Source organism: Eumetopias jubatus, unplaced genomic scaffold (assembly GCF_037043125.1).
Source record: "Eumetopias jubatus isolate StellerSeaLion01/CBP00866 unplaced genomic scaffold, mEumJub1_p1.0 scaffold_2, whole genome shotgun sequence".
Classification (NCBI taxonomy): Eukaryota; Metazoa; Chordata; class Mammalia; order Carnivora; family Otariidae; genus Eumetopias; species Eumetopias jubatus.
The window spans coordinates 157,807,037-157,928,932 of NW_028274808.1; the positions used below are offsets into that span (position 1 = coordinate 157,807,037).

Sequence of the window (121,896 nt, forward strand, 5' to 3'; positions counted from 1 at the left end):
TCTGGAGTCACATGCTGAGTCCACCCTGTGGCCTTGGAGGTGGAGGGGAGGAGGCAGGAAGGAAAAGGTCTGAAGCTGTTAACCAACACTGTTCTCTCCCTTCAGCTGATCCACAATTTTAGCCCAAAGTATGTTCAACCCTTTGCCCACAGTATCAAGCATACATTTTTTGTTGTTGTTTTTTGGTTTGTCTGCAAGCTTTATATTTTTGTTAGCTCCCCTTTTTTCCTTTCTTCTTCTGCTGTGTTTCCAGGCAAAATCACTCACAGAAGAAGTCAAGTATCTTAAATAGAGGGAGCTTGGGAGAGCGTACCCCTGGGGAGGAGGTGGAAACTGCTCTTACTCTCCTCCTTGGGGCTCCAGTGAGTCACCCTGACAAGTGGCCACAAAGGTCATGCTGTGTGGTGATTGGTAGCATGGACTAGGCCTGGGTTTGACACCCAGTCAGGCAAGTTTTTACCAAAGGATTTTCGTTTTCTTCACTCCAGCTCCCCACCCGCTGCTTTCTAAAAGCACAGGGCCCATCCCTGAAATTTCATGGGTGTGGGGACTCTCTTTCCTCACCCTGTGTATTAGGGGATGACAATCAAGCTGAGGTGGCCCCAACCTGCAATACCTTCCTGTCACTCATGGAAGGTCAGCCTCTTAGGTGAGGCTCCACCCCTCTTGGGAATGTTACCCCACAGCTCCTGCTGCCATCCGTGAGTCCTAATGCTGAGGGAGAGGAGTGGACGCTTTTGGAGGTGTTCGTGGGTGAAGACAGATGCCCCCTCCCCCTCCCTCCTTCCGCAGGTGGCTGATGCTCCCCATTACCAAGGGTCTTCCCCTCCTCTGATCAAGAGCATGAATGGGGTTTCTAGGGAAAATGATGCTTTGTGACCTCCCCGTTCATTAGACTCTGGATGAAACAAAATGGAATGAGAGGAGACTATGACTTTTAAGTCAAAGAGCAAAGGCAACACGGACCACACCCAGTCAGAACAGCCTTCCCCAGGCACCTTCCGCAGTGGGCGCTGGGCATGGGCCACAGCATCCTAACTCCTAGTCATCCACTGACTCAGGAATCCACCAGGACAGCGGATGAATTAGGTAAGATGATGGAATCCACACTTGGAAATAAATACCTGCAGTTCACAGAAAGAATGACCTAATCACTACCAGTTCACAACAAGCTAGAGTGTGGTTCTGTTATAACTCTCAGTCGCTCCTCCCCAGGGAGTGTGTGAAACCCTCTGCCAGGAGCAGCCAAGGGAAACATCTCCAACCCAGGTTAGCTGACATCCTTTTCTGCATCCAGGTTCTCTGTCATTGCTGATCCTCTGCTACTGGCCACGCTGGTTTGCCTCCCAGCCAGGCTGGGCCCAGGAAAGGCCCGCTGGGAGTCAGCACTTCCACACTATCTCCGCAAGTTCACACCTTGGGGGGTAGAACTTTCAGATGGTATATGCTTCTATACTCTGGTCACCCTTCTTCCTAATTTGCTTCTGTCCAAGTCAGATTTTGGCCCTGGGGAGGTTTATATCACTCATGATAACTTTTCTTAAATGTCTTTGGCAGTTTTCTGCTCCCCAGGGAATGGCTTTTCTCTCCCTCCACCATTGCATGCTCCTCATACATAAAGTGGCCTCCTGCACTTCAGTGATCTCTGGCTTGGAGCAGGAAAGAAACTGCTGCCCACGGTGCAGATATCACCGCCTTCTATGTAGCTCTTCCAAACACTCCCATTTGCTGTAGCACACGGGGCTTTAGGTTCACTATTTTGTGCCCACCATGTGTGGGCTCCACAAAGATGACTAAGGAAAATTGGGCTTATTGTTGTAACTATTAGCAGCAACTACCATTTATTGAGCATATACTATGTTCTAGGCATTATGCTAAGTGCTTTACATATATTATCTCTAGTCCTTTTGGCAAACCTATTTTATAGATGAGGAAACTGGGTCTGAGAGAAGTTGTATAACTTGCCTTGGCTCACATCGAAGGGAAGTGGCAGAGGTGGGACTTGAATGCAAGCCTGCATGATTCAGAAGTCCATACTCTTTCCTTTCCACCATTCTTTCAGTCACTCAACACACACTTATTGAGCACCCAGATACTGTTCTTTTTTTTTTTTTTTCTTAGAGAGAGAAACATGAGCAGAGGGAGAGGTGGATGGAGAGGGAGAACCAGACTCCCCACTGAGCAGGGAGCCGGATGTGGGACTCAATCCCAGGACCCTAGGATCACGACCCGAGCCGAAGGCAGATGCCTAACTGACTGAGCCACCCAGGTGTCCCCCAGATACTGTTCTTTTCACCACATCTTTCATCCTAATTCTCTTGATCTGTGACAATGGAGAGGAGAGTTCTTGAAGCCCACCACAAGGAAAAGGTCTAGAACAGTGAAGAGAAGGAAAACAAAATTGCCTATCTGCGTGTTAATTTGAAATTTGCTCATCACCAGGAGAAAATACAAACTAGGTGAGAATTGTTGTATCAACCATCTGTTTCCAGTTTATAAATCCGAAGCAGTAGCTGGAGCTCCCAGATGCAAACGTGGGAATATGGGATTCCAGTGAAATATAAGAGACAAGGAGAAGGGCAGGAAAATGAGTCTTAAACCCTTAGAGACTGTTTGGCAACCTTTTTATGCTTAGTTGCAGTATTAGGCTTGATGTTTCTGAGAACTAATAGCATCACCAATCCCATCAGACATAGGAGAAGATAAGAGGCTGCTAGATTATATGCTATTCCTTGGATATGCCGAAAATCCGTGGTGATACAGACTTATAATCTAAGCCCATAGACAAAGAAATCACTGTAGCCAGCTACTTCCCTTATTTGTGGGTTGTTGAAATAGTTTTAATTTTGCTGAGAGTCGAAGTAAGCTTTTTTTCATTAAAAAAAAAAGTGCCATAGCCAAAGAGAGCTACTAGAGTGAAGCAAAATTCTCATGGCCTGGAGTGGTCATGATGGATTTAGCCAGTGTGGTGGCCATTTGACCCCGTTCTCTGCAAAGAGACATCACTGGAAGTCTGCTGATGGCTTCTGGAAAGACTTTTCTAACATAGAGGTATACTAAGGAGAAAGCCCATCTCCCCTCCTACTTGTCTTTGATTTTTTTCATTTAAGGATGGGATATACCAAGCTACCACATCAACATTGCCACCATGACAGGAGGCAATGCTATCACACTGAAGACTTCAAAATGGAACACAAAATGCCTGTGTTCTTGGTAACTTTATTGCACCACTGAGCAACCTGAAACCACATACCTGCAGAGTTCTTAAGTGATATCAAACTGCCCTGTGATTTCTGCCTCTTTCAGTTTCATCTCCATGATACACTGGATAAAGAGGAATCACTTGAAGCCAACGCATTATACAAGAGGGAAAGAAACATGTGTGAACCAAGAGGAGACGACTGATTCCAGAACTTCTGTCTGTTGGGTTGCACATGCTTCAAAGGAATTTAGAAACGAAGCAAACAGCACGTATCTGTTGAGCACCTACTATGGGCCAGACACTGTGCTGGGTGTTGGGGTTACAAGAGTGGGCAAGGTGGGCAAGGTCACTGAGGTCATGGAAGTCATATTCCAGAAGACAGATGATAAACAAACAAATAAGGATAGTTGAAAACATTCTGAAGCAACTTTCTAAATATTGATTCCAATCAGTCCTGAGTGTAAACCCAGACATCATCATCACCATCATCATTGTCATTGTCCTCATCATTTGTGCCAGGCTCTGTAGGTGTCAAATGATAAACAAGATATAGACCCTGCATTCAAGAAATCTGGGAGGCAAGAATACAGATTTGGCCATAGAACAGTCAAAAGTTAGGCAATGAATTAGGCAACAAAAGAATTCTTCTGGTAACCAAGGTTGGGATAGGCCAGGCCCCCTGTCTCTGCTATTCTCCCACACATGTTTTATAACCATTCCCCCCCTTTCCCAAGAGAGAAAGAAATATTCTTAATGATTGCTGTTCTTCTTTCATATATAGCCGCTGTTCCTGAGAGAATCAAGCGGGCTTTTTCTTTGTCCAGTGAAGTGAAGAATATAGGCTTTGTAATCCGGGTGCAACTTACCAGTCTGCGCTACGTACCAGCAAATACTCACAGATACTCCCATAAATGATCTCACCAAACCCTGTCTCTCTTCCTTCATCCTCTCAAAATCATACCCACCTAATGTGTTTAGCAATGCTGCAATTGACTATTAACTGCCATATCTAGCTATAAAAAACAGATAAACATCGGCTAACTGGGTCCCCACACCCACACACATACCCTCACCCTCAGAAACGTTTCCACTGACGATCACAGGAACCACGGAACACTTCTCACGTTTAGAGTGCATCTTCCCACAGCCTGGCTCACACACTGGCTTTTTATTTGAGCTTTCATGGGGAATGTTTCAACTCTTAGATAGGAATTTCATTAACAAAGGAAGGGGAGGGGAAGTCAGGAGGAAAGTACAGACGCAGAAGAAAGAAACTAAAATCGTTTTTGAAGGGGACCTAAAATTGTATCATCCTAGCCTGGACCTCCCCTATAACTGTTCTTTATTTGTCCGTTCTGTGCCTGGAAAAAAAAAAAACCCACACACACATCCACCACAGCTTTTCATTGATTGGGCAACTGTCCAGGCGCTTAACTTGGCATCCAGCCCACAGAGCTGTGAAATCAACCTCACCAAGCCTAGGGTTTAAAATACGGCAACATCTAGCTGGAAGCTCATTCAAAATAAGGAACTTGGTGCAACAGTCAGGGTCCTTTGTTTCTTCCTTCCTCTCTCAGCTGCATCTCTCATGTAATCTTGGTGAAGAGTCTTGCCTGGCAAAGAAAGAGATCAGGGACAAGGAGGTGGTGCCGAGAAAGTTCCACGAAACTCAGAAGTCGCCACCTGCCTATCAGACTCGAAGAACCAGGAGAGATGTAACCTGGGCATACTTTCAGCTCTTCCCCTGCTGCCCACACTGCAGGTTTTTCAGGTCCTTGCTTGAGCGTGCACTCACAGGCGTAAATAAACGTGCTATCAACAACGCGCGTCAGCCAACCCAGCTATTTAAGTGGGCTGGCATCAGCAGACTCGGCTTCCAAATCCAGAGCCTGCCTTTGCCACTTCCACGTAAGTAACTTTCAGAGGTTTGCCTTTATTGCAGAAGAATGAAATCGTGTAGACACTGGCCTGCAGTGCTGTAGTTGCCGTATGTGCTAGTCTGCTGGGGAAAAGGCAGGGCTGAAGGGCAGAATAAAAGTGAAGAGCTGCTCCCAAGCAGGGAGCCAGACAGCCCGGCCGGGTGGAAGATAGCAGACCCTTGCAGACATGCAAGGGGTTAGGGGAACTGGAGGCAAGGTGGAGCCCATTTTGGCCTTTTGGCCAGCAGGTGAGATGTCTTTCTTGCTCTCTCCTCTCTCTGGAAGACACTTTGAAACCCGTGTTTGTGTGACTGTGCCAGATGCGTATGAATCTATCATTTAGAAGCTGATGTTGCTATTACTCATCTCGGTCTCAAATCAGACATTGTATTATTTTTTTAAAATATTTTTTTGTGTTTGGTAGAAGGGAGTAAGAGGAGGTATCTCTGGATGAAGCAGAGGCGGCTTAGTGGAGGATCTGTAGTGCTATTTCTTGTTATGTCTGGTTCTTCTAATACTTATTTACAACAATGCAAACATTGATCTTGTTTAAGATAAAAAGGAATCTCATGCTCTGGCGTTTTGAGGCAATGGAACACAGTGGTATCCAGGTATTTAGGTGAAGTGTTAGGTATGGTGGGATAAGAAACGTTGAATAAAGAGGCACAGCCCTCCACATAACTTAGGTGAGAAGGTCTTGAAGAGGAGAGGAATGTGAAAAGTTCCCAGGGGACAGGGCAGCACTGCCAACTCCACAGGCCTTTTAGTGGAGCAGGGAGAGAACAACATAAAGGTACTGAGGAGAGGGGGAGGGAGGAGGAGAGGGAGCAGACAGTAGAGGAGTTACAATTGGGCATCATATTAATAAAATACATGTAGGATATAATAGGAATAAAGCATGACATAAATTCCATAGTTCCTCCTTTGGGGTCAAGAACCTGGTTTTTAAGAATCTGGCGAAAGCCAAGGACCTTTCCCAGGTAGTTCGCCCTGCCCCCAACATATACCTTGACACTCATTTTCTGGAGCCCTAGAACTCCACGGACCCCCAATGGATGCATTTAAGCTAATGTATTATTTTTAACTGAGCTAAAACTGCTGGCTAGGAACCTGCAGAGAAGGAGTGGGGAGTTGGCCACCCAGCTGAAGCTCACTTGTAAGTAAGGTCTGTTTCCCATCAAGCCAGGGATGAGAACCAGAACCAGTGAAACCCCAACCTCTCCCTTGACACATGAGGCTAGGGAAGCCCAGAGAGGGGGTGGGTCTGCCCCTGACCATACAACCACCATGTCCCATGGCCCAAGGAAGACAGCAGCAGGATCTCAGAGGAAGAGGAACCCCTGAGACCACACTACTGGGTCCTCCAAACCACACTTGCGGCTCTAGCTAAGACAAGGTATCTGGTGCATTTCAAGCAAATTCTCGGAACCCAGACACACTCGGGGCAGCCAGCGGGAAGAATTACTCAGAACCTCAAAAGTGCATTATTGACGGATTGTGCTAACACGTGAGAAGGGATGTTTCAAAATGAAGGCTTCCTTTTGTTCCCTCCAAAAATATCTGGGATAAGCCAGAGGATTATATGCCTTGGGAGAGTGGCAGCCGACACACCAGGCTCTCTGCTGAGATGCCGGGGGCGGCCAAGTTGTTCTTGCAGGATTGAGCTCGAGTTCTCAGCCCTGGAATGAGTCGATTTGGCACCGCGGGGGCTTTTCATTATGAATTCTAGGTCGGTCCTGGGCACCAGCATGACAGGGTGACGTTTGTCTCTGTGGCTACTGCTGTTCTCGTCTGCCCCTCACCATGGCCCCTGTGTGGGGGCAGGGGTGCCCACGGGACCACCCACCTCCCCTGCTCTGCCTGTGCCGGCTCCACGTGTTAGGTGGTTTCTCAGCTCCCTTCCAGTCTAAACGCATCTGATTTCCAGGGTCTCATCCCCTCGGGGCTTTGCTTCTCTGTCTCTGGAAAACTTATTAAAGTTATGATGTTAATAGACGATAATTGTTTAATGAGTTATGTCCCAGGATATTAAATAGGTTCCAGCAAGATAACGTATCTGGGAATTCTTTGAAATGTTATCTAAATAGGAATTACCATTTGGGGCAATCAGGAGGATCAAAGTTTTAGGCCAAATGTATAATCCCAACTGGTAAAAATTCCAAGCAACTTGCTGGGGGAAAATATACCAGGATTGGGGGTTTGGAGTAGAATTCCTCAAATCCCATCCCTCAGGGAATTCCCTATGGACTGTGGGGCCTGACAGAATGCTTTGTCTGAATTGGTCTATTTTGTGTTAAATGCATTCGTACTTATTGGAGACCGCTGCATTTATCTTTGTGAAAAACGGAGCGCCACCTTAAGAACACTACGGTGGAGATAAAAACGTCAAGAAATTCTGCTCACAGGGCTTTAGAGAAATTACCTGGTTCCCCCTCCTGTGTGGACGTTGCACTGGCAGGGCAGCCGGCCTAGCCTCCGTGACAAGGAGCCTCCTTCCTCGGGGACCCAGGCCTGCAGCCGGGGACAAGGGGCCCCCTCAGTTCCTGGGACTCCGGGCCTTTGACAGCCCTGTCTTCGGGTGGAAGGCTGAGATTGCTGCAGCGGTCGTTGGCAAGTGGCAGTTGGGTGTGGGCGTCCTGCCTGTGAAGAGGGGTGTGGCCAGGTGTGTGATTAACCCCACCCCCACCCCCATTAGGGAAGCAGTCTGCAGGCGGCGGGAGCCCAGAGCAGCTGGGCAGCCCGAGGGCACAGAGTCTTCCCTGGTGAGCATAGCATTGAGGAGAGGAGGGAGAAGGTAAGCACCGTCCTGGCTCCGAGGAGACGGGGCCCTTAAGTCCCCCAAGTTCCGAGGAAAGGATTAGGCTATTGGCATCAGGCGGCCAGCCCACACTGGTTTAAAGCTGCTGTCGGCAAGCCTGATGTTTCTTCCTCTGGCCGTTCAGAGCGTCACCACAAATAATTTTTTGAAAAATGAGTGGCATGATTGCACAGCTGATAAAATAGATTTGTAGAACAGTGACAGAATTTCTGCCTTCTTTGGATGGCTTTTCTTTGAACATGTGCCCGGCCCGTTTGTTTTCTTTTTTTTTTTTGACAGAGAGGGATGGGGAGGGAGAGAACACAAGCAGGGGGAGTGGGAGAGGGAGAAGCAGGCCTCCCGCTGAGCAGGGAGCCCGATGTGGGGCTCGATCCCAGGACCCCGGGATCATGGCCTGAGCTGAAGGCAGAGCTTAACTGACTGAGCTATTCAGGCGCCCCATGTTTTCAAATTCTCTTAGTATGGAATGGTTTAGTTCACTTGGATATTTTTTTAAGACTGTGTCATGACCTAACCTAGATTAATTTTTAGATGTTGTCAATGGCTCCCTCAAACTTTTGAAAAGCCAAGTGAATGGGGATGGTCAACAGAACTATGCAAAGATGAAACTGTTGGCAGAAGGATGGTGTATGGCCCACAGTAATTTATAAAGTACTTACCTGCCCATTTAAAAGCCAGCACCTGAGGATCCCAAGGCAGCCAGCCCCTGGACCACAGCCATCCTGTCTGCTCACCCTTGGGCAGGCTGGTGGAGAACTGGCTTGAGGCTGTGAATATAGGGGATTCTCCTGATGCAGGGGGTGTGTGCACCTGCCCTCTTACTGGCCCTGGCTCCCTTGACCGCCCCACCTTTCAATGACTCCGATGTGGATTTGGCATTCCAGTGCTGTTGATTCTGAACACACATGGGGTTTGGGTGTGTGGATACGTGACCAAACAGGTACAGGTCCTGCTGTCCTTTCTATTTGCTGGGAAACTCCCTTCAGCGATCTTCAAGTGATATGTTAAACACTCTTCCACAGAATCCCAGTGTAGATAAGTCCCAGCAGACAGCAGTCTAGCCTAGGGAGCAGAATACGGGTCTAATGTTCAGGAACCTGGGTCCTATTTTCAGTTCTCCTTCAGCTGTAATGGAATTTTAAAGCAGAGGAAGCCTGAAATATGAGTTGTCCCAGTGGATTATTGATAGCACCCCCTTTCATTTTAAAAAATACTTGGCCTGAGCCATAAGCTACAAGGTTTATGAATACCATACAATACATAAAGGTTCAAGAGTAAAGTGAATTGTCTTGCATCTTAGGATTAGTTGGTGGCTGAGCTGGCTCTGGAACTGAGGCCTCCCCACGCTTTATTCCGGTCTCTCTGCCAAGTCACTCACTCCCTCTGTGACTCAGGTTCCCAGTGGGAAGCATTGTATCCGTATAGCCCAGTTGGGGAGCTGGTATATTTATATTGGCTTGCCAAACAGAAGTTCAACGTGAATGCTAGGGGTTCAAGGAATTGTTCATCACAAGGTCAAATTACTCTATTTGCTTCAGGTTCTAATGTTAGCTTATGACCATGTTTGGATAATGATAGAAGCTCTTTTAAAAGTAGAGAAGTGGGGTGCCTTCGTGGCTCAGTTGGTTGGGCGTCTACCTTTGGCTCAGGTCATGATCCCCCAGTCCTGGGATTGAGCCCCACATTGGGCTCCCTGGTTGGTGGGGAGTCTGCTTCTCCCTCTGCCCCTCACCCAACTCATGCTCTCTCTCTCACTCAGGTGAATAAATAAAAATCTTTAAAGAAAAAAAGTAGAGAAGTTAATTTTTGCCCATCCTCATTTAATTTCTTGTAATTTGCTTCTGGTAGTTTTGATAAAATGTGGCCAAACATGAAAACCCTCCAGATCTTTCAGAACTACTCTGTTCTTTGATGTTGAAAACAAAACCAGAAACAATCTAAGGCAGACATTGATCAGTTCTAATCTCTTAATGTGTCCTGGGCAGTAAACTAACGGCTGCCATTGTAGCCGCTAGATCTAGAGGATCACAATGGAAGTTTCCTGGAATTCTTGAGGACATGACGGATCTGCTTGGATAGTCTAGTCTTCACTGCTGTATTTTCGTGTCCTTCTTATGTGGTTTCTCCCTAAGAAAATTTATATAAACAATGTCCCTAGCTCTTATGCCCCTCACTCCTTTCCAAATTTCTAGTCTACTGGTGCCCAGGAGTGAAATCTATTTTAGAAAATACTCTAATTCGATAACTTGTGCTTGGAAGTGTCTGTCCCTTTATTATGTGTTCTTCATGCTCTTCCTGGGGAGTGGAATGGCATCCTTTGGAGGTGGCTGGCATTGGGGTGAATGAAGCAGGACTAAAGAAAGGGGGAGGTCATCTCCTCTTTCATTAGTATTATACCTGGTTCGGGTTCCACAATTTAAAAGAGAGTCTTCTAGTCCTTGGAACTAGCTCAGAAGAGCTTCTAGATGACTGAATAATAATAAAACCAAATCTATGAGCAAAAGGATAATTGGATAAGAGCCACTTGATATTGGAGTTGAAAAGCTTGGAGGTTGATCACAGAGGTCAACCATCAGCGATTCACCTTGCCAGCTGAGAGGAAACAGACCAAGCCCAGGGACTAGTGTAGGCTGCAGCATGAAGGGTACTGAGTGAGCCAGGAAGTTGTCCCTCATTATGCAGAAAAAAAAAACACCTTAGAAATTATACAGGTAAGCTCTGAAAGGTGGGGCAGCCCAACAGTCCTTTAATTTTTAGTCTTTGTTTTATTTTGAGGCTCAGATTATCATATTCCTTAATTTGTGGTACACACAAGACCCTTCTTAGGTTTTACTTCTCATTCTATTTCTTCTGCTCTCCCACTCACCCTTTATCTTGCTCTCTCTCTTAACAACATATTCTTAAGATCTTCTTATGTTGCCAATTATATTTCAAATATTTCTAATACATTGTTTCTAACTGCTTTTTATTGGTTTCCTATTTCTATGCACTCTTTGCTTATTGAATTCTGTAGTATTGGACATTTCTGCTGCTTCCAGTTCTCACAAATGATGCCATAATGAATATACTCATATATATTGTTGAGCACCCGTTAGATCTGGTTGATGGGAAAAAGGGGAAGGGAAAGGGGTGGGCTAGGTGGCTCATGTTTTCTCTAAGCAATGAGGAATATTGAATTGTCCATGAGAAATGGAGACACATGATATCAAAAGTCCTAGCCTAACATTTCAGACATTTAGAAGTTCTTCTGAGTTCCTTAGTACTTTACTAAGACTTGAATAAGAGACTGAAATAATATTCTGGAACGTAAAGAGTGTGACCTTCAGTGATCTTCCCTTCTCAACGTCATTTCCTTCAACTTGAGCTGGTCGGTTCTGGAAGCATTTCAATTCTCCATATTGGCCATTGATTACCTAGACAAAGCAAATGAAATGTTCTAAGAAATCTTATTAGTCACAGGGGTTGAGTGAAGTTTCTAAAATGTTTTGCTATTTTAATGTTTGCAAAACCTGATGACATTCAGTTGCCCAACATTAGATCCTGAGTCACCAAGAAAGGGATAGGAACCTTAATAGGGATACCTTGTATTTATATAGTGTTTATAATTTATAGTGCTATTCATAAACATAATCCATCTTATCAAATCCTACAACAACCCTGTGAGATAGTGGGGGTAGGATTACTGTAGCAGGTGGGGGTAGCTTCAATGGTAGATGAAGAAATGGAGGTTCAAAGCAATTAAGTTGTTCAAGGTCACTTGGAGATTTAAGTGACATCGCTAGAAGCAAAGTGAGGGTCTTCTGAGGCTCCATCCAGCCTTTCTTTTCTTTTCTTTTTTAAGACTTTTTTGAGAGAGAGAGAGAGAGAGAGTGCACCAGCGAAAGAGCATGAGTCAGGGGGAGGGGCAGAAGCAGACTCCCCGGCTGAGCGGGGAGCCCTCCGAGGGGCTGGATCCCAGGACCCTGGGATCATGCCCTGAGCCAAAGGCACACGCTTAACTGACTGAGCCAGCCAGGTGGCCCCCCATCCAGCCTTTCTGCAACACCTCTCTAATGCTCAGAGAAACGACCTACAGTAAGTTCAGAGTTATCCCCTGAGCTGGGCTTTGTAAAGTATCTGTCCTTTTCAATTATTGTGTGATGTTAATAAGAAGGCTCCAGCTGCACACCATTAGTTGAACACCTGTTCATAAAAATAACTGGGTAAAAAAATAAGGCCCATATAACTGAGTCTCATGGCAACAAGCATCATGCCTGGTTGGACTTTGGCATAATTTGGAGTCCTACAAAGTACCAGGTGCTTGTCATTTTATTCATTACCTAATTACAGTCATAAAATAAGAATGGTGGCTGGACCATAAAAAGTAATAATTGATTCAAGTATATTTGTGTAGAGATAATTCCATTCTTCAAAGAGTCTTTTCTAGACATTTCAAAATGCACTAACAGCCTGAGGAGGTCATGCCTGCTTGCATTAGGTTACAACGGCCTACAAACAGGCAGCCTAACCATCTACCCGTCACACATGCACAGTACCAGGGAAGTCCCTAACTCCTGTTCCGTACTGTGTAATTAGGGCTCAGACAAAAATATCATAGAACCCACTATACAGTTTTTAAAAAATAAATCCTGATGAAATGTCCCCAGAATGACAAATGAACAGCCTTTTTCAGAGCCAGGCACTGAGAATACGAACCTCTTCAGAAAAAAACTCTAATTTTTTTTTGACATCCTTTTAAAGTGAGTAAATGGCTACAGAGCACTATGACAATTCTAGTTGACTCTCAGTTATCTGTGTGTGGCTTCACTGGATTAGATTTTTAAAATACCATACTGATTTCTATCATCAATGTTTAAGTTATGAAGCTCCCCTTCTCTTCTAAGAAAGAAACCTATTTCTCCCTACCCTGCAGCCTATTGATCTAACTAATTTAATTAATGTTCTCCTAAGTCAAGCAGAATTAGGACACTAAATGGGTTACCCAAAATGAATAACTTAAAACATAGGATATTTACAGGGGTGCCTGGGTGGCTCAGTCGGTTAAGCACCTGACTCTTGATTTTGGCTCAGGTCATGATCTCAGGGTCCTGGGATTAAGCCTGGAGTTGTGCTCCTCAATCAGCTGGAGATTCTCTCTCCCTCTTCCTCTGCCCCTCCCCCCTACCCTTCTCTCTCTAAAATAAATGAATAAATCTCTTTTTAAAAAAGGATATTGGGGCACCTCGGTGGCTCAGTGGGTTAAGCGTCTGCCTTCAGCTCAGGTCATGATCCCAGGCTCCTGGGATGGAATCCCGAAACCGGCTCCTTGCTCAGCAGGGAGCCTGCTTCTCCCTCCACCTCCTGCTCCCCCTGCTTGTGCTCTCTCTCTGACAAATAAATAAATAAAGGGGCGCCTGGGTGGCTCAGTCGGTTAAGCGTCTGCCTTCGGCTCAGGTCATGATCCCAGACTCCTGGGATCGAGCCCCACGTCGGCAGGGAGCCTTCTTCTCCCTTTCCTCTCTGCTTGTGCTCTCTTTCACTATCTCTCTCTCTCTCAAATAAATAAATAAAATCTTTTTTAAAAATTTAAAAAATAAAAAAGGGTATTTATAACCTGCCCTTTTGACTTGTGCCATTTTTCCTCTCCATAAACTATTTAGAAAGTTGGTCTTTATGTTATTTGCTTCTAGCTTTAGTAGTGCAAATTTCTCTGTGTTCAATGGTTTTCTTTAGAAAATATTGTGATTTTTCCCCCATAGCAGAAATCGGCTTGTCTGATTTCTTGGTGTATTAGGGCGTGAGACATTGTCAAAGAGATTTGATAATTCAATTTACTTCACAAGTCTCACCCCTCCTGGATTATCTGGTTTGAAAGGCCCTGAGCACATGGCTGTGCCCGTGGAAATCTCTAGGACAAGCCGTTTTTGTTCCTTTGTTTGTATTTGATCATAGGACCAAACTCTGTTTGAGATGTAATGAATATTCACAGTTACTAAGCATTAGCACAACCATACTAACAATACCCAAAGTAGGCAGAGACCCAAGCATATTCACCCCATCAGACATATTTCTATCCTACCTATTCAAAGTGGAATAAAAAATGAAAGGTCAGGAAATTTGAAGCTATAGTGTATTCTCTGATCTGTAATCACAAAGCTGCAACTATATGATTTCTTAAGAGCAAAAAGCAGCCTCCTGTTCACTACCAAGGTTAGGAGTATGAGTTTCTGTCCTCCAAGATTCTAACAGAACTGTGTCTTGCTAATCTGTAACAGCAGTACGGATACCTAAATTCAACAGGAATATTTTTACTATCCCACATGTAAGTGAGAAATTGAATGTTTTACCTATAATAAGGGGACCAGATATCCAGGTTTGCCTGGGATGCTTCTGATGTATGCTGTTGTCTTGGTGTAATTAATCATAGCACCCCGTTTACACATAGATGTTCCAGGATAGATGGCAAATTATTTGGTCACGTTAATTTAACAGACAGGCTGAAAGTAAAAAGCACCGTGGTTCAAAATGTTTCATGGGTGCTTCAGGGGTCCTTTGAAGTAGAAGCTAGGAACAAAATGTTCAGCAAACCAGGGACATAGGCTGGAATAGGCCACTGTGTTTCCCTTTCTCAGGCCAGTGACATTAGTAAGCTGTTGTCGAGGAATAGCACGATCATTTAAACCCAGGCCAAGCTGAGCGTTAGAATTTTAGAGGAGAAATGATCTCAGAGGTCATCTGGCCCAACATCTTCACTTTTCTGGATGAATAAATTATTACACTCCTGGAAATGCGAATGTCATTTTATAGTTTTCTAAGTTATTTCCTGAGCAAAATCTCACTGGATCACAATTGAAGTAGGCAAGGAAGGAAGTTTTTAGCCACATTTTATAGAGAAGAAAACTCAGTTTCAAATAAGTTAAAACAAACAAACAAACAAAAAACTAAACACCTCAGCCAAGGTCCTGTGACTATTAAGTAGAGGAGCTAAAACTGAAATGCAGGTCTGACTCTTTTCCCAGTGCTCTTTCTAATATCCCATACCAGTTTGATATTTTCATTCATGAATGAGGATTTAAAATATGTCCCTTCCATATAATCCAATAAAGATACACAACACTCCCTCTGTAACTAATGCTGTACACTCAAAATAATTTTATTTCTGCTTCTCTTTCTCCTCCCACCTGCAAAGAGCTCTGGCCAACAACTGAACTGTTCTGGCCTGACAGTGCCTCTTGGTGGCTGGCCCAGGAAATGCAAGGCCCCAAACCTTCCCTATCCCCTTCTTCCTTGGCCCTTGGGTAGAAGAATGAGGAGGTGAGGACTGTGCCCAGTAATTCTGGCTTTTTCTTTATCGTTCATTAATTACGTCTCAGACAACTTGCTTCTCACATCAGTGCTTCTCAGCATTACCCTTCTCCCTCCTTCCCCCTCTTTATTTCATCTCTGACCCAAATACAGTTCTAATGATTATGCCTTTATACGATATGGCAAAGTCCTACTTTTTGAAGTGAAAATGAAGTTCAATCACCCTGCATCCAATATATATTCACTGCACATCCCACAATGTGTCAGGGACTGTTCCTGACTCTTGGGATACATTAGACTTGGGCTTTAAACCTTTAGCCTCCTCCAAGTTTCCTGAACCCCCTTCAATATCTGCACCAGAACCTCATTTCCCTGAGCCAAGGCTTAATTAAAACTGCTGTTTCTTAAGCATTTGCCTTCAAAGTGAAATGATAGCTTATTAAATTTCCCTAGGATACTTCAACAGGATGATTTTCTACTTCTTTTTGTTCTGTAACAAATACATAGCAGTTTAGATACACTCCCTCCTGTGGGTTAGCTTAGTGTTCTATCTACAATGTATAATGTTCTGTCTAGAGAAAACTTTTTCTGAATTCGTAACAATCATTATAGAGACAGCTTTTTGGAAAAGCAACCTGAACAATAGGCAGATCTCCCATGAGGAGATTATGGAAGTGGGGTTGCCTTCTTTCATTTGCCCATTTATTTCTAAGGAGTTTGACTAAATCCTCCACTTATTTCAGAGCACAAAGAAACCCAAGGTTTTATTATTGTCTTTAATCATTTCCCCCATGTTTCTACATACAAAGTTTTGACTTCGAGCATGAGTTGGGCTACCAATGAAAAGAACTCAGCCAGTATACCAAGAATTTTATGTCCAGGGTTAATTAATGATTAATTCACTCCTGGAAGTCCTTCCCAGACAGTGCCCCCTCCCTTTTCATATCTTGCTATTTTCTGTAAGTAGCCGTAGAAAGTCTAGACCACTGAGGGACCTGGTTCAACACCTGTCTCAGGAGATTCCTTAATCAATTCGACAAAACTCTGTAAATCTAGGGAGTAAGTAGCAGCCATAATCACTAAGATCCAGCTGATCTGGTTGAAGCCAACCTTTCTGTTCCATTCTGTCAGATGCTGACACTTTTTCTCATTTGTCCACTATATTATTCACATAATGTCATCATTCAATTATGTTTGTACCAATTAAAGAAGAGGATGTGGGGAAAAGAAAGCCAGCCCGGCTGATGGTGTTGGTAGTATTCACTGAAATCACTAGCTGATCCATTTCGCTGGGTCAGAGCTATGCCTGGTCACCATGTTTCTGTTTTGAAACATGCTACAGGGAGGGAGACATTGCTGCCAGACTGGCTCCGCCCCACAGGGGAGCCGGCACAGACGCAGGACATTGCCTTCCTTTTGTCCCAGGAGGCACCACCTGACTTTACTTCTCCTCTTTCCACAACCAACCTTCAAGGCTCTTGGTCTACATGGCTACTTCATGCGAAGAGGAAATCTAGTGTAGTGGCTAAGAACATGGATGCAGAAGCTAGACTTTCTGGGTTTGAATCCCTGCTCTACCACTCACTAGGTTTGTGTTTGGGGAAAGTTATATACATCTCCTGGGGAAAGGTATATAGGTTTCCATTTGCATCATTTACTATGTGTGTAAAATGGAGTCAATAAGAGTGCCTGTCCCATAATGCTGCTTCCTCTGATGGTTACATGAGCTAACTCATCTAAGACGAAGAACTGGGCCAGGCACAGAGTAATTGCTCAATAAATATGTTGTTATTGTGCTAACAGGGATGAGATTTCTGTATGCAATTCAAAAATAGGAATCAGCTCTGTGCTGTTTCAGACAGTGGGGACTAAAACATATTAGAAGGCTGGAAAGTTATTTTTTCCAATGTAATGTTTTGGTTTTGAACTTGGTCAGTCCTGGTTGTTGAAAACAATGTCTTTCCAACTTATGTCCTAAATCCAGTCATGCCAGATGCCATTGGTTAATTTCAGTTCAGCACATTAGTTATGAGCACCTACCTATTCAGTGCCAGATACTCCTAATGAATGCTGGTGAGATACAAATGTATAAGACTTATCCCCCACAGAAGAGCATATCACTTAGTAGGGAAGACAGGCCGGGGAACAAATTATTTTAAAACAATTTCAATTTGGTTATTATTCTCATAGGCCAAGACTACCTGGAAAAATCTACTCACCAACTCATAGAGTATCTGTTCCTGCTTATTTTTAACTCCTCATTACTCATCTTCTGCCCTATTAATGCTTCCTCATTAATAGATGCAAGGATAAATTGAGAAGTGTCAGTAAGAAATGAGAAAAAAAATACCAACAACTAAATTCAAATCAACACACAGTGTAGAAGTGCTAATGAGAAAACATGCTAAAGATAGGACATCCTCACCCCCACCCATCCCTACCTCATTAGTTTTGAGAAATTCCATCCAGGGATACATCTTATGACAAAGCAATACAGGCAGCATTTGATTTTTTTAAAAAAGGTTCTGATTTAAACCCTCATACTTTACCATTCCAGAAAAAAAATTTTTTTAAATAAATTGCAGCCCAGAAAGACTGAAACTATAAACTGTTCTTACCAGTTTGCCACCCAGGAGACGCCCCACTGAATGCCTAGCTCACAGTCATTGAAAGAACAATAATATCGGGGCACCTGGGTGGCTCAGTTAGTTAAGCGACTGCCTTCGGCTCAGGTCATGATCCTGGAGTCCCAGGATCGAGTCCCACATCGGGCTCCCTGCTCAGCGGGGAGTCTGCTTCTCCCTCTGACCCTCTTCTCTCTCGTGCTCTCTATCTCTCATTCTCTCTCTGTCAAATAAATAAATAAAATCTTAAAAAAAGATTTTTTTAAAAAAAAGAACAATAATATCTTCTGTTAGCAAGCACTTTACAGTTTAGAAATACTTCCCTACAATAATATCATATGAACTTTACCACAAAGCTGTGAGCCAGGTGAAGGTGTGTATTGTATCCCTTCTTCCCATTGAGAGAAATGGAGGCTTGGCAAAGTGATGTTTTCTGTTGTTGTTTTTTTAAATTTTTAAAAAGATTTTATTATATTTCGGGGCACCTGAGTGGCTCAGATGGTTAAGTGTCTGCCTTTGGCTCAGATCATGATCCCAGGGTCCTGGGGTCGAGCCCCACATCCGGCTCCTGGCTCAGCGGGGAGCCTGCTTCTCCCTCTCCCTCTGCTTCTTCCTCTGCTCATGCTCTCTCTCTCTCTCTGTCTGTATCTCTATGTCTTAAATGAATAAGTAAAATCTTTAAAAAAAGATTTTATTATATTTATTTGACTGAGAGAGAGAGAGAGAGAGAGCACAAGCAGGGGAAGAGGCAGGGAGAGGGACAAGCAACCTCCCTGCCGAGCAGGAAGCCTGATGTGGGGCTCAGTCCCAGGACCCTGAGATCATGATCCAAGTCGAAGGCAGACACTTAACCAACTGAACCACCCAGGTGCCCCCAAAGTGATGTCTTGAATAATCAGTACCTGGGACATCTAATTGTTTGTACTCAGGACTATATTAACTCAAATCTTATTTTGCTTTTAATTCTGCTGGGTTTCCTGGAATAGAGGGGCTTCTAAGGCAAGACGAAAGCAAATTGAAAGAGGAATGCCTGGGAAGCAGTGCGCTGAATTAGCAACTCCACACAGCACACCTAACAGTGCACATCAGATATGCAGAACGTAAAAGAAGGCAGCACTTCATATTTTTAAGCCTTGGATTTCCAACGACCAAGAGAGATGCCATCCCAGAGCAGGGCTGAAGCCTCGAAAACCAAACCTGATGACACCTGTGCCTGACAAAACCCCGGGGGCACAAAAGGTCCTTGGGATGGCGTGGGCACTGGCAGCCGGCTGAGCTGGCACGTATTCAAGGACAAGTTGGCCTCTCAGTCTTCCCACCTCATTGAGTCAAGTGCAGCATGTTATGGGAGGACAGGTGCTTGTCGTTGTGTGAGTTGGCAGGGGTTCTGCATGCACCTGAAGCTATTACATTGAGTCCAAAATTAAGAGCTCAGATCTTACTGGACAAACTTGAACAAATCTCCCCAATTTATCAGTACCTCGAACAATGGAGTCAGAACAAAACTTTAGAGGGGCAAGTCCATTATCCCTGTGACCTTGGTGTCAAGCAGATACCAGGCTTTTCCAGGAGACATGGGGAGGTCTGCAAGAAGACTGCAGAAGCAGCTAAGGGAATGAGGCTGGAGAGGTCAGCAATGCATGCCCCACACGGGGAAAGACTGGCTGCCACCAGTGCCAGCCCTTCACTAAAATAATGGACAACTCCAATTAGAGCTCAACAATCCAAACTGGTGATCCAGTGATATCTTAGAATCTCTGACATCAGTAGAGCCTCAGGAGAATATATATTTGTTAAAGATTTTATTTATTTGAGAGAGAGAATGAACAAGCCCAAGCAAGTGGGGGGAAAAGCAGAGGGAGAGGGACAAGCAGACTCCATTCTGAGCTTGGAGCCTGATGCAGGGCTTGATCTCATGACCCTGAGATCATGACCTGAGCCCAAATCGAGTCAGATGCTTAACTGGCTGAGCCACCCAGGTGCCCTGAGGACAATATATTTTAAAGGTATAAATCAATCTTGTTGCTCAAGATACCACAAACTGCCTTTACTGCTAATGCCAGAATAAAAGGTAGGATTCTGAGTCTTCCTCTGATGCTACAGACAAGTTAGTAAACCTTTCTCAACCGTAAAACAGGACCAATTCCATTCTGATTACTTTGAGAGGATTGTGAGAGACCTAAAGAACCAATAGCAACCTGATATGAGGAAATCTTAATCTCAGGAACAAACTGAGTGTTACTGGAGTGGTGGGGGGTGGGAGGGATGGGGTGGCTGGGTGATAGACATTGGGGAGGGTATGTGCTACGGTGAGCGCTGTGAATTGTGCAAGACTGTTGAATCACAGATCTGTACTTCTGAAACAAATAACGCAACATATTTTAAGAAAAAAGAAAAAGAAGAAGATAGCAGGAGAGGAAGAATGAAGGGGAGTAAGTCAGAGGGGGAGACGAACCAGGAGAGATGATGGACTCTGAAAAACAAACTGAGGGTTCCAGAGGGGAGGGGGGTGGGGGGATGGGTTGGCCTGGTGATGGGTATTAAAGAGGGCACATTCTGCATGGAGCACTGGGTGTTATGAACAAACAGTGGATCATGGAACACTACACCAAAACAAATGATGTAATCTATGGTGATTAACATAACAATAAAAAAATTAAAAAAAAAGAACCAATAGCAACCTGCTTCTGAACTGGAGTTCAGCACCCCGTGCTCATGTGCAAACACTTGAGCACATTATTTGGTTTTACATGTTTATACCGTTTTAAACCCACAACCAAATAGTCTCTTTTACACTTCCTGTCTATCCCTACATCCTTTCTTCTTCGTTTACTCAGTCATTTTAAATCCATACCTGTTGTTTTCATTCAGAGACTTTGATATTCACTTTGCAGGGGTGGGGATGAGAGGGTAGGAAATTGATATGGTTAACATGTTATTTTTTTTTAACTTTTTTTTTTTTTTTGAGTGCAGAATCAAGTCCTGACTTCCAGGAACTCTGTAAAAGGGAAAATAGGAACATTTTTAGCATCAGACAGACAAAAGATCTACTAAAATTGGTTTTCCATACATCTTTTGTATTGTTTTTGGTGACCCATGGAAAGAACAAGCTAGCCTAGAGACAGACCCTAAACTCTCAAAAAATACCTCAAATCTCCTGCTGGGCTGAAACAGGAAATACTTTCATACAGTAAATAGTAAACATATGGAATTTTTTAGCCCCCAAAACTTATGCAAGCTGAATACATAAATAGCTGAAAGAGGTTTAGGTATTACTCATGAATGAAAAGAATACATAACAATTTTGGCAAAAATTAAAAAGTTTGACAGTATTGATGAGGATGTGGGGCAAAGGAAATGATATACATTGTTTGTAGAGTATAGTTTTGTTCAACAACTTTGGAAAAGAAGTTGATATTATGTTGTAAAGTTAAAAGCGGCATATCTTGGGGCACCTGGGTGACTCAGTCGGTTAAGCAGCTGACTCTTGATTTTTGGCTCAGGTCATGATCTCAGGGTTTGAGATCGAGCCCCAAGTAGGTCTTCTTGCTCAGCAGGGATTCTGCTTGAGATTCTCTCTCCCTCTGCCCCTTTTCCCACTCACACACACTCTCTCTATAAAATAAATAAATCTTAAAAAAAAAAAGCGCCACATATCTTATGACCTGTTCCACTCGTGTATACCCTAGAGAAACCCTCCTAGATGCACTTCAGAAAGCAAAATGTTCCAGGACACCTGGGTGGCTTAGTTGGTTAACCATCTGTCTTCGGCTCAGGTCATGATCCCAGGGTCCTGGGATCGAGCCCCGTGGCAGGCTCTCTGCTCAGCAGGAAGCCTGCTTCTCCCTCTCTTTCTGCCCCTGTTCATGCTCTCTCTCTCTCAAATAAATAAAATCTTTAAAAAAAAAATGTTCCAAGAGGCAATGTTCATAATAGCAAAAAACTGAAAACAATCCAAATATCCACCAGCAGGAAAAGACATAAATAAATTATAGTATATTCACAAAATGGAAACAGCACTGAATATGAATGAACTTCTGTATATGCAGAAATATGGTTGAATCTTGGAAACATGTTGATAGAAAAAAAGCAATTTACAGAATAATTACATATAATACTACTTTTACACAATTCAAAAATATACAAAGCTAAAATAATGTTCTTTTAGGGATCCATACATATGTGATAGAACTAATTTAAAAATCAAAGGAATGATTAATACGAAAGTCAGAATCTTGATTTCTTCTGGGAGCAAATAAGCTGTAAGGGTGGGATTGGGAAAGAAATACAAGTAGCTTCCATAGTCTTGGTAATGATTTAATTTTTAAACTGGGTGGGGTTCACTAGTGTTAATTTATTCTTCATAACTTACATGTATATTACAAATATCCTTTTAATACCTAATGATCTTTGAAAATGAAAGTGCTTGGGGCGCCTGGGTGGCTCAGTTGTTAAGTGTCTGCCTTCGGCTCAGGTCATGATCCCAGGGTCCTGGGATCGAGCCCCACATCGGGCTCCCTGCTCAGCAGGAGACCTGCTTCTCCCTCCCCCACTCCCGCTCTCACTCCCTGTTTCCTCTCTCCCTGTGTCTCTGTCAAATAAATAAATAAAATCTTTAAAAAGAAAAAAAATGAAAGTGCGTACTTCCCTAATCTTCTAGGTGGACTTGATGGAAAATAACTTCCATGCTTTCCCTGAAAATGTAATTTGGTCCCAATAATCAGATGAAATTCTGGGCAAGATGGATCATTGGTCTGATCAGGGATATCTTTTTAAGAAAAAATAGACTTCCTAATTTCAAAATAATAAATGCTCATTATAGAAAATGGAGAAAACCAGAAAAAAATATAAAGAAAAAATATTACATCATCTGTAGTCCCCTAATTTAGATATAATCACTGTTAGCATTTTGTTGTATTTTTCTCTAGTTTTTTAAATATGTAAAGCTAGAATTGATAATAGCATTTAAAAATATATTTTTCTATTTCTATTTGGAATTCTCTTTCCCTGAAGACAGTAATGATACTATGTGTATATGGTGTATTCATAGTCTAAGGTTCAGTTTTAAGTTCTATTATACAAGTTGCCCATATAAATGATAGCTTAAATTTTAGCAGTTCTCTCACTGGAAACTTTAAGAAATAAGAGAAGGACAATCATTTGTCAAGTTTGCCAAATATTTTCCACTATAATTTTTGGCTTCTAAATCAATTACAGGTATTTGTACAAAGAAATGGAATTTTTCTTTTGATGACCTGCTTTCTTAAACTCTGATTTAAATATAAAAATACATTTTTCTGGGGCACCTGGGTGGCTCAATCGTTAAGCGTCTGCCTTCAGCTCAGGTCATGATCCCAGGGTCCTGGGATCGAGCCCCGCATCGGGCTCCCTGCTTGGCGGGAAGCCTGCTTCTCCCTCTCCCACTCCCCCTGCTTGTGTTCCCTCTCTCACTGTGTTTCTCTCTGTCAAATAAATAAATAAAACATTAAAAAACATTTTTCTGAAAGATTTTTAAAGGGTTTTATATTATTTCTAAATTTTTGAAAGCAGAGGGAAATTTCTCTTAATAATTCATAATTTTATTAAGCTTTTATTTATTTGCGTGAGAGAGACAGAGAGAGCACAAGCAGGGGAAGGGGCAGAGGGAGAGACAGAGGGACAAGCAGACTTCCCGCTGAGCATGGAGCCCAAGGTGGGGCTTGATCCCAGGACCCTGAGATCACAACCTGAGCCAAAGTCAGAAACTTAACCGACTGAGCCACCTAGGTGCCCCAATAATTCATAATTTTAAAGGCAATTTCCCCATTTGTGACTATACATACAAAAAGATTAATAACATGGTGTCTAAATGGATTTTTTTTTCTGGTGCGTATTTGTATATTTTAAAAACTTTATTCCTTTAAGTGCGCCTGGGTGGCTCAGTTGGTTAAGCATCTGACTTGGTTTTGGCTCAGGTCATGATCTCAGGGTTGTGGGATTGAGCCTGGCATCAGGCTCCGTGCTCAGCAAGGAGTCTGCTTGGGATTCTCCCTCTCCCTCTGCCCCTGCCCCCAATCTCTCTCTCTCAAGTAAATAAAATCTTTAAAAAAAAAAAACACCTTTATTCCTTTAAAGCCTCCTCAACCTATCATCTACTCAACGTTGAGAGGATATACAGCATCAGAGGTAGAAGATATTTTAATGCATTTTTACAGGTATAAAGTATAAGAAGTTCTAAACATTTATCATTGATTTTAATGATTAAATTACAAAATCTTGTAAGAGCTGAGATACTTTTTATATCCCTTCCCCACTGGATTCCTAAAGTGGATTCTGATTCAGGGGGACTGTGGGGGGCCTGGACATTTCTACAGGTGATTCTGAGGCCCAGCCAGGCGTGAGAGCTACTGCTCTAAGCTTAAGGACATTAATCAAACAAAAAAACAAAAACCAAACACATAAATAAAAAACACATACGAACAAAGCTCTCTTTTGAAAGCAGACCTCCTGTTAGCCTAGAGAGGCAGATCAATATTCCACTCCTGGTGGTTAATTTTTTTTAAGATTTATTCATTTTTTTTTAAAGATTTATTTATGTATTTTGAGAGAGTGAGAATGAGAGAGAGAGAGGACATGAGAGGGGGGAGGGCCAGAGGGAGGAGCAGGTTCCTCGCTGAGCAGGGAGCCTGATGCGGGGCTCGATCCCAGGACTCCAGGATCATGACCTGAGCCGAAGGCAGTCGCTTAACCAACTGAGCCACGCAGGTGCCCCAAGATTTATTCATTTTTTTTTTTGAGAGAGAGAAAGAGAGGGTGGGGCAGAGGCAGAGGGAAAGGGAAAGAGAGAATCCCAAGCAGACTCTGCGCTGAGTGTGGAGCCAGATCCCAGGATCCTAAGATCATGACCGGAGGGGAAATCAAGAGTCAGACGTTCAACCCACTGAGCCATCCAGGTGCCCCCTATTTGTCAATTCTGAGACACACTGACAGCTTGGGTGATGCCCCCTGCACCCTGTCCAGAGTAGTTCAGTAAGTGATGAATGAAGAGCCTCCACTTCTCTTGGGGATAAGGAAGCACAGTATTGTCCTCACTTAAGAAAATACAATGCTTCAAGAGCCCATTGCTTCGTGGAAGTCCAGAATGAACATGAAGGAAATTTGGGCTAAAGAAAATTGGGAGATGGCCCTAAAAAATGATTCCACTGCTTTTTTCTCTTTTGGCCAGCTCACCATGGGACTGTTTTTGTTTTGTTTTTTAAAGATTTTATTTATTTATTTATTTGACAGAGACAGCGAGAGCAGGAACACAAGCAGGGGGAGAGGGAGAAGCAGGCTTCCCGCCGAGCAGGGAGCCTGAATGCGGGGCTCGATCCCAGGACCCTGGGATTATGACCTGAGCGGAAGGCAGACGCTTAACGACTGAGCCACCCAGGCACCCTCACCATGGGACTGTTGATAAGGAGTATCTACCACTGATAACCATTTTGTTTGATACTAGAGGTCAGATGCCTGGGAGAGGAAGAAGATAGTAAATGTGAGCTCATAGCAATCTCTGCAGGTTACTAGTTTGTAGCTAGTTCATTCAGGGAAATACCTTTAAAATAACTCTAGGGTTAGGGGACAAGGGTAAAACTGCCTAACCAGGTGTTGGGTTTAATTTAGGAAAAAGATAGCTGTTTTCATTTAACCTCTTGAAAAGGTTTATGCATTGTCTTCCCCCAACCACAAGAGAAAACACAACCACAGGACAAATTACTCTTTGAATGTTCCGTAAGTGATGAATATAACTGCAGGAACAACAGAACTTGCGTTGAGATTAAAGTTTAAGGAGCTTTAAAATATTTTTAGTTCTTTTCATCTAAAAGTGTTTAGATTACCTTCAGAGAGGCTTTTCAACAGTTTCCTTACTGGAAAGGGTTGAGAAGCTTTATAAGGCCAAGGTTACCAGGGTGATTTGGTTTTTAAATTTCCTTGAAAAGAGAGCGAAGGAGAGAAGAAATGAAGCAACAGCTGTAAACACTTGTCAACCGAAGAGGGCTGAAAGAACAGAAACTGAGTTTTGTGAAGAAACAACAGATAGTTCTCACTCTAGAGGTCAGATCTTTCATCCTCATGTCTAGAAATCAAGCTTGTTTGTTTGGTGTACCTTGGAGAAGTAGGTACTTTCGAATGGACCTCCCACAAGTCTCCTTAGCAGCCAAATGAGTCCAGTGGCCGTCAGCCAACTAACCCAAGGAGGACTTTAAAGGCAACCGGAAGCTACCCGTGAAACCTCAAAGTCCTGTAACAGGAAGCCACACAAATAGAAGAGAAAACGCACCTGATTAAATGTAAGGACAGTAGTAGCCGTTGAGTTATGTAATAGTAAGTATGTAACAAAAAGAGATAAAGAAGTACATGCAGAACAGTCCTTGAATCTGAGTCCAGTTTAGAAATCTACACACTTGGTTAATATTTCTGAAGGACTGAGAATTCTACAAAGCAAAAATTTTCACTGAAAAGAGGCAGCATAACTGTGTCCATGGAATTAGATGGAAACTTTCCAAGAAATAAAATCAGCGGTAGTAGTGTCCCCTCTCCTATATTCTTTCAGGCAAAATGAGCAGTGGTGGGTGGTTCCAGGGGGCAGCTTTGGCTAGAGTTCGTATCCTATGAGGACAATCAGTGCTCATTCAAAAGCCCCTGCCTTTATAAACTGTTGCCCTCCTGATCTTTTCTGCCAAACTAAAGACAGAAAGGCCTGCTGAGAAGGGTCTGGCTGAGCACAGGACTGAAACCAAAGCTAAGGCTTTCCCTTCTAGGGTGCTGGTCATTAACTGGGCAACGCTGGGATAGTAAGTCTTCCTGTGCCTCATTCTCCTGGGCTGTTCCAGGAGAGGACTGAAAACGTTAATCTCCAAGGTTCTTTCCGGCTCTGAACTTCTGGGTCAAAGAAAAGGGGAGAGAGGTGTCAAGAGGAGAGGAGGCGTTTCTGACCTGGCTCGATCTTGTGAGCACCGCGATAGGAATCACTGGTACAGATTTTTAAATGGGGGAGGGGGCATATAACTCACCTAAAAACAGAGATTTCCTGATGACCTGACAAGTGCCTTGAGCCCAAGACTCCCTCACAGTAGAATGGCTTCTTGGCCTCCCTGCAAGCCTCTTCAAGTGACTCAGAGAGGTAAAGACATTTGTTAGGGAGCACAGGAGGCAGGTCACGGTAGAGAAGGTCGTAACAGCATCAGGGACATTATGCAGGCTCATGGGCAGAGTGTGGCTCCTCCCCAGGCACAAACCACATCAAAACCTACTCAGGATTGTACTGGATGATTTTGCAATTGTTTGTTTCAACAACAAACCAACCTGATTCCCACACTTGTGCTTCTCTTTTCCTGTCGGCAAAGTCGAGTCCTGACCTGTCTATGCCAAACCCTCCGCCAAGATCTTCAAGACTGTAACTTCGGATACCTCAATACATCTTAAATTGGAGGAGGGATGCACATCTGCTTTTTTTTTTTTTTTTTTTTAGATTTTATTGATTTGACAGAGACAGCGAGAGAGGGAACACAAGCAGGGGGAGTGGGAGAGGGAGAAGCAGGCTTCCCGCGGAGCAGGGAGCCCGATGCGGGACTCGATCCCAGGATCCTGGGATCATGACCTGAGCCGAAGGCAGCCGCTTAACGATTGAGCCACCCAGGCGCCCCTGACTTTTTTTTTTTTTTTGGCCCAGTTCCGAGGCTTTTTAGATATGGAGAGGATGAAGCAGGAAGTCATGTTGCCCAAAATCTGCTAGAGCGATGTTCGGTTCTGAAGTAAGGAAATACAAGAGACCTTGAAGCTGGTAGTGAAGTGGGCTCTCTGCCGTAGCTACGCAACGATGTCCAGACAACGCAGGGCGGCGACGAGCCGCGCTGACTGGAGGCTGTGGATTCTGGGCTTCGGAAAAATGGGGGTGGCGGGGCGGGAGGGATGGCAGAGGAGCTTGCAGATTGCAGAGTGACTCGCACAAGCCCTCCGGTGGACCCTTCTCCTGATGCTCGGTTCCCGGTTTTAGCAACTCCAGGAGTATCCGACAGCTCGGTGGACGCTATCTCCACCTCTGTAAGAGGGAGAGATAAAAAGTGCCGCTGCTGTTCCCCAACTTTAAGAAGTAACTTCCGTCCTTGGGGTCATTTCTTTGAAGTGGGGGTGGGGTGTACTGCCCTCCTTGGCTATACACCACTTTAGAGGCAGAACGACGCACGGACCGGTGAGGTGTGTCCCCCACCCCCGCGACCTATCGGGACTGTCCCAGGACAGCTCCCTCTCCCGGGTGTGGGGGGAAGCTTTGAAGGCGATTTTCCAAAATCGCCGCCGCGCTTCCTGCACTCCTTCCTTAGAGCCTCGGGGCCAGGAGGGCGCGGCGCGTCATCTTCCTCCCGCCGCCGCCCCGGGCCCGGGCCCGGGGGTGGGGGGAAGTTGCCTAGAGAACCGGCCCCGGGCAGGCCCGGAGGCCCGAAGACGCGCGGCTCAGCCGTGAGACCCTCGGGAGTGCTCGGTCGGGAGCCCGGGGAGGCGCCCGCGGCCGCCTGCAGCCGCCGGGGACTCACGCGACCGTGCGCCCGCGGGAGGGACGGCCCCGCGCACGGAGGTGCCCGGCCGGCCGCGCCCCGGATCTCCGTCCCTCCCTGCCTGCCGCCGCGCTCACCGCCGCCGCTGCTTTCTTCCCCGCAGCCGCGCCAAGACCATGTCGGCGGAGAGCGCGAGCGGCCCCACCGAGGACCAGGTGGAGATCCTGGAGTACAACTTCAACAAGGTCAACAAGCACCCGGACCCCACCACGCTGTGCCTCATCGCGGCCGAGGCCGGCCTGTCGGAGGAGGAGACCCAGGTGAGCCCGGCACGCCACCCCACCCCGACCCCTGCCCGCCGGGGACGTCTCCAGCTCGCGGAGTCCCGCTCGCCCTCCCGCGATCTTCCATCGCTTCTGCCCGCACCCCGGGAGCCCGGACGCCGCGGCGCTCCCACCGCCGCCTCCCAGCGTCCCGGCTCCGCGCCCCTCGTCTGTCCCTCCAGCCGCAGCCCGCGGCCTCCCCCAGGAACCATTCAGAACCCTCACGATCACCCTTTCTTCTCCGCGCTAAGCTGCTCTCCCCGTGGGCCGGGAGAAGCGCTCTATTTTCCCTCCGTCTCCGGAGCTGCGTCCCTGGTCCACTCTCGCCTCTCTGCCTCCTTCTCCCCACACCCCCCCCCCCCCCCCGCTCAATTTCTCCCCTGGGCTGTGAGCGAAACCTTCGGAAGAGGTGCCTTGTGCGCTCTCTGAGCCTCCCGCTCTCAAATCTTTTCTCGAGTGAGAATGTCAGGGCTGGAAGGGACTTTAGCGATCAGTTATAAATTCAGTCCTCGGTTTGGCAAACAAGGAGCCTGAGGCCAAGAGGGAGAGAGTTGTCAGGATGGCAAGAGTGTAGCTTGCTCCTTGATAGCTTGCTTTTCCCACCGTATCACGCTGCAGCTTCGCCTTAGCTGCAGATAGCCAGGGAGATTTCACATTTTAAAAAATTCCCGGGCTCTAAGATGTAGTCTTTTTTCTGGAGTTTTCCAAGAAGGAAATCATCTGACATCACAACTGAGGGGAGTGGAAGCAGATGTCCCCTTAAGTGCGCTGATTGATTTATCTATTTTTAAAAGCTATGTTATTCCGAATATTGTTTAGGGTAGAGAATGCAACACTGCCCATGATTATTAACCTCCAGGTGCAATGTTGGCTCCTTCACCTGACTTCAAACAAACAAACAAACCCTATCCAGAGTTTACTCTGACTTCTATTTTCCCCTTGGTCGTTGAAAGACAGTTATGCATGATAATACCATTTGGAACTGCCCTGGCGTCTCTCCCACGGGAGCCCAAAGCGCTTCCACTCCTCTAGTCTCAGCTTTAAAGCAGACATGTTCTTATTTTTCCCATTTTACAGACCAGAGGCACTTTGACCTCTCCTCACCTTGAACCCTACTCAGCTGAGGCTTAAGAGCTTGTAATGGGTGCTCCAGGATATCCTAGAACCAAGACCCTGGACCCCAAGCCTAAAATGATTTTTACTAATTCAGCCAGATGCACTTTGGAGAATTTGCCCATAGAAAATCCTCTCATTCCTAGGTCAAACAGAAAGTCAAGCATATCTGTTTTTAGCAAAGGGAACAGCTGTCAGACTAACCAGAACCAGAACTTAATGGAAGGTGATTTAATGTAACCCAAGTCCAGCAGTTCATGTTTCTTGGAACTCCCTGAGGAGGCAGCTTGCTGAAGCTTTCTCACTTAAAATCCCACACTATATTTAGAAAAGAGGAGTGATCAGAGAGATAATAATAACTTGTCATTTAAAAAGGCTGTGGGTTTACTGTGGGCACGGTACCAGCTAGGGGTCTAAGCTCCTCTCAGCCTCTGCTTTTCCCACGGTAAATCACCCTTACCTGTGAGGCAGAATAATTATGTTGCCCTCTGTGATGGCTGATACTTGCCATGTATTGTGTAGGGAACCCTCCAAGTAGTAAATCATTTGTCTGTCACAACAGGGCCGGCGGTAGGTAGCATTAGCCCAGTTGGACAGATAAGAGAACCAAGGCCCAGAAAGGTTGAATAACTGGCCCAAGGCCACAACTAGGAAGTAAGAGCGAGGATGTGAACCTTGGCAGTCTGCATCACAATCCGAACTCCTCTCACTGCCCTGGTGTCTTCATAGAGAGAAAGAATGGGAACAACTAGGGGATGGAGGGGACGATTGAACATTCCATTTCTGTTGTATTTTTTCCCAGAAAAAAAATATGTATTACATGACAGGCATCCCAGCTACGTTCAGTCTTTTCTTGAGATTCACCTTCTATTAAAGCACTGGAGTGAAATCAGGTGAGGGGCAGGAAGAAAGGGCGCCTGATTCTTTTTGTGATTGAGGTCCACCAATTCAGACTTCTGACAGCAGGTTCACCTGCGCCCCCTCCCCCTGGCAGGCTCTCCCCATTGCCCTTCTGCCACTGTCCTCAGGTGAACAAATGATAGATGCAACCCTGAAACGAGTGGGTGTAGGGGTGAGTCAGTCTCAGAGCAGGGCCCCTGGCTTCCTTTTCCTGCCATGGGGCCAACACCTTCTTCCTCTCTGAGGCTGCCACAGTTCTGCTTGCCCCTCTGCCTTCCTGTGTAGACCTGCAGGGAAGCGTCAGAGACCCCAGAGCTCAGAGGGAGGCCAGGTTTAGCAAGTTCAGGGGAAGAGGCTGCCTCAGGGTGTCACTCCTTACTTGGTTGGGTCCCATTTTCCAACTTCCCATCCTTTCCACCCAAACTCTTTTCCAGCTCACCCCACCCCCATGTGCACTGCTTGGTAAGAATGGTTTCTTCTTTAATCTTCTCAAGCAACATATATCTATTTTAGAGAGGGGGAGGGGCAGAAGAACAGGGAAAGGGAGAGAATCTTAAGCAGACTCCATGCCCAGCGAGGAGCCCAACATGGGACTTGATCTCACCACCCTGAGATCAGGACCTGAACTGAGATCAAGAGTTGGATGCTTACTCGACTGAGCCACCCAGGTGCCCCCTCAAATAACATTTATATTTTTAGAAGTGTCTTCCACAAACAATGAATCATGGAACACTACATCAAAAACTAATGATGTAGTGTATGGTGATTAACATAACAATAAAAACATTTTTAAACAAGTGTCTTCTGGAGATCTAATGCCCAATGTTGAACTTTCAGGCATAAATAAAATTATTTTAATTTATAGCAGGCTTTGCAGGGAGTCTTCAAATAACTCCATGAAGGCCAGGGTCTGCTGGACCTGCATATAAGCTGTGCCTGGTATCAGCATATCCCCTGTTTCTAGTCTCTATCTGTGTTGCCCCTTTTTCACAGGGAGAGATCTCCAAAGCCGAAATAATATTTATTTCTTATGCCTGATCCCTCACCCCTAACACCACCCACCTCCAGGATTGGAGTGATATTCTTCTTTGTCCTAGAACAAGTAATACTTTAGTAGAAAAAAATAAGCACGAGATGCTCCTTTGAGCTAATGAACAAGAGCTGATTCACACTGCTGATACTTTGGCAGGGGCAGGAGGGACTGGAAGTTTGAAACATTCTCTGGGGGCTTTGATGACCTCTTCATGACTGTCCCACAGTAGGACAGTGTTCTCTGCTATTGGGGGGACACCTGTAGGAACCAGGAGTGAGGGGAACGGAGCTTTAATGTTAAGAACTTTCTAAGTTGCATTTGCTGGGATCCTAGAATGAGTTGTTTTTTTTTTTTCTCATGACAGTAATAAGCTATCTCCTACATTTGCATTAGATAACCCTTACAGAATCCCAACCCCTGTGTCTTTTATTATTTTGAAGTCAGTGTTAGAAGGGGCTGGGAAAGGTCTTTTATCAATCCCTGGGGAGGTCGGGCAGATCTGGCATTTTCTAGAATCACAAACTCAAGCCCTGTGTAGCCAGTGTTGGTTCCCAGTATCTTTATCTCTTCTTAATGCCCTGGGACTATTCCCAGAACTCCGTGGTTTTAGTTGTTGGACATTTTATCAGTGGAATAAAGACCTCTAAAGGTCTCCCCCTGAAAAGAATGAAATGTTAGCTACTAGCGAAAAGGACAAGAACAATGTTATTTTGCCTCCAGCCCTCCCCATCACAGTGTCTAATTATCATCCGTTCACTCGGAGTAAATAAATCTCCATCAATGGGGTGAGGTAATGAGGGCATTCATTTATAAGCCAGTGGGGGATGAATGTCTTTCTCGGGGGATGACTGGAACAAGGAAGAGAACAAAGCCAGGTGGAAAATTCGTATTGATGTGAGTGAGGTGTGGTAAGATTCAGCTCTGGAGGGGAAAAGAAGCAAGCAAGGTGTTTAATGGTTTTTGTTGGACAGCACCTGGTTTGCCAAAATGTTATATATACATACCTGATTTAAAATATGTATCTTTAGAAAATCGTTCTGTTTTTCTTGAATCTCGCCCCACCCCCCAGCACTAGGGCTCACCGTGTTAGGCATTTGGACACCAACTCTCCAGTTCACAAATGTGGTCCTCGCTGAAGTTATTTTTGGTAACTGTACATTAATATTCATTACTAGTATAAAGATATGGGTGGCTCTTCTGAATGAGGCCAGCTCAAGCATTTTGTCTTAAATGAATCCTGGTAGAAAATGAGACTTTCCTCCTCCAAGTTTTAATTAGTCAGTCTTTAAAACTTTGCCATGTATTCAGCTCTAGTAACTGGAAGTCCTATTGAATCAGACCTTGTCGTCTCAAAACCCCCTTGGAGCTACCTCATTAGTGAAACTGGAACCACGCTGCTCTCACACCAGACTCCAGAGTTACCGAGACACACGCGGATTACAGAAGAAAACGCACCTACCTTTAGCAGTGGAACTTTGGTTAAAGCCACCGAAGTTAGCGTGAGCTCTCTTCTCCTTAGGGCTAGTGATTTCCAGGAGTAGAATATGGCACCTGGAGAGCCACTGCCCCAAACAGGTAGTCTGCTGCCCTTGGCTTTAGGTTACTTATCTCTGTTGCCACCTCACAGTACAAGACAACTGACCTTGACGGCCACGTAAGGCATTTCAATGTGGAAACTCTGTTACAGTTACGGCGAGTTCTAAGTATGGTCCCATGCTCTTCAGCCAGCTTGGCATTGGTGCAGAGCCCTAAATGGCCCTTTGGCCCCACTCCCTCTGGCTCTACAGACCTCGATCCCTAGAAGCACTCCTTCCCTGTGGTTCTCACCCTTTCTTCTGATCTTGGGCTTAGGCTGCACTGCCTGTCATCTCCCTAGATCTCTGCAGAAAGGAGACCTTCCCCAGGAGGACCCTAGAGTCTACCCTCTTTGTCCCCAGGTTGAATCTGCAGCTGGCCATACTAAGTCAGAGCCCTCTGGATGTTTCTAACCATCTCCATCAGCACATCCCAGGTCTGGGGTCCATCCCATAGCTGTGTTCTTTCTGCTTCTTTTCTGCCCCCATCATGTGCTTAGCTCTGGAATAGGTGAATTATAAAAACCCCAGAAGGGACAGTAAAGACCCCCTAAGCTTTCCTCTTCAGGTACAGTTGAGCTGACTGGTGCTGTAATTTAAGGGGTTTCTTCAAGTTCCTGTAGCCAGCTATCACCATAGAGCTTCCTACTGGCAGGGCCCAGGCCTGCAGAGTCCCCGGTGGTCACCTACCCAAGCAACTTGCCTGTTTGTCCCAGTGTGACATGAAAATATCATCATTCCCAATGTTTGCCATGATGTGTGAAAGGCTGGGAAACACAGGAGAATAAAGCCTGAGGTCTGACTTCCCACAGGGCCCTCTGACTCATCTTCTCCCATGAGGATCAGTGCCTGCCTCTTCTGTTTCCTCACTAGTCCCTCTTTAACATTGTTTTTTAAAATCCCCAGTTTCCTCCTGGCCAACCTGATCCACACCCCAGCCTCTTCACCAGCATGGGTCTCCTTGTCTCCTGTGTGCAGAATCCCCCATCCCTCGTGGCATAGTAAAGACAGCCCCACAACATAGAAAAGTGTTTTAGCCCTCACAAGGTACGATGTCTAGAAGCATCCCATCTGGGGCCTTCCCTAAATCCATGGTCTCTTTTGTGGGATGTGACTATTCGGGGCATACAGAGCTAGAAGATTCTGAGTAAGCTGGAAGGCCCACTGTTTCTTCTCTCACTGCTCAGCAGCCCTGCAGCAGGAGAGTTTGGGCGAGCCTGCCCCATAGATCTCCAAGAAGGAGTGCCTGGAGCTTGTCCAGGCTCAGTTTTCCATCCATTTTACTTAACAAATATTTACTAAGCACTACCAAATGACCAAGGCCCTTGATGAGATCAGCACACATTGGTGAGACATAGTAGCCATAGAGATTTATCTGGGGGCATCAAGGAGATGCTTCAATTTCTTTCATTCATTCAACAAACACTGATTAATCTATGTTATCCCTTGTGCGAGGGGCAAAGGATGCAATCAGTGATGATAAGATGAATAGAGTCTCTGCTTTCATGGATTTACATTCTAGAAAGATGTGTAGACTAAAAGCAAGTGAATAAACATAGTAATTACAGATAGTAAAAGTTCTGTGAAGGTAACAAAGTATTAAAATAGAGAATAATGAGTTGGATGGAGAACCTACTTTATGTTCTCACAAAGTGTCTAGGGAAGACTTCATTGAGAAAGTTCTGTTTAAGCTGCGACCTGAGCATGAGAGGGAGATCATCAGATAAAGAATGAAGACAGAACATGCTAAGCATCGGAAATAACATGTGCAAAGGTCCCGGGGCAGGGAAGGTAAGTGTCGCAGTGAGAAAAACCATCCCTGTGGACACATTCCTTTCTGGTTGGGCCATAGGGGCTACCTTTTAGAAAAGGAAGGGATGTTCCAGTTTGCCAGTATGTGACAGGTAATTTTGCACATTTCCCTCCTCCAGAAATGGTTTAAGCAGCGTCTGGCTCAGTGGCGGCAGTCAGAAGGCCTACCCTCAGAGTGCAGATCCGTGACAGACTGAGGAGATGGTGGACGCTGGCAGCTTCCCTCCATGAAGACCATCCGCCATTTCTCTCCTCGGCTTAACCAAGCTTTTTGGTTTTTCAGTGTAGTGCTGTGTGTTTAATTGTTAGCTGTCCTGCTATTTAACACAATGTTGTATTTTTTTAATGTACATAACCAGAAAAGAAAGTAACCCTAGGAAGCTATATGTAGCTTCTGTATAAAGCAGTGGCTTGGCTGGGAAGTCTTGGGGCTTGCCTTTCCTTTTGGGTCTTGATAATAGATGGTGTGAAAATCATCTAAGTTTGCTTTTGATCATCACCTCCCAGTACCAGTTTATTTTTACCATCCATTTCAGAGTGGCCAAGGCCTCTGTTGAAAAGATAACATGAGGGGGAAGCATTTCCTTCTGACTCTACTTCCCTAAGTTGTTTTCCTTATGTTGCAGTAATACACTGAGATTGAGGGAGAACACAGAGGTATATTTGAGTCCGATTTCATAAAGCAGTTCCTTGGATTATTAGCTGCATTCACTTGGAAAGAACCCAGTTAGGCTGGGAGACAGAAACTCCAACTGGCAGAAAACCAAGTAACTAAGAAAAAGATCCACAAAAGTCTTCAATTTACCTTATTTAAATGTATTTGTTAAATTTATTTTACCAAACAAAATGAACTGCTTTTTGTCTCTGAAATGATATGCTAAATAAAAACCTTTTTTGTTGAAAATGCACTGGGCCCTGTGCAGATTTTTAACTGAATAATATATGTACCAAAGAAAAACAGAATAGCTCCAACATAGGAGCAGACTGACAAAAGAGCTGTCATTTTTCAAATCCTTGCTACTCAAAATGTGGTCCTGGACTGCCATCTGAGAAAGGCAGAATCTCAGAATCCAATCCAGACCGACTGAATCAGAATCTGCATTTTAAACAAGGTCCCCAAGTGTTATATATGGAAGTGTGAGCAGCATTGTTGTCTTACCCGACAGGCAGTTTGCATCCATCTTCTATTACAGCACATTATTTTTTTAAAAAGATTTTATTTATTTATTTGACAGAGAGAGACACAGCGCGAGAGGGAACACAAGCAGGGGGAGTGGGAGAGGGAGAAGCAGGCTTCCCGCTGAGCAGGGAGCCCGATGCGGGGCTCGATCCCAGGACCCTGGGATCATGACCTGAGCCGAAGGCAGATGCTTAACCGACTGAGCTACCCAGGCGCCCCCTATTATAGCACATTAAATGTCTTAATGGTCTTATTAGTTAAGAGCCAAACCGCGTTTGGGGTGGCTGGGTGGCTCGGTCAGTTAAGCATCTGACTCTGGGTTTTGGCTCAGGTCATGGTCTCACAGGTCAGAGTTGGAGCCCAAGTCAGGCTCTGCACTCAGGGGGGAAGTCTGCTGGATGATTCTCCCTCTACCCCTCGTGCCCCCCCAATAAATAAATAAATCTTTCCTTAAAAATTGTGTTTCGCTGCATGGGACAATAACTTGATCATAATGGATTAACCAAATAGGCTTTTTGTTTCTTTAATTGACTAATTGACTGTTTTTACTTGAGACATCAGCAGGTAAGTGTCTCTCGAATGTTGTCAAGGACCTATGGTCATTCTGTCTCCTACTTTGCTATCTTTAACTTGTAGCTTTTGTGTTCATGGATACAAGGTGGATGATTGGCCATTGAGTCTACATTTCAAGCAAAAAAAAAAGGGGGGTAGGGGAAAATGCCAGCAAAGTCTCTGACCTTTAAAAAAAGTTTCCTGGAGTCCCTCACCTGGCAACTGTCACCTACATCTCATTGGCCAGAACTGAGTCCCATGACTATTCCTAACTGCAAGGGAGCCTAGGAAAATGAACATTTTTAATTGGGCATATTGCTGTCTTGAGCAAAATCAGGGTTCTGTTGGTAAGAAAGAAGGGGAGAGGAGCACCTGGATGGCTCAGTTGCTTAAGTGTCTGCCTTTGGCTCAGGTCATGATCCCGGGGTCCTGGGATCGAGCCCCACGTTGGGCTCCCCACTCAGTGGGGAGTCTGTTTCTCCCTCTCCCTCTGTCCCTCCCCCACCCTCCATGCCCCACTCATGCTCTCTCTCTGGCACTCTCTCTCAAATAAATAAGTAAAATTTAAAAAAAAGGGGGGGGAGGATGGGTATTAGAAAGGCCACTAGCAGTGTCTGTCAACCCAGCCTGGAATGACACTGTCTACACTTTTTTTTTTTTAAGTGGTCTCCACACCCAGCATGGAGCCCAACATGGAGCCCAACATGGAACCCAGCACGGAGCCCAATGTGGGGCTTGAACTCAGGACCCTGAGATCAAGACGTGAGTTGAGATCAAGAGTCCGACGCTTAACTGACTGAGCCATCCAGGCACCCCATCACTGGTCTACAGTTCTGAACTCTGACCTACAATGCAGGCACAAGTTTTTTTAGATCTTTAAAATAAAGAGTCCAGAATAAGAAACACTAACAGTTTCAGAATACAAATGTTTACAAGAGGCCATTAAACATCATTGGCAAGCTTCCTCTCCCTATACCTTAAAACATTTCTTCTGTAAACAACACACAGTGACCCAGGGTCTGAAAGAAAAACCTCGTCTGGCATGCTCCCCTGCAACCTAATTAGTGGTGCCCTGAGCATCTCTCAGCACCCAGGCTGGATGCTGACCTCACTTTCTGGAAAGAAAGAAGGAAAAAGGTGAGACGAGGAAGGAATGTGTGCACATAATAGATACCTGCATAGAGAGAACATTCTTTACCTTTCAAAGCACTTTCATAGACACCGGCTAACAGGGAGAAAATAACTGTGGGCAAGGCAGATGGCAGAGCACAGTGATTTACCCATATCAGGCCCTGAGAGAGATGGTAAACCAGGTCTAAGACCCACGTCAGATGTCTTGCTGGCACACCAGAGACATGTTTCAGGAACAATCCATCCAGGATAAGAAGAGTTAACCAGCTGGGCAGAGAGTCTGCCTTGGGACCAAGAAGCACCGTTTGTGACAGAAGGATCACTTCCTGAGCTCGTCAGACCCAAGAGTCAAGAGTCCTTGAATGGCACACGCTGGGAGAAAATGAGATTCTGTGTCCTTTTAATTAATTAACTGGTTTGTTTAAACAAGTGCCAAGTTTTGTATTTATTCATTTCTTGCATTTGAAGTACTCCTTAATAAAGTCCTTGGCTTGGGAGTCTTTGCTGTCGTCCTTAACTACCACCCAACCACAACCCCCCATTTTCCGGTTTTCCCTAACAGTTTACAGAAGCCTAGCTATTCTCCTAGTGTGGTGTTGTCATCAGCCTTAATTAGGTGCAAAGGGCCTCCACCAACCTGACACACACAGGCTCATCACAGTCGGATGCCAGCACACAAAGATGGATGGGCGCGGCGCTTGCCTCGGACTTTGGCAGCTCGGGCGTCCCCGTGCTAGGCCTTCGCAGATGGGGCGGGTCTTCAGCGCTCCTGATACAGGGGACTTAGCCGCGGTTACACGGCCAGCTGCAGGGCCCTCCTTGACCCTGGGGGCGGGGGCCGGGGTGGAGGCGAATCTCGAAGGCTCAGCAATGGCAAGGAAGGAGTCGGTGGCCTTTTCAGTGTGGATTTGTTCACAATACTAACCTTCCTGAGTTGACTTTTTCAACTGTAATATTAACCAGGATGGCAATACTCCACCTCGAAAAAAGTTCTTTGTAAATAGGAATAATAATTACTACTGCTCAAAGTACTAATGAGAATGGGACAAGGATCATTGTGACGCCTGAGAGAAGTCTTAATGAGAACCCAGAGCCCTCCGTTTTGTGATCAGGAGTCTCTTCTGGACACCCAGGGTCACACACCAGAATAGTAACCTCCAGCCAGACCGACAACAACTGCCCAATCACTCTCTCCTCCCTTGTGTCCCAGTTGTGCTGTTGCAGATGGTACAGATGTTGCTGCTTGGATTGATCACTATGCCCAGCCCCTTTGTCTGTTGCCACCTGTCTCTAGCAAGGCTGTAGAGGCTAAAAACCGGAAATACTCCCTTTTCCATCCTCACTGGAAACTGTGGTGGTCTGGTGACATGGTTCCACCACAGAGGCTTAGGATGAAGACCTGGGCGGGGGTTGGGAGGTGGGAGGCTTTGGGAAGGGGGTTCGTATTTCTTGGTAAAGAGGATGAGGGCAGCAGGCTCTGTCTGTTTTTCCTTGCTTACCTTGAACCAGTTTCATTTGTTAATTGTAGAACTAGAGATAAGCAAAAAAGGGAAACAATAGAACCAACAAAATACATACCAATTACCCATGATCCCACTACCCAGAGGTAACCAGCATAATATATTGAGGGGATGCACGTTTTTGATGTTTTATATCAAAAGTTCCCAGGACCCCCTCCTTGGGTATGATTAATTGGCTAGAACAGTTCACAGAATTCAGGAAAACAGTTCACTCACAGGATGACCAGTCTATTATAAAGGATATAGCTCATGGAAGATATGAGGGTAGGGGTGCCGAGCTTCCACGCCCATTGTGGGCACACCGCACTTCCCAGCACCTCCCAGGAGCTCTGTGAATCGTGTACTTTGGGGCTTTTATGGAGGCTTCCTTATGTAGGCACAATTGATGAAATCTTCAACCTTCAGGAAAGCTTTAGTCCACAATGGCCTTGCCTTGGTGATCCTTCAGGGGATGGGGAAGGAACTGTTGGAGCCATGTTTGTGGCACATAGCGGACTGAAGAAATGTTTGTTTCTGTCTGCTCTCTTCTTGTAAAGGGGTGAGAGCACCCCTTTACGTTTGGGGAGCTCCTCCCACTTCGTGTGATCCTGGTAGAACAGTTACAACACCACACATTCTCCACCCTGCTCGGAATGAGACCAGGACCCAGGCTGGCTGATCACAATGCCACACTGCACACACTGGGACTGAAACAGGGTATGGGCTCTTGACCTCATGTGGGCCAAAGTCCTTCACCAGCGTTTTCCCAGTTGGAACTGGAAGGGTATTGTGCGCTTGCATGGAGAGTTAGGAGGATAGAGGCCTGGGGGTGCAGGCAGCCATCTACCCAAACACATAGAGAAGGGCTCTCTGTCGTGGAAGAGAATGAAGCCAGGCAGAGATGGGAGTTTCAAAGAGAAGAGAAAAGAGAGGTCAGGTCCTAGGCTCCGGTTCCCACTCTATCCCTGGGCTAGCCCAGCCTTCCTGGCTCTGTGAACTAAGGCATTCTCTTCTTGCTGTATATCTGTCATTTGCAGCAAAAGGAGCCCTGACTACTGTCAAAGTAAAGAAAGGAAGAGAGGAATGCATGGAAGGAGGAGTTTCGGCTACTAGAGTAATTAAGAATCCAGGAGAAGCAGGGAATCCAAGCAAAAAAAAAAAAAAAAAAAAAAAAAAAACCAACCAGGAATTTACAGGCCAACAAACCTTGGAAATAGTTGGGCAGAGTACCAGATTTTTCTCAATTGATGGAGACTCGAGAAAAAAATTATTTTTACACATTAAAGGACAAGATGACAAGTAGATAATTTATGGACATCAAGGACATACTTCTTTGAACTGACAGAATGTCGTGGGTGACATTTTGCTACTCTCTCTTAACCCGTGCCACCTCCACGTAGAATTCTGCTCCACAGAGTCCACTGTCCACTAAAAGGTCATTTTAAAACCTGATGCCAACTCTTTCAAATGTATCCCTGCCCAAATTCAATGCCAAAGTATCTAGCCATAACAATGGAAATAAAAAAATAATTTGAACCTTCACATTCTTTTCCCATGATGGAAGTACTGAGAGGTAGCGAAGTGGACATAAGTCAGGCAAAGATCTGGGGCATGAGCCACTGCTTCTGTTGGCAGGAAAGCAGAATAAGATTTGGGGCTTTGATGAAGCCCAGTGTTATGTTGCTGTGCTCTGCATAAACAATTACAGGCATGAAGAAGTGGAGGCTTCTGGAGATTTTCTCCCTTCTCCTTCACCGTCATTTGTACACTTTAAAGTATTTAAGTGCTGTCACACTGGGGAAATGCTCCTGTAAATATAGATTTCGATGTGGTTTCTTATAAGAGTTTTCCACCTTAACTTAGAAAAACATAAGAAACATTAGATTTGAATCTAAACTTATGTAATTCATCCAACTACTTACAAACAATGGTAAACTGACTCATAGTTCATATGACTCATCCTTGGAGTTCCAGATTAGCAATGTAGAAGGATTTTTCTTCTTTTTTTTAATAGACACAGAGAGAGAAAGAACATGAGCAGGGAGAAGGAGAGAGAGAATCCCAAGCAGACTCCCTGCTGAGTGGGGAGTCCAACATGGGGCTCTATCTCACGACCCTGAGATCATGACCTGAGCGGAAATCAAGAGTCTGTTACTTTAACCGACTGAACCACCCAGGTGCCCTGAGAAGGATTTTCTTATTCTTTCTTCCAGTTGGAAGCTCCCTCTCCCTACTCCTTTTTTTTATTTTATTTTATTTATTTATTTCAGAGAGAGAGAGAATGAGAGATAGAGAGCAGGAGAGGGAAGAGGGTCAGAGGGAGAAGCAGACTCCCTGCTGAGCAGGGAACCCGATGCGGGACTCGATCCCGGGACTCCAGGATCATGACCTGAGCCGAAGGCAGTCACTTAACCAACTGAGCCACCCAGGCACCCTCCCCACTCCTTTCTTAAAAAGCTTTTTATGTGGGAATTTGGCATTGTCTGGGAGGGAAGAAGGCAAGTTTCTGGGGATAGTGACCCTAAGGATGAGAATCTTCGGACACAGCTGTGAACTACAATTCAGAAGCCTAGAATCTTTTTAGGATATAGAATGTATATTCATGTATGAGAAGGAGAGTGCCCAAGTATATGTGTGTGGCTAGATGCCAGAGCAGAGAATTCTGTGTCTCCTTGGCCCTTCTCCCCTTTTCCTATAGTTTTATCTGAGGAGATGGCTGCCCAGCTAAAGACTAGCTTTTCTCACCTCTCTTCTAGTTAGGTTTTTTAGCCAGCCTCCAGGATGCCTCTAATGATCTCTGCCTCCTGGTATTCATATCTTTGCATAGTCCCTTCCCACATTGTACCAGGGTTGGTCTGTGTGACTAGTAAAGAAACAGAAATGATGATGTGTCACTTCTGAGATTAGGTTAAAAGACACTGCAGCTTCTCGGTGTCTGTCTCTCTTTGGGGTTGTCTTCCCTCTGGGGGAAGCCAGCTGCCATGTGGAGCAGCCCTATGGAGACGACCACACTGCAAGCAACCAAGGCCCGCTGATGGCAGCTAGTTGGGACAGAGGTCTGCCAGCAACCATGTGAGCTCGGAAGTGCATCCACCAGCCCCCGTCAAGCCTTCAGCTAACAGCAGCCCTTGAGATATAACCTACCCAGCTAAGCTGTTTGTTGTTCTAATCGGCTGAGCTTTGGGACAATTGGTCTTGGAGCAACAGATAACTGAAGCACTAGGTGTGGCTAAGGAAGTGATGTGTGCTACTTGTGGGTCATGCCTCTAAAAAGAATAATGCGCCCTCTTGTTTCTCTTCCCACTTCCTCTGAACTAGAATATGACTATGTGAACGAGCTGTCTCAGATCATGTAGATCATGTAGATGACAGTAATACCTTAGGGTTTGGAGGGCAACAAAACGGAAAGGGCCTGGGTCTCTGTATTATTCAGAAATACCAGGTTTAGCTGCATTAACAACCAACCTCCAATCAGTGGCTTAAAAGCAATGCTTTATTTCTCCCACAGATCTGCTGCAGCTCTGAGAAGTTTTTCAGGATGGCTATCCTTCATATTCATAGTGCTTCCACGCAAATATCAGTGAAGGAAAATGTGGGCAACTAAATGCTTCTGACATTTCACTGACCAAAGCAAATTGCATGACCCTGTCTAACCCCAACAGGGTAGAGACGTACAATCCTCCCTTATTTCCAGAGAAAGAAGACTGGAGATATTTTTTTCAACAGAACTAATATCTACCAAAGCACTGAACACCATCAAGTCATCACATCAGCCCTGGACTCCTATCCAGGAAGGAGCCTAATAGAGAAATAAACTTTTATTTTGGTGAAGTCACAGCATTTGGGGATCTCATTATAGAGCCTAGTCTGTTTCCTAAACAATAAAAGCATGTAGCTATTAAAGAATGGATCTAGGACCTGCCTATCTATTAACTGGTTTTAAAGTTATCGACAAGGAAAGTGAAGGCACACAAATGGATAATCCTATTTGCTCTTCCAGATCCACTCTCCATCCTTTTCTACCCTGTTCTGTGGCCAAGGAGGGTGACATTTACAGCCTCAACCAAGCTCCCTTCCCTCTGACTGCTGGTTGAGTTTACCCAGTGATACTCACTAGCAGGAAGATCAGAGGGTAAGAGTAGAGTAATGTCAGTGTTTTTTTGCCCTGTCTATGTCTATCCAGAGTCATGATTCGACAGTGACAATATTCTTCTAGACAAGGCCATAGCTTCTGCCAGGAGGACCTCCCCAAAGCTATCAATCTTTCCAGTTTCCAATAACATCCCCCTTCCCTTGGCCCATTCCAAGCCTAGAAGTAGTATTTGGTATTAGCCTTAATGTTTCACCATCCCTCATTGGTTTCCCATAATACTCTCATGTCTGTGTAGAGCCCTTTCATTAATCATCTGCAATGACCTCTGCCATCTATTTCCTGTCAGTACCCTACCAATACAATACTTCTCCCTCAAATTATAGCTATTAGTTAAAACAACCAATGACATAAAAGAATGGGCAGACATGAAAGTCTCAAAACGATGATGATGATCTTTTGGATCGACAACGTAATAATCAAAGCAAACAGGCATTAGCACCCAAATCTCGTGGTGCATGGGAAAGCTATCCCCATTATTGGCATCACAACATGGTGAGAAGCCAAGTGACATCTTAAATATTTGTGACTATATCCCAAGTCATTCTAGCAAAAAGCTATCTGACATACTTATTCCAAAATTAATGCTGATCCCCAAATATCTCCATTATTCATTTCAAATATCACTGGCTTACCAACTTAATTCTTTAGCTGGAGTTCCACTCAGTTCAACCAGGAAGCTCTGAGTTAGGATGGAATTTGCCAGGTTTCTATTTGAACAAGATTCAGGGAGACTCCAAAAATCCCACAGGCCACAAAGAATACTGTTTGCAGCCCAACTCATTCCATGGTGAGAGAAGAAAGAGAGAGAGAGAGAAGGGGAGGGAGGGAGGGAGGGAGGAAGAGAAAGAGGGAGAGGAAAAAGGAAGGAGGGAAGGAAGGAAAGAAAGAAAGGAAAAAAAGAAAGAGGGACACCTGGGTGGCTCAGTTGGTTAAGCGTTTGGCTCAGGTCATGATCCCGGGGTCCTGGATGGAGCCTCACATCGGGCTCCCTGCTTGGCGGGAAGCCTGCTTCTCTCTCTCCCTCTGCCTGCTGCTCCCCGTTTGTGCGCGCGTGCACTCTCTCTCTCTGACAAATAAATGAATAAAATCTTTAGAAAGAGAATAAAGAGGCAAAGAGGAAGGGAGGAAGAAATCTGCCTATCAAATTCATCATCATCAAACGAGGAGCTGCCTCTTCTACATTAAAAAAACAAACCAAACACACACACACAAAACAGAAACAAAAAACCCTCTCACTTGGGAGTTGCTCCCCAAAGGGCACAAAGTAGGGGACCTAGAATAAAATGTGGTTTGCTTCCAAACACATCTGCTTCTGATGGGGTATCTGCAGTGGCCGAAGAAGAGGCCAATTAAATCATGGAAGGTGATTTTTCTTTTCTTTCTTTCTTTTTTTTTTTTTTTTAGAAAGAGAGAGTACAAGGTGGAGGGGTAAGCAAAGGGAAAGGGAGAAAGAGAATCCTAAGCAGGCTCCATACGCAGCACGGAGCCCGAATTGGGGCTCGATTCTCAATCCTGAGATCAAGACCTGAGCCGAGATCAAGACCTGAGCCGAGATCAAGGGTCAGACGCTTAAGCGACTGAACCACCCAGGCACCCCTATCAAATAAGATGATTTTTATCCAGAAAGACATCTGGGATAGAAACATCTCTATGATCAAATAACACAGCTGAGAAGAAAATGAAAAATATCAAATTCTTCATTCATTTATTAAAATATTTCCCCATTCTAACCCAAAACAAACAAGGCAGACAAAACCACACGTATCTGTTTAAATGCTTCTGGCTGTAAGTGACCAAATATCCAGTGAAAAGTAGCTTATCAGGCTTTCTATTGTCTCATATAAAAAAGGTAGGTGATTCCAGGTTTGCCTAATTCAGCCGCCTAACTAGGCCAGATCTCTAGGTTATCCTCTCTGGGATCTCTTCTCCATCTCCTCCTGGTCTCAAGATACCACTCCAGTTCCAAGCATCACATCCCACATAATATCTTCCAAATGCAAGAAGGAAAAATCTTGGTTTTCTCTTTAGACCACTCTCATTTTACTTTATCAGGGAGGAAAGCCTTTTCCCAGAGCACCCAGGAGTCTTCCCTCTTCCCCTCATTATCTAGAATTGGGTCCCAAGCTCCATCCACCCCATGCTTGTAATTGGTGAAAATAGTCAGCACTTAGAACAGAATAACACATAGCAAGAGCTCATTAAACATTTGTTGAATGAATGAAAGGTGAATTGGATTACCATGGTTACCTTAGACTAATTACAGTCCATCTCCTGGAATCCATGTTCCTAGCACACATTGTCTCTTGATGGATCAGGAAAATAGGCATTTTCTTATCAAGGAAGATGGAATGAGTGGCTCTTGGGCAGTCAGCCAATAGCAAATGCCACATTAGGCTATTTCTTCTTAAAGCAAGAATGAGAGCAACCCAGGAAAGGGCTTATTATTTTCTAATATTTTGGGGGAAAATGTTTTGGGATTTAAACAAATCATTCATGCAAAGAGGTATCTCATTAGCAGACAAGTTACCATATTCTAAAAAGAAATTCATCTTCTATTTTTTTGCCCCAGCTTAGGCATCATTCCCTTCAGGATGTTCTCTTTGCCCAAACCCCGGCTGGGTTATTATTATTATCAAAGCACTGTCTACCTCCCCATGGTACAGCACTCACCACACTGCATTATACTTCCTATTTCTTCTTCACCCCTTCAGTAGCAGCTGTTATGGGTTCACCAAACTCGGTTTCCTTTTCTTTTCTTTTCCACCCAGCTACATTTCTCAACCTCCCTTGCAGCTGGGTGTGACCATTGCCTCAGTCAGGTTGATGTGATGTAGGTAAAGTGGTGCGTGCCACTTGCAGGCTTGGTCATAAAAACTAGCCATGCGATCTCCTGGCTCTCTCCTTCCCACCTGCTGGCTGAACTGAGAGGGCTCTGTGGGCACAGGGGATTGTGGAAGGAGCCCAGGACCTGGAATGGCTGCCTGGAGCAGAGTACCTCTCCTCTTACCAACCTGAATTGGACTGAGATGAGATGCTGAACAGTATGGTTTTTTACTGTGCTAAGCTACTGAGAATCAGGTGTTTGAGTGTGTGTGCGCACACGTGCACTTTTGTTATACGTTAACCCCCTGCCCCCCACCTCCACCCCCTAATACAATTCCCTATTAGAATGAAAATCTCTTGAAAATAGGTCTCTTCCATCTTGTTTTTGTTTGTTTGTTTGTTTGTTTGGCTTCAGAGATGGGTGAAGTGGGCTGGGGTCCACGGAGAGGGGTCAGGGGCAGAGAGTCAGGTGGCTGAAGAGGGGCCTTGGCCCGAAGGGCCTCCGGTGGCCTTGGGAGCAGAAGGTCAACCTGAGGTGGAAGGAGGAAGAAAGCTTTACCAGGGTTTCAGCTAGCTCGGCTGAAGGGGTGTTTGTCTCCCACGTTTTGCATGGATTTTATAGGCACTTTATACGGGTATTCCTTGTCCTAGAGTAGTGCCTGTCACCTAATTGGCCCTCAGTATATTTTTAAATGAAATAAATGTAATCAAGTAGCTACTATGTGCCAAAATTGTTTTAACTTTGTAATGCTATCTTGGTAATTTTTTGTAGCTCCTCATAGCTCAACATTGAAACTAACAGTAAATCCCTTTAAAAGGGGGATGGGGTTACCTGAGGTGATTGTCCTCCTTGGCAACAAGAAAGAGAGAGAAAAAGCTGCCTGTTGCATTACAGGGAAGAAGAACCCACCCATCCTCAGCCCCAGGGAAAAAGGGAATGGTGGAAACTTTTCCTTGATTTTTATGTGTTTAAAGGGACACCCAAAACGTTTAAAGATTAAAAGACAGTGTCAACAAGATGCTGTAATATAAAGTCAAGTTAGGTGGGAATATTCTTGCTCTTATCCCCAGCACATATTATGTGCAAGCATTGCTGAACCTCTAAACAGTGTTTCTTAGTAGGTTTTTTTTTTTAAGATTTTATTTATTTATTTGTCAGACAGCCCAAGCAAGGGAAGCGCCAGGCAGAGGGAGAAGCAGGCTCCCCGCTGAGCAAGGAGCCCAATGTGGGACTCGATGCTTAACCACTTAACTGACTGAGCCACCCAGGCATCCCACCTAGTGGTTTTTGAAACACCAATGATATTACCTGGAGTGTCTCTTTAAAAGTGTAAATTCTGTGTTTTTAACCAGCTCTCCTGCTCAGTGAAGTATGAGAAACATTGCTACTACCCACCCTGCTTTTTTTTTTGTATTATTGTTTTTCACTATGTTAATTGGAAAAAATTTTAGCATCTCCCATTCCATCAAATCCCTTTAGCTAATGTCCATGCTAGGAAACAGACCCCAAAATAACTTCAGGGTTTCCTTCCTGCTGGCACTGAATGGGGTGAGACGGGTACAGTGCCCTCTCTGGCCTCTGTTTTTATTATTTTTCTTTCATCCCTCAGCTGCAAAGCATTACTGGTTCCCTATCTTACAAATCCTTGCAAATTTCATGCTGCCAGGAGGTTGGCTCAGGTTAAGGTAGTTTGCTGACTGTTCTTTCATCTCAAAACTGACCATTGGAGGGGCGCCTGGGTGGCTCTGTCGGTTGGGCTGGGTGTCTGCCTTCAGCTCGGGTCATGATCCTGGGGTCCTGGGATCGGGCCCCACATTGGGTTCCCTGCTCAGCGGGGTGTCTGCTTCTCCCTCTCCCTCTCCCCCCGCACCCAGCTTGTCCTTTCTCTCTCATTCCCTCTCTCTCTCTAATAAATAAGCAAATAAAATCTTAAAAAAAAAAAAAGAAACCTGACCATTGGAATTCTCACTGTTGGTGAGTGAAAAATGATACGACCACTTCAGAAAAAAACCTTCTGGCAGGACAATGGATAAGCATTATGGCGTATTTAATATTATGAAATACTATACAGCAATATCAAAAGAACAAACTATAGATACATATAACAATATGCATAGACCCCCCAAACATTATCCTATGCAAAAGAATCCATACACAAACCAATACATGCTGTCTAATCCCATTCATATGAAGTTTAAGAACAGGCAAAACTAATCTATAGTGATATAAATAAGAACAGGGCTACTTCTTTGACACAGAGAGAGCACACAGCAGGGGGAGCAGCAGAGGGAGAAGCAGGCTCCCCGCTGAGCAGGGAGCCCGATATCACAACCTGAGCCGAAGGCAGACGCTTAACGACAGAGCCACCCAGGTGCCCCACAACAGGGTTACTTCTGAGTTAGAGGAGGGGGCAATTGAGCGGGAAGGGTTATAAGAGGATTTTCTGGGAAGAGGGAAATATTCTACTTATTGATTTGGCCAGTGGTTTCACAGATTTATATATATGTAAAAAAAATGACTCAGCTAGATTAAGACGTGTGCGTTCTACTTTAATTCTAGAAAGATAGCTGGTTTCCGTGGCTCTCAATAAGCAGATCCACATGTCTGTATTTCCCACTTCCCTACCCTTTCTTGTCTAGTCTTCCTGCATTCCACAGGCCTCTGCAATTTTTTGTGTTCTTACCAGAAGTTTCCTGAAGTTGTCCGTCTCTGCTTAGTCTCCCTTCTAGAGTTTCCTCTCATTGCTATTGCTGTAAGTGGCGCCAAGGCCGATCTTGTGTGTTTACCGCCATCACCCACCACAAGAGTGGGTTACCAACTAGAATTGCACAGGCTTGGCTTTTAGAGCCTAAAAGGTAGCTGCTGATGATCCTTTTTTAATAGTTCTTTTAAATTTTCTAATTTTTATTTCTTCACCAATTTCTTTTTCACAAATTGCCTCCAGTTTCTGGGGATGAATGAAAAAAAATGTTAACACTTTGGTCGGTGGATTTAATTAGGACCACTGTGATTTGGGACACAAGCCCAGATAGTTTTGCCAAACACAGTGGATGTGGCGCCATAGCAACTTGGTGATTTGCTAGGCAGCAGAGGATTTAGAACACCAAAGGCTGGGACTCTGGAAGGCCAAGATTAAAGATGGTTAAATAAACCCGAGTGTTACAGTCAGGTAAAAAAATACAAAAGAGCGAGCAGAGGCCCAGTGTAAAAGTCTTCACGTTTTCCAGCTCCTTGCATCTTCATTTTTTGTTCAGAACTTCACACACGATAGCATCCAGATTTTTCAGGGCAGAAGTGCCAGCCCATTTGGACAGAATCCAACTTTTGTTCCAAACTGGAACAAGTGATGCTCTGCCCACATTTGAATCCCAGCAACCTAACCCAAAGTGAGAAAAAAACTGTAAAGCACAAAATATGCCCTCTTTTAAGTACTGAACATTCCGAGTCGCCCACAGAAAGGAAAATGGCGGTGAACTAGAAGAGAGATTAAGGAGCCATCTTGACTTGGAAGAGGAATCTGTCCTTGGGGGCCAGGCAGCTTTCTTTGCTGATTACTGTTACTGGAAAGGAGACAGAGCGGGAGAGCGGTCATTCTGGAGTGAACCCGACCTGCTAAGGAGTCATGACTCTCCAGGCTGCTGCTTCTCAACCTTGGCTACACACTGGAATCCTGTGTGGAGTTTTGAAAACCCCTGCGGTCTGGATCCCACTGCAGAGATTCTCACTGAGTGGGTCTGGGTATCCCCCGAGCATCGGGATGTTTTAGATCTCCCACAAGATTTTAATGTGCAGCTGAGGTTAAAAACCAATGATCTAGGTTCGAGACCCTAGACCCAGCAGGGTACCTAGCGGGCTACCAAACATACAATAATATTTGTTGCTGTGGGTCGTAGTAATCTAGAAAAAGATTTTTTATTGAGATAGAACTTGCATATAAAATTCACTGCTTTAAGGTGTACAGTTCAGTGGTTTTTAATATATTCAGAGTTGTGCAACCAGCACCACTGTATAATTCCAGAACATTTCCATCACCCCCAAAGGAGCCTTGATACTGATGAGAGGTCAGTGCCTCTTCTCCCTTTCCTTCAGTGTTTCCCCCTGGCAAGTAATCTATTTTCTGTCTTTCTGGATTTACCTATCCTAGACATTTCATCTAAATGGAATTATATGCTGTGTGGCCTTTTGTACCAGGCTTTTTTCACGCATCATAATGTTTCCAGGGTTCATCCATGTTGTAGCCCATACCACTACTTCATGCCTTTTTATGGCTGAATAATATTCCATTGTATGGAAAGAACACATTTTGTCTTTCCATTCATCAGTTGATGGGCATATTCATGTTTTCTACTTTTTGGCTTTTACAAATAATGTGGCTATGAACATTTGCATACAAGTTTCTTTTTTTTTTTTTTGCAATATGTAGTTTCATTTTTCTTGGGGATATACCTGGGGGTGGCATTGCTGGGTTATGTAGGAATGCTATATTTAACTTTTTTGAGGAACCACCATAGTGGCTACACTGTTTTATACCAGCAGCATATGAGAATTCCAGTTTTTCCATATCCTTGCTAAAACTTGTTATTTTCCATTTTTTTATAAACATAATGTGAATGCAGTGGTATTCACTGTGGTTTTGATTTGCATTTTCCTAATGATTAATGATGTCAAGCATCTTTTCATGTACTCACTGGCCAATGTGTATACCTTCTTTTGAGAAATGTCTTTTTAAATCTTTTGCATATTTTTAACATAAAGATTTTATTTATTTGAGAGCAAGAGAGAGAGAGAGAGCGTGCACAAGAGTAGGGGGGAGAGGCAGAGAGGGAAAAGCAGACTCCCCACTGAGCAGGGAGCCCAATTCAGGACTCAATCCCAGGACCCTGAGATCATGACCTGAGCCAAAGGTGGCTACTTAACCAACTGAGCCACCCAGGCCCCCCTCTTTTGCATATTTTTATGTGGGATTATTTGTCGTTCTATTGTTGAGTTGTAAGAATTCTATATATTCTGGATATGATACCCTATCACATATATGGTTTGCAATTTTTTTCTCCCATTCTACGGGTTGTCTTTTCACTTGCTTGATGCATAAAAGTCTTCAATTTTGATGAAGTCCAATTCACCTACCTTTTCTTTGATTGCTTGTGTGTTTTGTGTCATATTTAGGTCATACTACTTTGATTACAAATAAAATGGTCACTTTTTTTCTCTTTAGCTGTGGTAGGCAGCATCTAAGATGGCGCCAATGATCCCTATCACCTGATATTCATTCTGTTGTGGAATCCCCTTCCCTTGACTGTGGGCAGGACCCTATGGCAAAAGTGATGGGATGTCACTCCCAAGATTAGGTGACAAAAAGACTATGACTTCTGTCTTCCTCTCTTTTGCTTACCCTCTTATTCACTCTGAGGGAGGCTGCTGCTGTGTTGTGGGCTGCCTTCTGAAGAGGCCCACACACCAAAAAACTGAGGGAAGCCTCTGGCCAACAGCCAGCGAGGAGCTAAATCACCCACCTCAGCTGCACCCAGATTCCAGACTCACAGAAACTGAGCTGATAAATACGTTAAGCCACTGAGGTTTGGGGTAGTTTGTTACACAGCAATAGATACTCATACAACGACTTTTTGCAAAGGTAAAGTGAGGGAAATTACCAAGCTAAACTAAAGGCCTAGCAGCTAAGCACTCTTGCCTGTAAAGGTAAAGTGAATGGAATTCAGCTGGTTAGCCAACCAGTAGTCACTGAGCCATCACTGCACACGTGGTTTTATTTACTAAAGGGATTTCTAGCCAAATAAATATATATTGTATATTTAATATAATATATGATATGCATAATAGAAATAATATAATAAACTATACGTAACTAGTTTCAGCTCACTAGCACCTGTATCTCTGAAACACTCATTCAGAACATCTGAACCATTTTCTCTCTTCCCTGTTTCCCCTCACCCACAGCTGTTTTCACTACCTTCAAACTGGTGTGAGGTCACAGAATACAAGTAATTATACGACCTGTCTAAGCAAGACAAGGTTAGAGAAATGACTTAGTTATTTAAATAATATGCAACATTCATAAAGTGACTATATCTCTTGCTCCCAGGGCAGTCTTGATTTCAAATCTTTCTCATGGTCTGAATGTGTCATGTTTGGGGTTCAGACAATAGGGCTACAGTGGCAAGTGGGTGGCTCAGTTGGTTGAGCAACCAACTCTTGATTTCGGCTCAGGTCATGAACTCAGGGTTGTGGGATCGAGCGCCACCCCCCCGCCCCCCGCATCAGGCTCTGCGCTCAGCGTGGAGTCAGCTTGTCCATCTCCCTCTGCTGCTCCCCTGGAATGCACTCTCTCTCTCTCTCTCTCAAATGAATAAATAAAATCTTTAAAAAAGAAAATAGGGCAACTACACATATACCGTCTAACAGTAACCATTTGGAATGTCCTACAGGTTTATATAATTCACTTCTATTTCAACTAACTTGTTCCATTTGCACCAAAAATTGGGAGCTGTGGGAGTTCACAAGTGAAAATTTTACCAAGAATTTGAGATTCTGTAATTCATAAATAGGTCATAGACCATCTTCAAAGCCCCAGAAAGTTCCAAAACCGTAGCAGCAACCTAAGGGGTCCTGTGTGTGGATTTAGCTGAGTCTAAACAAGGATAATAATAAAGGAACTTGCCTTACACTGTTCTGGGGGGAAAGCCACGGCAGGGTCATGTCTAACACAAATCCCAGACAGAAGGTTATTTTGCTCCAAGTCGCTGAGCTGCTGGCTGGAGGGAAGAGAGAACCTTTGGCATTCCTGTCCTGGCCAACTGTCATTCCTTTCATCTCCTCTCATTAGGAATCCACTATGTTGTCCAGTCCTGGTGCAAAATACTTATTCCTTAAAAGCACATGAGTATCTGGGTCTGGGAATAAGAAGAGGCCTTTCCCTTCACTTTCTACTCCTTTGCATGATACACTCCTTACTGCTGGGGGTGGCAGGGGGAGTGCAGAGCAATAAGAAAAGCAGAGAAAAGGATTTGAATCTCCTGAGTCAATTAATAAAATTAATTTATCTTTTTTAGAGCCAGAGAATTTGGGGGAATGTTAAAAAATTTGGTGAAATAGAACCACATTCCATAAACATGGACTAAAGGCAGTTTCATTGCAGGACGGTATATATCTACTGAGGGGCTCTGGGGTGGCAGACCCAGGGTTGGAAACTGGGGTGCAGGAGTGAATGCCCCTGGACCGGCTCTCACAGATCGCTCAGCATCCAGCATGGGCACTGCAGCTGAGTCCCAAGGGCCGTGTACTCTGGCCTCACGTAGTACAATTGCCCTCCCCTGCCCCGAGTCCGAACGCAGCTTCAGAATTGAACTCAGCTTCAGGATCAGGCAGAAGCTCAGACAGGGTTTCAATAAGGGTCTTTGCTTTCCTTGCTTTTAGGAGGTGCAAATGGCCAGAAGTGTATAATCTCAGCCCATTGTGAGATGTCCCAGCAGGGCCTTCCTAGCCGCTTTTCAGCTCATTTTGGGATCAGGGATCACCCCAGAGCTACTTAAATGGGAATTGGAGAGGGGAAGGTGATTGCTCCAAGTACCCGGTTCTCCATTTTCAGCACGCAGCAGAAGGCTGGGCCCTGAAATCGCTTTTTGTGATCCAGCTGTGGCAATATGGACCTGTCTCTAGAGAGGAAACATTAGAGGAATAGAAAAGTTTGGAATGAAAGCGTTAACGGCCTTGACAAGGTTTTGGGTGGCAGGGTGCCATGGGGAACAACTTCAGCCCAGCTGGTGGAAGCAAGTGAGAACTGGTGGCAGGCTGGACAGCTGGAGCAAAGGGCTTGTTCTCCCTTCTCTGCGTGGGGCTGCCCATGGTGAGCCCCCTGCCTGGGGCCCTGGGACTCCAGCCCACCCAGCCTGGGGAGCTAAACACCCCTACTGAGTGGAGTGGAGAATGAAAAAGCTCTCATCAGCTTTTTCAGGGATAACTCACATAAAAGAAAGTCAAGAGGCTCATACAATCCCCTTGCCCCAGAAATAGGGCCTCTGTATCCTGGACAAGATTATGAATTTTTGTCCTGGTTTCTGAGCCCCTTTCATACTTCATTTCTAATTCCAGTCACCCATGGGAGACCGTGGCCTTTTCCTTTTCAAATTTTCACCCTTTTCCATCACAACTTACCTAACCTGTCTCTCATTCCTTCAGGGTTTGGGCTCTGCTGAGTAACTACCAAGGTAATCTAAGACCATCATCAAATAACATGTTTACATTTTAAGATAGGCCTTTGGCGCCTCAGCTTAAAGGAGTATCAGATGTGAAAATTTTGAATCAACACTGCAGCATTTGGGGGTAGGAGAGTCACTGTATTAAGGTTTCTGCCTCTTCCCTCCCCACCCCCCACACCCTAATAGTAATGTGATGATTTATATTCCCACCCTATTTAATGATTTAGACCAAAACCTTCCCACCTGATGAAAAACGGTTTTCAAGTTCCATCCGTTTTGATGAACTATGTTCAGATATATCCAGTATCTCCAAAGGTGACCAAAAATGTAACAGTTGTCAGTGACTGAGAAGGGAAGTCTTGTGATTCAGCATCGGCGATGTGACAATCACAGCCCCACAGGAGAGCTCCAGAGCTTTCCTCAAAACTGGCCAAGGCTTAGGGAGGGAAAACCAGAGCTTGTCAGAGGACACACCTTCTCTCTCCATAGGTACTGTGGAGGGCACAAGAAAACAATTCATACCATCAGGTCGCTTAAAACATACTAGGGGAACTAAGACCTACATACAACTAAAATACATGGCCAAATAATATTTTGATGGAATTTGCCATGTGAAAATGTTGCTCAACACAACAAATTCCTAACCAAAAAATATTTTAATGTAGGTTTTGTTTGTTTGTTTGTTTTTTTGAAATGTGGACTTCTTCCTTTTCCTCTCTGTAGGGCTCCTTTCCACCCCAGTAGGCTCCAGTCTCATTGCCTTGGGGGAGGGATGTAGCAAGGGAGAGAAGATACACCGTTTGAAAGTAATTTCACTCCTTGTTCCAAAAGCTTAAGCCCTTAGGGAATCCTTGGGGTGAGGCACTGTAGGGGAGATGAAAGAAAGAGAATCTGTGTCATTCCCAGACTGGAAATGTTTGTTCATAGGTGGGAGTAAAGTGGCAAAAATGAGAGGTCATGGATTCCAGGAGCAGAAAGCACCTGTGTCTGGCTTTGCAAAATAGTCACTACTGAGGAAAGAAAATCCCAGAGAAAACGGCTGTGTCCAGGCAGGCAGGATCAAAGGCAGCCCTGCCAGAGACTCCCACATCCCCGTCACAGCAGAAAAGCAGCAGAAAGCTGGAGGACCTGCAGAGAACATACGGAAAAGGGATGACATGTCTTGGCAGTGACTATGTGGACCAAGCCCAGAGGACCTTCCCCACCCCACCCCACCCTCAAGCCCCACTACTCAACATCTTGGCACTGGGGAGGCTCCTGGAACCCCAGAAAGGTGTGAGGCTATTTTTTCCACCAGCTCAGTGGCACAAGGCTCAAGGTTAGAAAGCAAGCTGAGTTACAGAGAAGAAAAGCATGTTTTACACAGACCTGAGTTTATGTCCATGATTGAAGGCAGAGAAGGTGAGTGGTCCCAGGGCTGGAGGAGATTGGGGTCTGGTTGTGGAGGATGAGTTTGAATTGCCCTGGATCACCAAACTTCCACCACAGGGAAGGCGTTAAGGAGCTGGTTCTCTGCCTGAGCAAAAGCTGTGTGTTCTGACGATGAAGTTAAATGAGGGATTGCTGATCAGCGAGATACTAACAATAAAGCACTTTGTTAAACACCTTCATGTATGTTTGTTGATGTGGTGAATCCTTTAGTAAGAATCACTAAGATACAGCCTTTATTTACTGAATAAACTGAGGGAGATTTTGAACCTTTCCTATAAGGCTGAGATTTATTCCTCTGAGGAGATTGATTTAATGTTCATGATTGTTAACCTAATGAGAGCTTATTTTGGCAATGGGTGTGAGACATACTATTGCTCTCATTTTGTTCTTTTATGCCCTTGCAAAATAAACAGTGCACCTTTATGCAGAGTAAATGAAGAACCAAAAGCATGTTTTAGCCTGATTTGTGTTGGATGATTCAAGATTTCCCCACGAATGTACTTAGCATGCAGCAATCTCCTCTTTTACCAGTTTAGTTTTTTCTCTTTAATATTTTAATTTTGGGGGCAGTTTTAGGTTTTCAAAAAAATTGAGGGGGAAGTAGAGAGTTCCCATGTACAGGCATACTTCCTTTTATTGAGCTTCACTTTACTGAGCTTTGCAGATATTGTGTTTTTCACCAGTTGAAGGTTTGTGGCAGCTCTGAGCAAGTCTATTGGTGCCATTTTTCCAAGAACACTTGCTCACTTTGTGTCTCTGTGTCACATTTTGGTAAGATTCACAATATTTCAAACTTTTTCATTATTATATTGCTATGGATGATCTGTGATGAGCGATCTTTGATGTCACTATTGGAATTTTTTGGGCACCACGAACTGTGCCCATATAGGATGGTGAACGTAACCAATAAATGTTGGTGTGTTCTGACTGTTCCACCTATCAGCCATTCCCCAGTTTCTCTCCCTCTCCTCAGCCCTCCTTATTCCTTGAAATTAGGTCTATTAATAACCCTACAATGGCCTCGAAGCATTCAAGTCACTCATCTCTCACTTTAAATCAAAAGTTAGGAATGATTAAGCTTAGTGAGGAAGGCATGTTGAAAGCCAATAGGCTGAAAGCTGGGCCTCTTATACCAGTCAAGTTGTGAATGCAAAGGAAGAGTTCTTGAAGGAAATTTAAAGTGTTACTCTAGTGAACATACAACTGCTAAGAAAGCAAAACAGCCTTACTGCTGATATGGAGAAAGTGTGAGTGGTCTGGACAGATGATCAAACCAGCCACAACATTCCCTTAAATCAAAACCTAATCCAGAGCAAGGCCCTGAGACTCTCTTCAATTTCATGAAGGCTGAGAGAGGTGAAGAAGTTGCAGAAGAAAAGTTTGAAGCTAGCAGAGGTTGATTCATGAGGTTTAAAGAAAGAAGCTGTTTTTATAACATAAAAGTAGAAGGTGACGCAGCAAGTACTGATTAGAAGGTGCAGCAAGTTCCCAAGAAGATCCAGCTAAGAGAGTGAATGAAGGTGGCTAGAATGAACAACAGATTGTTAATGTAGATGAAACAACATTATATTGGAAGAAGATGCCTCTAGGACTTTCATAGTCAAAGAGAAGTCAATGCCTGGCTTCAAAGCTTCAAAGAACAGGCCTTTGTTGGGGGCTAATGCAACTGGTGACTTTAAATTGAAGCCAGTGCTCATTTACCATTTCAAAAGTTGTAGGGCCTTTAAGAATTATGCTAAATCGACTCTGCCTGTGCTCTATAATGGAACAGCAAAGCCTGGATGACAGCACATCTGTTTCCAACATGGTTTACTGAATATTTTAAGTCCCCTGTTGAAGCCTAATGATCAGAAAAACAGATTCCTTCAAAAATATCACTGCTCATTGACAATGCACCTGGTCATCCAAGAGCTCTGATGGAGAGGGACAATGAGATTAATGTTGCTTTCATGCCTGCTAACACAGCATCCGTTCTGCAGTCCATGGATAAAGGGATCATTGTGGGTCTTTTTTCAAGTCTTATTACTGAAGAAATACATTTCATAAGACTATAGCTGCCTCAGATAGTGATTCCTCTGATGGATCTGAGCAAAGTAAATTGAAAACCTTCTGGAAAGGATTCACCATTCTAGATGCCATTAAGAACATTTGTGATTCATGGGAAGAGATCCAAATATCAACATGAATAGGAGTCTGGAAGAAGTGGATTTTGACCCTCATGGAGGACTTTGAGGGGTTCCAGACTTCAGTAGAGGAAGTAAGTGCAGGTATAGTGGAAATAAGAAGAGAACGAGAATGAGAAGTGGAGCCTGAAGATGGGACTGAATTGCTGCAATCTCATGACAAAACTGAAGGGATGAGGAGTTACTTCTTATGGATGAGCAAAGAAAGTGGTTTCTTGAGATGGAATCTACTCCCGGTGAAGATGCTGTGAAGATTGTTGAAATGATAGCAAAGGATTTAGGATATTACATAAACTTATAAATAAGAAACAGGGTTTGAGAGGATTGACTCCAATGTTGAGAGAAGTTCTACTGTGAGTCAAATGCTATCAAAGAGCATCACTGCTACAGAAAAAAATTGTTTGTAAAAGGAAGACAATTGATGTGGCAACTTCATCGTTTTCTTATTTTAAGCAATTGCCACAGCCACCCCAACCTTCAGCAACCACGGCAGTGTTCCACCAAGGCAAAACCCTTCACCAACAAAAAGATTATAACTCACTGAAAGCTGAGATGATGCTAATATTTTTTTTAGCAATACTTTTCTTTTTAGGGCAGGCTCCACACCCAGCGTGGAACCCCACGTGGGACTTGAACTCATGACCCTGAGATCAAGACTTGAGCTGAGATCAAGAGTTGGACACTTAAACAACTGAGCCACCCAGGCACTCCCCAAGTATTTTTAAATTAAGATATGTACAGTGTAGGAACACCTGTGTGGCTCAGTCAGTTAAGCCTCTGCCTTCAGCTCAGGTCATGATCCCGGAGTCCTGGGATGGAAGCCTGCGTCGGGCTCCCTGCTTAGCGGGGAGCCTGCTTCTCCCTCTACCTCTCCCCCTCAATCCCCGCTTGTGGTCACTATCTCAAATAAATAAATAAAATCTTTTTAAAAGATATGTACAGTGTTTTTTAGACATTAATGATATTGCATAGTTAATAGATACAGTATAGTATAAACATAACTTTTATGTGCACTGGGAAACTAAAAAATCTGTCTCACTTTATTGTAATACTCACTTTATTATGGTAGCCTGGAGCCAAAGCTGCAATATCTCTGAGATGTGCCTGTACCCCAACACGGTTTACTTTCTACCTTAACATGACTTTCACTATGCTACTGTCTTCAATGATATAGCTTTAGGAAATGCTTGCCTAAAAAGATAAAGTTGCAAATAACTTTTGTTATTGACCTGAAAGTATTTCACTGGTCTCATTAATTCTCAAAGACTCCTTCAGAAACTATTGCCTTGCTATCTCTATCAATCCGTGCCCAATCCTAACTGATCCCAAACTTATAAATACCTCGCCACTGCCCTTTCCTTACCAGATGTGGCTAACATTCTATGAAGGTACAGATCTCCCTTATCTTAGTAAGCTATAAACTCAACTTTGCCTCATTCACAAGCTCTTTGGTGGTGCTTTGAGGGAAAACATGTGACAGTACTATTCTTACCGCCATTTTACAAGTGAGGAAATTGAGGCCCAGAAAGTTTGGTTAATTTATCTGAAGACGAGCTAGTGAGTGGTGGGTCCAGGGTTGAAATCCTGCATTCTTCTTCCAGAAAGTACACATCCAGCCACAAGTCTCCATTTCCTCCCTGTATATTTGAAATCATACAATAAAGTCACTTATTCTTTCTCCACCAATCGTCAACCATGTGATGATGATCTCGGAACTCAAAATGGCTTCCCGAGCTAGGCTATGCTTTAAGCTTGCTGAAGGCAGGAATGTGGTGCTTTCCAACTCTCTAAATCCCGAGGCACGCCCACCTGCGTAAATTGTTAAACAAAAAGAGGTGTGTTACCTGGGGTCTGTTACTGTTTTCCTTTGATGTCCACCTGCTTGAGCCACAGCCACTTTCCAGAGTGGCTGCCTGACCACCACCATTGTGACCCTAGCCTGGGGTGACTTTGCCCACCGCTTCACACTGAAAACAAACTGCTTCTTTCTGCTCCCTTACTGCACACAGCCACCTTTCTCTGTCCCCAGTCTTATGCCTGCCCTGTCTTGCAATCCGGCCCAGGATGCTCAACGTCCTGGAAGTTCTAGCTGACCACACCTTGGCAACAGAGAGCCGGCAGGCAGATGCATGCTGCTATGGGTGGGGAAGTTTCCCATCTGGCAGCCCCTCCCAGATGGAAAAGAAAAACCAACACAAGTTATGAAAGAACATGTATCTTCAGGCTCCCTCTCCTTACTGCCTGTGGTATGTCTCTGCTGCCAAGGGAGGCCATAGGCCACGACCTCCTCAGATAGGCACAGTAGGCCCAATGCCTATAGCTCATAGTATTTTTAGGAGCTCACAAAAATGTAGTTTTAAATGAGAAGGGAAAAAGAAACTTTCAGTAAAAAATATTTTTAATATATAATATTAATATGTCCATCTTCATACCAACGCAGTCATAAAATATAATTTTTCATATTATTTTAAGGAAGAACCAAGAAAGGCAAAATGCCTAGGGGACATGCAAGTCATAAGATAGCCCTGCACCTGGCATCTACTTTGAGCCCAAAGCGTCTCAAAGGCATCCTCTAATCTAAGTTCCAGAACTAAACACATGCTTTTCTACTTTCCTCCTCTGCTCCTCTCCCAGTGAACGGATAAATTGTGGAAATAAAGATTACCCAAATGAAGACACACCAAGCTATTTATTTAGAACTTGCTATTGTGAGTCAGCCATCATCACTTGCATTTGGCAGAGATTCAAAGACAGAGGAGTGTTAAAGCTTTAGAGGGGACTGGAGGAGTCTTTGGGTATGCTCTGATTAAAGGCTGCTGGCGTGGGGAAGTTGGAGATGAGCTAACTAGAAATAGGGCATCCTGTGTGACTGGCTTAGGGAGTATATTTGGCTCTCTCTGGTTGGCCCTGACTTGGAAGTGGGGCCAAAAATAGGCACCAGTAAGGACCATTGACCAGATCCTGACCCTTCTGGGCTAATTGCTACAGAGGTTATAGTTTAGATTCCTGATCTGGTGGTCGCTGCAAAGGTTGTAAGTCAGAGTTCTATTGTCATTTATGACCAGGCCATTGTCCATTTGTATATTAAGACACTTCTATCTTATTTCAAAGTTTAGAAATCCAGGAATTATCTTAAATGCTTCCCTCTCTCCCACACCATATCCAACCCATCAAATCCTATAAAAATTCACTTCCTCAAATCTCTCTCAAGTTTGTCACTTCTTTCCATCTCTACTACGGTACCACCAAACTATTTTCATCTTTCATCCATCTACTAAATAGCCTCCTAACCTGGTCTACCTACTTCTACTGTCTCCTCCCCAATTTTTTTGTCCAAGGAGGTTTTTTCAAAAAGCAACCCTGATTACATTATCCCTGTGCTTACTTCAACAACTCTCACAGGTTTTAGGATAAAAATTAAAGTCTTCAACATGGCCTCCAGGGCCCTGCATGTTCTGGCTTCATCCTTCTGCTCCTCTTGCATCATGTAACCCCATTTTACCTCTGTTGGAGTGAAACTGGCTTTCTTTCAGTCCCCAATATATCTGCCCACCTGCCACAGGGGATTAACTAGAAGGCTGTGGGCAGCTCCTGAGTCAAAGGAATAGGTGAAGGGTCAGGGTGGCTCCAAGGACACAGGGGGTAGGAGCAAAATGAAGTCTCATCAGGGCACCACTACTGGGAAATATCAGCTCTGACCATACCCCCCCACCCCTTGCACCACTCTATGTAAGATCCAAAGCCCAGGGGCACCGGACTGGCTCCGTCAGTTGAGTGTCTGCATTTGGCTCAGGTCATGATCTCAGGGTCCTGGAACTGAGCCCTGCTTTGGGCTCCCTGCTCAGTGGGGTGTCTGCTCCTCCTTCTCCCTCTGCCCCTTATCCCCTGCTTGTGTGCTCTCTCTCTCTCTCTCAAAGTAAATACTTTTTTTAAAAAAGTACCAGTAAAGCTTTAAACAATGAAGACAAAGTAATTCTCCAAAAGAAAATTGGGAGTTCTTACCAGAAGGAGGAGAAACAGATGTAGGATGGCCCACAAATCAACAAATGTCCACTAAACACATGTTCTCACTACCTGGACTGACTTCCCATCCCCTACTTGGTTAGTTAACCTTACTCAATGTTTAGATTCCAGCCCAATTGTCCCTTCATTAAAGAAGTCTTCCTTTGCCCTCCCAAGGGAGTCAGAGTTCTCTATTCTGTTATTTCATAGCATTATAACCTCTCTGCCATGGCACTTTGCCACTGCTGTAATTTTACATTCGTGAATATTTGTACATCCATCTCTCCCAATTGGCTAAAAAGTCCATGAAAGCAGAGCCCACATCTGTTGGGGTTAGTGTGATTATCTCCAATGCCTGTCACAGTGCCTGGCAAAGCAAAGACACTCAACAAACATTCATTCAATATATCAATCAAGCCATAAAGATATTTATTTTCCCATTGATATGAACTATGCCACTCCCCTCTTAGAAGACCAAAGGAACTAAATTTGTAAACAATTTTTTCCCAATTCATACTTTTTTTACATAATTTTTTTAAAAAGATTTATTTATTTTAGAGAGAGGGAGTGCAAGTAGGGGGAGGGGCAGAGGGAGGGAAAGCAGCAGACTCCCCACTGAGCACAGAGCTGGATGAGGGGCTTGATCTCACAACCCTGAGATCATGACCTGAGCCGAAATCACAAGTTGGACACTTAACTGACTGAGCCACTCAGGCGCCCCCATAATTTTCTTATTTAATCTTTATAATAATGCAGCAGAACCCATTTTACACATAAAGAAACAGGCACGGGGGGGGTAGGAAATTTGTTCAAAATCACATACCTGGCATAAACGATCCATGCGGGAGACTAAGCCAGGTCTGCCTGATTCCAAAATGCAAGTTAAAAACTGTATCATATTGCTTCTCCATAACACTATTTCCTTAACACAAAGAACTCATCCATCTGTAAAATTGGTTTTCAGATAAATTCATTTTCACGTAAATCTAGATATGTCATGAAACTTAGTTTCATTTGTAAGATACTGATCCATGGAGAGAATAAAATAATTAAATTAAAAAAAAAACTCTGGGCAGATGTAATTTGACAGAATTATAATGCTTACCAAATACCTTGCTTTTTCTGTCATTCCTGATAAATGACGCAGCCTGAGAGAAGGAACAGAGATTGGGGCAGGGGTGATTATTTAAGGTAACCTGTTCCCTAAATTTCACCTACAGATTATGAAATGCATTTCAAGTTATCCCAAAGGCTTCGCCATTTCAGTGTTACTTCTCCATTAAGGAAGGGAGGTTGGAAAAGCAACACAAAGAATTATTTCAATTTCCAGGACTTATTAGAGCAGGGACTGAGCAGAGTCTGGGGAATATGGATCTCTCCAGGAAAAGAAAAACAAACCCAGCAAACATAAGGAAGTGTTTCTTCAGGTCAGTCAGAGCAATGAGATGGCCAAGATGCTTGTGAGGAGATAAAGTAAGGCTAAGGCAGGCTCTCAGTTTCTCTTTTATTGCGTGCTCCAGTCTCCAAATCTGCTAAAGACATGACTACAGGTAATAGCAGGAATTGCCATTCGATGGTCACAGTGGTGTTCCCTGGGGGTCTCTATGGTTTTCGGGGGGATACAGGAATACAAGGTGATGGGACCAGAGTAGGGAACTAAGTCACCTATTATGTTTTCTAGACACATAACTAGAGTCTGACTGACGCGGCTTTCTGTATTTAATGCACAAGAGGTTCTGCCAACTCGTGGATCCTTGGAGAACACTGTGTTTTCAAAGCAGCTGGCTTGACTTTAAAGACATCTGGATCATAATATATAATGTGTACAGGAGACCTGAAATGGGGGAAAAAGAATGCGACCTGAAAAAAAATGAACAGAAAATGGAACTAACATTTCTCAACCATCCACTATGTGTGTTAGGCTCTATGATATTATTCTGTTTTGATTTTTCATAAGTGCCCCATGAAACAGGTGTCATGACCCCCATTGTACAGAGAAGGACATGAAGGCTCAGGGAAGTTATAAAAGTGACCTGTGGTCAAATCCAGATTCATGTATCTATCAGATTCCAAAGCCTTGGCTCTTTCCACAGAAAGTTAATTCTGGAAAGTTTTCAATAATTGGGCAATGTTAAAACAAGCCCAGCAGTCCTCTGGTGGACTTAAATCAAATTTTTGAAGTTCCCACCCTTAGCACCTTACTACCAAATAATAACTTTGCCACTGGGGTAGACCCTGAGTACTTGATCTTATTTTTCCCTTTCCTTTGTCAGTGAACAGAGAATGAGCTTCGTTTCATTGCTGTTGAACTTTATTTCTTTTAAAGGCAAAACACATTATAAAAATTTAAAAATATTATTTAAGAATGAACATATTCCCTGTTCCCTGAGCTGAAGACTTCTGCGACTTTTTCATCTTCTCCTAGGTTTTCCTGACGATGCTTAAAAGGGGAATCAGGCATTATCTCATGAAGGAAACAATATGAACTAAGGTTCAGGCAAGTTAAGAAATCTTCTAAAAAGTAAACAGGAATTAGAGTCCATTTCTTCTTTGTTGAATGTATATTTATTTCAAGTAGGTCATACATGTACATGATACAAAAACATGGAAAAACACAAAAGCCCTATTTAATAAAAAATAAATCTTCCTCCCATCCCAGTTCCCTCAGGCCCCCGAAAAGTAAGCATTGTTACTAGCTTCTTGCATACTCTTCTGAGATTATAGGCTCCTGCAAGCAAAAATATGGCACATACCTATTTTCTTAGAGTATTCTTAGCATTGTGTGCTCTGTTATGTACTTGTTTCACTTAACAATACGTTAGATAAATAATCCCATATCCATCCTTACAGAGTTGTTTCCTATATCTAAGTTTCAATACTAGTCCACTAATCCTTTAACTGCTGCCTTATATTTATGGTAAAACCATAGATTTGTCACAATTAATGTAAGAAGTGAGATGTTTTTGAAAATTTCTTGTATTTCTATGATTATTTTCATTGGTCTTATTAGGTTAATTTCCCTCTCCCTAGCACCTCCAGCTTTCCTGTCCCATCTTAGCGATAAATTGACATACCTTGTTGGGTTAGCTAGTTCTTGAATTCTGGGAGATATTTTGCAATGGATAGCAGCATAAGATACCGGCCAGTGGGCATCACGGTCAGGAAGATAATCTTGATGAAGAGGCCTGGCCTTAGCTAGAGCTATTATTCGAGGGCTAGGTTTGTATAGCAAGGCAGCACGGGATATCTATAGTGGAAGCAAAAAGATACAAAAATATATCCCAATTTTCACATCTCCCTCTCTTTACAGTGATGGCCCTAACTGAATCACCATCCAGAATTCTCTCCTGGATTACTGCAGCAGACTCCTCACTAGTCTCCCTGCTTCCATTTTTGCTCTGTATGATCTAGCCTTCACATATCAATTACTGAGGAAGAGAATGAGCATTTAATGAGTGCATGCCATGAGCCAGTGTTCTAAGTGGGGCACCTACATTATTCCCACTTAATCATCATAATAACCCTATGAGGTATGTACTTTCTTTTTTTTTTTTAAAGATTTTATTTATTTATTTGAGAGAGTGAGAATGAGAGAGAGAGAGAGCACATAAGAGGGGGGAGGGTCAGAGGGAGAAGCAGGCTCCCCCGAGCAGGGAGCCCGATGTGGGACTCGATCCTGGGACTCCAGGATCATGACCTGAGCCGAAGGCAGTCGCTTAACCAACTGAGCCACCCAGGCACCCGAGGTATGTACTTTCTGAAGCCCAAGTCAGATTATGTCACTCTCAGGGTTTAAAACCTTCCAGCGGTTTCTCATTTTGCAATGAATAATATTTAGACTCCTTACTGTGGCCTAGAAGGCCCTACGTGATCTGATTGCTATCCCATTGCTCTGACCTCATCTGCCTCCCCTCCCCACCTTGATCACGATGATCCTTGCCACACAAGTCCCCTCTGATCCAGCTCTTTCCACCTTAGGATTTTTGCAGCTAGTTCTTCTGCTTGAAAGCCTCTTTCCTCAACTTTGTCATGGCTGCCTCTTCATCATTCAAGTCTCTAGACTCAAATATCACATTCTCAAGGACATCTTCCTTCACCATCCGAGATACATCAACCTTTCTGATAACCCTCCTCTACAGTACACTTATTCAATCTTCTTTAAAGCATCTACCAACACCTCACTTTGCTCACTTATCTCTTTGTTCGTATGTTTATTGTCTGCTTCTCCCCACTAGAATATAAACTTCTTGAAAGAAATACATGTTTGCCAAAAACTAGAGTAAATGCATAACTGGTGCAGAATATATGTTGATTGACTGATTGACCAACTCTTGCTGGTCTTACTTTGAAAATCACACCTGCCAGGTTGCCTTTCTATTATGTTGCTTTATTGGTAAAATTGGAAGGATGACATATAGCTCCTATTCTCTCTCTCTTAAATGCTCACTTGAAAGAATCACGATGGATAACAAACACCCCTCCATAGCCCTGAAGGTACTATTTTGCACTGGTACGGACTTGTTTGGGGTTCTAAGAGTATGATTATCTGCAGTGGTATCACTTTTAAAAAAAGATTTTTTCATAAACTCCCAAACAAACCTGGCAACTAAAGAAAAATAACTGTAACCCCCATTTTGTATACCAAAAAACTGAAAATAAAGTGATTTGTCCAAGGGTCACAAGGCAAGTCACTTTAGCAAACTCAAGACGATTTCCTGAGGGGTTTTGAATCCCAGGTTTGTTTTCTTTCCTAACTGAATTCCATATCATATCCTTAGTTCTTAGAGGGTAAAATTTATCCAACCTCCTTGGCAACATGGTCATTAGATATTTACTGAAAACTCAGTGGGTATTGGGCACCAAGTTGCCACTACAATGAATAGATGGGAGTGTCAAGGAGGAAGAGGGAGGGAAGCCACTGAATGTGCGAGGCTCTATGCTGAGTACCAATGCCTTCTCTATTGTTTCAAATCACAACAGACCTCCCAGTGAGAACTGTTAACTTTATAATCTCTTTGCTCACCTTGTTCCACCCAACTTCAAGGTCATCCCCACTTTAATACTCTGGCACATTCTCTTCCCTTTACTAGAATATTCTTTCCTCAGACCTTCACCTAGCTTACTCCTTGTCACTCAGGTTTCACACCAGATATCCCATGCTTAGCCTTTCCCTGACTACCATATACAAAGTAGCTTATTCCCCACCTTCGCCCATAGTCAATCATTTCCCATTTTATTTTCTTCATTGCCTTCGACCCTTATTTTTTGTCTCTTTCCATCTTGTTCACTGGGAATGGTGGCTGGCACACAGTAGGCATTCAAATACTTGAATGAATAAATAAGGCTTAGGAACACGGTCACAACATCACAGAGCTAGTGGTGAGGCTGGAATTTGAACCCAGCTCTTACTGATTCCAAAGCCCATGCTCTTTGCCCTCTATCCCCAGTCTCTCTACATATCTTGCAGCTAGGTCTTCCTTCCTGCCATAGACCACTCTTTCAAGATTATCTTTCCCAATGACTTTGGCCTACGCCCTATAGTAGCAAAATAGCACCCTAGGAACAACCAAAAAGTAAGATGAAGGATGCCAAGGCAGTGGTGGCTTACAGGACGGATGGGCAGCTCACTTCGTTCTCTTTCAAAGCACAGACCCTCTATCTTGATCCTTGGATGGGCAAGGTCTACAGTTCTTGGAGTTGCAACAGCAGTCAGGGCAGGAACTGAAATCTTGGTTTCAATCTAGGGGAGAAAAACAAAATAGGGTCTGTAAGTGCCAAATAATAAATACCATCTCCATCACGGTTACAAAGAACTGTCTGACCTCTGGACCAGACTTCTCAGCAAATCCAGCAGAAAGGATGAGAGTCTTGCAGTAACCCATGATCATAGCTGAAACGATCAATTTCCATCTTTCTCAAACTAGGTTTATGAAATCCAACCCAGCTTTTCAGGAACTTACTGTTAAACTAAAGATGGGGAGGAATTGGCAACATTACATATTGACTAAGAGAGAAATGGTAATGCTGATTTGTGGAATGAAAAACTCAGCCAAGAGGGAAGGGTCAGGCCTACTACATGAGAACACTCTCTAAGTGGGGGGGAGTTCTGCTTTGTTCTTAACTGCTTTTGCCCTTTGGAAACTGGGACTCTCGTTATCACAAATCCCCATACTTAAAATGCATTCAAGTGGTTCTCTTCTAATTGGAACAGGTAAGAAAAAGAAACCAAAGCCAAGAGGAAGAAAGGCAGAATCACATTCTCCACAGACAATGCTGTTAGTCCCCCTAGTCATTTCTCACTATCTGAATTGTGGAAATGTGTTCAATTTACATGGTCTTCTATTTCAATTACTAGTATTCAAACTCAAAACTTACCACAAGACTTTGAGAGGGAATATAATCGATAATTGGAAATAAAATAAGGTTTTAACTGTGGGCAGAAAAATAATATAGAAGGTATGTTGCAAATCCCTTTTTGTGTTGTTTAAGACAATGATGATACTGACAGTGTTTTACATGTACTAATTCATTTATTCCTCACCTAGGGTATCATTTTTATTTGCATTTCATCATGGAGAAACTAAGGTACTATGTGAAGTTCAGAAATTTACTTAAGTTTTTATAGTGAATAGGTTGCACAGCTGGGATTCAAACCTAAGATCCTATCTGTCTCCACAATTCCATGATAAGAGAATCTTTCTTGGATTTTCCCACTCTTCCTCTGATATCTCTCAATACTTTATTCATTCTCTTTTATGAGTATCAATCTTAATTATTTACCTATAGGTCTATGGTTTCTTCTAAATTGAAATTTACTTTAAGGAAAGGAATGGTTTTATTATTCTTGTTTTTCCTGTATTATATAATTGATTAAGAAATACTTGTTCAATGGATTGAGTAAATGAATGATTTATTTCCTTTTTTGATTATAAGCCTTAATTGAAAACAGCGGTTGTCATATATTTCTTTGATTTTCCCAGAGTCTGATAGGAGACAAAGCTTTATTTATTGGAAATGATTAATTAGTACTTCATGGAATTGTACAGACACTAAGCCCAGATTGCTTCAATAGTAAATTCTATTAAATATTTAAGAGGAAGAAATAATATAAATCTGATATAAACCTACAAAGAATAAGAAATACAACTAATCTATAGTGATAGGAATCTGGAAGTGGTTGACTCTAGGGCAGGGGTAGAGTGGAATTGACTAGAAACAGGAGGAAAATTTGGGGGATAATGTTTTGTATATTGATTGAAGTGGTTATTGAATGGATATATACATTTGTTAAAAGCTCATTAAACTATACATTTAAGACCTATGCATTTTATATAAATTATAACTCCAGAATTTCAAAATACAAGCTGGGAAAAATACATAGACATATGACAAAGAATACCTCTAATATGTAAAGAACTGTTATGAATCAATAAAAAATATACAGACCAGTAGAAAAATAAAGCCATGAATAGACAAGTTTACAAAAGAAAACTACACAGGTAAATAAATGTTGGGAACTATTAAATTTATTAGTAATCAGAAAAATGAGTGTTTTTATTAACGAGATAGCATTTTTTAAAATTAAAATAAATAATATCTAATGTTGGCAAGAGTGCAGTATAAAAGTAAGCCCAAATAATGCAAGTGAATATGTAAATCAAAATCACTTTTGTTGGAACACATTTTGAGATAATATATGAATCACGTCAAAAATGTTCATACACTTAATCTGGTAACTTTACTTCTCAAATTTTTGTTCTCAGAAAATAATCAGATTGAAAATGATGGAGGAGGCACATGTTGGTAAAATGACCTTATAAATTAGTTAGACAAAGCCATGTGAGATATGCAGAGTACAGGTGGTCAATACTCAAAGGTATCTGCTAAATATAAAATAAGAGTCTTCAAAGTCAAAATCTCCTGAGTCAACGATTTTAAAAATCTACACAGGTTGATTAATCTGAATAGGAGCTTCGGACATCTATAAGTAGAGAGAATGATGGATATGAACTGAGTTATGAAACCAACCCTTTTTATGTTTTGTAGTCTCTGACAAAGTCACCATAAAAAAAGACTCAGTATGACATTCACAGAGGTAAAAGACCTTCTACAGGGGCGCCTGGGTAGCTCAGTCAGTTAAGCGTCTGCCTTCTGCTCAGGTCATGATCCTGGGGTCCTGGGATCAAGCCCCACATCGGGCTCCCTGAGCAGGGAGCCTGCTTCTCCCTCCCTCTTGCTCATGCTCTCTCTCTCGAACTCTGTCTCTCAAATAAATAAATAAAATTTAAAAAAAAAAAGACCTTCTACAGTTCATCCATCCAAGGTCTCTGGTGACAAGTAACCTAAGGTACCTGTGACAGTAACTTGGCTTCCTTTGTGGGAATGTGTATTTTAAAACTCTGGGAAGATTCAGCATTAACTGTAAAAAAGTTAAGAGAATCAAAATCATAGAATTAATCATTCTTTGTGTTAAGAATAAGTATGTGCAATGCAGCACCTGGGTGGCTCAGTTTGTCAAGCGTCTGACTCTTGATTTTAGCTCAGGTCATGATCTTGGGGTTGTGAGATGGAGCTCTGTGTCGAGCTCTGCATTCTGTGGGAAGTCTGCTTGAGATTCTCTCTCTCCCTCTCCCTCTGCCCCTTCCCCCTGCTCTCTCTCTCTGCCTCAAATAAATAAATAAATCTTAAAAAAAAAGAATAAGTAGTGCAACAATTGATGAAATTTGGACATGGACCATGGAATAGAGTATTTATCAATTAAACTTCCTGATTTTGATAATAATTCTGTGGTTACATAAGATGATGATCTTGTTCTTAAGAAATACAAACTGAAGTATTTAGGAAAATGGGTGTATGATGTCTGTACCTCTCAAAAATGATTCAGGAAAAAAATTAAATACACACACACACACACACACATACACACACCCTACATGAAGGAGAGAGAATGAAAAAACAAATGGAACAAAATGTTAATTCTTGCATTTTTTTCAGTAACTTAGAAATTATTAAAATAAAAAGTATGTGTATATTATTAAAATTAAAAGCATGTGCATGAGGGCACCTGGCTGGCTCAGTCAGTGGAGCATGTGACTCTTGATCTTGGGGTCATGAGTCTGAGCCCCACATTGGGTGTAGAGCTTACTAAAAACAACATAACAAAACAAAATAAAAGCATGTCCATGTTTAAGAGAATTTGGCCTATTAGAGTGATCACCCTATAACTGCAACTTGAAACGTATAATTGAGTATTTGACTTAGAATTATAACATTAAGTTGAAATCTTAAGTTTATGTCATTCTGATAACATTGAAACTTTAAGTTCACCATATTTATAAATTTGATGTATTCAATTTTTAAATAGTTATTTAATATTTGAAATTTTGTTTGTTAATGTAGATGGTTGGAGGAAAATGCTTAAAAAAGAAATCAAATTAAAATATTAATAAATATAATTTAAATTATTTGAAGGTATTTGATTACATTTAGAAACCGAATCAAACATTATTCAGAACTCTTCAAAGTCATTGTTAAAAACTGCTAGAATTATAAACAGAGTAATAAAACTTGCAAGCTAAATGTAAAAGCCTAAGAAACAGATTTTTAATTTAAAGTTTTATTTATTTATTTTTATTATGTTAATCACCATACATTACATCATTAGTTTTTGATGTAGTGATCCATGATTCATTGTTTGCATATAACACCCAGTGCTCCATGCAGAACGTGCCCTCTTGAATACCCATCACCAGGCTAACCCATCCCCCCACCCCTCTCCTTCTAAAACCCTCAGTTTGTTTTTCAGAGTCCATAGTCTCTCATGGTTCCTCTCCCCCTCCGATCCCCACCCCTTCATTCTTCCCCTCCTGCTATCTTCTTCTTTTGGACTATTAATTATTTAAATCAAGAGCATACCTCTGAACAGTCTTTTCTGTATACAAAATCATGCTCAAGGATACCAAGGTTTTTTTCTTGAGTGGCTATAAATTCTTTGCCACTTCTCTCATTGACAGGTGGGGTTTGTGTCCCTGCCCCCTTGAATCTGGCGACTTGGAACTGTATCAATCAACAGAGTATGACTGCAGTGACATTATGTGACTTCCAAGGCCAAATCATAAAAAAACATGCAGCTGCCACCGGTGTTTTGGAATGCTCACCCTTGAAACACTCCATTTTAGAATATTCCTTCTCAGAATACAGCTGCTATGCTGAGAAAAGTCTCAGCCACATGGAGAGGCCCCATGAAAGTGCTCCTGTGAATATTCCCAACTGAGTCTAGCCTTTAAGTCACATCGGCCTGGGCACCATATAGATGTTGTTATGGACAGACTCTTTATGTCCCCCTCAAATTCATATGTTGAAGTCCTAATCCTCAATGTGATAATAGTAGGAGGTGAGGCCTTTGTGAGGTAATTAGGTTTAGGTGAGGTCACGAGGGTAGAACCCTCATTGTGGGATTGGTGTCCTTATAAGAAGAGAGATAAGAGCTCTTTCTCTGTGCACACACAAAGAAGTCATGTGAGCACACAGGAAGATGGTGGTTGGCTGCAAACCAGGAATAGGATCTTCATCAAGAAGAGAATCTGGTGGCACCTTGATCTTGGATTTCTTGGTCCCCAGAACTGTGAGAAATAAATGTCTTTCAAGCCACCCAGTCTTTGGTATTTTGTTATAGCAGCCCTAGCTGACTAAGGTAGGTGTGTAGGAACTTTCAGCCCCCTACCATTTCAGACAACCAAGCCATTAGAGATATCCCAGCTGAGAGATTTCTAACTCACAAAATCCTTGAGCGTAATAAAATGCTTGTTGTTTTACACCAATAAGTTTGGGGGTGCTTTGGTAGGAAGCAACAGATAACCAAATCACAACTTTAAGAACTGGTTCTCTGTGTTGATTCTAGATTATCTGGAATTTGTTTTCTGAGCTGATTGGATTTAAAGGTATTAATGATCCTTTTGCCAGTAGTTAAAAAAAAAAAAATACTGGTAGTCCATAGCACGCAGTGGCAAAACAAAAAGCAAAACTTTGGGTGACCAAGCAGCTGCTGCCAGAAATTATTTTAGTGAAATAAACAAGTATAATGGGATTAGTTGGTTGTTTCTTTTTATTTAAGATTTTATTTATTTATTTATTTGTCAGAGAAAGAAAGAGCACAAGCAGGGGGAGCGGCAGGCAGAGGGAGAAGCAGGCTCTCCACCGAGCAGGGAGCCTGATGTGGGACTCAATCCCAGGACCCCGGGATCATGACCTGAGCTGAAGGCAGATGCTTAGCCAACTGAGCCACCCAGGCGTCCCTAGCTGGTTGTCGCTAAGTGCACAGAGAAAGTAAGTTAAGAAATGACTGGCTCGGGCCTCTAAGTTCCCACCTTAATGTCTGGGTTAAGGGACCAGAAAGTTTCTGTAACTTCCCTAAAAGAAAGCTTTATATTCTATGGTCATAGGGCTGAAAATTCTGAAAACCAAACTCACAATCGAATTCTGTGAGTGGGTTAATTACAGTGCAAATTGAATTACCAAATTTGTATGGTCTCCTATGTTAAAGTTAGAGCAACGACTGGGAAGGAATAGGACCTTGAAAATTGGGATAGGGTATATGGGCAGATTCCAACAAAGCTGGGGACTTTAAGCCCCTAAATACTGATGAGCCTTCCTTACCAATAAAATCAGCCATACTTCTCCTGCCTGAAGGGGTTAGAGTCCCCTTGCCTGAAGAACCTGTAATAGTTTCCCCTGAGGTAGATACCTTCCAGGTAACTGCTGACCTATCCCTACTATCTGTCATTGCTTCGGGATTTATAACCAGACCCAAGCTCCAACTGCCAAAACAGCCTTCCATGGACTTCTCTATCAGCTTCTGTAATTGCTTAAGGTCTAATTCTGCATTGTTGTTCTGCTTCTCTGATCAAATCCTAGGTGACAGAGTAGGCATAGCGGAGGTAGTCAGAAAAGTTCATTTGATGAGGGGGGAAGATAAACAGGGAGAAAAGTAAAATATACCTGGAAATAAGAGGAGAGCATGTTACAGTTATAAACGTGTTGTTAAAATCAATCAGGAACCGTTTCTTTCAGATGGACTTACCCTTTTTGGAGGAACGTAGTTTGGATTTGTGGCTTTGGGTATTGAGAGTCGTAATATCCAGGCAGAAGGATAAGAGATTTGAAGAGAATCTCTTGTTAAGTAATCACTGTAAGGCCTATATGCAAATGGAACATGAAATATTATAATCATTGGAGGAAAAATAATTGCATTTTTTCATTGCTGTACTCAACCTCTGATCAATTATGTATAATTTTCCCTATCTCAGAAACTTCTTTTCCCATAATCATTAGTGTTTTTTTCTACCAGATTGGTATTTCCTAAAGTTTTTTTTACTATGATCCACAGTAAGAAGTTATATTGTGATACAGTATATGTAAATCTGTGTGTGTGTGTGTGTGTGTGTGCATGCACATGCATACACGCATGTATCTGAAACAAAATTATTATGAAAGAATGCTTGCCCTGAGCAAGGTATTTTGATTTTTAAAATTTCATTTGATTTCATTAAAAAAAAACTCGAATCAATTTCATGATCCACTGATGGGCTGAGGCTTGCAATTTAAACTCCACTTCCTACCAAAACATCATATTAAATCCCTGAGATAAAAAATTCCAGTCACTACCAAGGACCCCTCTGTGATAGCCAGTCTCCTCTGTAGTGCAGTTTGAGATGGTGCTGCTCATAACTCCCAGCAACTTGGCCAATTTTCATAGGCTGTTCCCCACATATTCCTTTCCTGGTACAAAAACCTACCAACCACAAACCTACAAACCTAATATGAAAAAAGTTTTTCACAAATAAATATATGATTACCCACTAAGGGTAGTCTGTTAGTTTTTAAAACTGATACACAATTAACATACCATAGAGTTTACCTTTTTAAAGTGTACAATTCAGGGGTTTCTAGCATATTCACAAAGTTATGTAACTACTGTCACTATCTAAATTCAGAATGTTTTCATCACCCCAAAGAAAAACCCCATACTGATTAACAGTCCCTCTCCATTACTTCATTCCCCAACCCTGTGCCCCCAGAACCACTATCTATTTTGTTTCCATGGCTTTGCCTATTTTAGAAATTTCAAATAAATGGAATCATACATATGTAGCCTTTTGTATCGGGCTTCCTTCACTTAGCATATTTTCAAGATTCATGTAGCAGTACATCATTCTTTTTTATGGCTGAATAATATTCCATTAAATGATTTACCACATTTTGTTTAACCATTCATCCATGATAAATATTAGAGTGGTTTCCACTTTCTGGCAATGATGAAATGCTGCTATGAATATTCATGTACAAGTTTTTGTGTGAGCATAAATTTTTAATTCTCTTGGGTACATGCCTAGAAATAGAATACTGATCATATAACTCTATTCTTAACATTTGGAGGAGCTAGAAAGTGGTTTTCCAATTAAGCTGCACCATTTTGCATTCTAACCAGCAATTATGAAGGTTTCAATTTCTCCACATCCTCACCAATACATATTATTTTCTATTATTATTATTATTATTATTGCCATTCTAGAAGGTTTGAAGTAGTGTCTTGTCATTTTAATGTGTATTTCGAAGACGACTAATGATATTTGGCATCTTCATATGTGTTTCCTGTTCATCTGTATGTCTTCTTTGGAGAAATGTCTATTCAAATAATTTGCCCATTTTCTAAATTGTGTTGACTTTTTTGTATAGTTCTAAAAATTATATATATATATATTCTGAATACTATTCCCTTATCAGATATATGATTTTCAAATATTTTCTCCCAATTTGTGGGTTGTCTTTTTACTTTCTTGAAAGTGTCCTTTGATGCACAAAAGTTTTTACTTTTGATGAAATCCAATTTATTTTTTGCCATGTGTTTTTATTGTCATATCTAAGAAACCATTGCCTAAGTCACAGAGATTGATGTTTGCTTTTTTCTAAGCGTTTTTATAATTTTATTTCTTATATTTATAGGTCTGTGATCCATTTTCTTTTTTTTAAAGATTTTTAAATTTTTTATTTTATTATTATTTTTTTTTTTCAAGTAGGCTCCACATCCACCTTAGATCAAGACCTGAGCTGAGATCAAGAGTCTGACACTGAACTGACTGAGCTATCCAGGCACCCTGAAGATTTTTTTATTTTTCAGTAATCTCCACACTCAATGTAGGACTCAAACTCACAACCCCGAGATGAAGAGTCACATGTTCTTCTGACTGAGCCAGCTTGTGATCCATTTTAAGTTAATTTTTCTGTATGGTGTGAAATAGGGGTTCAATTTCATTTGGATGTCCAGTTATCCCAGCACTATTTGTTTAAAAGACTATTCTTCCCCAATTAAATTGTCTTGGTGGGGCTCCTGGGTGGCTCAGTCATTAAGCATCTGCCTTCGGCTCAGGTAATGATCCCAGGCTCCTGGGATCGAAACCCGCATCAGGCTCCCTTATCAGCGGGAAGCCTGGTTCTCCCTCTCCCACTCCCCCTGCTTGTGTTCCCTCTCTCACTGTCTCTGTCAAATAAATAAAATCTTTTTAAAAAATAAATAAATAAATAAATAAATAAATAAATAAATAAATAGTCTTGGCATTCTTGTCAAAAATAAATTGACCATAAATATAAGGATCAACTTCTGGACTCTCAGTTCTATTCCATAGATTTATATGTCTACTGTTATGTCAGTAACATGCTGTCTTGACTACTGTAGCTTTTAAATAAGTTTTCAGGGGCACCTGGGTGGCTCAGTCAGTCGAGTATCTGCCTTCACCTTAGGTCATGTTCCCAGGGTCCTGGGACAGTGCCCCACATTGGGCTCCCTGCTCAGCAGGGACTCTGCTTCTCTCTCTCCCTCTGCCCCCCCCACTCATGCTCTCTCTCTCTCTCTCTAATAAATAAAGAAAAAATCTTTAAAAATAAATAAATAAGTTTTCAATATGTTTTACTCAAGATTGTTTCTCGCTATGCTAGGTCCCTTGCTTTTCTACATGAATTTTAGAATTGCCTTGTCAATTTCTATCAAAAATGGCAGCTGGAATATCAATAGGGATTGCACTGAATATGTATATCAATCTGGAGAGAATTACCATCATAACAAAATTAAGATTTCCAAACCATGAACAGGAAATGTCTTTCCATTTATTTAAGTCTTCGATTTCTTTTAACAATGTTTGTAGTCTTCAGTGTACATGCCTTGAACTTCTTTTGTTAAGTATTTTGTTCTTTTATTATTTTTAATTTTAGTAAAATACATATAACATAAAATTTACCATCTTAACCATTCTTTTTTTAAGATTTATTTATTTATTTGAGAGAAAGAGAGAGAGCACAAGTAAGAGGGGGCGGAGGGAGAGAATCTTCAAAGAGACTCCCCACTGAGCATGGAGTCCAATACGGGACTTGATCTTACAACCCATGAGATCATGACCTGAGCTGAAATCAAGAGTTGGGTGCTTAACCAACTCAGCCACCAAGGCACCCCCATCTTACCCATTCTTAAGTGTATAGTACAGTAGTATTAAGTGCATTCGCATTGTTGTGTAATCCATCTGCAGAACTCTTGATCTTGTGAAATTCTACAGCAATTAAACAATTAATTTCCCCCACCCTCTAGCCCCAGCCAACCATCATACTACTTTTTTCTTTACGAATTTGACTACAGTTGGTACTACATATAAATGCAATTATACAGTATTTGTCTTTTTGTGACTGGCTTATTTCATTTAGCTTAATGTCCTCATGGTCCATCCATGTTGGAGCATGTGTCAGAATTTTCTTCCTTTTTAGGGCTGAGTAATATGGCATTACATGTATTATAATGTTCTTTTTGCTACTACTGCAAATAGAATTGTTTTCCTACCTTCATTTTCAGATTGCTCATTGCTAATGGATACACAACTGTTTTTTTGTATATTGCTCTTGGATTCTGTGCCTTCCTAATAGAGATAGTTTTACTTTTTCCTTTCCAACCCGAATGCCTTTTACTTCTTTTCCTTGCTTAATTACCCTAACTAGAATCTCCAGTATGATGCTGAACAAAAGTTGGGAGAGCTGACATCCTTGTCTTATTCCTGATCCTAGGGAGAAACCATTCAGTCTTTCACCACTAATTATTATGTTAGCAGTGGGTTTTTTGTAGATGCCCTTTATCAGGCTGAGGAAATTCCCTTCTGAACCTAGTTTTTTAAGAATTTTTATTGTGAAAATGTGTTGAATTTTGTCAAATGATTTTTCTGAGTCTACTGAAGTGATCACATGGTTTTGGCTTTCTTATTCTATTAATTTGATGTATTATATTGATTGTAATCTATTGATTCCAACATACTCTTGTATTCCTGGGATAAATTCAACTTGTTCATGAGCCTTTGTTACTTTTATTTCATTCTTTTTTCTTTCTGTTCCTCAGATAGCATCAATTAACCTATTCTTAAGTTTGCTGATTCTTTCTTCTGATTATTCAAGTCTGCTGTTGAGCTCCTCTAGTGAATCAGCTAAAATATATGACACAAAGTCCGAGTTCATATAATACATTTATTGGAGAGCCCTGTGTGTCTTCATTAAACACTTGCTTTATCCCCCCTCACACAATTCTAACAAGCTTAGTCATCTGTTCCTAATGCACAGAATTGGGAAAAAAGAGGCTAGTTAAAATTATGGAAGCAGTCAAGTGTCCATCAGTATAGGAATGGATAAAGAAGATGTGGTATATGTACACAATGGAATATTATTCAGTCATAAAAAAGAAGGAAATCTTGCCACTTGCAACAACATGGATAGACCTAGAGAGTATAATGCTAAGCAAAATAAACCAGTCAGAGAAAGACAAAGACAAATACAATATGACTTCTCCCATATGCAGAATTTGAGAAACAAAACAAATGATAAAGTAAAAAAAAAACAAGAGAGAGGCAAATCAAGAAACAGAAGTTTAACTACAGAGAACAAACTGATGGTTATCAGAGGGGAGGTGGGTGGGGTATGGGTGAAACAGGTGATGGAGATTAAGAGTATACTTATCTTGATGAACAATGAGTAATGTATTGAACTGTTGAATCACTATATTGTATACCTGAAACTTATATAACACTGTATGGTAACTACACTGGAATTGAAATTAAATTAAATTTTTAAAAAAAGAGCCTAGAGACCATTCCCCTGACCAAAAAAAAAAAAAAAAAAAAAAAGACAGGAAAACTATAAGCACATATTTAATAATCTAAAAGCATAGAAGTCAGAATACTTAGCCTAAAGAAAAACTGTGCTTCATACTTAAACAGCTCCTGGGAGGTTTTCAGTATTGAAGTATAAGAGTTGATGTTCATAATAAAGATTCAAGCCAATGAACAAAGGTTACATGTATGTTTAGTAGCTGAGAAGTCTGCTTAGGAAAGCGGGGAAACAACTTAAAAATACAGAAAGTTTTAACATTCAAGGGGGTTTCACCTATATGAAACATCAACCCCAGGTCTCCCAAAAAGTGGTGACATATTACTACTGGGTATTTATCCCAAAGATACAAACTGTGATCCAAAGGGGCACCTGCACCACAATGTTTACAGCAGCAATGTCCACAATGACCAAACTATTGAAAGAGCCCAGATGTCGTCCATCGGCAGATGAATGGATAAAGAAGATGTGGTTTATATATGCAGTGGAATATTACTCAGCCATCAAAAAGCTGAAATCTTGTCATTTGCAATGGCATGGATGGAACTAGAGGGTATTATGCTAAGCGAAATAAGTCAATCAGAGAAAGACAATTATCATATGATCTCACTCATATGTGGAATTTAAGAAACAAAACAAAGGATCATAGGGGAAAGGAGGGAAAAATAAAACAAGATGAAATCAGAGAGGGAGACAAACCATAAGAGGCTCTTAACTATAGGAAACAAACTGAGGGTTGCTGGAGGGGAGGTGGGTAGGGGGACAGGGTAACTGGGTGATAGGCATTAAGGAGGGCACGTGATCGAATGAGCACTGGGTGTTATATAAGACGATGAATCACTAACCTCTACCTCTGAAACTAATAACACATTATATGTGAATTAATTGAATTTAAATTTAAAAAATTAATTTTAAAAAGTGGTGACATATTAACAAAGCATTCCTCTGGATTATAAATACAGAGATATAAAAATATAAAATAAATGAATATAGTTATATAACTCAGATTATATGTACATTTTAACTAAATTAGCAGATTTTGTTGAATGAACTGATAAATAAGCAAACAAAGAAATTTTGTGTGGAGTCTGTGATGGAAAAAGACCCAAGCGGTCCAGTTCAATTTCTCTCTGAATGCAGGAATCTTTTCTAAAATCCATGTAAACTCACCATTCCAGCCTGTGCTTGAACAAGCATTTTCAGGGGTTGGGGTGGAGGCAGCAGTTGACTTTTCCAGATAAACATTTCCAGTACTGGAGAGCTAGTCAGCAAGATTTTCCTACACCTAGCTGATGCCTGCTGCTCTGTAAATTTCTTGTTCTAGACTTAGTTCTAGGATCAACACAAAGTAATTTTACTTTTCCTCCTTTTCCTCGTTCAGACACTGACCCTTTCAATACCTGAGCACAGCTATCATTGCTTCCTTGGTCTTTTCTCTAGGCTAAGCATGTCATTTCTCTTAACTATTTTTCACATAACATAGTTTCCAGAGGCCTCAACATTTCATTCAGCTCCTTCTGAATAGTCTCAAATTTATTATCAGTTTCTTAGGGTATAACATCCACAAGTGGACACATACACTTAAGGTGTCTTGACTAAAGTACCATACTGTGGTACTATCACCTCCCTGTGATTGTACACAATACATATTCCATTAATGCAACTTAACATTTTTCCAACAACCCCATCACAATCTTGGCTCCCATGTGGAAGTATCACCTCAGCTGTTCTTTTAAAAACAAGGAGAAATTCAGCATTCAAAGCAAAAGGAAAAACATTTGAAAAGTCATAGAAACATAAGAGAAACATCAAGTTCTACAAATTGCAAAATTTTGTAATGTTTCATTCGCATATTTCCTTTGAATCGGCCGACAATGGTAAATTCAGAGTGAATTTTAGTTTCACCACAATTTGAGTCAAATGTAATTACTGGTGGGGAGCCTGGGTGGCTCATTTGGTTAAGTGTCTGACTCTTGATTTCAGCTCAGGTCATGATCTCAGGGTCGTGAGACTGAGCCCCAAGTCAGGCTCCACGCTGGGCATGGAGCCTGCTTAACATTCTCTCTCCCTCTGCCCTGCCCCAACCTGCTCATGCATGCTGTCTCTCTCTCTCTCTCAAAAAACAAATAAAAAACCCCACTAATGTAATTACTGGTGATGACCCTCTGATTACCTACAATTGCTGCATACATTTGAGTTTTTACCCTGATCCTTTGAAACACAAGTGGACTTTTAGTTTATGAAACTACATACACTAAAATAAAAATATTGTGAGGTTTAATGAAATTAGGATTTATGGAGATTATCAAGGTACTCTACCTCTTTATTAGATATTCTTTCTTGAATCTGTTGGGCAGTGCCAGCTTCTGGATCCTTTTGGAGGGTTGGCTAAACAGTGCAGGAGAAGGGATCTCCCAGATTACAGACTCTCTACCGCAGCTATAGTAATACTGAGCCCTGGAAGTTACAGAAGAGAAAAGAACTGAGTGAAATGAGCATGAATTCCAATAACAGTAATTTCCAATGCTGACCCCCAACTCTAGGCCTAGGAGCAGGTATGATAGTTTACTCCTTTACTGTGAGCTATTCTCCACATGGAGAGAAATCAGAAATGGTTGCAGCCATCAAGTTCCAGCTGGCTTTTAATATCCCATTCCAAAACAGATGATTATTTTCTGTAATAAATTGTGTTCTTTTAAATAGACCAAAAAATAACTAACGAAAAGAGAAAATTTGCTTCTTTTAAAACCAAATACCTTCTTAGTCTCTCAGAGACAATCACTAGAGATTGCACAGATAATAAAAGGAAAATAAAAGACTATATTAACAAGTTTATGCCAACAAATTTTAAAACTTAGGTGAAATACATAAATTCATTGAAACACATACTACCAATGCTCATTCAGAAAGATATAATCTGAAGAGCCCTTGTCAAGAGTTTACAAAGCAATTCCATGGCCTTGCTGTCGCAGCACCCATTTTGTTTGACCAAGCAGCCTCCAGGGACCTTAAACTGACCTTAGCCCCCATCTCATAAGCACATGCCCTAGATACCAGTCCACCAAGTCATAAGTAAATGTACATTCCTGATATGACTTTGCCAATAGCCCTGTGACCAACAGTCTCCTGACTCCCAATGCCTTCCTTTCTTTATGCATCCTTTAGATATAAGTCCCCAAGAAGCTTACGAAAACCCTGCTCTTTTATTTGAATTGACCAATCTGGCCTTGGTCTAGGAACCCCAAGGCACTTCACCTGCAGACCCGAATAAGGCATGTGCCCCAGATCCTGCCTCTCTCTGCACCATGCTTTAACCTCCACGTGTGACTCCTCAAGGCATGCCAGGTACTTCTAGGATCTGTGAGTAATAAACTTCTCTATTTCAATTTCTGTTATGGTCTATTGTTGAACTGTGACCCCATGCTCCCCTTAACAAGCGTTATTTTGACAAATTCATAACAGCCCTATATCTATTAAATAAATTGAATTTATAGTTAAAAACCTGAACTCGAGGGTATTATGCTAAGTGAAATAAGTCAGTCACAGAAAGGCAAATACCATATCATTTCACCCATATGTGGAATTTAAGAAACTAAACAAAGAACATAGGGGAAGGGAAGGAAAAATACAATAAGAGGAAAACAGAGAGGGAGGCAAACTGTAAGAAACTCTTAACTCTAGGAAACAAACTGAGGGTTGCTGGAGGGGAGATGGAATAACTGGGTGATGGGCATTAAGGAGGGCACATGAGGTAATGAGCACTGGGTGTTATATGTAACTGATGAATCACTAAGTTCTACCTCTGAAACTAGCAATACAGTATAAACATATACATAAAATTGAATTTAAATAAAAAATTTTTAAAAAATCTTCCCACCAAAAAACTCCAGACCCAGATGACTTCATTGGGGATTCTATAAAATACATAAACAAGAAATGCCAATTCTATATATTTTCCAATTGATTCTGTGAGGACAGAATTACCAAAAACAAGTAAAAGACATTACAAGAAACAAAGACATTACCACAAAGACACTATAAGAAAAATCCAGACTAATACACCTCATAAGCACAGATGCAAAAAGTTTTTTTATTGGAACACAGGCATGCTCAGTTTTCATAACGTCTGTGGCTGCTTCCTGCTACAATAGTGGAGTTGGGTAGTTGCAACGGAGACTTTGTAGTCAACTTTACTCTCTACCCACGTCCTGAAAAAGTTTGCTGACTTTTGACTAAAGTCGTATATTGAAAAGAGTTAGAGAAATGTCTACCTCAATTATGTTGGAAACCAAACTTCAGATAAATAATGGTATCTTCACCTTTTTCCTGTTACTTTAATCTCCCTCACTACTTGTGCTCATCCCCTCCCCCCTCCACAGTCTTTCCTCAAAGAACCAACCAGCAGAAAGTCTAGTCATTCAACAAACATGCACTAAAAGCAAATTGGCAATGGGTATCAAAAGTCTTAATGATATTCTTACTGCTACATGTAATAATTAACTCATGGTAATTAAGCCCGTGTTGGCATATAAAATCCATGAGAAGTTGCATGCATAAATAGTTCATGCACAACAATGTTATAGATGGTACATATCCCAGCATGATACTGCCACTTTATTAAAAACTCAAGGGGCACCTGAGTGACTGGGGCTTGAGGGGCCAACTCTTGATTTTGGCTCCAGTCATGGGATCGAGCCCCACGTGGGGCCCTGCGCTCAGCATGAGTCTACCTGAGATTCTCTCTTTCCCTCTCCCTCTACCCCTCCCCCCTACTTGCTCTCTCTCTCTCTAATAAATAAATAAAATCTTAAAAAAAACCCCTCAAAATCCTAGTAAGCCAAAACATTATAAGATATAATACAAGTTAGCAATAGCTAAATATTAGTCTTGCGCTGGAAAAGTTTTACTGCAGCATCAGATTAGGAAATATATAGAATCTTTAATCCTCAACAATTTTTTTACTACAGATTGGACAATTTATGGCTTTCAGATAAAAGGGCTGGGTTCTGTGTTCATTTACCCTAGGGGCTCCTGATAAAGTAACCTGGTAACACACAAACACTAACCTGTTAGGTACATATCGGTGGGAGACTTCTTTGGGATGGGCAAGGTCCTCCAGTCTTTTGGTCAGCTGAGCTTTCAAAGCAATCTGGGCAATAGGGCAAATAGGATCTTGATTCCCCCAAAACAGTTTTCTGTTAAAAAGCAGAAAAATCAAATGGTAAGGAATTCACTACTAATGGACATCTTAGAAATGGCTCTCGATGGGTTCCACACTGATTTTACTTCACTTCCAGAACTATCTTCTATTACAGAATTTAACAATTTCCAGTCATCAGAAACAGATCAACTACTTATGCAGTTAAAATAAAAATAAAAGAAGATTGTTTCACCTACTGTCCTAAAACACGGTGACCAAACATGAACCTATTTTCTGAAAGAGTTCTGTTTCTGCCATTGTATAATTAACACTGTAATCTATAATCAGATCAACATAAAACGGGCATGCCATCTACCCAACACGGAGTTCCTACCGTGCGTGAGGCCCTGTACCAGGGGGTCAGAAAATAAAACAATATCAGGGTAATATTAGTAGCTCCCATTTGTGAAATACTGTGGGCCAGGCAGTGGGCTAAGTGTTTTCTGACATCAGTGTACCTTAGTCTGTACAATAGGCATGATTCCTGAGCAGAGGGCGAAGAGAAAAGGAGAATCAGTAAGGGATTCACCTGAAAAGGCTTCATGGAAGAAAGTGAAAGGCACAGACTGCCAGCAACGAGGCACATTCCATGTTGGGGTAACCGTGAGAAATGGGAATAATCAAGTCAAGGCATGTTTGGTCAGAGGCACGTTGGTAAATAAGTAACATTGCTACAATGGGTAGGGAAGGCAGAAGGAGTCAAAAGAAGGTACCTTGGTAACCTAACTTTGCATTTAATTGAAATTGCCACTTAATTGAGCTTAACTATTTAAAAGGCCCAGGTTTTTTTTTTAACCTTATCTATATTTTTGTATACAATGTTTATTTCTCTACTTTGCAAGCATCACCAGTGTCACCATTAGAAATATTAATGAATGAATTAATATTCCCATCCCCTACATTCTGCTGATTCCGTTTCCTAAATATGGCTTAAATCTGTCCATTTCTCCTTATCCCTGTTGCTACTTTCCTTGTCCAGATCCCATCATCCCCATCACTGCCAGAGTGATCTTTCTAATCCCCAATCTGATCAAGCCACCCCCTGGGCTTTACAATGGACTCCCAACTCCTTACTGTGGCTTACAAGGTCCTCCACAATTTTGACAAAGAGGACCTGCCACTCCAGCCTATAAGTTCATCCAAAGGGAAGGAGCAAGACTTAACCTTTTGGAGATTTCCCCCTAGGATAGTTTAGTGCTGTACATGACAGGTGTTCCATCACAGTCTGATGAATGAAAGAATGGTGAAAACTGGGGACTCACCTGAGGGTGATGTAAAACAGGGTAGAGAGGAGAGAATGACCACAGGGAGAAGAGGCTACAGCAGAAGTCAGGGCCTCAGGTGACGAGGGCCAGAGTGGGAGTGACATTGGGGAAGAGAGTAACTCTTTCCAAAAGAGAAGACTGGTGGATAGAGGTAAAAGCATCATGGAATGGGAGAGGAAGATTTCAAGACAAGATGCATCGAATATATCAGAAACCATCAAATATAACTTAGACATCAAGAATGGAAACTAAAACAAAACAAAAGACAATGGTACTTGGCCAGGAAAATATCAGTGGTAATATAAAAAGTGAAGAGCATCTTAGGGATAAATATCAAAGCTCTGATGGAGACAGGCTAAGGGAATCAGGGATTAGGAAGCAGAGGTGACATATATACAGTTGACCGTTGAACCAACGAGGGGTTAGGGGCACTGACCCCATACAGTTGAAAATTTGCATATAACTTCTGACCCCCCCCAAACTTAACTACTAATAACCTACTGTTGACGAGAAGCCTTACTGAAACATAAACAGCCAATGAACACATATTTTGTTTATGTATTCTATGCTGTATTCTTATAATAAAATAACCTAGAGCAAAAAAATGTTATAAAGAAAATCATAAGGAAGAGAAAATACTTTTAAGTACTGTACTGTATTTATTGAAAAAAAAATCTGGGTATAAGTGGACCTGTACAGTTCAACCCTGTGTTGTTCAATGTTCAACTGTGTATATTTGTTTTGCATTCATTGCTTCAAATTCAAAGCAAAAGGTACTTCAGACACGGCAATTATATCAGTACATAATATATGGTCCTGATGATGATTTCTAGGGACTGAACCTTTATGAGATCATTATCTGCTTGAAAATTTTGTCCATAGGGCGCCTGGGTGGCTCAGTCGGTTAAGCATCTGCCTTCGGTTCAGGTCATGATCCCAGGGTCCTGGGATGGAGTTCCACATCAGGCTCCTTGATCAGTGGGGAGTCTGCTTCTCCCTCTACCCCTCCCCCTGCTCATGATCTCTTTCTCTTTCATGCTCTCTCTCTCTCTCAGATAAATATTTTTTTTAAAAAAGAAAATTTTGGCCATAAAAACTAGAAAACACATAGTATGAAGGAAAAGTATTGAGAATTATGTAAAAGGCAGGAGAGCCAGCCCAAAATAAGCTAGAAGGAAAGGATAAGTGGGATGAAAAAGAGCAGAGACTACACAGTTGAGAAAAATGTGGATGTAATGTTCATCAGAAAGTGGGGAGACTAACCGACATGTCAAAGTAACATATTATGCAGATGACTCTTCACTCTACTCTGACAGCATTTAAAAATCACCTATGTTTAGCAGTTATCTAGCTAACAATATCAGGGAAATAAATGTTTAATCTTTTACAGTCCATAATGAGGACCCGACCTCAGAGCATAGGGTTCTTATCCATATTGTACCTGTTCGATGGATCCATGAGATATAACAATATCTGACACAATCACACCCCTTGAATTCTAGAATAAGGGACCTCGAAGGGTTCTTGAGAGTTCTGTGTTCAGTCATCCTTTTCTGAACAGCTAAATCTCTAGTCTTACATATTTCCAGAGTCAGAAAACACAAAACAGCTTTCATTAGTCTATCTCCAGAGTGTTATTGTTCTGAAATTCTTACACCCTCTCCTATTATAACAAGTATTTATTTAGCTTTCATCTCTATAAACTGCTCTATGTACTTGAAGATTTATGAGACAGTCTTTAATCTTTCCTTGTCAGTCTGGCCAACCACAGGTTATTTGAATGTATCCTCATAGTTCCATTTTTCTTTTCTTTTTTTAAGATTTTATTTATTCATTTTAGGGACAGCACGCACACGTGTGTGAGCAGGGAGGGGCAGAGGTATGGGAGAGGGAGAATGAATCTGAAGCAGACTCCACACTAAGTACAGAGCCCTACCCAGGGCTCAATCCCACAACCACCAGATCATGACCTGAGCCAAAACCGAGAGTCAGACACTCAACCAACTACACCACCCAGGCACCCCACCATTTTTCTTTTAATAATTTTCTTCCTTGGTTTTTGAGGCCCTCTCTTTCCTGGTTCTCTCTCCCTCTCACACTCTCTCTCTTTCTCTCCCCCCTCTCCCTCCTTCCTTCCCCCACCTCTTTTCCAGTTTTATTGAGAAATAATTGGCATACATTACTGTATAAGATTAAGGCACACAGCATGATGGTTTGATTTACATATTTTGTGAAATGATTACCACAATAGGTTCGGCTAACATCTGTCTTCTTCTAATTCTCTCTTGCCTACTCCTTCTCAATTTCCTTAGGAAGTATCTCTTTTGCAACTTAAACAATGGCATGTGCCCCAAGGTTCCCTCTTCCTATTTCTTAAAAATTTTTAAAAAATCAAAAGTGTGCCTGGGTGGCTCAGTGGGTTAAGTGTCTGATTCTTGACTTTGGCTTAGGTCATGATCTCATGGTCATGGGATAGAGCCCTGTGCTGGGCTCCACACTCGGTGGGGAATCTGCTTGGGACTCTCTCTCTCCCTCTCCCTCAGCCCCTCCCTCCCAGGCTCTTTTTCTCTTTAAAATAAATGAACAACAAATCTTAAAAAAAAAAAAAGTATCACTAAATACTGATGTTTCCAAAATAGTATCTCCAAGAATTCTCAAGCATTCTCTGAGTGTTAAATATTTATTTCCAAATGCTTACTGGATGTCTCAAAAGCATCCCACATGACAAAATGTACCTTCCTCCCAAAACTGTCCCCCTCTTATATTTCCTTTTGCAGTTACAATAATGTTTTCCACTTTATTTCTAAAAACAGAAACCTAGAAATCATATTTGATTCCTCCTCTCCTTCAGGTTCTTCATTTGTCACCAAGTCCTATCCATCTCTCTCTTGACTCTAACCATTCTTGTAACCCTTAAAGCCACTCTCTTAGGACAAACCTTCATTATTTCTCTCCTGCATTATCGTAATAGCCCCAAATCAATCTTCCTGACTGTAATGCTCCATGCTTTCAAAGGGACCATGCCTTTCTAAAACAGCCATTGTGATATAATGTAGGTAAATGGGCTTTGTGTGCAATGAACATAGATTCAAATCCCAGTTTTGGTACATGCAGGCTGGGTTACTTAACTTTTTTGAGCTCAATTGCCTAATCAAATCACTCCTTCAAACTTTCTAATGGTTTCAAATAGGAGTAGGTTGGAGAGGAGTGTTCTAAGATTACTGACAGTTCTAGCAATATTCATTAACACATCTCTTATCAATGCATACCTCTCATCAATGTATATGTGTATGTACCCATCCATGAAAAAGAGAGAATTTAAAGCATATTATATTCTTTATGTTTAAAAACAAGCCTTTTAAAAATTAAATTTTTAGGTTATAGCAAAGTTGCAGGATATAACGTTAATATTCAAATTCTACTGATTTCTTATACACCAGCAATGAATAATGGGAATTTGAAATTAAAAACAGAACACTATTTACATTAGCACCAAAAAAATGTAAATACATAGGTGTAAATCTAACCACATAAGTATAAGATCTCTATTAAAAAAACTACAAAACTCTGGTGAAAGAAATCAAGGTGGAACTAAATAAATGGAGAGACAGTCCATGTTCATAGATACAAAGAGCCAATAATTGTTATGACGTCAGTTCTTTCCAACTTGATCTACAGATCCAGTGCAATCTCAATCAAAATCCCAACAAGTTACTTTATGGATATTCATTCACAAACTGATTCTAAAATTTGTGTGGAGAGGCAAAAAATCCAGAATAGACAACACAAAATTGAAAAAGAAGAACAAAATCAGAGGACTGCCACTAGCTGACTTCAAGACTTACTGTAACACTACAGTAATCAGACAGTAGTATTAGTGAAAGAATAGACAAATAGATCAACGGGAAAATATAGATCCTAGAAATGGATCCACACAAATATAATCAGCTGATCTTTGACAAAGGATTGAAAGTTACCCAACAGAGAAAGGATAGTCTTTTCAAAAAATGGTGTTAGAAAACTGGACACCCACATGCAAAAAAGTAAATCTAGAGACACCTTTCACAAAAATTAACTTAAAATGTATCATAGACCTAAATGTAAAACACAAAACTATAAAACTTCTAGAAAGTAATGTAAGAGAAAATCTAGGTGACCTTAGATTTAGCAATTCATTTTTAAATATGACCAAAGCATGATCCATGAAAGAGAAAAATTGATAAGTTGAACCTCATTCAGATTAAAAACTTTTGCTCTGCAAAAGACACTGCTAAGAGAATGAAAAGATAAGCCACCAACTAGGAGAAAATACTTGCAAGACATATATCTGATGTTTGACAATCTTACAACACTGTAACCTGGAATTCAGGTTACAATACCAATACCATAGATGGGGGAGCTTATAAACAACAGAAATCTATTTCTCACAATTCTAGGAGTTTGGAAGTCCAAGATCAAAGCATCAGCAGATTCAGTGCCTGGTGAGGACCTGCTCTCTGGTTCATAGTCAGGCATCTTCTTCTGTGTTCCCACATTGCTGAAGGAGCAAGGGAGTTCTCTGAGGTCTCTTTCATAAGGACATTAATCCCATTCACGGGTGCTCCATCCTCATGATTTAATACCTCCCAAAGACCTTACCTCCTAATACCATCACACTGGGGATTAGGTTTTCAATTTATAAATTTTAGGGGAACATAAACATTCAGTCTATAGCATCTGATAAAAGATTGGTATTCAAAATATACAAAGAACACTTGCATTTCAACAATAAGAAAACAAACACCCAATTAAAAAGTGAACAAAAGTGTTGAACACACACTTCACCAAAGAAAATATGCAGATGGTAAATCAGCATATGAAATATGCTCAGCATCAGGTCATTAGAGAATTACAAATTAAAACAATGAGAGAGACACCACTATACACCTTTAGAATGGCTAAAATACAAAACACCAAATGCTGGTGGGGATGTAGAACAACAGCAACTATTTTATCCATTGATGGTGGGATTGCTAGACACTTTAGAAGATGTTTAGCAATTTCTTACAAAGCTAAACATATTCTTACCATACAATCCAGAAATTGCATTCCTAGGTGTTTACCCAAATGAATTGAAAACTTTTATCTACATGAAAACCTGCACATCAATGTTTATAGCATCTTTATTCATAATTGCCAAAAATTGGAAGCAAACAATGTATCTTTCAACAGATGACTGGATAAGCAAACTATGCTACAACCAGACAATGGAATATTCGTCAGTGCTAAAAAGAAATGAACTACCAAGCAATGAAAAGACATGGAGGAACCTTAAATGTATATTACTAAGTGAAAGAAACCAATATAAAAAGGTTATATACTGTATCATTTTAACTATATGACATTCTCGAAAAGGCAAAACTATAGATATAGTAAAAAGATCGGTGGTTGCCAGGGTTTTGGAGAAGGGAGCACAGAGGGAAAAAGATGAATAGGTAGAGCATGGGTAATTTTTAGGGCAAGGAAACTATTTTACATAATACTGTAATGGTGAGGGCGCCTGGGTGGTTCAGTTGGTGAAGCATCCACCTTCGGCTCAGGTCATGATCCCAGGGTCCTGGGATCGAGTCCCGCATTGGGCTCTCTGCTCATCAGGGAGTCTGCTTCTCCCTCTGAGCGCCCCGCCCCCATGCTCTCTCTCTGTAATAAATAAATAAAATCTTTAAAAAAATATTGTAATGGTGAATACATGACATGCATCTGTCAAAATGTACAGAAGTGTACAACACAAAAAGTGAACCCTAATGTAAACTACAGACTTTAGTGAATAATGGGTCAATACTTCTTCATCAATTGTAATAAATGTACCACACAAACACAAGATGTTAATAATGGGAGAAACAAGAGGAGTGGTAGTAATACAGAAACTCTCTCTGTACTTCTGGCCAATTTTTCTGTAAACCTAAAACTGCTTTAAAAATAAAGTGTATTATTTTTTTAAAGCAATAGGATATCAGAAAAAAGGGAAAAAATTAAGGCTTTACTCAGGAGCCAAAGAAGAAAAAATGTGGTGAAGGATGGGAGGTCAGTGGGTCCTTATTGGCTGGAGATCCGGAGAACAGGTTTGCTCTAGGCAGAGGCTTACAGACAGTACATTAGAAGGAGCAAAGTTGAACCCAAAGGATGGACACAAGAGTTTCAAAGTGGTTTTCAAACCCATCTGCTTATTAGAATCATCTGTGGGCTTCTAACACTCCCAAAGGCTAGGCTGGACTCTAGACCAAGTAAATCAGGATTTCTGGGGATGGAGCCCAGGTATCAGTGTTTTAATAGGTCCCCAGGTGATTCCATGTACAGATTAATTTGAGAACTACTGACTTGGGGTTAGCCTTTCATGTGTTGACTTAACTGAGGGGACAATATTGGTTCAGTGGATTCAGTTGACCACAGAGTGGATAAACCTGGGATGCAAGGTCAGTGGGCAAGTAAGAATCATACTTACCTATTTAATGTAAGGTAACACAATCCTCACAAACAAGACTGTAATGTTGCCTTACCTATCTGGGGTTCCCCATTGCTTTTTAGGCCTAGAAAGATCTTGGATTCTCTTCCTAGAAAAAAAACTAACAAATACCAACTGATTAATTCAGAGAGAATGCTTAGCCATATTTAAATATGGTTATATTAGATAACTCCTACTCAAACAAATCCCATCTTGGGGGGGAAAAACCCAAAGTCCTACTTGATGTGATTTGAAGAGTACTGAAAGCTCACAGTATTCAAAAATATTGTGGACCCAAAATTCTGACTCCTAAAGTCATGAATAATATAGAACATAGTGAAACAAAGACAATAAACATGCAATAAAACCAAGAGCTTATTATCTCCAGAAGACCCCAGATAAAATGCACACTTCATGGGAAAAATTCTCAATTCTCGTATTAAGTTAATTTGTAAATGGCCTGATGGCACTGGACTCTGAAGAAATGCATAGATAAATTTCAGACAGAGTATTTGGCTTTGAGAAAGCTATGAAATAGGCAAAATATGCTTTGAGTACTACTCAACCCCCTTTCTTCCCTACTCTGCTCCTTTGAACCTTCCCTGATTGTTCTGAACCTACCTAAAGCAGACACAGTTTGTGCTCACCAAGTATCCATGTGTTCCTCCACATTGCCAATCCTCCCTTCAGTTGTTTAATTTTTAATTTTTATTTATTTACTTATTTAGAGAGGGAGGGGGGAGAAGCAGAGGGAGAGGGAGAGAGAGAATCTAAGCAGGCTCCACACCCAGTGTGGAGCCCTACATGGGGCTCGGTCTCATGACCTTGGGATCATGACCTGAGCTGAAATCAAGAGTCAGAAGCTTAACTGACTGAGCCACCCAGGCACCCCTCCCTTGTTTAGAGCCATGTGAACAGTTATGTCTAAGTTCAGTAGAAGTGTTGAGTATTAATTCCAGGGCAAGCTAAGAGCTTAAGAGCTAGTGTGCCTCCTCCATTTCCCTCCTCCCCTGTTGTAGCGACTCTGGAAGGCATGGCTAAAAGACAGAAGAGGCCAGCCATCTCACACTGGACTGTGACATGAGGGAGAAATAAACTTCTATTGCATTAAGTCATTGAGAGTTTTGGATCTTATTTGTTACAGCAGCATTGCTTATCTTCTGCAGATTAATACACCACCTATGTTACTGTAGCTCATATTGTAGTTATTTATGTACTTGCTTGGAGTTTGAAGGGCCCAATAAATAACAACGCTTTTTTGCCCACAATTAGGAACTAACTGAAAAATAGGTACAGGAGTCAGATAAATAGTATAAAATACTTTCTCTATTATTGATGAAATGGTGTCAAAGAGAGTAGTGTGGATTCCTGATATCCCTGAATTGAACTTGTCCCCCCAAACTGCAAGCCTCCGCCTGCAGGGGCTGTTTGCTATGTGACAAAAAGCCTATGACAAAGATCATTCACCATAGACAGGAAGGTCCCAAAGAAATAGGACCCAGGAGGGGCCAGTTCTCTCTCCCAACTCCATCAAACAGAAGTCATTCCCACCCCCCTGGAGAGTCTAATAAAGGAATAATAAGGCAAGAGGTCAGTAAAATTACTCGAGGTAAGTGCTTTTATATACAAAAAGGAAAAGCATTCTCCCTAAAACTCACCTGAACAATAGAATCTTTTTTCCAGTTTCCAGTTTTATTTAAATTCTAGTTAGTTAACATACAGTGTAATATCAGTTTCAGGTGTAGAATTCAGTGACTTATCACCTACATACAACACCCAGTGCTCATCACAACCAGTGCCCTCCTTAATACCCATCATCCATTTAACCCATCCTCCACCCACTTCCCCTCCAGCAACCCTTAGTTTGTTCTCTATAGTTAAAGAGTCCGCTTTAAGGTTTGCCTCTTTTTTCCATGCGCATTTGTTTTGTTTAATTCCCCGTATGAGTGAAATCATATGGTATTTGTCTTTCTCTGACTTATTTTGCTTAGCACAATAATCTCCAGCTCCATCCACATCATTGCAAATGGCAACATTTCATTCTTTTTATATTTTGCAAGTTTCACTATACATCTTGGTGGTGACCTGTTTTGTTGATTTTGAGGGAGTTCTCTGTGTCTCTTGGACTTGAGTGCCTGTTTCCTTCCCCAGATTGGGGAAGTTATGTTCAAATACATATGTCCAAATAAACCTTCTGCCCCTTTTTCCCACTCTTCTTCTTCTGGGACTTCTAGGATATGGGTATTATTGCGCTTTGTAGAACCGCGGAATTCCCTAAGTCTATATTCGTGATCTGAGAGTTTTCTTTCCTTCTTTTCAGCTTCATTATTTTCCATAATTTTATCTTCTATATCACATATTGGATCCTCTGCTTTTACCATCCGTGTTGGGATTACATCTCGTCGGTTTTGCAACTTAGTTATAGCATTTTTTATTTCAGCCTTACTAGTTTTTAGGTCTTTTATCTCTGCAGCCAGGGTTTCTCTGGTGTCTTTTATGCTTCTTGCAAGCCCAGCTAGGATGCTTATGCTGTCTTCCTAAATTCTTGTTCAGGTATATTTCTTATATCTGTTTTGAGCAAATCCCTGGCTGTGATTTCTTCTTGTCTTTTTGGAGGGAGAATTCCTCTGTCTTGTCATTTTGTCTAAGTTTCTGTCTTTTGTGTGTTATGGAAGATGGCATCTCCCTGTCCTCTCATCCCTAGGTAAGGGGAACTCAAGCCATGGCTGTTCAGGAGGCCCTCACAGAAAAGTAAATAATCTCCCCTCCTGTGTCCCAGGTTTCCGTCAGATCCCTACCCTCAACCTGTCTGTGCCTGGGCTGCTGGCATGCCCAGCACCACAGTTCTGTGTTTTATCTCTGGCCTGTGGCTGGGATTCAAAACTCCAAATCTTAAAGGACCCAGCAAGGCATGGACCTGCTCCCCTCCCCGAGAGAAGAGCCTCACAGTGCCACACCTGCACCCAGCACCACTCTGTCCCAGAGAAGCAGGTGCACAGCTGTCTGGAGTGTATGGTGAAGCACAGGGAAAAGCTGCGGCCAGGTTATCTGCCCTCTGCACACACCTCTGTCTCCTGCTGTTGCAAGATCTCATTCCTTTTGATGGCTGCATTATATTCCATTGTGTATATATACCACTTCTTCTTTGTCCATTCATCTGTCAATGGACATCTTGACTCTTTCCACTGTTTGGCTATTGTGGACATTGCTGCTATAAACATTGGGGTGCACGTACCCCTCCAGATCCCTACATTTGTATTTTTGTGGTAAATACCCAGTAGTGCAATTGCTGGATCGTATGGTAGCTCTATTTTCAACTGTTTGAGGAACCTCCATACTGTTTTCCAGAGTGGCTGCACCCGCTTGCATTCCCACCAACAGTGTAGGAGGGTTCCCCTTTCTCCACATCCCCACCAACATCTGTCATTTCCTGACTTGTTCATTTTAGCCATTCTGACTGGTGTGAGGTGGTATCTCATGGAGATTTTGATTTGGATTGCCCTGATGCCGAGCGATGTTGAGCACTTTTTCATGTGTCTGTTGGCCATTTGGATGTCTTCTTTGGAAAAATGTCTGTTCATGTCTTCTGCCCATTTCCTGATTGGATTATTTGTTCTTTAGGTGTTGAGTTTGATAAGTTCTTTATAGATTTTGGATACTAGCCCTTTATCTGATATGTCATTTGCAAATATTTTCTCCCATTCTGTCAGTTGTCTTTTGGTTTTGTGGACTGTTTCTTTTGCTGTGCAAAAGCTTTTTATCTTGATGAAATCCCAATAGTTCATTTTTGCCCTTGCTTCCCTTGCCTTTGGCGATGTTTCTAGGAAGAAGTTGCTGCGGCTGAGGTCGAAGAGGTTGCTGCCTGTGTTCTCCTTTAGGATTTTGATGGACTCCTGTCTCACGTTTAGGTCTTTCAACCATTTGGAGTCTATTTTTGTGTGTGGTGTAAGGAAATGGTCCAGTTTCATTCTTCTGCATGTGGCTGTCCAATTTTCCCAACACCATTTGTTGAAGAGACTGTCTTTTTGCCATTGGACATTCTTTCCTGCTTTGTCGAAGATTAGTTGACCATAGAGTTGAGGGTCCATTTCTGGGCTCTCTATTCTGTTCCATTGATCTATGTGTCTGTTTTTGTGCCAGTACCATACTGTCTTGATGATGACAGCTTTGTAATAGAGCTGGAAGTCCGGCATTGTGATGCCACCAGCTTTGCTTTTCTTTTTCATTATTCCTCTGGCTATTCGGGGTCTCTTCTGGTTCCATACAAATTTTAGGATTATTTGTTCCATTTCTTTGAAAAAAGTGGATGGTATTTTGATGGGGATTGCATTGAATGTGTAGATTGCTCTAGGTAGCATTGACATCTTCACAATGTTTGTTCTTCCAATCCATGAGCATGGAACGTTTTTCCATTTCTTTGTGTCTTCTTCAATTTCTTTCATGAGTATTTTACAGTTTTCTGAGTACAGATCCTTTGCCTCTTTGGTTAAATTTATTCCTAGGTATCTTATGGTTTTGGGTGCAATTGTAAATGGGATCGACTCCTTGATTTGTCTCTCTTCTGTCTTGTTGTTGGTGTATAGGAATGTCACTGATTTCTGTGCACTGATTTTCTATCCTGCTACTTTACTGAATTCCTGTATGAGTTCTAGCAGTTTTGGGGTGGAGTCTTTTGGATTTTCCACATACAGTATCATATCATCTGCAAAGAGTGAGAGTTTGACTTCCTCTTTGCCGATTTGGATGCCTTTGATTTCTTTTTGTTGTCTGATTGCTGTGGCTAGGACTTCTAATACTATGTTGAATAGCAGTGGTGAGAGTGGACATCCCTGCCATGTTCCTGACCTTAGGGGAAAAGCTCTCAGCTTTTCCCCATTGAGAATGATATTCGCTGTAGGTTTTTCATAGATGGCTTTTATGATATTGAGGTATGTACCGTCTATCCCTATACTCTGAAGAGTTTTGATCAAGAAAGGATGCTGTACTTTGTCAAATGCTTTTTCTGCATCTATTGAGAGGATCATATGATTCTTGTTCTTTCTTTTGTTAATGTATTGTATCACATTGATTGATTTGCGGATGTTGAACCAGCCTTGCAGCCCAGGGATAAATCCCACTTGGTCATGGTGAATAATCCTTTTAATGTACTGTTGGATCCTATTGGCTAGTATTTTGGTGAGAATTTTTGCATCCATGTTCATCAAGGATATTGGTCTGTAATTCTCCTTTTTGATGGGGTCTTTGTCTGGTTTGGGGATCAAGGTAATGGTGGCCTCATAAAATGAGTTTGAAAGTTTTCCTTCCATTTCTATTTTTTGGAACAGTTTCAGGAGAATAGGTATTAATTCTTCTTTAAATGTTTGGTAGAATTCCCCTGGGAAGCCATCTGGCCCCGGGCTTTTGTTTCTTGGGAGATTTTTGATGACTGCTTCAATTTCCTTAGTGGTTATAGGTCTGTTCAGGTTTTCTATTTCTTCCTGGTTCAATTTCGGTAGTTGATACATTTCTAGGAATGCATCCATTTCTTCCAGGTTATCTGATTTGCTGGCATAGAGTTGCTCATAATATGTTCTTATAATTGTTTGTATTTCCTTGGTGTTGGTTGTGATCTCTCCTCTTTCATTCATGATTTTGTTGATTTGGGTCATTTCTCTTTTCTTTTTGATAAGTCTGGCCAGGGGTTTATCAATCTTGTTAATTCTTTCAAAGAACCAGCTCCTAGTTTCGTTGATCTGTTCTACTGTTCTTTTGGTTTCTATTTCATTAATTTCTGCTCTGATCTTTATTATTTCTCTCTCCTGCTGGGTTTAAGCTTTATTTGCTGTTTTTTCTCTAGCTCCTTTAGGTGTAGGGTTAGGTTGTGTATTTGAGACCTTTCTTGTTTCTTGAGAAAGGTTTGTATTGCTATATACTTTCCTCTTAGGACTGCCTTTGCTGCATCCCAAAGATTTTGAACAGTTGTGTTTTCATCTTCATTGGTTTCCATGAATTTTTTAAATTCTTTAATTTCCTGGTTGACCCATTCATTCTTTAGTAGGATGCTCTTTAGCCTCCATGTATTTGAGTTCTTTCCGACTTTCCTCTCGTGATTGAGTTCTAGTTTCAAAGCACTGTGGTCTGAAAATATGAAATCCCAATCTTTTGGTACTGGTTGAGACCTGATTTGTGACCTAGGATGTGATCAATTCTGGAGAATGTTCCATGGGCACTAGAGAAGAATCTGTATTCCGTTGCTTTGGGATGGAATATTCTGAATATGTCTGTGAAGTCCATTTGGTCCAGTGTGTCATTTAAAGTCTTTATTTCCTTGTTGATCTTTTGCTTTGATGATCTGTCCATTTCAGTCAGGGGGGTGTTAAAGTCCCCCACTATTATTTATTGTTGTCAATGTGTTTCTTTGCTTTTGTTATTAATTTCCTTATAAAATTGGCTGCTCCCATGTTAGGGGCATAGATATTTACAATTGTTAGATCTTCTTGTTGGATAGACCCTTTAAGTAGGATATAAGGTCCTTTTTCATCTCTTATTACCGTCTTTGTTTTAAAATCTAATTTGTCTGATATAAGGATTGCCACCCCAGCTTTCTTTTGGTGTCCATTAGCATGGTAAATGGTTTTCCACCCCCTCACTTTCAATGTGGGGGTGTCTTTGGGTCTAAAATGAGTCTCTTGCAGACAGCATATTGATGGGTCTTGTTTTTTAATCCAATCTGATAGCCTGTGTCTTTTGATTGGGGCATTTAGCCCATTTACATTCAGAGTAACTATTGAAAGATATGAATTTAGTGCCATTGTATTGCCTGTAAGGTGACTGTTACTGTATATTGTCTGTGTTCCTTTCTGATCTATGCTGCTTTTAGGCTCTCTCTTTGCTTAGAGGACCCCTTTCAATATTTCTTGTCGGGCTGGTTTCGTGTTTGCAAATTCCTTTAGTTTTTGTTTGTCCTAGAAGCTTTTTATCTCTCCTTCTATTTTCAATGACAGCCTAGCTGGAGATAGTACTCTTGGCTGCATATTTTTCTCGTTTAGTGCTCTGAAGATATCATGCCAGTCCTTTCTGGCCTGCCAGGTCTCTCTGGATAGGTCTGCTGCCAATCTAATGTTTCTACCATTGTAGGTTACATATCTCTTCTCCCAAGCTGCTTTCAGGATTTTCTCTTTGTCTCTGAGAGTCGTAAGTTTTACTATTAGATGTCGGGGTGTTGACCTATTTTTATTGATTTTGAGAGGGGTTCTCTGTGCCTCCTGGATTTTGATGCCTGTTTCCTTCCCCACATTAGGGAAGTTCTCTGCTATAATTTGCTCCAATATACCTTCTGCCCCTCTCTCTCTTTCTTCTTCTTCTGGGATCCCAATTATTCTAATGTTGTTTCGTCTTATCGTATCGCTTATCTCTCGAATTCTGCCCTCGTGATCCATTAGTTGTTTCTCTCTTTCTCAGCCTCTTTATTTTCCATCATTTGGTCTTCTATATCGCTGATTCTCTCTTCTGCCTCATTTATCCTAGCAGTTAGTGCCCCATTTTTTATTGCACCTCATTAATAGTCTCTTTGATTTCGACGTGGTTAGATTTTAGTTCTTTTATTTCTCCAGAAATGGTTTCTCTAATAACTTCCACGCTTTTTTCAAGCCCAGCTAGTATCTTTAAAGTCATGATTCTGAACTCTAGGTCCGACATCGTACTAATATCCGTATTGAGTAGGTCCCTGGCAGACGGTACTACCTCTTGTTCTTTTTGCTGAGGTGATTTTTTTCATCTTGTCATTTTGTCCAGAGGAGAATAGATGAATGAGAGAACAAAATGCTAACAGGTTAACAACGTCCCCAGCAAATATACTCTATACAAATCAGAAAAGACCTGAAACCAGGGGAAAAGAAAGGGAAAGAAAGAAAAAAGAAAGAGGAGAAAAAAAAAGAAAAAGATAAAAACAAACAAAAACAGAACAAAAAACAAAACAGAATATGATCAAATATGATCAGGCTAGTGCATAGATCAGTGCCACACACTGGATTTTGGGCATATTTTGGTGTTAGAAGAAAGTGCCTCCTAAAATTTTAAAGAAAGAAAGACTTATATATGTACAAAATAAGGGTTGATACAATGAAGGGATGGAAGATGACTGTAAAGATGAAAATTATAAAAGATTTTATAAAAGGAATTGATAAGAAGTTGTTTGAAAAAAGAAAGAAGATTTAAAAAAAAAAGGGAGAGAATGTGATCAGGCAGGAGACTAGAAGAAAGCCATACACCAGTGATTTAGGGTATATTTTGATCTGTTAGAAGAAACTGTATCTCAAAAATTTAAAGAGAGAACTTATATATATATGCCAAAAATAAGGGTAACTACTATGAAGGGATAAAATATGACTCTAAAAAACAAAACTAAAAAATAAATTTTTTTTAAAAAAGGGATTGATAAGATGTTGCTTGAAAAAGGGAAAAAGAAAAATTAAAAAAAAAACAGTTAAAAAAATTAACTTTGAAAAACTAATGAATCATGGTAAAAAAAGCCATGAATTCTATGTGCAGTATTCCCCTAGCGCTGGAGTTCTCCCGTTCTCCTTGATCGGTAAACTTGGTCTTGGCTTGCTGGCTGTTCGTGCTGATCTTCTGGGAGAGGGGCCTATTGTCGTGGTTCCCAAACGTCTTTGCCAGAGGCGGAATTGCCCCGCCCTTGTTGGTCCGGGCTAAGCAATCTGCTCGGGTTTGCTCTCGGGAGCTTTTGTTCCCTGCAATCTCTCGGTACAGCTTTGGAGGACCAGGGTGAAAATGGTGGCCTCCCAATCTCTGCCCGGAGGAGCCGAGAACTCAGGGCCCCGCTCCTCAGTGTGCCCCCAGAGAAAAGCAGTCACTCCCATCTCCCTGGTCTCCAGCCGCACTCCGTGCTCACCCGGCCTGTGACCGAGTGTTTCTATCTCTGGCACCCGACCCCGTGTGGAGTTTCCAAACCCAGCAGATCCCTGCGGTGCACTCCCGCGCCGCTCCTCCCGGTGGAGGAAGGGGAGTCTCCCCAGCTCTGCCGCTTGTTGGGTCCCTGCTGGAGGAGTGGTGGCCTGACTGGGCTGCGGATCACAGTTTATGGCCACCCCGAGCTGAGAGCCCACGCCTCGGCTCGTCTCTGCAGCCGGCTTCCCCACTCCGATACCTGGGAGCTCTGCTGCACTCAGGCACCCCCGGTCTTTCTTGACCCCGAGGGTCCTGAGACCACACTGTCTTGCGAGGGTTCCATCCCCCGCTTAGCCACTGGAGCGACGTCCCTCAGCGGAGCCGACTTCTAAAAGTCCCGATTTTGTGCTCCGTGGCTCTATCACTTGCCAGAAGCGGCCGACGGAGGCCCCCTCCCCTGCCATCCTCCCGAATATTGCCTCGGATTCACTTCTCCGCACGTCCTACCTTCCAGTAAGTGGTCGCTTCTCTGTTCAGACAGTTGTTGCTACTCTATTCTTCGATCTCCTGTTGAGTTCGTAGGTGTTCAGAATGGTTTGATCCCTATTCAGCTGAATTCCTGAGACCAGAAGAAATCCAGGTCTCCTACTCCTCTGCCATCTTGCTCCGCCCCAATAATTTTTTTAATGTATCATTTTATAGACCAATGACAGTTTCCTAGTTTATTCCTGTAGACACGTTGAGTTGTTACTTCAGCTGGAAATAATCTCATTAACATTTGCTAATTCTGTGTGGAGTTCTAACACCTATCCTCTTCATTCATTTCTTGTGTATTATGTCACCACAACTACATCTCCACCTGTCTCTTCATCTTAACACAGGCTTCCCCCTTCTTCCACACCTTGCATTACCTCACAATGTGTAGTCAGGGTCCTGGGCAGAAACAAAAGAATGTGGTTGAAGGATTTTCACTCTTGAAAGTAGATTTTTTTTTTTTAATGAGGATTACACTGCTGTCCCATGTCTTCATTGATTATTAGTCTCCTATAGTTTGCCAATAGCTCAGAAAGTTTTTGAAATCCTTACCTTGGGTGCAGAACAATAAATATGCCTTTATACAGCAATAATTATGGAAATGATTTCAGGTCTGAACTTTTGTGGTAGTACAAACAAGTCTCTCCTTCAGTCAAAATGCTCTTTTACATTTAACTATGTTGTTTATATTCAGAACATATTTCCTTTCATAACAATCAGGCACAGCATATTCCTTTGAATTTTTTTAGACAACAGGGACAGGGATAAGTAATAAAGATAGCAGAGTTTCCTCATAGAATCAAGCCAAATCAACCACTCAAACAAGAGCAAGAAGCGGTATAACAATAAGAGAAAAATATTTTTTAATTTTTAATTTTTTAAGAGATTTTATTTATTTGACAGAGAGAGACACAGCCAGAGAGGGAACACAAGCAGGGGGAGTGGGTGAGGGAGAAGCAGGCTTCCCGCGGAGCAGGGAGCCTGACGCGGGGCTCGATCCCAGGACCCCGGGATCATGACCTGAGCCGAAGGCAGACGCTTAACGACTGAGCCACCCAGGTGCCCCCAAAAAATATTTTTTTAAAACACATTCTCTTCACAGTCTCTTTTTTAAGTATAAAACTTATCAGGTATAAACTATTTCACTGTCTATTTAGCCACAGGAGAGTCTGCTCACCCAGCATACATTTATTTGAAGTAATGTGGTATTTTAAGTGGGTACTTGGTAATACTCAGTAAATGTTAGTTCTACCAGCTCTTCTAACTCAGCCACCACACAACCTTGGGAAAGTGACATAATTTCTCTGAATTTCATTTTCTCTCAGTAAAATCTAGTTGATTATATCTGCCCTATCAACTTCTCAGGATTCTTGTGAGAAAAAAGAAATTTTTTTAACTGCAAAGCATTACAAAAAGATAAGGTGGTACTATTTACTGCCTGAAAGAATTGAGAGGAAAAAACAAACAAACTAGAAAGCATAGCAAATAAGAAATCCAAAAAACTCTAAGGATGCCTGGGTGGCTCAGTCAGTTGAGCATCGGATTCTTGGGTTTGGCTCAGTTCATGGGATCAAACCCCTCATGGGGCTCCAAGCTCAGCAGGGAGTCTGCTTCTCCCTCTCCCACTACCCCTCCCCCCCGTGCCCCCCCACTCTCTCTCTCTCAAATAAATAAATCTTAAAAAAGAGAGAGAGAGAGAGAGATCTCTCCCTATCTCAAGGATAGGGAAAATTTAAAAAAAAAATCCAAAAACTCTAAATAATAATAATAAATGTAAATGTTAAATAATAACAAAAAATGAATGATTTAATCCATTTATTCAAAGAATGGATACAAATAAAATTATTATTATTTACTTCTCATCTATATAAGCCATTGATACTCATCTTTGGTATTTCTCTTAAATGACTCTCCTCTGTTACCTCTTCTAACTCCATCTTAGCCAAAGAAAGAGTAAGCATCAATTTTCAGGGGGCATCTGTTTTGTGTACTCTATGTACACATTTTCTTTTTTCCATAGAGAGCACTTTCTTGAAATTTCATTAGCTACTGTACTTGAAATAGAGACGAGGGGAGATCGGGATATACTGACCTGGAGCTTCACAAAATCTGTGACATGAGATTGTCAATGCAGCATCCCAAGTCCCTTAAAGGTTCAGACCTAGCATGTAACATACACCTAGTATTTAGCAAACAAGTAAAACAGTAAGTGAATCTAAGGAGAGTTCTCCTACATCTCAATCTTCTTCCCCTATCTCACTTCTTAATCACTTTATCTCTCATTTCCTTTTTACACAGGAACTGTCATTAGAAAATGGACTTATGGCCAAGAAAAAGCACAGGAACCCCCATGATCGGTTTTTCCTTCAGAAGCCCCAGATTGAGTCTTTCACATCAGCTAGTTAGTCTGGTAGAAGAGTACTATACCTACAGTCTTACCATTTTCTTGCAATGCCACAGGGACCAGGATCTACAAAAATAAAAGTAAAAGCAAACATTAGATTCAATAAGAATCAAAGGAACTATAAAGATAACATCACAAATCAATAGAAAAAGAGACTGTGAAAAATAACTACCTAGAGGAATTGCTAAATTAAGTATGTCACACCATGTACCAAAATAAATCACAGGTAAAGCAAGGAGTTAAATATTTAATTGAATTAGAGCAAAAATAAGAGAATATCTACTTACTCACTAGATTTTAATCTAAGCTAAAGGTGACAAGAGATATACAGGAATAATATAGATTAAAATATTTAAAACTTAAAACTTCTATGTGTCAAAAATTAAAACTTGAAGAGGAAATGAAAATATTTGGCAACAAATATGAGAAAGGGTTAATAGTCTTAATACCCGAAGATTATAAAAGTATAGATGAATAAGAAAAACACCAAGGTATGTGTCAAAAGTTGAATGGACAAAGGACAGAAACTGAATTCATATATGAAGACACACATATAAAGACATGTAAATAAAAGAAAAAATTCATGCTTGCTTGTAATCAAAACAACGTAAAGAATGAGATTTTTGGTAAACTACAAAATTAGCAAAAAAGAAATTTTGCAGAGGATAATGAGACTAGATGGTTAAGATGAAATGAACACTCTTTTGTACCGCTGTGGAAACCTAAACTAGTATACTTTGTGAAAAATAATTTGGCAGTATAAGTCAAATTCCTTAATCTAATTCTACTTGTAGAAATGTACCCTAAAGGGGCGCCTGGGTGGCTCAGTCAGTTAAGCGTCTGCCTTTGGCTCAGGTCATGATCCCAAGGTCCTGGGATCGAGCCCTGAATCAGGCTCCCTGCTCAGTGGGGAGTCTGTTTCTCTCTCTCCCTCTGCCTCTCCCCCAGCTTGTGCTCACTCTCTCTCTCAAATAAATAAAAAAAATCTTAAAAAAAAGAAATGTACCCTAAAGAAATTATTCCAAGCATAGCAAAAATGTATGCACAAAAATGTTCATTGTGGTATCAGTGGAAAATTGGATACACCTGAAACGTCCAAAACAGAAGAAATGGTTAAGCAAATTAAAAATCATGGTTCAGGGGCACCTGGGTGGCTCAGTTGGTTGAGTGTCCGACTTCGGCTCAGGTCATAATCTTGGGGTCCTGGGATCCAGACCTGCACTGGGCCCCCCACTCAGCGGGAAGTCTCCTTCTCCCTCTCCCTCTGCCCCTTCCCCTGCTCATACTCTCTCTGTCAAATAAATAAATAAAATCTTTAAAAGAAATCATGTTTTGGGGTGCCTGGGTAGCTCAGTCGGTTAGGTGTCTGACTCTTGTTCTTGGCTGGTCTTGATCTCAAGATCGTGAGTTCAGGCCCTGCACCGGGGCCCGGCATGGAGCCCACTTTAAAAAAAAAAAAAAATCATGTTTAGTTTTTTGCTAAATGTGGGAAAATGTAGGAGATCATATAGGCTACGTTATGCAAAGGCCTAGTATAATAGGCCTCATAAGGACAGTCTGTTCCAGATGGTTTTTTCTTGGGAGTTTTTAATCATATCTGAGAGTTCTGAAGTACCGCTGCCCACCCTCTGAAGTATTTTGGGTAAAGGAAAGTGGGGGTGGTCTGGCATCAGACAGATATAGCTCAAACCCCAGTTCTGTTACTCAGCCGTACAACCTTGGGCAAACTGCTTAACTTCTCTGAGACTCAGTTTCCCTTCTCAGATAGGAGGGTAATAGGTATGCCTGTATAAAGATTAGTGACATATATGTGAAGTACTCTGCATATAGTAGGTGAATGGTGATCAGAATTATTAGTTACAATTTTAGTGTATCAGTGTGGGAGCACTGCAGGAAACACAGCAACCCAGATCTAATTGGGTTTCTACTATGTGCAGCATGGTGCCAGTGTTGAGAGAACAAAAATAAGTAAGGTAAGTTCACCTCTCAAGGAGTTTACAGCATAGTAGGAGATAGGTTACAAACTTAAAAAAAATAGTAAATGGAATTTTTGAATTGGGATATTTTCTATTACTCTACTTTTTAAAAAAAATATTTGAGAGAGAGAGAGAGAGCATAGGCGGGGGAGGGTCAAGGGAGAGGGGGAGAGAGAGAGAGGAGCAGACTCCCCGCTGAGGGTGGAACCTGACGCGGAGCCGGATCTCAAGACCCTACGATCATGACCTGGACTGAAATCAAAAGTCAGATGCCCAACCAACTGAGCCACCCAGGTGCCCCATCTATTACTCTACTTTTTAAGGCCAAACTGACTCAGACCTAAGGAAAAGGGGAGAGTAGTCTACAAATACGCCCCTTGTGCCCAGTCATGCTGTCACCCATCACAGATGCAACACTTGTTCTGTGGATTTTTTGTGTATCACCAAGCTTGGTTCCCAGCTTTATATACACAGGTCAGAAAGTCAGTATAACACTGAATCAATCCTAAAAACCCTTCTACAAATACTGATAATATGAATGAATAACACTTTTCCTATTGCCCTTTCATGGTAGTTTCTCCCACAGGTAGAGGTTGCACTCTCTTTCTCCCTCTTTTTTTTTTTTTTCTTAAGAGAGGGAGAGAGAGAGAGGAGCAGAGGGAGAGGGGGAGAGAGAATCTTCAGAGGCCCATGCTCAGAGCGGGAATCTGATGAAGGGCTCAATCTCATGACCTTGAGATCATGACCTGAGCCAAAATCAAGAGTTGGATGCTTAACGGACTGAGCCACCCAGGCACCCCTTGCACTCTTTATTTTAGAAATACTTTTGATGTTATCTTACCAATTGGTGGGATAGAACAGCTCTCAGGCGCCTATTATTAGCTAATGTCCCAAGCAAAGCACTATCACAATGGTTTCCAAACTTGTCTGCACATTAAAGATCACTTGGGGATCTTTTAAAAATTGTGGGGCCCAGGTCACACCCTAGACCAATTAAATCCACAGTTTTGGAGGTGGAACACAGGTACTGGTATTTTTTGAAGCAGGTAAGTTTGGGCTTTACCACAATATTATTTAATGGGTAAGATTCCTGGCTCTGGAATCAGACAGGCTAAAACCAAATCCTGGCTCTAACCAGGAGAGAGAGGAAAAGCATTTCAAACAGAGGAGACAGCAAGTGTAAAGGTCCTGAGGTGAAATCAAGCAAAAGGCACAGGAAGATGGTTGGTCAGGGTGGCTGGAGGGAAGGGAGCAAGAGAAGACAGCAGGATTTGTGGTTGGGCCAGATCCCAGTGAGCCCTGCAGGAGTCTGGCTTTTATTTAAGGGCTACCAGAAGGGGACGCCTGGGTGGCTCAGTTGGTTAAGCGACTGCCTTCGGCTCAGGTCATGATCCTGGAGTCTCGGGATCGAGTCCCACATCGGGCTCCCCGCTCAGCAGGGAGTCTGCTTCTCCCTCTGACCCTCTTCCCTCTCGTGCTCTCTATCTCTCATTCTCTCTCTCAAATAAATAAATAAAATCTTTAAAAAAAAGGGGGGGGGCTACCAGAAGGAAGTCCCTAAAGGATTTTGAGCAAAATGATGAACACCGGCTCCCTCTAAGAGATAATCAGAACATTATGGCTGTAGTAGGCCCTTTAAATGTCTGTATTTTATTCTGTAGCACACAGACCACATCACTCACGTTGCCCCCTACAGCTAGAAAATGCAATGATCCAGGCCATTTGATGGAGAAGGCTGCCATCTGCTGGGAGAGAGCCTGATTAAACCTGTTCTTCCCGGATGGCCGCGATGAGGCATTTGCTCACTGTGAGTCCCATTGCAAACTCAAGTAAAGCATTTTGTAACATATAAGGACGAAATGTCTAAGTATAACTGTTCTCCACTTTGCCCTCTACCCTGCCTCCTAAGGAGCCCACGTTTGAGATGTTCAGCCTCTAGTCCTGGGTTGTACTGAATGGGATACCACTGACCTACAAAGAAAAGGCAGGGAGCACCTCTCAGAATGGATCTAGGGGGCACAGGAAGAGAGGGTAAGAGAGAGGAACACTAGAACTGGAGAGAAATAGGAGAGGTATTTTTGGAGATTAGCTGTCATTAGGATTGGGACGTGGGAAGAGTGATGCCTCAAGAAAATTTTTAGCAGGTTTCACTCTATGTTCGATGGTATAGTGGCCTGTAAGATACTTCAGTAAGGTCTACTTTAGTTTTCAAGGCCTTTTGAAGTAAAATTTGTGCTTCTTTTATGTGCACTATTGTTTTAGAGATTGGTCGTAAAGCAGTCCACTTCTATATTGGGTATGACAATGTAAACAAACAGTGGGACGTTCTCTGATATGATGTACTAAGCTATGTGATCCGTCACTACTGTTCATTCTTCTTGCTCTTCTCCTAGGCACAGCTCCCTAGCACTGTGCTTCCCAGTGCCTTAGCTCAGGGTCATCAGGCAAGAGACAGGAGAGCGCGGGAAAGGGTTTTTGCTTGAGGTTGAGAAGGCAGAGGCAGAAAAAGGGCAAGTCCTTCCACCTGGTTCAATGACAACAACAACAGAAACCAGGGACTTCCGTGCAAACTAGAGCTCAAAACTTACACCCTCAAGCTATTAAGCTGTGCCTCCTCTCATAACTATATTTTTGTGACCCTTTTTCTCAAATTTCAAATCTATTTTTCATGTTCATTTTTACCCGATTTCATCTATGTGAAGACAGCACTGGCAACCTGGGTAGCTGCTAAGAAAGCTGGCTTTATAACTCACACCAAACACCACGATAAATTCTGAATGGATCAAAAATTTGAATGTTTTAAAAAAAAAAGATTATAGAAGAAAACACATGGGTAATTCCTTCATAACCTAGAAGTGGAAGAAGGCCTAATTATGATTCCAAACAGAAGCCATAAAAGAAATGATTGGCAAATTTTACTATAAAAATATTTTTGTGGCAAAACAAAATGAAATAAAAACAGGCAAAGACAAGGAGACCACCAACAAACAGAAATAAACAGGTCATATATATCCCAAAGGGCTAATCTCCTTATAATTAAGAAAAATACCTAGCAAAAGAAAATAGGCAAAGGACATGAAAAAATATATATAAAAAAAAATGCTTAATGTCATTCGGATAGTAAGATAAATGCAAATTAAAACTTAACGGACACACTAGTTTTTCATCATTTTGATTTTCCTTTTCTTTAAGATTTTATTTATTTATTTGAGAGAGAGAAAGTGAGAGGAAAAGAGCACAAGCAGGGCAGAGGGAGAGAGAGAAGCAGGTTCACTGCTGAGCCAGGGAGCCCGATGCGGGACTAGATCCCAGGGCCCCGGGATCATGACCTGAGCCGAAGACAGCTGCTTAACCGACTGAGCCACCCAGGCACCCGCATCAGTGAGATTTTCAAAAAGCCAGAAGTTCAACCACACATTACAATGGTGAGACTATAGAGAACAGACACTTCCATTGCCACTTTCATTGGGCGTACAAAATGCATCAACTCCCATGGAAGGCCATTTTGTTAAATCAAAGTTCCAGATGTGTTAACCCTCCAGTATCCCACTTCTGGAAATTTATTCTACAGGTATACCTGTATGATGTGTACTAAACGACATCATGTACAGGTCTATCTATTACAGCATTGCTTGTAATAATAGCAACATCCTGGAACAAATGAGGTGTTAAACTCGTAGTGGCACAACTATGTCATGAAACATGAGGCATCTGCTTTTTAAAAAAAAATGAGGAGGGACACGTGGGTGGCTCAGTTGGTTAAGCGGCTGCCTTCGGCCCGGGTCATGATCCCAGGGTCCTGGGATCGAGTCCCACATCAGGCTCCTTTCTCAGCAGAGAGCCTGCTTCTCCTTCTCTCTCCCTCTGCTTGTGCTCTTTCTGTCAAATAAATAAAATCTTTAAAAAAAAAATGAAGAAACTGGGGTGCCTGGGATCGAGGAGGGACACGTGGGTGGCTCAGTTGGTTAAGCGGCTGCCTTCGGCCCGGGTCATGATCCCAGGGTCCTGGGATCGAGCCCTGCATCAGGCTCCCTGCTCAGCGGGAAGCCCGCTTCTCCCTCTCCCTCTGCCTGCCGCTCCCCTACTAGTACTCTCTCTGTGTCAAATAAAATCTTTAAAAAAAAATAAAAATAACAAATCACTTCCCTAATCCCTTATAAATCCAAATTAAGGGGCGCCTGGGTGGCTTAGTCAGTTGAGTGCATCCAACTCTTGATCTCAGCTCAGATCTTGATCTAAGGGTCAGGAGTTCAAGCCCCACATTGGGTTCCATGCTAGGCATGGAGCCTACATAAATATATACATACATAAAATCCAAATGAAGTACTCTTAGTTCTGTATACTTGAGATTAAATAGTTAATCTCTATTTCAGCCTATTTTAGGTAAGTACCTTAAATGAATACTTTGGTCCTATTTTCTGAGTCTTTCTTCTCCATTAAAAATAGAGGTTAGTTAGTATTGCCATTCAACTCAGGGAAATGAAGTGATTGTGCTGTGGGATACTCCGATCCACTTTATTTTGTATGTTATGTGGATGTGTTATTGTTATGAATGTGTTCAGCCTCCCCAACCACACTGACAGTCCTTCAAGGATGGAATCCCTGTCTTACTCATCTATGGCTCAGTGTCTACACCCTGAACATAGTAAGTGCTCAATAAATTTTAACAGGGACATTGATGATTAGATGATGATACATTAATAAGGTGATTATGGGCCCTATTCTATAATATAAATTTTAAAAATATGCACCCAACCCAACTGCCATGTGTCAGTCATCTTTACAGCCCCACAGGACACAAAGAGTGCCTTGGTAGATGCTCAACAAATGTTTGGTGGATGAAGGGATCTTATTGAGTGAACAGAAGCATGGTGACATGCTGACTAAATATTTCCTAATATTTACACTATTTTATGTAAATATTGTATAAATATGCTGGACGCTTGTTAAGCTTTACTAAGGGAATTAATGTAAAGATAGGATTTTTAACAAGGAAAATCTAAAATCTAGAAAACAAATAGATAAGATAGGAAATTTTTTTTTTAAGATTTTATTTATTTATTTGACAGAGAGATCCACAGTGAGAGAGGGAACACAAGCAGGGGGAGTGGGAGAGGGAGAAGCAGGCTTCCCGCCGAGCAGGGAGCCTGATGCGGGGCTTGATCCCAGGACTCTGGGATCATGACCTGAGCCGAAGGCAGACACTTAACGACTGAGCCACCCAGGCACCCCATAAGATAGGAAATTTTAAAGTAGTATTTTCTAAAGCAGAGTCTGAGAACTTTTGAGAGAGAATCTCATCATCAAGCTACTTCTGATGGGGTTACTTTAGGCATCATGGACAGGGAAGGCCCTCTAAGAGTCAGGCTTTCCAACCTTTTAAAAACATGGACTGGCAGAGAAAGATCAATAACATATGATTTCACTCATATGCAGAATTTGACAAACAAAACCGATGAACATGGGGTGGGGAGAGAGAGGAAAACCATAAAACTACTCTTAACTATAGAGAACAAACTGCTGGTTACCAGAGGGGAGGTGGTGGGGGGAGATGGGTTAAATAGGTGATGGGGATTAAGGACAGCATTTGTTGTGATGAGCACCAGGTGATGTAGGGAAGTGTCGAATCACTAAATTCTACACCTGAAACTGATATTACACTGTATGTTAACTAACCAGAATTTTTTTTTTAAAGATTAAAAAAAAATTTAAAGTAATCGTTATACCCAATATGGGGCTCAAACTCACAACCCAGAGATCAAGAGTCACACGCTCCACCAACTGAGCCAGCCAGGCTCCCCATGACTAACTGGAGTTTAAATAAAAACTTGGAAGATAAATTAATTAATTAAAAAGAAAAAAGAAAAGAAAAATGTGGACTGGGACCTGAATAGGAATTAATCATGAGACAATCCTGTAAAAATAATAAGCATCTAGGGAGAGGAAACCACAAATACAGATTCTGAAGCAGGGGCAAGTATGGGATTGGCCTTTTAGAGAACAGAAAAGAAGTCAGTATGACTGGGGTAGAGTAAGCAGGAAGGAGTAGAAGGGAGTGAGGTCAGAGGGCTCACAGAACTCTAGAGACCCCTGCAAAGGTTTGGTTTATCCTAAGAGCAATGGGAAGCCACAAGCAGGATTATATAGTAAGGGTGGCATCCTTACTTTACAAAATAGCATTGAGTTTGATCAAGCCAAAAAAAAAAAAAAACTACTATTTCTCCCTGACTTCTCTTCCCTCACCTTCAAATCAAATGCATCCAATGAAAGTTGTTAGTTTTTCTATTTCTTGAATTCATTCACTTCCATTGGTACACCCTCATCCCAATTATGGCCATTTCTCACCTGGATTTCTAGATGAGCCTCTCGGGTAGTCTCCCTGATTCTACCCTTGTTTCCCCTGCAATCTATTTGCCATTTTCTGGAAGCATTCAGTTGGAGGAGTGAGGGAGGAAGAAGATTGGGAGAGAAATCAAGACTTCTATTTCAGGGCGCCTGGGTGGCTCAGTTGGTTAAGCGACTGCCTTCGGCTCAGGTCATGATCCTGGAGTCCCGGGATCGAGTCCCACACCAGGCTCCCTGCTCAGCAGGGAGTCTGCTTCTCCCTCTGACCCTCCCCCATCTCATGTGCTCTCTCTTTGTCTCTTATTCTCACTCTCTCAAATAAATAAATAAAATCTTAAAAAAAAAAAGACTTCTATTTCAAAGTACGTTATTTTTGCGATGCCTATGATATATCCAAATGGAGATGTCCAGTAGGCAGTTTGAATACATAAGTGTGGGACACAGGAAAGAGAGTAGAGCTGGAATATATAAATTTAGGAGGCAGCAGTATAGGCATGCTATTTAAAGCTGTAAGTGTACGTAAGACAGCCCGGGAGGGAAAGTGAAAGAAAAAAAAAGAAAAAAAGAAAAGGGGTCAGGATGGAGCTCTTTAGAGGTCAGGAAAATAAGGAGGGCTCAGCAAATGAGCCCAAGAAGCAAGCAGTCACATAGGTGAACTGGGGGACTGTGGTGTCACAGAGGCCAAGACTAAGAGGTATATATTTCAAGAAGGGAGCGGTCAATTGTATTAAATGCTGCCCAGAGGCCAAATAAGATAAAAATACTACCACCACTACTAATGGCTAACATCTACTAAGCACTTACCAGTACCACAATCTGCTCTAAATGCTTTACAGGTATTAACTCAATTTTCTTAACAACCCTAAGGATAGAGAAGGAACCAAGTGGACTTGGTAACAGAGGCTGAATGAAGAAATCTTTCATTCAACAATAACTGCTAAGTCCTAACTTGTTCCAGGCACTGCTTGAGGCACTGAGGATGAAACAGTGGAAAAGAAAGGTTTTGTCCTCTGTGAGCTTAATATAAACAGTAAACAAATAGACACATTATATTGTACAGTCAATAAGACAAGTACTTTAAAGAAAATGAGCAGGATAGAGAGTGTTCGTTTTGACAGTGATCTGGTATATCTTTAAAAGGTGACAAATACTTGAGGGAAGGGTGTCCGGGCAGAGGAAAAGTCAAATGAAATGACTGTGAGGTGGGAGCAAGGAGGCCCACGTGGTCGGAGAGCAGAGATGGTGGGGAGATGGTGAGACATCTGGATGAGGATCATGTGGGGCCTTGCAGGCCTGCTAAGGACTTTAGATTACAAACTATATGAGATGAGAAGCCCTCTGGAGAGGTGAGAGTAGGAGAGTTGCATATAATTTATGTTCTAAGACCCATGACCACTGTATGAACAATAAACTGGAGAGGGGGTTGGAATGGGGCAAGAGTGGAAGCAAGAGCAAGCAGAAGGCCATTGTAGTGGATCAAGCAAGAGATGAGAGTGGCTTAAAAAGATGATGAAGCTCTAGATGTTAGTAAGTGCTCAGTCATGATATATCTCAAAATTGAGGTTTGCTGATGGTTTGGAGGCTGAGTGTAAGGGGAAAACAGGTGTCAAGAATGACTACAAGGTTTTTTGATCCTAGCACCTAGATGAATGAGTGGTGGTACCGTTTGCTGAAATGAGGAACAGTGAAGGAAGAGCAAGTTTCGGTGTGGAAGTAAGAGTTCAGTTATGGACACATTTAATTTTACATGCCTACTAGATACTCAAGTAGGGGTATTAAATAGACAACTGGTTATAAAACTCTGGAACTCAAGGGAAAAATTTGAGAAGTTACCAGCAAACAATTAAAGCCATGGAAGTGATGACATTGCCTAGGGAACAAGGAAAGTTCTAAAGAATCTGAGAAAAGCCATCACTCACCTCAACCTAGAGGCTGGGAAGAGAAGTTCCTGACTCAAAAGAAAACTGAGTCAGGAACAATTGATGAGACAGGAGGACAATGAAGGCAAGTAAAGAAGGGCTTCCAAGAAAGAGGAAGTGAATGTGTTAAATGAGTAAGATGAGAATGAAGAATTAACCATTGATTTTGGCAAGGCAGAGGTCATTATGACCTCAACAAGAGCACTTCAGCCAAGTAGAGAAGATGAATGTTAAAGGGGGTTCTTAAGAGAATGAGAAGTGAGGATATGGAGATAAATAACAACTGTTTTGAGGAATTTTTCTCTAAGGAGGAGCAGAGAAATAGGAGTGGTACATGGGATTAAGAGAGGGTTTTTTGTTTTGTTTTGTTTTGAAGATGGGAGTTATTGCTTCATGTTCACGTGCTGAATGACCCAGTAGAGAAAATAAAATGATGCAGGAGAGAGAGGGGCTAATTTTAGGAGCAAAGAGTTTAAAGTTGGATAGGATGGTATCCAACATACAGGTTGAGAGAATGGCCTTTAATAGGAAAAAAGACAGTTCTCCATTATTAACAGGAGAAAAGGCAGAGGATATATGTACAGATGCTGGTAATTTGGTAGATTCCATGTTGAAGACATGGGGTCAAGGGTTTTTTCAAGATGAAAGGTTCTTGAGTATATACTTATAGAGTATATGTGTGCATTCATGGGACTGATTCATTAGAGATAGAGAAATTAATTCTGTAGGAGAGAGGGGGGATATGGCAAGAACAAAATTCTTCAGGAGACAAGAGCGGAACCCAAAGCACAAGTGGAGGATTTTGCTTTTCACAGAAAAAGGCACAATTCTTCTTTGAAATATGTAAAAAGAATACATAGGTGTAGATTTGGGTAAGGCAATAGATTAGTGGTAAGAAAATATGAGAGCTCGGGGTGCCTGGGTGGCTCAGTTGGTAAGGTCTGTCTTCAGCTCAGGTCATGATCCCAGGGTCCTGGGATCCAGCCCCGCATCGGGCTCCCTGCTCAGTGGGGAGCCTGCTTCTCCCTCTCCCTCTGCTGCTCCCCCTGCTTGTGCTTGCTCTCTCTCTCTGTCAAATAAATAAATACATACATACATTTTTAAAAAAGAAAAGAAGAGAGCTCATGACTATTTCTATTTGCTCAATAAAATGTGAGACAAAGTCTTCAGCTGTTTGGGGGTCAAAAGTGTAACATCTGGAGGAGAGTAAAGAAGACAGTTATCTTCTCAGAGATTAGGAGAATTTACTAGATGAATAAAGTGGGTTTACTAGGAAGTATCAAGTAACCAGTAAGATGTGTGGTCATAAAATTGAAATAAACCATATGATTGTGTGATTTTGTTCAGCAAGAGTCAGCTGCTCAGGTGTACGCAGAAGATGGATGGTTAGGTTTAACCAGGGTTGAGGTTTTGCTTGGAGAAGTATGGTGGACAGCCAGAGTCAACAGGGTGGTGGAATATGTAAGTGAGCCACTGACAAACCATAGAATGGAAGCTCATAAAGAGGAGCCAAGGAGAACATGAGATTAAAAGTGGTCAGCTGAGGGACTAGAAGCCCAATGTGGACAAAGAATTGCTTTTGGGGGGGATCATCAGTGAAAAGTCATTAAGTGAACTAGTGTGGTTAGAGCAAAGAATGTTTATACCCAAGACCCATTAGCCCTGTAATGGGCTTGGTGAGGACTGTAAACATTTAGTAAATACACTTTGAATTCCTGCTCAATGAGTATTTTATTCCTACAACTTTAATAATGTAATAGCTAGCATTTATTGAGTGCCACCATGCGCCAAACACTGACAAAGGATCCCTCCCTTTAATGCAGAGAAAGAGATAGCATCTTAAGTGCTATAATAGAGGTAACGTTCAAAGTGGTAACCCAGAGTAAATGACTGTAGAGAAAAATTAAGAAGAGCTTCAAAAGGATGTTACAATGAATAATCAAGGACAGCTAGGAGGTCATCAGGTGAAGAGAGGAGAGAGTGAAGAGATTCAATTTCTCTCATTTACTCATCAGAGTCACATACGGTCCAAAGATAGATGACTGCAAAGCAGCAGGTAAATGACACAAAAATTAAAACAAAGTGAGCTCTTGCATGCAAATATTCACATTCGGACCCCCCAGTTCCAGATAGGGCTGGGTGGTTCAGTGCCTTGGGAAGGGCCCCAACACCTACCGCTCAGGGAAGAAGGCGGAATCCTTAGCGGGAACCTGGTCATCAGAGAAGGGGAGACCACGACGGCGGCAGCTCTGGGAAGCAACTCGGCTTCGTTGGGCTTGTGGGGCTCTCGGGGAGCATGGGACTCCCGGGGTTTACGGGGCTCGCGGAGCTTACGGGGCTTGCGGGGTGGGTGGGGCTCGTAGGCTTTGTGGGGCTCATGCGGTTCGTGGAGCTCATAGGGCTTGTGGGGCTCATAAGGCTTGTAGGGCTCATAGGGTTCGTGGGGCTCACAGGGCGTGTGGGGTTCAGATGTCTCCTGGGGCTCATCAAACTCGTTCCATTGGTCTCGCTGGCTCTGCTTGTTGGCTTCTGCCGGCTCCTGGGGTTCCTCGGGCTCCTCAAGCCCCTCAAGCTTGTGCATGTCGAGAAGCCTGAGTACTAAGGGCTTCTGAAAGGCTTCGGAGAGAGCGGATATTTCTGTCGCGCCATACCCATCCGTAAACGCAGATGAGCCTGAAAATTCTTCGTTCTCCATTGGTGCCCAGAAGCTCCAGCTGCGCGCGGCGCCGATCCTCGGGGCGGGACGCAGGCGCGCTGTGTCATCTGCCGGACCCGAGCGGCTTGGGCTGGGGGGCGGCCAAGCCCCGCCCCGGCCCGCCCCGGCCCAAGCAGCCCGGCTCTGGGGCCCTCCTTGCGCTTTCTCCGGTTGCCAAGGGGACGCACCTCGCTCCCGACGCACGCCCGCGGAGAGAAACAGGCGGGTTCCTGACCAGCTGTTCCTTGTGTTAAGGGCGAGGACTCTGGAGTGCTTTCCGTGGCCCAGGCCTTGGGGACAACATAGCAGCTTCCAGTCTAATTATGGCACCACTCGGACAGCAGAGCCAGGACCCTGTTAGGTTCAGAGGTTCTGTGGCGCCGGCTCTCCATAGGCCTTTGTTCCCTAATCATGCTGGGAGGGGTACTATTCTAAGGCCCTCGATCACTAAGATTGACTTCCATCAGTTTCTAGTAAATGCACAACAGTCATAATGTGGTTGTGGGAGAGGGGCGACACCAACATGTCATTTGGTCCAAAGTTAATATTCAGGAAAAATCTCAAATTTAGATTTTTAAAGTTTTCTTCACATGAAGTTCTACACACAGTCACAAAGAAACATTGACGGGATTACAAGAATAATAGATTCATCTACAACCTGTTTCGTTACAGGGCACTTATCAACTGAAGTGCACTATATAAGTGATTGTATTTTTATAAACCCTGTAATTATCTCACGATATGTGTGTTGATAACATTAATTTGTTAAATGTGACATCTTGTATTTAAATACATTTGTATTTAAATACAATATACCAGAATTTTTATAACACTGTTTTTGGCAACCCTTTCTCTTACTAAGAGATTTTAAAAAGGTAAGTGATCTGGACCTCTCCCAATCCGGAGGAGGGCTTTCAGCTAATTTTCATGGCCATGATGGTGTGGTAGAGGAGAAAAGAAGTGGTAGGGTTTCCCTGATGTGGGGTTTTTGTTTTTGTTTGGGAGAAGACACTAGAGGTGTTCAAGAACTAGTCATCTGTCCAAGTATATGATAAACCCAAGTACACTTTTTGCACACTATGGGTATTCCTTGGATATACTTTGTCTCACAGATGCAAAAAGTTAAAAGAGAAAGATTTTGGATTATGGATGTCATCTAGAAGAATGAGAAGAGAGTGGCATATATGAATCAGGAAATCTGCTCCCTCAGACATGAGATAGACATGTGCAGTACTGTATGGAAATTCAAGAATTATATCCCAAATACTTGGGGAAATGAGAAATAAAGCTATCGGAGAGTTTTAACTCAACATGTGAACAATGAGGCAAGAGTTCTGTAGATTCACCTTAAAAAGGCACCCCTAAATCAGTACTAGTCCACCACTAAATGAAATGCTTCAAATTTCATATCCTACTGGTTATGTTTATTCAAAAATTGCAAAGAGGAGAGTCCAAAGCCAAAAGACTGCAAATGTTACATACAGCTGGTTCTTCAGGCCCTCTTGAGATGGATCTGTGACCTGATGCCACTTATACATCAATAGATCCATGCTCACCAGGCAACTTTCTGACATGACCCAGCTTCCCCGGGATTTTGCTTACTGGGAGAGATTAGGATCACACAGAATTAATTCTGGTCCACATCACAGTTACATATTGGCATTCTGATTTTATACACCAATCTCATGAAACTGACATACATCTTTCCCAGGAGAAATTTAGGAATCAATCTGGATTCTCTCTTTCTCTCACTCCCCCTCCAGTACATCAGCAACTCCAGTTCATCCTTCAAATGTGTTTTTAATCCACGCTTTTCTTCCCTTTTTTTTTTTTTTAAAGATTTTACTTATTTATTTGACAGAGAGAGAGAGAGCACAAGTAGGCAGAGAGGCAGGCAGAGGGAGAGGAAGAAACAGGCTCTCCACTGAGCTAGGAGCCTGATGTGGGGCTCGATCCCAGGACCCTGGGATCATGATCTGAGGCGAAGGCAGCCGTTAAACCGACTGAGCCACCCAGGCGCCCCTCACACTTTTCTTTCCATCTCCTTTCACCAATGCCAGTCCAGGGCACATTCATCTCTCTGGATTCTGAAGTGCCCTCAAACTGGTGTAATGACAATCATGACACACCAAACTATTTAGAATAAATCTCAAGCTTTGCACCATAAGATGCCCCAGGATCTTGGTCCTTGCCTCTCTCTCTCTCCAATCTACTGTGGGCTGCCCCATCCTTGTTGTCTACATTCCAGCCTCCTCAATCTTCTCTAACATGTCAAACTCTTTCCCATTTCAGCATCTTTCTATACCTGTCCCCACTGCCTGGAGCCCACTCCTCCCTACTGGCTCTTTTCTATCCTTCAGGGCTTGGCTTAAATATCACCCACTCAAGTCTTTCCAACCCACAGTAATTTTAAAAATGTTCCTGCCATTACCTTCTATCTCAGATTCTTGCTTCAACACAATTTATAATTATTTCATCTGCTTTTTTATTTTTGTGTGTGCCTCCACACCCAGAATATAAGCTCCTTAATGACAGGGACATTCTCTATCCTGGTGGCTGGTAAATGCCCAGTGCTAAGCACAGTGGATGGCTATGAATAGCTATCATTCTTTCTGTTGTTTTCCTGCCTAGAATCCCTTCCTTCTTCTTCTAAAACTAGAACCCATTCTTTCTGTGGGGAACTCATTCCAAATGGTTGGAGGGGGTTAATCCTGCTCCCCCCGCCCCCACCACCAGATCTGGACAATTTGGCCACAGGGATTGGTTCAGAGATCAATATGTGAGCTCAGCAGAACCAATCTTGCCCCTCCATGAGATTTGCTGGATGGCTGCTTTAAAAGAGAGGATCCATTTGACTCCATGATCATGAGCTATATGAATGTTGTGGGCTTGGTGTTGAGAGCAATTCCTTGCAGAGGGAGTTTGAGAATGAAGCCAAACAGAGGTTAGCAGGACCAAGAGATGGAGAGACAGCCTTGTTATCTTCAAACTCTTGAATCTGCCCATGCCTTAGATTTCCCAGTATAATGAGCCCCCCCCCCCAGTGCCCTTTTTGGCACACACCAATTTAAGTTGGATTTCCATCATTTTAAATGCAAGAATTCTGGCATACAGTTGGTGCTCAATAAATGTTGACTGAATCAATAAATGAAAAGACAGATCCATTCTTAGTGTGCTAACTACACTTAAAGTTTCTGAGCCTGGAAGGTTGGCAATGGTCATTATTCTAAGATAATGAGCGCCACCTATGAGGCCTGCTGGGAAGAGTGGCAGCCAGGCAGACTCTGACAACCTGTCTTGGCTGAGTGCCGTTTCATTAGAAACCCCTGTGTCATGTACCTCCCTTGCTAGCCTGAGAGCATCTCAAGTCCCTGCTTTAATCATCCTCAGCATCAAGCAGCCACCACAATGTTGGCACTCAATAGTTCTTCACTGAGGGAAAAACTCCAGCCATAACACTTACTACCAAAATGCAGAAGCTAAAATCAGAATGTGAGAAAAACAAGACTGAACAGCGTTATCATTCCCTATCCCAAAAGCTTTTGGCATCATCTTTGAAATAGGTATCCAGGAACTTATATATACCCTCAACTACCTTAGAAAACATAAGGAAGTGATAGAATCAGAGTTTAGGGCTGGAAGTAGTCTGTATTTGATTTAATCCTTTTCCAGAGTGAAGACCAAGTAAGACACAATATGGTTAAGGGATCTGTCCAAAGGCCAGTACTTGGCAATCCTTAGGGCAGAGGCTGAAATCCAGGGTTTCTGACCATCCTGAATCATTGTGTGATCCAACTTCCATAGGACAGATAAAGGAAGGTCTGACTAACATTAGAAACCCAAGTGGCTGTTGTGATATGATACTGTTCAACATTATTCTGCAGGTCTGAAGGTGAGAAAGCCAGTGACCTTAAAGTATCCACTCTAACATCTCATCTCTCAGAGGGCAACTAACATTTTGCACTTGTATGCCTAAGTTCAAGTATGTTCCATTTCAACCCAATACTTGACAGTGGAGTTTATGTGCTAACATTCAAAGGGGCTAATCATCTTCACTAAATTTTTTTTTTTTGCCACAAATCCCAAATTTTAAAAGGAAGGATTTGCAGAACAAATCTTGTTTTCATGGGGTGCCTGGGTGGCTCAGTCAGTTTAGCATCTGCCTTCCACTCCGATTGTGATCCAGAGGTCCTGGGATCCAGGATCCAGGCTCCCTGCTCAGCGGGGAGTCTGCTTCTCCCTCAGCTCCTCTCCATGCTCACTCTCTCTCTCAAATAAATAAATAAATAAATAAATAAATAAATAAATAAATAAATAAATAAATCTTTAAAAAAAGGGAATAAAAAAATAAAAGTTTGAATTTTACCTTCACTTATTTCTTTTCCAGTACTCTTCCTTTAAGAAGATCTGAATTTCTGACCTGTATAATTTTCCTTCTCTCTGAAGAACTTCTTTTAACATTTCTTTTTTTTAAAAAGATTTTATTTATTTATTTGAGAGAGAGAGAGAGCACGAGAGGGAAGAGGGTCAGAGGAAGAAGCAGACTCCCCGCTGAGCAGGGAGCCCGATGTGGGACTCGATCCCAGGACTCCAGGATCATGATCTGAGCCGAAGGCAGTTGCTTAACCAACTGAGCCACCCAGGCGCCCTTCTTTTAACATTTCTTGCAAGGCAGGTCTATTGGCAACAAATTCCCTCAATTTTTGTTCATTTGAGAAAGTCG

General features: G+C 42.2%; 2 protein-coding genes across 5 annotated transcripts; one reads left to right on the plus strand and one right to left on the minus strand.

The window, feature by feature from the left end:
* The first annotated feature begins 27,183 nt into the window (after positions 1-27,183).
* HOPX (HOP homeobox) lies at positions 27,184-36,017 on the plus strand. 4 transcript variants are annotated; one of them, XM_028100608.2, is made up of 3 exons: positions 27,184-27,958; positions 28,522-28,678; positions 35,233-36,017. In XM_028100608.2, exons 2-3 carry the CDS (start codon positions 28,535-28,537, stop codon positions 35,308-35,310), a joined length of 222 nt encoding a protein of 73 aa, XP_027956409.1. In that variant the 5' UTR covers positions 27,184-27,958; positions 28,522-28,534; the 3' UTR covers positions 35,311-36,017. The 4 variants fall into 4 exon arrangements, with proteins under 4 accessions (XP_027956409.1, XP_027956411.1, XP_027956410.1 ...); XM_028100610.2 differs by having other exon boundaries at positions 27,184-27,620; XM_028100609.2 differs by lacking the exon at positions 27,184-27,958 and adding an exon at positions 27,965-28,062.
* Positions 36,018-64,000: 27,983 nt separating this feature from the next.
* SPMAP2L (sperm microtubule associated protein 2 like) lies at positions 64,001-117,173 on the minus strand. Its single transcript, XM_028100564.1, has 9 exons — positions 116,654-117,173; positions 104,274-104,304; positions 92,470-92,535; positions 84,535-84,663; positions 81,788-81,925; positions 74,361-74,475; positions 67,890-68,021; positions 65,356-65,528; positions 64,001-64,115 (listed from the first exon to the last, which is right to left on the minus strand). The coding sequence occupies exons 1-9, from the start codon at positions 117,171-117,173 to the stop codon at positions 64,001-64,003; spliced, it is 1,419 nt and encodes a 472-aa protein (XP_027956365.1).
* Positions 117,174-121,896: the final 4,723 nt, after the last annotated feature.

Bases quoted from the DNA above. Each gene is read 5' to 3' on its own strand.
- HOPX (XM_028100608.2), top strand. From the start codon at position 28,535: ATGTCGGCGGAGAGCGCGAGCGGCCCCACCGAGGACCAGGTGGAGATC. The intron at 28,679-35,232 runs GTGAGCCCGGCA...TCCCTCCTCCAG, and splicing joins TGTCGGAGGAGGAGACCCAG to AAATGGTTTAAGCAGCGTCT.
- SPMAP2L (XM_028100564.1), bottom strand. From the start codon at position 117,173: ATGGAGAACGAAGAATTTTCAGGCTCATCTGCGTTTACGGATGGGTAT. The intron at 68,022-74,360 runs GTAAGTCCATCT...TTTCTCCCCTAG, and splicing joins ACTACGTTCCTCCAAAAAGG to ATTGAAACCAAGATTTCAGT. The intron at 65,529-67,889 runs GTAAGCCACCAC...CTTCCACTATAG, and splicing joins GTGAGCTGCCCATCCGTCCT to ATATCCCGTGCTGCCTTGCT.